The following is a 135630-nucleotide window of genomic DNA, read 5'->3' as shown; positions in this document are numbered from 1 at the left end:
AAATCGGCGGCTCAGGGGAAAACATCATCAAATCTCTTTGCAAACAGCAAAAGAGTTCAGTGCCTCGATTTGGGACATCTCCACCCTGTGGGTATCACTGCTAGCTGCTGCTCCCAGAATTCACACCTAAGTGGGAATAAATACCCTGTATCAATTCTCTTTGCACTTTGTCAGCTGCCATAACTTGACCAGGACATCGCGATTCCATCACTTCTCTTCCCGGCAGGTCCTGAACCTCACCCGCCAATGCATCCAGCGGCACCGGGACCTGGTAGTGCCCCTCATCAGAAAATACAGCGAGGAGTGGCTCAGCTCGGGGTCCCCCATCTTCCGGCCGCCGTGGTGGCTCAGCCCCACCGACCCAACCGCCTTCACCATCGAGGACGAGTTTCTCATCGGAGACGAGGTAGGAAACGTGGGGACCGAATGTCCCCAAAGGGTAATTGGGGACAATTACCTGCACTCGTCTCTTTGCATCCTCCATGAGCTTTTATGGAAGGTGTGTGAAAGCAAAGCGCTGATGGGGCCATCAGCTCCTTCGGCTTTGCAATTTATTCACAATGCAAAGTCAACACGACTGTTTTGTTTTTGTTTTGATATATACATTTATTTATTTATTTATGTGTTTCCTGCAGGTGCTGGTTGCCCCGATAACAGAGAAAGGGCAGAGGTGGCGAGACGTGTACCTGCCGGGCGCGGGGCAGGTGTGGACGGACGGCCGCAGCGCGCGCGCGTTCCGCGGCGGCACCGTGCTCAGGAATTACTCGGCCGGCCTCGCCGAGGTGCCGTTTTTCGTGAGGACCTCCTGAAGTGACAGCCTGCCGCTGCCTCCGGCCTGGTGGCCTCTCGCAGCCGCGCTGGCCGGGATGTGCTCGCTCGTCCTTGAGACTATTTCAGCCTATTTGCACTTTTCTACGAACCCTTTTTTATTATTTCAGCAGAAATTGTTTGACTCTTTTGTTATTCATTGTTATTCTAAAATAGTGGAAATACAGCTTTGGCACAAATGTACACCCACGCGGAACGCTGTCCTATACCTTTCCGGGGTTCTCCTGGTGAAATGTCTGTGTTCTTCAAGATGTCTCCCATCAGTGACCCCAAAAGACGGGTGTCTCAATAACATTTCCCATTAAACATTTGTATCTTTTCCCCAGGTCAAGGCCTGCTGGCTATCTATTTAACTCCATATGTAGCAGAGGTGTAAACTCCATAGTAAGCCAGAAGCCGTTCTGAGGGTATGATCTTATTGCTAATTACCTCTGGCATTTCAGTCCCTGCCTGTGCTTTATCACAGCTGCTGTGGTGCTGCAAGGCTCCCTGGGACAGCCACTGCTCCTCCAGCTGTGCCGCACAGCTGCATCTGGAAGCCTCTCTCTGAGGTCCCTCTTGCTGGGTTCACATTTCCAGGTTCTTCTTGCTCATCCCTCGTTTGCTGCTCGTTAAGATAAATGACATGAAGGCTCTGGGTCTCCACCCCCTGGGACAGAACTGCTGGAATACCGGAATAAAGGTTGGTGGAAACAATTCCTTGCCCTGTATCTTGGGTTAAAGGGACAGAAATTATTCTGTGGTGTTCCTGAAGCTGTCCTAACTGAAGAGCTGGATACACCAGGAGGGTGGGAGGGCTTCTCCCAGGTGCTGTGGGCTGAGCAGCCCCGGTGCTGGGTTAGCCCTGGGCTCCATGACCATAAAGGCCATTTCCACCCAAAATGATTCAATTATTGTGTATATAGGAAACAATTATTTTGCAAATATAATAGGCCCAGGCAGGATCTCTTGGCAAAGCATATTTTAATAACGATTTTGCAAGACCGGGTGTTCTACCTAAAGGCAGGCACACCGATTAGGGCAAAAAGCCCCTGCTTATATCTCCCCAAAATCCCGGCTGCCATTTCCCTCCCCTGTTCCCCATTGGTTGGGTACTTCAGGGTTTACAGACTACCCGATGCACACAATACCCTTCCCCTTATCAATCTCTTTAAGATATGGATTCCTGGTACTTTGGCTACACTTCCCCTACATTAACTTATCAATACAGGTATCAGTATGTATACAGGTGTCAGTACGTATTCCGGGAAGAGACTGTGTATTACATTAAGAACTCATAGTGCGATGTCTCTCGGTCCTTCCCCCCTGCTGGGGTCAGGCGCCAGGTCCTCAGTGATGTAAAAACAACGGTTCTTCGTTAAATGTTCCTACCATGTACTTAGGACACCTCGCAGCACCCCGGCCGGGCCCTGCTGCAGCCTCCTCGGGACCCGGCTGCCCGAGGCGCACAGCCGCCTCCCCGCGCCCGGAGCAGCGGAACGTTTGCTCCGGAGCGTTTGTTCTCACACCGACACGAATCTGGACAAAAACACCCCAAAACTGCGCCGAGCGCACCCCCGCTTCCCGGCACCGCTCCGGCCGCGGCGGCGCAGAGCCCGACGGGAGTTGTAGTGCCTCGGCGGCCCGGCGCCGCTTGCGGCTGCCGCCAGAAAACTACATCTCCCAGCAAACACCGCGCCGCGCCACGCCCGCTGGCAGCGGCCCCTGCGGCAGGAAGCGCGGTGCACCATGGTACTTGTAGTCCAGCTGCCGGCGCTGCAGCCGGGGCGGCGGCCGGCGGAAACTCCATTTCCCGGCAGGCAGCGCGGCAGGGCTGGGGCGCCGGGCAGGGCCGCCATGGCGGTGGATAAGGATGTGCTGGAGCTGGACCTGTATGGCCTGCTGGGCATCGGCGAGAAAGCGTCGGAGAAGGAGGTGAGGGCCGGGGGGAGGTCATACCGGGGCCCCCCCTCTCTCCCCGCTCTGGGCGTCTTCCCCTCAGTGCCGGGCAGGAGGCGGCTGGGCCGCGGCTCCGTGCTCTGCTCCCTGGATACCGAGCGGAGCGATCGTTCCTCTCGCTGTGTGTGTTTGTTTGTGTCCCCGCAGAGGGAAAGCTCCTCCTGCGCTTACCAAAAATCCGGTTGGGAGAGGTTGGTCCGGGTACTGTATGTTCCCATAAGTCATTCTGTTCATTTTGTGAGTTTGGAATGATATATTTCCATTTCTTCTTTAATTCATTTGGTAAGTCAATGCTAAGCACAAGACTTGAGAAGCTGAGCAGGGAAGGCGACCTTTTCAAGGGCAGTAATGCTTTGGGTTGAGCTATTAGTAACTGAACAGGGTTAAACTTGACAGCAAGACTTTGATTTTCCTCCTTAGGCTTTCTCTTCGTTGGGTTTGGGGTTTGTTTTTTTCCTCTTCAGCAATAAAACACAGCAGCAGCTCAACAGGGTGAAGCTCGGCAGCTGCAGTCTGGGCCTGACTGGTCAATATGTCTCAGGCTGCCTGGAAATGCCATGTGCATGAAGCACAAAACGGGAAGGAGCCAAACGCAACACACAGGATTGAAAGAGATGAAAGATTTCGGGTCACTGCTGAGCTCGTCACCGGGGGAAAAGGAGGAGAAAATGACAAACTGGCATGTTAAGATGTGACTTCCCAGCGCTGTGCCCACCAGGTGGTGCCAGGACACCGCTCATTCCCCTCGTTTTGGCAGCAGCACAGCAGTTTTTCTTCCTTTTCTTTCTTGCATGGTTTCCCCAACAAAAGGAACTCGGATTGTTAGAAGTGACATAGTTCAGAAAGCTGTCAATGTTTCTGTGAAGTGTAGAAGAGATTAAGCGGTCTTTGGTCAAAATTTCTTCACCTTGCCAAACTCGGTTGCTGCATGGTAAATGGTACCTGCTCTGTGCCGAAGTTCCACCTGCAAAGGGCAGGTTACCCCTCTGCCCGAAGGCTCGTGGGCGAGCCAGCCTTGTGGCGATGCTGAGCTGTGACGGCTGTAGCACAGCGCACCCCGAAGCCAAACCTCTGGCTTGGAGCAGCTGTCAGCGCTCCAGAAACGGTCCGTGTGTTCTGTCAGCCTTGGGGAGATCCAGTCCTGCACAGGAATGTGGGTTTCACCAAAACCACCTACTTACGGTAGGAAGGTGTCTTTTAAGTTAGACAAAAACAACAACCAAGAAACCCTCTGAATAGTCATTTTTTGTGTCTGCAGTGTTGGTGCCTTGTTTCTGTTTTATCCCAAGCTGCTTTTCTCCGCACAGCCTGCGCAGCACCCAGCAGTAACACCCGCGTGTGATCTTGCAGGTGAAGAAGGCGTACCGGCAGAAGGCCCTGACGTGTCACCCCGACAAGAACCCGGACAACCCCCGAGCAGGTGAGCTGGCGCTGTGCACACACAGACAACCCTGCTTGCTTTCACACGCGCAGGCTCCTGGCGGTGGCTCCGCTTACCTTCAGGGCTGTCTGCGTGTCATTAGGTAAAGTGCATGTCATGGGAAGGATCCACGTGCAGGACTAAGGGCTGTTTTCATCACTGTTAGAGAGCTCTGGGGTTTAGGGTTGAACGCACACGTGTTGGGTTTAGAAACACCTGTGTTAAGTCAGTGCTGAAGTTTTATTTGCGCCTCTCAGAATCTTCCCACGTGGCAGTTGAATCCCAGACCTTTGACCGTGCTGTCCCCAGTGTTTACTGGCTGCTCGGTGTTTTAATTCATACCTCTCAACAGTCAAAACTCCAACAGCAAGTTTATAAATCATATTATGTATGGCTAATGCTGCTTTTTGTCTGTTAGAGACAAGGCCCTGGCCCTGCGGAGCTGAGCGGCCCTGCCCTGTTCGCACTGGCTCTGCAGCTGCTCCGGTTCGGTTCTGTAGCTCCAGGGAGCGCTGAACGGCAGTGGGAACTAGGAGGAAATTAAAAATACTGTATCTTGCATTTTCCAGTTTGATAGGCTACAGTTTTATAGACTGAAAATGTATAGCTCTAGTGCAGAGGAGAATTTTCCACCAGAAAAAAAAATATTTTAGTGGGAATGAGAGGAAAACTGGGGCTTTGGTGTGTGCAGGAGGTTGAGAAGCGATATGAGGCATGTGGGGAGGCCTCTGGCTGAAATGTGGAACCTTGCAGGAAGAGGGTCAGTAATACTGACGTAAAGTGCAAAGTCTGAATCTCAGACTGAGAAGCTGCTGGTCCACAAGGGAGAACCTGTCGGTAACAGTGTGTTTCAGCCTGAGTGATACGTTTCTGTACAGGGTTCTCCTGAATTCACATTTTCAGGATTTCTGTTCAAATGAAGTGGTCTCAGTTTTTGTTTCTTAATTTACACTGAAGCTGATGTAACAAATGTCCTTTGGGCTGAGGTGATCCTGGCGGTGGGTCGCTTTCCAAGTGCTTTGGAAAGATTATTGTTCTCTCTGCTGTTCCGCAGGTCTCTCCCATAAGGGGTTGTGTTTGCGGGCTCGTGCCCAGGCTGCTCGCGTGGTTCTCTGCATCTCACCCTTTTTTCTTGTACTCCCCAGCGGAAGTTTTCCACCAGCTGTCTCAGGCCCTGGCCGTGCTGACAGACGCGGCAGCGCGGGTGAGGATGCTGGGGGCTGGGGGGCATTGCTGGAAGTTCACTTCCCCCTGTCCTGTTCTCTTCTGCGGCTGAGCCTTCCCGAACACAGGTCTGATCTGTTAGCCCCCGGAGCTGTCCATGAGATCAAATAGCAGCTACCAGATAGGAACTCGGACAAATGTTATTTTTCTGGCATTAGCTCTGTCCATGTGCTGTGAGGGTGAGATACTGTCTTTAATAACGTGTTAGACAGGGATATATCCCGTTAAAAAAAATAAATAAGCACCACTGCTTTGGGGGTACGTTAAATTCCCACGGCAGCGGTGCATTTGCTGTTCCCTTGAAGTCAAGGTCTGACAAGTAATATCTCAAAGCGTTTCCTGCCATGGTGCACGGGAGACCTGTGAACGGAGGAGCTGAATGACAGTGGCGATCTCTGTGCTGCTGCCAGAGCCTCGCAGGCTGCAGCGCCCTGTGCTGCGAGGGGCTCGGCCTGGGAGTCTTCTGGACAGGACACGAGAGGGGAAGGGATAAAAACAACATAAAAATGAGCAGATAACTCTAGCCAGGTAAACAACACGAGCAGTGCTTCCCCGCACAACGGTTGTGCAGGTAACGTTTCAGCGTGTGTGCTGCTCTGTGTGTTACCTACCACAGGAATGCTCTCAGAAGGCTGATGAGCAGATTATGAACTGGTTTGAACAGGTGCCAGTGAAAATGCCCATTTTCCCCAGTTCGTAAGTCTCTGTAGTGCTGAGTGTTATTGCTGCTAAAGAGTGCTGGTGCTCTTTGATCTGAGATGTTCGTGTGAGTCAAACATCGGTCTTGTGAATAAATCTTTCATATAAAACACAACTTTTTAGTTGTAAAACTTCGCTCTAAACCAAACCTGGTCTGTTAGCAGTACCCCTGAAGCGCTTTTGACATGTTGAGGAAACCAAAATCGTCCCCCGGCTCTGCAGATGGTCAGAGTTTCTCTCCAGTCCGCTTCGCACTTCCTCGCCCTTTGGGGCTCCATCTGGAGATCTCTGGGCCTCGTGTTTGCAGGATACTTGTGTTAACTTCCAACGCTTTTAGGAGGAATGCGCTAGCAAGAGGCACAAAATGTTTCACCTCTGCCTAAGGCATTTCAGTATACAATCTTGCTTTTATTCGCTGCTTTCTATCTTCTGTCTTCTGCTTTACGTGGTTTCTCACTGTGGTGTCGGTTCTTTGGCAGGCGGCGTATGACAGAGTGAGGAAGGCGAAGCAGCAAGCTGCAGAAAGGACGCGGAAACTCGATGAGAAGCGAAAGAAAGTAAAGCTTGGTAATAAAATCAAAGCTTCGTTTTCTCTTGGCTTGAAGTCTTCATTAGCTGGGTGTTTTCAGTTCTTCAGTTGGAATGCACCTCTGGTCAATCTGCCATCCATTCGTGAAGGGTGCGGAGTTAGGGGCTGTGGTGGCTGTTGGGGTTGCTGATACAGCGATGTGCCCGGGCAGGCAGCAGAGCTATCGGGGCTCTGATGATTGAAACTGGGGGAGGTGTAGCCAAGTGTGTGATCTTTCCATCCACCTCTGGTGAGCAGCATTGGCAGCCGAGATTCTCTTTGAATGGTTTAATTGTTTCTTTCTCTGCAGACCTTGAAGCCAGAGAACGAGAAGCCCAGAGCCATGAGAGTGAAGAGGAGGAGACCAGGATAACGAGATCATTAGAACAAGAAGTAATGATAAATTCTTATATTTCTCCGCTTCTCTTGAGAAGAACTGCTGAAGTTCTTTACAATCGTAATGAAAACCATGGGAGGAGATGCAGCAAATCTCTGTCTAGCAGTCCTGCCTTTTGCATTAGTGGGCTCTATGAAAGAGAGGCTTGCAGAAGGGATCTTGCAGTGGTCAGGCAAATATGTCAGTCTCGGGGTTTTATTTTTATCTGCCCCTTTGCACAGCAGCAATTAACAGCAGCTAATGGGTGACGTGCTGGCTGGCAGGGACTGTGTCACTCGCAGCACGAGGGCTCTGGTGGTATGAGCGCTGGAGCTGGCACAGGGGAGCTGGCAGGAGGCTTGCCCAGGGGTGGGTGTGAGACAAAAGCTCCTTGGCAGCGTTGAGCTGGCGTGAACCAGCCGTGGAGCGATGCCCTCACGCACCCGCGCTGTCCTACCTCTGCTGCAGATCATACGGCTGCGGGAAGAAGGCTCCCGGCAGCTCGAGGAGCAGCAGAGGCTCATTCGAGAGCAGATCCGGCTTGAAAGAGAGCAGCACGGCCAAGGTGAGAGCAGCACGGCCAAGGTGAGAGCAGAGGAGGTCGGAGCCCTCAGCCGAATGCCCTGTGCTGGGACCGCAGCTCCCCGTGCGCACAGCTGGCGCACAGCTGCAGCCTGCTGACTTACTGCCTTGCCCCGTATAGGATCCTACTTGGTGCCTTTTTCAGGGATAAGTCAGAAAACTGGTGTTTCTGGGGTTGCTTGCTTGGTTGTGGCATGCTGCTCCTTAAGACATGCTTGGTGCTCCTTTTCAATAAATACCCTAAAGCCTTGACTGTGGATGGTGTGCTGCGGAGCCCCACAGTAACGCTGGAGGGAGCTTCAGGTCCTGCATGATTAAAGCAGTCGGTGCTGCAGACTCGAAATAGGGAGTGATTCGAGTCTGTGAAAAATAATAGTTGTCAGTGGGTTCCTGCTTCTGTATCCCCTTGGAAGCTCTCAGTACTGACCACCCAAAAGGGGCTCGGTGTGGAGAAGAAAGTTGTGTTTAGCCTATGGTTGCTGAGGCTTTGCTCTCTGGAGCCTGATTCTCTGGTGTTCCCCAGTGTACACAGACCGCAGCGCAGGTTTGTGCACAGACCACCAGCAAATCTGTCGGGAGATGAGCCACACACTGAACCGGCAAGCGTCCGCGCTCCGCGGTGCAGCAATAGCTCATTATCACGTTTGAAGCTGTCTGCCTCTAATTCTTGCGGGCTGTTCATCTGTTTTTCCTTCCTCTCTTTAGGCAGGCAAGAAAGAAGCGGAGCAGAGGGCAAAATAACTCCCAAACTCAAAGTAAGACGTCGTTATAAAGCTGGGTTTTGGTGAAAACTGGTGGGACATGATGCAGCTTTGGCAATCGGGAGGGACGCTGCATCGCTGCTGAGCTGGCATGTCCCTTCACACTGCGGAGGTGAAGTTCCTCTGTCTGCTGTGTACCGTGCATGCAAACAGCTGCTGTCGCTGCCTTTAAAATGCTCTTCCTCCCTCATCCTTTTCTCTAGTGTCTGGTCTAGATTTTTGAGCCTGAAATTGAGTTATCTCTGCTCTAAGCATGAGGAAGCATCTGCTGCTTACCCTGTAGTATGCTTTGAAGTATTATCTTCTTTATTTCATTGAACAGTGTCTCTCCCCATTCCCCAAATAATTTGTTCCCTTTGCACATGTTGATGTTTAAATTGCTGTCTTGGCGATGCTGGGAGTGTAGCCGAAAATAGCAAACCTGATAATTGTGCAGGTGGCAGGAGCCGCATTGAGCGCGGCAACGTGTGTTCCAACGGGCAAAATTAGCTTGTCTGTTTGTTTCCCAGCTCCGATGGAAATGTGGGAAAGAAGATGAGACAGGAGGGGGATACTCCAAAGACGTTCTGCTGCGGATCCTACAGAAGGTCCTGTCTGATGCTTTTTCCCACCACTTGATCTTTCCCTGCTCCAGTGGTACGAGAAAGGACAGTAAATCCTGGGAAGCTGCATAAGAACTAGAGCAGCTCATTCTTTTTCTTTGTTTTTTGCCCGGCCAGCAGCTCTGTCTGGTTCCCAGGGCCTCCTGCTGCTGGAAACTCTTCCCCCAGTGGCTCCTGCCCTGTGTAGGAGCCACAGACCAGCAGTGTGGTTGTGGTGCACTGTTGCCTTTGCTCACAGCGCTGTGCATGAGCTGCTGCGGCGGGTTCAGAGACGGGAACAGACGAGCCTTTGATCTGATTAATCCTGGCGTGTGGTCTCTGTTTTCCCTTCACACGAGTGTCTCCTGCAGCTCTGGCTCCGAGCTGAGCAGCCACTGGGCTTGCTGGAAGCAAAGCGGAGCTCCCTGCCTCCCCACAATTATTTCCCAGAGGGACAGAAATTATGGCAGGTTGGGATCAGTGGAGGCATCATACGAGGCAGAACGAGTGGCGGCGCAGGCCTCGTGTCTGTGAAAACACGTGTTTTCTCTGCGCTCGTTCCACAGATGAACTTTGGAGTCTGTAATTAACTTCTCTTTCCTGCTTTGTCTTAACAGTATGGCGACGTGCTCAACCTGTTGGTGTCCAGTCGGAAGACGGGGAGCGCGGTGGTGGAATTCGCCACGGTGAAGGCGGCTGTAAGTGTGGGAGACCCCGGCGGGGGGCGGGGGGGGCAGGGCTGGCACAGCGGTGGCCGGGACGCGCCGCCGCCTCGTTGAAGCCGCGCACAGGGGTAATGAGAGGCTGCGGGCGCACGGAGGGAGCGGCAGAGCTGGAGGCACAAACCCGGAGCAGATCGCACACTAAACAAGCAGGCTGTGCGTGAGGAGCGCTGAGCACAGGCGCTGCTGTCGAGAGCAGGCACGGAGCCATTCCATCTGCTCACGCCAAACTGAACTACCCATTGTGGAGATGGGCTGAATGAGTTCTAGAGCTTCTGCCAGGCATTTGCAGTTTAAAATAAATCTAAATGTCTTGACTCAGTATGAGTTATAACAATTCATGTGGCCGTGGAAACAGAACTCATCAGTTACCCTTCATTTTAGTAGATCCATCAACTTATACTGTACAAGCATATTTCTTGCCACCTGTTTTTTCACTCAAATATCCAAGTAATCAAAAACCACAGAATTGTCCGTGGCCTGTTTATGGAAGTACTGGCAGCAGTATGTTCTACCTGCGCGTGATGGGGCCCGGCCTCGCGGGGGGTTTCTGGTGCCGGGCAGCTGTGACTCTGCCGCTGTGCCCTGCTGGGGCACCGTGCTGCCACCCTGAGCTCCAAAACCCCTTGTGACCATGAGGGACGTGGGAGAGAGCGGGCTCTGGAGCTGAGGTGGTGACGGAGTGCTGTCATTGGCAGGAGATGGCTGTGAAGAACGAGGTCGGCCTGGTCAATAATCCTCTGAAGATCTCCTGGCTGGAGGGGCAGCCCCGGCACAGTCCCAGCACCGGCCAGCCCAGGACTGCCCAGGTAAGGACACACAGGCTGCTGTTATTTAAATCTGTTTCCATAGCAACCTAAATTTAACAGTGTGCTTGGCATGTACGGTAAGATGTGTTGATTCCCAGCAGAGCTGAAAGAGCTCTGAATGAAGGGGCTGCCGTTCGATGAGCCTGTTTGTGCTGAAGCAGTGGCTTTTTTAAGGACCTTTTGCCTGAGTTTGCACACTCGGAACACAGGTGATTTAGTGACTGGATCTTCCCACAGTCTCACTCTCTTCTTTCCCAGTGAAAACCAAGGATGTTCTTTGCTCAGCCCAAACCCTCTAGTGCCATTCTTCTGGGGGGTTTTGTGATGTACTTTGTGAGAATCCTGTGGTTGCAACAGGACTCCTAGAAAGCTGCTTTAGCGAGGCTTGGTTGCTCCCTGCATTCACAAGGGGATGAAATTTCAGTGCTGAAAGGAAACCTATGCTCTCAGAGTCTGCAGGAGGGCAGAGCAAGCAATATCAAATTAAATATCCTCGTAGGGACCTCATTGCCTGGGTCGGGTCCCCTTTAGCAGTGTGGTTGCTTCGAGTGCAAGGTGTTTGTTAGCTCCCGGCTCTTTCCTCTTTGTTGCACCGGGTAATCCCTCTGAAGCCGTTGCTCTTGAACAGCAAATGTATCCCAGTCACAAAGCACACAGAAGGCACCAACATCTAGTGGTTAAAACACAAAAACTGATCTGAAGATGAGCTGCAGCAAAGTGTCGGCTCTGTTATTCCCTGCTCCTTGCTGGTGATTTGAGTTCCAGTTCACACTTCCTGTGACGCTTATCCCCCCCATCCTTCCCTGCGGTGTAGAGATCAGAAAGATGTCACTGGGAAGGGGACGCCTGCCTCGTGCCCTCACTCTGTGTCTCGAGCAGCTGTCGCTGTGTTCGCTACCCATGTGTTTTAGCAGCTGCTGAGTGGTTGAGCGCATCCGCTCTCCGGACTTTTTAATTAGGTTATTTCTAGTAGACGCGTTTACACGTCAGAGCGCCTCGTCGTTACCCGAGTCCTGTTCAGGGGGGTGTGTTGTCACCCGGGCTGCTCGTTCTTTGCCGGGGCAGCGGTTCCCCGGGCTCCTCAGCCAGGGGCGGTGCCGGCGTCCCGGCGCGGGGCACCACGCGCAGCGCGGAGCCCACGAGTGCCGCACACACAGCACGGTCCGGGGCGGCCAGCCTGGTGGAGGGCAAACCGGGGGAAAAAGCAGAATCCGGTCCAGTTTATTGAACTGTCCCTGGCTAGTAGAGAACGAGAACTGGCTCTGGAGAGCTCGTTCGTACCTAAGGGTGCAATCTGAGCTCGGAAGTGGATTCTTGCCTCTGTGGGTTCCAAAGCTCTGGCTTTTGCCTGGGTTGATCTTGGCTGGTGTCCGCGGCCACAGCTCGTTGGTGTGCGGCGCAGCGTGCGGCGCTGGAGGGTGATGCCGCTGGAGCCGCGCGGGGAGCAGGCTCGGCCGCGAGCGCTGCCGGCGTGCGCAGCTGCTGGCTCACGGCTGCCCAGCACAGCCCCGCACTCCCGAATCAGCCCTCCAAGTGCTGAGGACTTACGGCCAGTGACTTGCATCCTTTCCCCAGAACTGCACTGCTGGTGCTTGTCTCTCCTTTCTGCTGCTTTTCCATGTAAGCAGCTGCAATTTCCTTGATCACATTGCAGTTTTACCGCCCAGGCCAAGATCTCCAGGCTGCTCTGCTTCTTGCTTTTCGCAGTTCCTGCTCCAGACTCTCCCCAAATCCTGCCGGGCTTCCACTAGGATGCAGTGTGCTCGTAACTCCAGTCGAGTTATTTGTCCTCAGCTCTTCAAGTGCAGACTGTGCAAAGTGAGCTCTGGCGGTGCCGTGTGCCGCTGCCTCAGCCGCTCCCTGCCTCGTCCTTCCATCCCGGTCTGCCTCCCCAGCCACCAGCTCCCACATTCTGGCTTTCAAGCCGCACTAATCTCCGTCTTATTTAAGCTGCCCTCGCTCCCCTCACTTCCTATTTACCGCTCCTGCCAGGTTGCTCCTATTTTTGACTGAATCCACCCCCGTGTTTGTTCCCGCTCTGTGCGAATCCAGCTCCTCCCCGGCTCTGCCTCAGCGAGCAGCCCCACACCGCAGCGTTCTCATGGAAACACGCTCGCTGCGGCACGGAGCCGCACGGCATGGAGCCGCACGGCACGGAGCCGCGCCGGCCGCGCTTTGGGAGCCGGCCCAGGTGAAGGCAGGGCTGTGAGTCGCGACACACTCGTCTCCGTGGTCTTGTTGCCTTGTTTGCTGCTGCAGCAGTGGGTGCGCGTTGCCCAGCAGGTCCTGGAGAGCTGCTGCAGCTGCACCGTGAGCTGTGCTTGAATTGCAAAAGCTGTGGAGTGACCAGTGTGACTCCAGGCTATGCGGGAGCAGCGACTGTGTGATCGCGGCGGCTCTGAGGGCTCACAGCATGCGACAAGCTGTGGACAGCGTGTTTTGCCGTGACAACAGCAGGAAGCGCTCGCTCCTGGGAGGTTTTCCTGGCACTTTTCGTGGTGGGATCTCCCTGCCAGTGCCGTTTGGGGCCATTCATTCAGCCGCACTGAAGTGCTGAGCAAAGCCGCCCATCTGGCACTCTTGCTGCTTTTCTAAGCTCCTTTGAGGTTTCACAGAGTTTGTTTCATTACCTGACTTCACAGCCTGATGCAAATCTGGTAGGTTAAGAGCCATCTGTGCTTTCTCTGCAATGTCTCTCTGCACTTTGCTGTAGCTGCCTTCCAAACCTTCTGATTGTCTGGCTGCATGGAGGGCTTTCTTTTTTTTAAAAAAATATCCCTGGTATGTAATTAGCTATGAAAAGGGTAAGGATTGGTGCCCCCTGGTTTCTGTCACATCCTGTGAACAGTTTCCCCGATACCGCCCAAAGCATTGTCAGCCTGGCCCTGCCGCTGTCCGGCCCGGGAAGGTGTGTTGGTGTCACCCTGGGCTGTGGCACCTCCTGGGGCTGGTGAAGCACCCGCAGCTCCGGCCTCTCCCCGCCCAGCAGAGCCAAACTGCCTCCCCGCCCTGCTGGAAACCTGCGGCGCCGGAGAGGACGGATCCTGCTCGCTGCGGAGCAGGGGCCTGCGCGCCTGCTGCTTTTTCTGGCTTGCTACCAAGGAAATGAGGCTACAGGACGCTTCCACTCACAGACACGTTTATTCTTCCATATCTGTACAGCTGATAGATCAGTGCATGCTTCGGGCAGCAGTAGCCAGAGAAATTGCTTCTCCTGCTAGTAGGATAAATAACCTGCTGCCACTGGATTACGAGCCCACATGGGTGCTTACCTGTTGCCAGGCTGGCAGTGCCAACTGCACTTGAGATGGGGGAAAGAAACCCACCAGAAAAAACGAAAATGAACAGCTTTGTTTCACGTCCAGACACGGTGGGAGGAGAAAGAGCAGTTTGTGTGTCCTGCCCCTTGCCGTAGCTATGGCTTCGAGCTGCGATGCTGCTGTCTCCGTGCGGGCTGGCTGCTCGTCCCCAGGCATTGTGTGCCACACCGTCTGTCCGTGCGCCGCCGTGTCACAGCCGCGTCCCCACGGTCACAGGTCTGCTGCCAGGCAGTGACATTCTGCCAGGAGGAGGAGACGCGCAGTCCCGGGGGGACGTTCCCGGTGTGGAGCGTGGGAACTTGCCCGTGAGGTTCCGGCAGCCCCGGAGCTCCGCTCCGCAGGGCTCCTGGGCAAGGACAGGGACAGGGACAGGGACAGGCTGGGGCGGGTGAGGTGAGGACAACAAACAGGCCACGCACAACAGGAGCGCTGCAGGACCCTTCCTCCTGCTGGGACTGGAGAAACCGGCAGCAGCAGCGAGTAAATGTGACGGATTAAGTGATAAATACCTTCAAATGGCGTAATCTCTGGGATTCTGTTTCCTGAGGGTCTGCAGAACATCCTCGAGAAGCGACAGCCCCAAATCCACCTTGAAGGACAGGAAGGGGTCGGCCGGGTCGCCCGGCTCCGCGGCCCCGCAGTCCGTGCCCTGCTCCCTGTGCGACTGAGTTTGGGTGGCTTTGTGGTACTGGTGAGCAGCACCAGAAAAGGAGATGTCGGGGTGAGAATCCGTGCGGTCGATGATGTTGGGGCAGCTGGAACTGTCCAGGTAGAGCCGGGGCGGCTTGGGCGGCGCCTGCGCCTTGGCCAGGTTCTGCTCGCTCTGGCATGACAGGTAATCAGACTTGTCCTTCAGATCCCTCAGGCCTTCCCTCTTCTGACACTGGCCCTCACTGTCCAGAGTGTGGCTGTTCTGGTTCAGGATGATGACTTGGTTGCCCAGCTTTTTGTGTCTCCTGAGCGAGAAGCGTCTGAAGAACGTTGTGGACTTGAGGGACCCTCTCCGCCAGGTATCCATGCCGAGGAGGGCAGGGAGCTGCCGGCGCTTCCCGGGCGGCTGTTGGACTTCAGTCGCAGGATCGGCAGCGAGTCACGCAGCAGGAACAACCTCTTCCTTCCCCGTGCCCGGCGCTGGAAGGAAAACAGAGAGGCTGGTATTGCAGGAAATGCAAACGCAGCACGGCCCTGCGCGAAGGAGCTGTTGGCCCGTCTTAGATATGAAGGAGTCTCCTTCTTGAGTGGAGGAGGGATGGCGGAGTCTGAGCTTATGAAATCTGTGCTGCAGACAGGAGCTGGTGAGGAACAGCCAAGGCACCCAGTCACCATGAGAACAGATCTCATCTAGCATCTAGAACAGAAGGGCACGGCGGTGCCATGGTAACCAGCCACCTTCCTGGCGAAGGGCACGGTATAAAAATCTCAGTGGGTGGCTGGGAAGGGAGACGGTGACTCAGTCACGCCAAAGGAAACCGAGGAAATGCAGTCGAATGCAAAGCTAAAAACCAACAAAACGCAGACGTAAAAGACAAGAGTTAGGAAAATCGGATGCAAAATAGACTTACGCCGTGGCGGAGCAGCTCCCGAGTCGAACCGGCGGCGAGGAGGAGCTGCCGAGGCGCGCGGAGAACCGAGGCCACCGCGGCCACCAGCTGGGACGCTGCAAGAAGCGAGTCCGGGGACGACTCAGCCAGGCTGGACCCGGAGTGCTAAAAATCCCCAGCGCCGCCTTCTCCTCATGTGCCTCCGTCACCGCTTCCCCGGCTGCAGCTCCGTGTGCGGGTGGTTTGTTTTGAGCCAAGCCCTCGCTGAGTCAGGCACGTCAGAACGGGGTTCTACCCGATTGGTAATTGCCGGGGTGGCGGGGAGGAGGTGTGCGAGCGGCTCGGCTCCGGCCCACGCTCCCGCCGGGCTGCGGAGCCGGCACCGCCAGCAGCCGCCCGGCCCGGCCCGATCGCGCTCCGGCCCTCTGCTCTCCCTTCCTGCCGGCTCGCAGGGCTCCGGACCAGCCCGGAAATCAGCTCAGCTCTGTTTGACATGTAAATCCCGGTGCGAGGTGGGGATTCAGGTTTGCGCGGTGATTCATGCAGCTCAGGTATGCCGCGCCACCCACGGCGCGCACCCGCGGTCAGCGGCAGCGCGGACCTGCCGAGGGCTGAGCCGACCTGCTGCTTTCTCAGGCGCCGAGAATGTGCGCCGTGCAGTGCTGAAAGGGTATTTCACTCGCACAGCTCCTAAAATACCAATTATGGAGTATTAGTCTCTTAATTTCCCTACGTTTCTCATCTCTTGTGGGCCTCTGTAGCCAGACTGCAGCTGGAGGAAGCATTTTTCTGGCACATGATAACAAATTTGCACTTGCCCCATTTTCATGCAGAATCTTATTCAGCTATTCTATTGCCTTTTCATCCCTTCTATTTTCTGTTTCAGATGTCCTTAATTCACCACTAAATCTAGTTCCTGCCGAGATGAACGCGAGACTTTATTTTTTCATTCACCTTCTGTCAAGATGCTTTTGTTTCCACCTGAGCTGTCAAGCAAACGAGGTGGATGTTTCCAAGCACTGCGGTGCTCTGAATACGTCTGAAATAGCGAGGCCACCCACTAGTGCTGAGCGGCTTTTGCGAGGCGCGTGGCAGCGCCAGCCCTCGCTGCGCGCCGGAGCCAGCACAGCCGCGCTCCGTGTGAGCTGTGACGGGCACGCGGGCTCAGAGGCTCCGGGAGCTCCGGAGGACTGAAACGCTCCTGAGTCGGGCTGGGGAGCGCGCCTGGTGCTTTGCTTTTGCAGCCGCGTCGTGACTAAAGCCCAGGAAGGTGTGATTTTATTGTGTTTATGGCGTTGGCCTTTGTAACGGCTCAAGCGTGCGCTGGACTTTGCACAGAGCGGTTTGTCATCACAACACGCAGCCTGGTGAGACGGGCCGTGCGTTCCCCTCCGCCCGCTGAGCGGGGACGGCTGTGCCGGCGCGGGGTCGCTCGGGCTCCGTGTCCCCACTGTCCCCTCGCTCACCCTGTGGCGCTGTGTTCTGCAGGCCGAGCGGCTCTCGCACCTCCTGCATGTCCCTGCGCCCAGGCCGCTCTGGCGCCTCCCGCCTCCCTGTGCGCTCTGAGCGTGGTTCATGGCGCAGGGCTGGGGACGCGCTGCCCCTGACAATTGCCTTTTGTTTTCCGCTCGCAGGCGTCGGTGGTGTCGGAGCGGGACTACGAGAGCCTGGTGATGATGCGGCTGCGGCAGGCGGCCGAGAGGCAGCAGCTCATCGAGCAGCTCCAGCGGGAAGACGAGGCGGAGTCTCACACCTAGCGCCAGCACCCAGCCTCCCCCCAGCCTTCCTTCCCAAAGCTGTTTCTTAATTTAAAGTCAATAAACCTCCTTTTTTAAAACTGTTGCAGGAATTTAACTCCAGCAACTGCAGCCCTTATCCCTTCACGGAGCGGGGAAAAAAGCTGCATAAGCTTCAGAGTAAGTGATGAAGCTGTGGGTCTGTGCCCGGAGCAGCTGCCCCGTGCCGGGCTGTGGAGCTGCTGTCCGAACACCCACCCTGGGGGCTGCGTTGACTCCTGAAGCTTCTTGAGGAGCTGTGGAGCCACGAGGCTTTGGGAACACCTGTTTAAACAACCCACAGAAAGACATTGGTCTCTTTGGAGAAATGTTTTATTGGTGTTGCCCATGCAGCAGGACGGACACATGGACCCCAACGATCCAGCATCGCAACTGCTGCTCTTGAGATGACGCAGCCCGAGCCCGAAATGGGCACTAGGCCTTTCTAGGGCTGTTCTGGGAACAATGTGTTGTGCTCCAACGGGACTTTGGGGACTGAAAGTCTGATGCTGCTGCTAAGCCCTCTTGGGAGACAAAGTGGCCGTGCTGCTGCCGGACGGGGTTCTCACAGGAACCGTGGAGCTCCCATGCAGGTTTTGGGGATGGGATGGTGCCATCAGTGCTGGGCTGCACACTTTGGGGGTGACATGGTGTGATTAGTACTGGGCTGCACACTTTGGGGATGGGATGGGATGGTGCCATCAGTGCTGGGCTGCACGTTTTGGGGGTGGGATGGTGCCATCAGTGCTGGGCTGCACGTTTTGGGGGTGGGATGGTGCCATCAGTGCTGGGCTGCACACTTTGGGGGTGGGATGGTGTGATTAGTACTGGGCTGCACACTTTGGGGGTAGGATGGTGCCATCAGTGCTGGGCTGCACGTTTTGGGGGTGGGATGGTGCCATCAGTGCTGGGCTGCACGTTTTGGGGGTGGGATGGTGCCATCAGTGCTGGGCTGCACACTTTGGGGGTGGGATGGTGCCATCAGTGCTGGGCTGCACGTTTTGGGGGTGGGATGGTGCGATTGGTGCTGGGCAGGGAGGGGGATGCCCTGTCCTGCCCAGTTCCACACCAGCCTCTCCGGGCAGCCCGAGGGAACAGGCAGCCCAAGCTGTTCTTTGAGTTCCCTCCAATGGTGATTAAAATGTAAAAAGCTGGTATTTGCCATGAAAGCAGAGACAGAGCCATCTGGTTTTTGGCATTTCCTCTGGCCTGGGTCTACCTTCCTCCCCAGGTCCTGCCAAACAGCAGGGAGGGCAAGTCCCCACGGGGTCAGCTGTGGCCTGTACCACCTGGACTCCAGGCAGAAAGCAGAATTGAGGGGAAGCGATGCGCTGCGGGCCGGCCCCAGCAGGGTCTGCTCCGGGAGGAAGGCCCGACTCCTCCTCGCTATTCCTTGTGCAGGCACCAGACCAGGGTCTGCCCCACGCCCGTCATGCTGACCACGCGGTACCCGCGGCTCTCCAGCTTGTCCAGCACGATGCGCGGCGCGTCGTTCACGTAGTACTCCCAGCTGCAACGGGAGAGCGGGCGCCGTGAGGGGGCGGCAGGGACGGGAGCTTCCCCGGGGAAGTGACTCAGCCCGGCCACCCAACCAAGTGACCGCGTTTGGCACGTGGTGACGCAACCTTGTGCTGAGCCAGGTGGGGACGGGCAGGCCTGTCCGGAGCGGGTCACGGGAAACTGAGTCACAGAACGTCAGGGGCTGGAAAGGACCTCGAAAGATCATCCAGCCCAATCTGGGCAGGAGCACCCAGATCAGGCAAATGGAGATGCGGTTTGGGGAGCAGGTGTCCAAAGGCTGAAACCACAGCAATGGGGGTTCCCATCATTCCCAGCAGGGAATTCAGGGGAAAAGCAGATAATGTCTGCAGAGAAAAGTGATTTGGATGTTTCTAAGGAATTAAAAAACTATGTTTTACCTACATCAGAGCCTGCCTGTAAGTTTTGGGTGCTTTTGAGAGCCTGTGCCTGAAAGGTGGGGACTGCAGAAAGCTGCTGCCTTCAGCCAGGGCTTCAGCCTTTGGGAAAACAGAAGCCATCAGCCCAAAGAGCCGCCAGGAAGGCAGAGCGGAGGCTCCTCTGCCCGCGCCGGAGCCGCCGCACGGGGATGCCCAGGGCCCGACCCGGCCGCTCCGGCCAGCGCCTTCCCCGCGTTTCTGCTGGTCCGGAGCAGGAGCTGTGGGACCCGGCGGCTCCTGCGCTCGCTCGGGGCTGTGGGGCCGCTGCCCTGTAAGGAAACCGGACGGGGTGTTGGAGCAGCGCAGTGTGGATGCAGAACGGGCTGGGCCAGGTGGGGAGAGCAGAGCAAAATTGGGCATGTGGCAAATCCCAGCTCCGGCGCTGGCTGTTCTGGTCCCCGGCGCTGGCTGTTCTGGTCCCCGGCACTGGCTGTTCTGTTCCCCTGCACTGGCTGTTCCCCGGCGCTGGCTGTTTCCCTGGCACCGGCTGTTCCCCTGCACTGGCTGTTTCCCTGGCACCGGCTGTTCCCCAGCGCTGGCTGTTCCCCGGCGCTGGCTGTTCCCCGGCGCTGGCTGTTCCCCGGCTCTGGCTGTTCCCGGCACACTCTGCGGGCGCAGGGTTTGTTCCAGCAGCTGGAACGAGCGCTCCGATGACTCACGGTGCCAGATAAGCCGATAATGACGGGCTGCGGGATCGCTGGGGATCCAGTTTGGGCACCTTCACAAAGCCTCTTCTGATTTTCTTAGTAACAATAAAAAAAAGACCCAAAAGCGTTTCCAAAGTTGCTAAGATTGCAAAACATTAATGGGGTGGCGAGCGCTTTTGCAGCGTGAAATAACACCAAGATGTGAAAGCTTTTTTCCAGTTTCTCAAGACAGACTATGCTTTGCCATAATTATAGATGTGGTGTACAGATAATATGTATTATTATAAGTGTCTTTGAACTGAAAGCTTTCTCCAGGAGCCTTGCCGCATACCCTGCACATTCACAGGCTGGGCTTGGGAAATGTTCTTGCCATTATGCAGAGGAGGGAGCTGCGGCCGGGGCTGTTTGTTGTTTGTAGGAATCTGACAACCGGAGGTCTGAGTGGAAGCAGCAAAGCTGAGCTGCCCAGGGCTCTGAGCAGCTCCGTGGGGAGCGAAGGGAAACCTCGCGCACAGCGCGGGTCTGACGAGCTGCTTGATCTCTGTGCAATCGCTCTGCATGGCGATGCGGACGCAGGGAGCGTTTCCAAAGCCTTTCGCAGGGGACAGAACAGTCCCCCGAGGCTGGAGGGGACGCAGGCGCTGGCACAGCCCGAGTCCATGACCCCATGTCCCCGGTGTCCCCGGTGTCCCGCAGCCAGCGCCTGCTGGGAAGCAGGGACGGGCCGTCCCAGCAGCTGCTGCAGAGCTGCCGGGCAGGACGGGCGCTCCCTCGTTACAGGTAATTAAGTCCTTCATCCGCAGTGCCCCAGCACGTCCCTGCTGCCCAGGCTTTGCTTTCGGGCTCCCTCCAAGGGCTCGCTCCAGGTGTCGTGCCCAGGGCGCTCCGGGAAGGGCAGGATTGGGGGGCGAAGCCTCATGGTTGGGTGGGTGAAAGGAAGAGCAGAGGAGCTCTCGCCTCTCCCCGGGCGGGATTTCGGCAGGGCCGCGGGGCTGCCCCGCTGGCGCGGCCGAGCCGCCGGTGCCAGCGCCGCCTTCCAGCCCGTTCTGTCCCGCCCGCGCCCCACCCGCGGTTGCGCAAACGGGGCAGATGTGCAGCGGGGAGCGCGGGTGCAGCACCGGGAACGGGGCAGCAGGGAGCTCAGAACCCCTGGGGAGCGAGGAGAGGGCAACAGAGGTGCTGGAGGGAGTGGAGCATCTCCCGTGGGAGGAAAGGCTGAGGGAGCTGGGGCGCTGGAGCTGGACAAGAGGAGACTGAGGGCTGACTCATTAATGTTTACAGATATCTAAAGGGGGAGTGTCAGGAGGATGGAGCCAGGCTCTTCTCGGTGACAACCAATGACAGGACAAGGGGCAATGGGTGCAAACTGGAACACAGGAGGTTCCACTTAAATTTGAGAATAAACTTGTTCCCGGTGAGGGTGGCAGAGCCTGGCCCAGGCTGCCCAGGGGGGTTGTGGAGTCTCCTTCTGTGCAGACATTGCAACCCGCCTGGACACCTTCCTGTGTAACCTCATCTGGGTGTTCCTGCTCCATGGGGGGATTGCACGGGATGAGCTTTCCAGGGCCCTTCCAATCCCCGACATTCTGTGACTCTGTGATTCTGTGAAAGGGGGTGAATCCACCCGGGAGAACCCGTGGAAAGCTCAGGTCCCTCCTCCCAAACTGCAAAACACGGCACTTCTCTTCCTTCTTTAAATCCTTCCACCCCATGCAGGTTTCCAATGCCACAGGAGCTGGGGACTCAGACGTCGGTGTTTGCCCGTCAAGCTCAAGCACAAGTCAAACTGCCCCTCTGTGGTGTTTTGACTTGCATTTGAGGTTTTGCTTTGCTCTTCGGTTGCTTGTATCTTTTTCGCCAGAGGAAAACAAAAAGTGAGATATCAAGTGGGGAAAATTAGGAAAAAAGGTGGGCCATGTAAAGAACATGCTGGACTTAGTAATAAAACAGGAGGTTTGTGTGTCAGGATAAGGGCAGATGGAATTATGGAGAGCGATTTCAAGGCTCGCTGTGCCTGTTTCATTTCAGGCGGGGATGTGCCGGTGCCAGCAGCAGCATCCCCGGCGTGCGAGGAGAGGAGCGGGCGGCTCAGCTCTACAGCGGGTCAGAGCGGGGAAAAGGAAAGGACTACATAAAATAGCATGCAGCGTTTCCTTGGGTGAGAATCAACAGGCGGGGGCAAGAACACGCGTGTGCCTTTTCAGCATCAAACTAGTCCCGGGATTAACGTGCAGCTGGAAGGTGCCACGGTGGACACGAGCAGTGAAAATGTTCCCAGTTTGGGAGATCAGGACGGGGAAGAGCCCGACACGCCGCACAGGACTTACAAGTGGTTCCCCAGCATGTTCCTCTTGGTGGCCCCCAGGAAGCTCATCAGGGTGGGATCCGAGTGCTCGTCCCCCACCATGGTGGGTCCCGCCTCCTGTGGGGACGGCAGAGCGGTGAGCGACCTGCGCGCCCCCTCCCCACGCAGCACCAGTGACAGCTCTGCTGGGGTGGGCGTGATTGGGAGAGGAGGGACCTTGGTGGCTTTGCCGCTGGAGCACGGTGGCTTTGCTGCTGGAGGGCCACCTGCTGGCTGAGCTCCCGAGGGCTGCAGGACAGAGCTACACCTCCCAAACCTGCAAATCTGGGGCTTCCACCCTCAAATGAGCATCCCCGCTGGGCTGTCCTGGAGGAGGCAGCTCTGGGCACGGCCCCACTGCCCGGGAAGGGTGAGGAGATCGGGGTGACGCGGTGCCACACGGCGCCTTTTCAATCTCTTCTACACTATTTAAAAAGGTTTGCGAGTGAACACTGTTCATCCAAGGGTTGTTCCTCATCCCCTGCAGCAGTCATTGCGCGTTGCGGTGGGCTGTGCAAACACGCAGCACGCTCCGCTGCCGGAAAAGGCACACACCGAAGCAGAGGCAGATCCTTCCCTGCTCACGGCTCCAGCGCAGCCCCGGAGCCCCGGCGCTGCCAGGGCACGGCAGCAGTGTCCGTCAGTCCTGCGGGACCGGCGGTGCAGCAGCCGTGGCTCAGCGCCGGCCTTCAGCCTGGAAATGTTTGCTTTGCGCTGCTAAAGAGCAGAGTTCCCAAAGTCTGGGGGGGAACACGCTGACCCACGATAATCCAGCCCACACTGCTGCGTGCTCTTCCCTAAAGCGCTGCAGACCCCAGCGCTGCGGTGCTTTCTGTATCTTGGTCCATAACCACTTAATCAATGTGTTCAATGCCCAGCACCGCTGCCAACAGCTGCTCCGGTGCCACTGCAGCCCCCACGTCCCCACTCTCAATTCACCACTCGCTCAGGATGGGACATATGTGTCTCGGGGCATGTTCAACAGCAGCAGCAGCATCATTCACCCAACTCCTGCCCGCTCGTTGAAGGGCTTTTGTCACCGTTACCCCTTCCTACCGCAAACCCACTGGTCCCAGTCTGGCTTCCAGCCCTGGAGATCACGTTTGTGTTGGGAAGGGAAACCCCGGGGCTCAGACACGGTTATCGGCTCTCGCAGCCCCGGCGGGATGCGCCAGCAGACGGGGATCGGCAGCTCGTGGGATGCGGGTGCTGCCGGCGTTGGGCAGCAACGCTTCCTTTATGGCTTATATCAGAATTAGGGGCTGCACTCTGGGCCCGGGTCTCAGCCTGAGACCCCTGGGGCTCCTGCGCACCACCGTGCTGCTGGTCATGCCCTTCCCCGTGGCTGCAGCTGCGTTTTCCACCCCAAAACGGCTATTTTGAGGAAGGGGGAAAACCTACAGTGGGGACACATGGCCACAGATTCGTTTTTTTGGCATTCATGGGACCCTATGACAAGTTCCTCTGGTTCGCTCACTTGCTGTTGGAGAGGGCTGGGGGTTCAGGGGACAGGAGTGGGGGTTCACGCACCCCTGTGCTCTGCCCCCCGACACCCGCTGCCGGGCAGCACCGCAGGGGTGGGATGGGCGGGGGCAGGAGGTGACAGGGGGTTGTGCACCGCGGGGACCCCCCGCACGGGGCACAGCAGCCGGGACACAGTGTGGCCGCGCCCGGGGGGCCCCAAATCCCCGCGGCGTCACCCCGGAGCTCCGCACCCCCAGCCCGGGCAGCCGGGGCAGCGGGGCCGGTGACAGCGGGGCTGAGCGTGTCCCGATGGCCCCGCCCGCCGCCGTGTCCCCCTGTGTCCCCCATCCCGGCAGGTCCCGGGACTCACCATGCGGATCTGGGTGCTGATGAGCAGGTACGGCATCCTCCTCCTCCTCCTCCTCCTCCGCTCCGCTCGGTCCCGCCGCACCCGGGGCTGACCCGCGTCCCGCCCCCCGCGACACCGCCCCCGGCACCGGGGCCGCCCCCGAGGGACAGGGGACGTGGGGGGGTCACCCCGGTGGGAGGATCTGCCCCCCGGCAAGGGCGAGCGGGCAGGGGGTGATGGACAGGGGGACGTGGGACAGGGGGACGTGGGACAGGAGATGACGGACTGGGAGGCGATGGACAGAGAGGTGATGGATGGGGAAGTGATGGCTGGGGAGAGGATGGACAAGGAGATGATGGACAGGGAGACAGGAGGTGAAGAACTGGGAGATGATGGGCAGGGAGATGAAGAGTGAGAGACAGTGAAGCCAGTAATTCCCTGGGGTCCTTCCCAAACATGCCCCCAAAGCAAGAGGTTTGGCATAACCAGCATATTAGGAAAAAAGTCCCTTTTTCCAGGGGCTGTAGAGCTTTTATTTGGAAACATGGGGGGTTAAATCCCTTCAAAATTGGAGAAGCTCATTTCCTGAGACTGGGACAAACAGAGGTGCTTCCTCTGTAGGTGCTGATGGATAATTCCCCCCTCAACACCCACCCCAGCGGCTTGAAAACTATATAGAAAGCAAGTAACATTTCCATAAATAGCAAAAAATAAACTTGCACAGAAAACTCTCCATGCAGCTCACCAGAAACTCTTAACTAGCCATAATCAGTTCCTAACTTTGTGAATAACTTTGAGAAACAAAGGAGAGGAGGATGTTCCGGTGCCGCGGGGCCGGGGCTGTGTCACCGCGTGTCCCTCCTGCGGGACCTGGGCCCGTTTCTCTGCGCGGCCCCGAGTTACTGATTAACCCACAGGGAGCAAGGGAGAAAATAAACATTTCTGCTCGGAAGGATGATGAAACTGCTCTAACAAGCCAAACCTTGCTAACCACTATTATTGTTATTATTATTCTTGTTATCATGTTTGTTGTTATTAATGTTTGTTGGGTTTGATGTGATAAAAGAAAAACCCAACAGAGGTTGCTGGTATCACGTTCCTAAAATGTGCCCCAAGTATCCCGATATATTTATTTTGAGCTGTACGTGGGATACCTCACTCCCATCCGAGGGAGGGTCTTCCCAAAATCCTGCTGCCAGGACAGCCCCAGTGTTTATTCCTAACTCTGTTTTTCCAGTGTCAACCTGCGCTTGGCTTCTGGTGTGAGAAATGAACACATTGCTGCCTCTGTTGCCCAGTTAATGAAGAGGAAATTTCACCCTCTGCACGTTTCGCCTGCGTCGTGTTTGATTTCGACAGGAGCCCCAAGCCCCAGCGCCCCTTTGGACCTCGATCGGTGGCCGCACTGTGAGCGCGGTCCTGGTGACCGTCCCACCGGCCGAGAAAATGACACAGACACGGGATCCGGAGCCTTCGCTCTGCCCACACCCTGCAGAACGGTGAGGCAGGTTCTGCCCGGCGCCCGCTGCTCCGTCTGGCTCACAGATCACTCTTCTTGGCGGAAAAATAATTGAAAAGAGAGCAAAATGCAGACGGAGCCTGCAGACAGCCGTTCAATATTGAATTTCCTGATGAGATACAGGCATCAGGGAGCCAGCCCGAGCACTCAGCCCTGCATGAGAGCCGGCTGGAAAGTACAGCCTGACACATCTCGGTGATGCCGTTTGTCATCCCAAAACGAATTACTGCCCCGTGGCAGCGGCTCCGAGCAGCCTGCTCACCGCATGGAGACACGCGGGCCATGGAGCTGCAGTGTGCGGCCGTTTGTGCTGCGAAGGGGTTAAAGGGAAGAGCAAAGCACCCGCTCACAGCGGAAATGATTTCTGTCAAAACCCGGGGTTTGTGACTTTCATTAAAGCACAACGGGAAGAGCAGCGAGGAGGCCGGGGCAGGCGGCGCCGATACCATCTTTAATATCCTGCGGAGCGCGGGTTGGACGCCACAGCCGGCTCCTCCACGGCACGGCTTTGTCACTCTGTGCCTGTCACTCGTCAGCTGGGGAGGACAGGGCAGTGACAGGTGACAGTGGTGGCTGCGGTGCTGGTCCCGGTACCACCAGCATGGAGCCCAGGGTCCCTCGCTCACAGCGCTGGGCAGGACCGCGGTGCCGCGGCCGCCGTGCCGGTGACAGCCGGTGCTGGTGCTGCGGGGGGACGCGGGGCTGTTGTGGAGGCCCCGGTGCGGTGGCTGTGGGGATGGGGGTGGGTGCAGGTGCAGGTGTCAGTGCGGGTGTAGGTGCTCATGTAGGTATAGGCTCAGGCGCAGGTACAGGTTCAGGGGCACATATAGGGTCTGGCGTAGATACAGCCATAGGTACAGGTATAGGTTGCACCTGGAAACCTGTACAGGTGTAGGTGTAGATACAGGTACATGTTCAGGTGTAGGTACAGATATGGGTACAAATACAGGCATAGGTTCAGATATAGCTTCAGGTCTAGGTTCAGGTGTAGGTACAGCTACACGTATGTGTATAGGTGTATGTACGGGTGTAGGTTTTGGTGCGGGTATTGGTATAGGTGTAGGTGCTGGTATATGTTCAGGTGTAGGTACCGCTATAGATACACGTGTAGGGGTGAGTGTAGGTAGAGGTGTGGGTACAGGTGCTGATACAGGTACTGATACAGGTGCTGATACAGGTAAAGTTCAGGTTCAAGTTCAGGTGTGACGTTGCCGGCCTCGTGACGTAACACGCGCCCCACCCTACGCCGGTCCCGGCCCCCCCCCGTCGCGCGGTGATGACGCGACTCCACGCCATAGGACGCCTCCCGTGTGACGTCACCGCCGCGCCGCCCGCCGCGGCCGGTGTGTCCGGTGGGCCCGGCCCGGGCGATGGCGGCGGGCGCGGTGCGGCCCGGGCCCGGCCGGCTGGCGCTGGCGCTGGGGCTGGCGCTGGGCGCGGCGGGGGCCGGCCTGGGGCTGCTCTGGGTGCTGCGGCGGCGGCGCCGGCCGCCCTGGCCCTGGCGGCGGGGAGGCGGCCGGGAGGCGGAGTGCGCGGGGCACCGGAGCCACGGTAGGAGCGCGCGGGGGCCTCGCTGCGGGAACCGGCCGCGGCGGGAACGGTGTTCACCGCACCCACCGCCGGCCCGGGGGAGCCGGCCCTTTCCCGGGGGGGGGAGCCGGCCCTTTCCCGGGGGGGAGCCGGCCCTTTCCCGGGGGGGAGCCGGCCCTTTCCCGGGGGGGGAGCCGGCCCTTTCCCGGGGGGGAGCCGGCCCTTTCCCGGGGGGGGGGGAGCCGGCCCTTTCCCGGGGCGGGGAGCCGGCCCTTTCCCGGGGGGGGGAGCCGGCCCTTTCCCGGGGGGGGGGGAGCCGGCCCTTTCCCGGGGGGGGGGGAGCCGGCCCTTTCCCAGGGGGGAGCCGGCCCTTTCCCGGGGGGGGGGAGCCGGCCCTTTCCCGGGGTGGGGGGGAGCCGGCCCTTTCCCGGGGGGGGAGCCGGCCCTTTCCCGGGGGGGAGCCGGCCCTTTCCCGGGGGGGGGAGCCGGCCCTTTCCCGGGGGGGGGGGAACCGGCCCTTTCCCGGGGGGGGGGGAGCCGGCCCTTTCCCGGGGGAAGACCCGGCCCTTTCCCGGGGGAAGACCCGGCCCTTTCCCGGGGGAAGACCCGGCCCTTTCCCGGGGGAAGACCCGGCCCTTTCCCGGGGTGGGGGGGAGCCGGCCCTTTCCCGGGGGAGCCGGCCCTGCGCGGGGGGCCCGGCCGTGCGCGGTTCGTGTGCGGTTGTTGAAGGCGGCCGTGCCGTCCGCACCGCGCAGGGCCCTGTGCTCCGCTCTGCCCTGGGTGTGTTTTTCAGAGCTGCTTTAGAGCTTTGAGCGTCACCCGCTGGCTCCCGAGCTCCGCCAGAGGGGCAATGTGGAGCTTTTAAAGATGCCGATTCCGAAACCTGAGCGTGTTGTTTTGTTTTGTTTTTAATTTATCCAAGTCTGTGCAAAACTGCGGGACCTGGGTTTGTCCGTAGCGATTGCTCAGGTTTCGGAAGGGGAGCAGCAGCACCCGGCGCAAGTGTTTCCATTTAGTAACATCTTGCCAAGAAGCAGATAAGAGTGGGGAAGAGATCACAGTAATTCCTCCTTTGGGAGAATCCCGGTTTTTATCTCGGGTAGCCTGGAACACGAGCCCTTCATTTCTGCATATCTGGCTGCTTTGCTGAGAGGGGCTCTCTTCTGTTGTTAATATAAAAAAGAGTGTTATTTCTTAAAGAATTGGCTTAACAGGTAGTATATTTATTTATGCTATTGATGAGCTTTCAAGCAGACTTATTTAAAATAAGCAGACTGTAGTTTTTCAGTGTGATATTAACACAGAAATGCATGGGGTAGAAATTAAATGAATTTGCAGTAAGGACTTTTTTTTTAAAAAAAACAAGAGTTTCCTTATCTTTGTGATGTTCAGTCTGCATTTTGCTCTCTTAAAAAATAAATTTGAGAAGTGATTTTTATAGAAATATATTTAAAAGAGGTAGATAAGAGGTAGGTAACCCCCAGTTGCTGCGGCAAACCTGTGAAGTGTGGCTGGATGCGGGTGCTGGAGAAGGGAGCACGAAGCAGCTGCAGAGCCCCAAACCTCAGGCCAGGCAGCGACACCCCAGCGTTGGATCCTCCGTCTGCCCAGAACAAAGTTGCCCCAAGATTCCCTGTATGAAACCCTTTCCCGTGTGCCCTAACGACCGCGCTGTCTGGTTGCAGTGGTGCCCAGAGTGGTGGAGGCGGGGGATGCGCCGCACACCCCCCTGCTGCTGCGGGACGAGCCGCTGGACGTGCTGCAGCGCCTGGACCTGGTGCTCAGGAGCATCTCGGAGCTGCGCGGGGACGTGGAGGAGCTGCGGGGCAGCCTGCAGCGCCTGGCCGCCGACATCCTGGGCCAAGTCAGGTACCCGCCCTGCCATGATCCCCCGGCTGCTCTGCCCGACAATAAGCCCTACCCAAAAATAAGCCCTAGTGTGGTTTTCCAGGATATTTGAGGATGCTCAAAATATAAGCCCTACTCAAAAAATAAGCCCTAGTTAGAGTTCATTAAAAAAAAGTCAATTTAAATAGTGTCCAAGCAGCTATACGTGTAGAAAAGTAAAATTAGTTGGCAATAGAATGCAGCAGGGCAGGTGTGACAGGTGGGACAGAATGTGATGACTTCACTATATCTGAATTAATGTTGATTTTTTTTTTTGTTTGTTCAAGAATAAATGTAGATTATTGTTTCATAGAAAAATAAGACAACCCCTGAAAATAAACCCTAATGTATCTTTTGGAGAAAAAATTAATATAAGACCCTGTCTTATTCTCAGGGAAGCAGGGTTTGTACTCCAGTGCATGGTAAAACAGCTGCGATTGTGTCTGTTAAATTTAAAATGCAAACATGGGAGAAACATCCCTCTAGTTTCCATGGGTGTTATGTCTTGACCTCCAGTGAGATCAATGTAAAAAACATTCTTTAGCCCAGATTGATTTTCTTTCCTTCTGGAATATTAAGTACAGACGCTTCCAATTCCAGCCTGGGAAGGTAATTGATTCTGTAAGTGTCTGTCTCTCGTCACTGCTGTTCCTCTCTGGTCGCTGCCAGCTGTAGGTGCCGTTTGATACAGAATAAACGGTGCTGTGTTCTGCAGGGTGTCTCGGGATTCTGTTCTGCGTTCGCTGAGGCAGTCGGAGGAGCGGGTGCGATGTGGTGACCCCTTTGTGTGGGGACTGCACGTACAGACTGTGTAGGGACCAAGCCTGCGCTCGGAGCGGCTTTAGCGCTGGAATACGGTGTCTGGCGTACCGCAGCAGGAGGGTTGTGAGCGAGAGCAGGACACCCTGTGAATCCCTTGCGTATAAAGTGAATGAGAATCCACTAGAGAGGAGAAGGGAGTTGAAACAGCAGGCGTTTCACCATCAGCTGTCTCGTTCTTTCTCTTTTGCCGTGCAGGTCGCACCTGGAGGAGACCCAGCGCGTGACGCGCCGGCGCCGCTTCCCGTTTCCCCGGGAAAGAAGCGATTCCGTGACCTCCAGCTCCATTTATTTCACCGCCAGCTCGGGAGCCGCCACCACGGACGACGGGGAGAGCGAAGGAGGGTGAGCGGGGCACTGGGTAGACGCGGCTTCCGCGGGCTTTGCTGCCGCTTACTTGCGTCCAGGCGGTTTGTAACATAAAGGAAGGGGGGTTTTCCCCATTAGGTGTCCCCATCCCGGGTTTTTTTGCTTTTATTACAGTAAACCTACTACTGTCAGGGCCAGATTGTGAGGATTGTGACAGTTGTGACTTTTAGAGGAAAGGGGGTAAAAATAGTTTTTGAGGGTTTTTTTAAGCAGTAACTTGATGAGGGACCCTTGTAGGACGAAGGGAGATAGAAGTCCAGCCTGGGACTTGAGTGAGAGAGACTGTATGAATAAAATTGCCATACAGCAATATATTTTTAGATTGTCTGGAAAACTTGAGAAAGTTTCAAAATATATTCCCATTAGCTGAAATGTCTTTGGTTAGGGTGTTGTGGAAATTTTCATCAGGTGAACTCCACAGCTTTTGGGGCGCGCACATGTGTTCTGGAACAGCAGCTGGCCCTGGACGCTTCCCAGGGAGGACGGAATGAACTATAATTTAGAGAGAGAAGTTAATTGTAGCCCTGAGGGCGAGGCAGGTGGAGTTTGGACGTGACGCGCTGTTTGGTGGCCGCTGAGTGACCAGGCAGGTGTGACGTGGCACTTGGTGGCACAGGTTTGTCATCAGGGGACGAAGCAGCTGTTGCTGTGGCAGAACAAAGGGCACGGGTCTGGGGAAACAGGCGTTGGCGCTGCCCAAAACATGTGGCGTTAGTGTTTTATCTGCAGGAGCTGATGCGATCGCATCCTAGTACAGAACCACTCCGTTCATCAGAAGTGGGTGTTCGTATGAAGGCAAAGGTAGGGAGTAGGTGATTCACAAGGGTGTAGTAGGTGACTGGGCCGCGTGACAAGTATGAAAAATATTCTGCAAATATATTGTAAAAATGTTGTGATGCCAAGAGCTCGCTGCCCAGGTGACAGCGGGTGCCGTGTCCGGTGAGCAGCGTGCTGAAAAGCCGCTCTGTCCAACAGGTACGGCCCGCGGCATCTTGTCACCGTTAGGGAATGTCAAGTCACGCTAGAGGTGACAATAACAGGGACTTTGCGAGGCCGTCCCTGCCAGGGGAGCTGCAGCGAGCTGCGGAGCAGGGACGTGTTTTACTGCGAAGTCGCAGTACTGTATTGAGAACCTGGCGAGGCAGGGGAGTTCTTACATTGTATTGCAAATCTGTAATTAGGTTTAATGACCAGCGTGGAGAATCAGTGGAGGAGCAGCTCTCATCTGACTGATGAAAAAAACCAAACTGAATAGTGTATCATTTGTCACTCTGCAAATAGGTCTAATATTGGTCTGGTCAGGACCAGCTACCTTTAATATGCAATATCATCTTCTAGCGATGTAATTACTAGAATTTCCTAGTAGAAACACAAGGTGGGAAATGTAAATTTTGGAAAAGACTGTTTCAACTTTTTAGCAGCCACTGGGAGGAAGGACGGGACCCTTCCTCACAGATCATTTCAGCCGTGTATTCACTTCTGGCACTTGTGCTCTTTTAATGAGATTCAGAAGGAGAGCTTACGTTTCAGCTCCGGTTTGTAAACCACGCGGCCATGAGCATCTTCTCCAGGCTCTCAGGCAGTTCCCAGCAGTCAGCACGAGCCCCCAGGCGCCCGCAGGCCCGCGCTGCGTCGCTCCTGCTGCGCTGGGGCTGCTTGGCCTCCTCTCCCCGTGTGCTTTCTGTGCCACACAGTCTGCTTTCATTTTGTTCGGGGTGCGTGCGACCCAGGGGCCTCAACGTGCTGAAGCATTTAAGAACTTTCCATCATTGTAAACCCAAGAAAACAGGCTGATAACATCTAAATCCCTTAATCTTTCTGAAAACTCCAAAATTACGAAGTTATATATGGTATTACTCATCTTTTTAAACTGCCAACGTTTGTACGAGCTGCCTTGGACAAAACACATTTTTGTGGTGGAGAAAACGCGTGTGTCGGAGCCATCCTGCGCCTGTTTAAAAACAGATGGTGCTGCAGGAGCCCCCGTGGAAAGGGTTTCCAGGAAGCCATAGCAAGACTGGGTCGTGCCGTGGAGCCCACGCTGTGCCGCAGTCGGCACGGGAAGTCAGACAACTGGAGGAGTTTGTGTGCAAGGACTGGAAAGGGGGGGTCTAGAGAATTAATAATATTGTTAATTTTCAGAAAATACCAAGAAATGAAGCTTTTAATCTGAAAGGGAGCCGTGCCAGTGTCACCTACCACCGTGTTGCTACATTATCCATTAATTTAGCGCTGCCTGCATGGTCTCCAGCGTGTCGTCCGTGCTGTCTGCTTTAAGGCTGGCTCTTCTTCCTTGTGTTCAAACATCCCAGCGCGAAGTGGTGCCTGTTGACGTGTGCGGTGGGGCTGGCGGCTGCGGGGGCGCCGGCGTCACCCTCTGCCGGAGCAGGAAGCGCTTGGGCGTCACGGGTGGTTCCCAGCAAATGGAAGGTTCGATAGCCAAATGTCTCGTTATCTCTGTGTGGCCAAGGGACCGTCACTGCTCTCCTCAGATACGGAGCTTGGGGACAGATCTCTGTCCCCAGAGCAGGGCAGCGGCACCTCTGACCGCCGGGCTGTGCTCCCCGTGTCCCCGCGCTGCGGCCACCCTTTCAGAACCTTTGATCTGCGCTTTATTCTGGTTCATTTGACTAATTTAGCAGCTAATTGTTGCCAGGGTTTCTGTACAGGCAGTGTCTTTCTGTGCCTCGCCTGCTGTGTCCTTGCTGGACTGGCTCATGTGAAACACTCTTCCTGGCTCCCCGGCTGCTTTGCACCTTGTCACACGTCACTGTGAACAAGCTGCTTGGTGTTTAGTGCTCGGACAAGGTGAGAGAGGTTCTTGATGTTCCCAAAACTGCTGTTGTGTCTGAAATTTCCTGAAACAGGCTAAAAACCTCAAGTTGTGTTTTCCACATGGATAAGTGTGTCGGATCTTGTGTTGAAATTCCCTTTTATAATCCATACGTTTAACTGGATTGTCCTGGCTCTGTTTGCAGTTGTTTAATTCTCTTAGGTTGAAGTTAGAAGCTGCTACGGTGTGCAAGCGTGATGTGGACTGGTGTTCTGCTTCACTTCTGGGGATCTTCTTTCTTCAGCTTCTTGAGCTTGTGTCTGTTCCATGAGAAACAGTGACAGGAGTCATTTGAGGCACTTGTGTTGCACAGTGTTCTCCAGGATAAACTGAGATGCTCCTGTTCCTTTGTGAGGAAGAGTTGCGTAAAACTGCCAGAGGCTGCGCACAACCTCCTCAAGCCGATGTTGTGCTGTGTGTTTGTGTTGAAGGTACACGACAGAGGCTGCGCACAACCTCCTCAAGCCGATGTTGTGCTGTGTGTTTGTGTTGAAGGTACACGACGGCCAACGCCGAGTCCGACTACGACCGGGAGTCGGAGCGGGCGAGCGAGGACGGGGAGGAGGAGGCGAGCGGCGCGGCGCGGGACTCGCCCGAGCTGGCCCCCGAGGCCGGGCCGACCCCCGCGGAGCCCGGGGCCGGGCTGGCCCAGGTCCTGCAGCAGGCCGACCGCCTGCACCGCGGGGACGCCTGCCAGCAGAGAGAGGCCTTCCAGCTGCTGCTCAACAACAAGCTGGCGGTAAGGGCGCCTTCTTATGCTTTCCAGCAGTGATTTGTGTTTTCAGCTCCATAGCTGGGGAAGAGGAAATTGCAAGTGGGAGCGGGGTCCGGGTCCTCCGCCACAACTGGGCCAGGTTCCAGCAGCCCCACTCTTGGGATCGGGCTGGGGGCCGAAATTGCTGGGGCTGCAGCAGCTGCCGGTTCCCAGTTGCTCTCTGTCTGGAGCGCCGTGTCTCATCATGTTGTCACTTTCCCTGAGCAAACACACCGTACACATGTAAAACAACAGGGCTTTGTGTGTGCAGCACATGGGGAGGCAGTTTGAGAACGTTTACCTCGTTTAATGTGCAGTGGCTTGGTCTGTGTTGTGAACTTGGTGTGTGTGCTGGTTCGGGAGTTCAGCTGCATATGTGAACAGCAGCGTCAACTAACACTTGTGTGTGTGTTAGTGAATGAGACGGAATCCCTGGCTGGTGCAGGTGTGTTGCCACCTTGAAAGGTGTGTTTTGATGTCACACAGGCGATGTGGGCGCTTTGGCGACCGCTGGCGCTGCCCTTGAGCTGGGGGCGCACAGCGAGGGGCAGCGCTCAGGGACTCCAGCTGTTGCACACAGCTGGCTCGTGCCTCTGCCCAGCATCGGCATCCCACTTGTTTATTTGCCATACTGTCCCAGAAGAAACCAGACTGTTAGCTGCTGATGTTTTAAGTTTTTACTTTTTTTAAAGCAAGTTTTGAGTTTTTCAGCACAAATCCGCTCCGGATGCAGCGGCACCCCTGCAGTGCTGGCCTGGTTTAAGAACAAGCCAGGATGTGAAACTGTTTGCATGGGGACTGAAATGGGAAAAAAGTAGAATTCAAGTATTGTATTTTAATGAAAAGGCCAAGTTTAGGGTGAGGTTTTTCCCAGTGTTTGAAGGTTAGGGGAGGCTGCTGGACAACTGGCCCCAGCGTGGCCTCCGAAGTGCAGGGGTCGATCCAGAACGGGTCTCGACATAGGTGTCTGTCTTTGTGCAGTACGCAGAGCAGAAGGACTTTGTGTGGCGCCTGGCCCGAGCACACAGCGACATGTGCGAGATCGCAGGAGACGCGGATGAGAAGAGGTCGTACGCGGCCGAAGGTGAGCAGTCGTGTTCGCGGCGGGGTGGGCAGCGCTGACCTCACACTTCAAGTGGCAAACCCCGCGTTTTTCCCACTTGTTCAGCGTTTGGGGCTGGCAGGTGCCTGGGGGGGACAGGGGGAGGCGAGACAAGGCCTGGAGCTGGGGCTGTGGATGAATCAGAACAAAACCACTGAGAAGTCTCTACACGTTTTCTTAACACAGGAGGGGATGTTTTCTTTAGAGGTGACTGTCCTTCCAAAGGAGCTGAGACTGTGGTGCTGCTCCACTTAAAGCTGGTGTGGTCTCTTTGAGCAGTCTTGGATGTTCCCTGTGTCTGCCAGAGTATGAAGTTATTTAGGGAACATTTTAAGTCAAGTTTATTATAAAACCAACAAACATATAACTCTTAGTGCCATTCTGTTGTACTCTAACAGCCTTAAAGAAGGAAGTAAAGCGAGAAAGTGGCTGAATTTCTTCTCTCTGATCGCTCCTTTGCAGGGAAAGAAGAGCTAGAAATGGCCTTGCAGAAGTGGGGCGAGAGTGCTGAGTGCCATCAGTGGTATGTTGCTTTTTACTTCTTGCTTTTAAGCGGTGCAGGAAAAGGACTCTTGAGATTGCTGGGAGCTCAGTGGTGTTTAAAACCAAAGAAAACAGAATCAAAAAGTCTATTTGTTCTTTGTGGGAGTACACTACGTTAACATTTTTTTTCTGTAAAATCCCCTTCTTCACAGCTTTGGTTAACTGCCGTAAGTAATGGCTTGACAGACGGTAGGTTTGGTTGTGATAAAAGTAATAAACTCGGCTTTGCTTGTGTCACTTTAATGATGAATTTCTCCGAGATGGCCAGAAGAGTTCTTGAGCAAAACTTCACAAAGAGCATAGTGAGCTTCTCTGGATACCAAGAACAAATTGTGTGAAGGCTTTTGTGAGTCTGCACTTCAGAAGTTGATCAGCTTTGGTAGCGAAGGGGGAGCTGCTGGGTGGGGCTCGGAGAACCCAGCCCTTGGCACAGTGTGCTTGAGGTGGATAAGTGCAATGAGCTCCTCTACCAGGCTGGGTTTTGCAGCCTACATGTTCTTCAGGCCGCTCGTAGCTCAAGTAGGTATTATTTGGAAAGGCGAGGTTTGTGTAGGAGCTTTCCTGGGACTCGTGCGGTTTCCCTTGCAGCAGAGGAAGGCGCTGATGTGCTCGGCTGGGTGCCTCGGCACGGCCCCGAGCTGCGCTCTGCTGGCACTGCTGGATGTGCAGCCCCTGGGAAGCGCGTCTCTGAGCAGCCCGCTCTGCGCTGGGTGTGCATGGGCTGCCCAGGAACGTGTTGCACCCAGATAACTCGCGGGAAAGCGGTTCCCGAGTTGGAGGGGTCAGTGTGGTGAGGCTCTTGTTTTCTTTCACAAGTCCCGTTTCCTTTGGCCCCTTTTCAGCCCCTACACAGTAACGTCTGTATCCTTCACAGCCGAGCTCACAGCCAGCTGTGCCGTTGTGGGGGCAGAGTCTTGAGAATTACAAATCAAATATGAATGAGGTTTTTCCTTTGTGTTCCTGCAGCATTCTTGGGCTAATTGTTGGGGTTTACCCCGTTACTGACGTTTCAATAATGCTGTTCAGAGATGCTTTATGTCAAGAGGCGATATGTTTGCCTCGACCAGCTTGCCCTGCTGTGCCCATGTTCTTGTGTTCATCTTAATTCTGGAGTAAGTAGGAACATCATCCTCCCCACAAGGCTTTTCTGTTCCTTTGGAGAGTGTCTTGTGGCCAGCGCTGCTGAGTTCCGCTCCCAGGCGCTGCTTGTTCCTCTGCAAAGCACTTGGACTGACATGGATTCAGGGACAGAAGCAACTACAGCAAATAGGAGTTGGTGTTAGAAGGTGTTTCAGAACTTAGAGGGGGAAAAATGGCACAGAGCTGGAGCTGGAGCCGCCTGGTAACATCCCCTGGGCAAGCAAGAGAAAGGGCTGGAAAGTGCGAGCAGGGACAGCAGAAACCTCAGCAGGGGTGACTCTTCCCTCCTGCTCTGGGAACAGTGAACTCGCTCCACATTTACAGTCTGCCAGGTGCTTTTTATTTGTTAGGCGTGTTGCCGGTGCTCACACTCATCTTTGCCAATATAAAACACTCCTGCACTTTTATCAGTTGGCTGCAAAAATAGCTGTTTCTCTGCAATTCTCCCCCTTCTCCTTTTATTCCCATTTGCTTTGCTGTCTCTGTTTAATTCAGGGCTTGTTTTCTGCAGCAAGGAGCTCCGGTGTGTTCGGCAGCCTGTGAAACAGTTCAGGGGCTCCGGGCTGTGTTTGGGTTGGCGGAACCGTGGAGCCGGGGGTGCCCAGAGCGCCGAGTTTGGGGTCCGGAGCCCCCGGATCCTGGTCGGAGGGCAGCACCCCGCACCGGGGGGCTGGGGCGCACAGGGCTCCGCTCCAGCTCCATCTGCCCCCGCAGAGTTGATGGTCTAATAACCGGGAAGTCCTTCCCGAGCTGAGGTTCCCCTGGGAGCGTGCAGCTTGAGCCGCGCCAGCAGCTTAGCGAGGAGCTCTGGTTAATGGTGAGTCGAGCGGCACGGTAAGGTCAGGCTTTGGTAAGCGCTGAGACGTGGGCCTGAGCGGCGCTTCCGAGGTTACCCGCTGTGTACAGGAGCTGAAAATCCCCTCCCCAGCTGATTGTTTTCAGTCTGTCCTGTTCCTGCCGCTCAGTCCCGCAGCTGCGCGCTGACGTTTGTCCCGGGGCGCTTCACGAGATGCTGGGAAGAACTCGCCAAGCTAAACAAGCAGGGAGATAAAAGCAGAACACCACGTTGGTGCTGCCGAGCCAGGAGGGGAGGTCGGGGTCTGTAGAGCCTCAAAGCTCAGAACTGCAAAGTCGTGCACATAAAAACCAGCAACAGGCTGAGCCCAGCAAAGCTGGGTTGGGTAGAGTCGGCTTTTCCTGGGACTGCAGTGAAGAAACAGTTCAGCCATCTCTTGCTTTTTTGTTTAGTTTCTTCCCTGACACAAAGATGGGACTAATATTTACTGCTTGTTTTCTGTAACGTTTCACCAGGCTCTCAGAAAACACGTGGTATTTATGTTTCTTGACAGCTGCGTATGGCACCACTTGACATTTGTGTGGCTGTGGGTGCAGAGGCCAGGCTGGGCCGTGTCCCTTGGAGTTCCTGTCCCCTGGATTTACTGGGCCTTGGAAGGGGCTCCTCGGGCTCCCCCTGGGGAGGGACGGGGAGGTAAAGTGAGGTTAGGCCGAGTTTTAGCTCCCAGTTCAAAGGGCGGGGCGTTTCCCATTTCATTGCATAACCTTAAACCTGACCTAATTGTATTTAATGCTTGCCCACGTATCTGGGAGCCTAAACAATATGGTTAGAGGAGCCGTGCTCTGGCAAGATCCTACACAGCGCTACAGGCTACATGATTTATTGTGTAGGAATATTTTATCTTGTGATCTTGGAAGCAAAGCCTGTGATTGGCTTGTGTGTCCAACCCCAGGCACGTCGTGGTTCGGGATGTTCAGCGCAGGCTGCTGTCGCACAGCTCCCACCCAGCGGATCAGCGTGGCTGGGGTGCTGGGGGTGAGACGGGAGGCTGTAAATCCTCGGGTAATTAACCTCCGTAACTCCCGCTGCTCATGAAATAACTAACTCTGCTCAGTTCTGTGCTTCTTGGGTCGCAATGTGTGGTGTGTAACTAGAGAAAGCTAGCGGGCTTTGCACTGAAAACCCTGAAAATGTGTTCTTTTGTTCCCCAAGTGTGGTGGCGGGCTGCGGGACCTAGGTAGGTTTTTGCAGTATTTTCCCTCGGAACAGCCAGCCGCTGCGCTCTAGACGGGCTGTTCGTGCGGGCTTAGTTCCTTAGAGCTCGGCCTAGCGCACTAGTTCTGGCTCTGGCTGCAGTAGCGCTGGCTGCTCGTTGCTCTGCGTTTTGACACAGTTTTGTTGCTGAGTGAGGAAATGTAGGCTGTAGAGCTGTTTATATAGACGTCAGGCTTCCAGCCACCTGTGCAACAAACTTGGTGTCACGTCCCTCGAGCCAATACCTTCTCCTGCACTAAATTGTCCTGCATACGTCTCTTCCCTGCAAAAGCTGGACAGCATTCCTTGTTTTCCCCAGTAAGCTGTGAAGCTTTAATGCACTTACGTGTCTTCCTTCTGAAGATATGACCAGAATGTAAATGTCCATTGAAATCTGACGGGTTTCGTGCGTGTCTCCGCTGTGCAGGTATGCGATTCTGTGCGGGCAGCTATCGGAGCACGAGAGCATCCAGAAGCGCATTCAAACTGGATATGTGTTTAAGGTGAGTAGAAAGGACTTTTGTGTATTGTTCAATAGTCGTTTCTATAGTAAAAAGTTAGGAAAATTGGCTCCAGCATGTATGTGTATGATGAGTCTGAGGACTTGAGACATGAAGTTACAGTGTGGTGATCGGATACAGCACCAGCTCTTCCTCAGTCGCTGCCTGTGCTCATGCCTGCACCCTCCAGAAATGAAAACCCATTGTTGTTCAAAGAGGATTTGATCTGCCTCAGCTTGCTTTATTTACCTATGGGAGGAGGTCACCGGTAGGAGGATGCACCGGAGCAGTTACTGCAGAAGAGGCCCTGTGTAATTATTGATATCACCTCGCCAGCTGTTGACACAACCAGTAATTGGTGATGCCAAAGCTCTGGAAAGGTGATAGAATGAAGTGAAGGCAGCTTCGTTTTTTTGTGTGCAGTAATTCTTGTCTCTGGGGCTGATAAAATGCTGGTTTTCTGTGTTCACTGGAACCATTTAAAGCAAACTTGGCATCTCTTTGTAGCTGTAATTTTATTGATCCCCGACACTTAAATTGTGGGCTTCTTGCTCTCCTCTTTCCGTGTTTGTTCACCTGCTCTTGTAGACGTTGTATTTGCTTGTATCAAAAACGTAATGTGTGTTGGTGATGGTTTTCCGCAGAAACACATTGATAAAGCGATTGAACTGAAACCAGAGGACCCAAAGTCTTACTATCTTCTGGGCAGGTGGTGTTACCAGGTAAAACTGTTTGTTATTGCTTTTTGCTGTTTTCTTCCTCCTTGGAATGTGATTCCCCATTTGAGTGGAAATGGGTGGATTCACACCAGCAGCGTAAGGACTGGGGACTTCGCTGCTGTAAAAAATGCAGTAGTCACATTGCAAGAGCGTAGCTGAGGTCATTGGCACAGGGAATTACAGAGCAGCAGTGCGCTGAACTACTGGAAGCTCCTAATGCTCTGTTCTGGTGTGGGCTTCCTACTCAGCCTTATTGCTGAAGTGGTGAAACAAAGCAGATGTATGTAGAAATACGTTAGTGCTTCTGCTGTTCTGCATTGTAAGGATTATACGGTATTAAAGGAGGAAGATATGATCAGAAGATACAGTCCTGTGCGTCCTTGCCCCTGCTGAGATCTCAGGGCGTTTCTTAGAGAGAGAAGCTGGGAGCAGGCGAATAGATTTAATTAAATAATTGCAATAGCTGCCTCTTTCTCAAGCTGCAAATATCTGCTGGCGGGAAGGCTGTAGCTGCTGCTCGAGGGGTCTGTACGGTGAGAACGCGCTCTGGCGCTGGGTTTACGCCGGGAGACGGGAGGGCTCTGGGTGCGTTTGCTCCCATGCGCAGGTGGGAGCTGCTGCAGCTGCTGCAGTTGCAACAAGGTGGGTTGGGAGTTTGCAGCGAGGCAGTCTGGGAGTTTGCAGCACCCATGCTGTTGCACACCGGTAATATTCAGTTGTAGAGACAAATCTTACTGTGAGCGTTACGCATGTTGCAGCTGATGTACAGACTTGCAAAAGCTGACTTGGGACAAGGAAAAGCAGATTGGGTTTAATCCTGTGGCCAGACTGGGATACTGGTCCAGGATCTGCCACTTTCTCCCAGGCACACAAGCCAGTGACAAGAAACCGATCCTTGTGTGTCTGTCCTAACGCACGTGCTGTGTCTCTCCGGTCTCCGCGGCACCTCCCTGTGTCTGCAGGTCTCCCACCTGGGGTGGCTGGAGAAGAAAACGGCTGCGGCGCTGTTCGAGGCGCCCCCGACGGCCACCGTGCAGGACGCGCTGCAGAACTTCTTACGGGTATGGAAACCTGATGGGCGAGTGCAATCGCAAGCGTGAATGCAACTGCTTCGGGCTTTCACAGAATCGTTGTGGTTGGAAAAGCCCGTCCAGATCATCGAGTCCAACCATAACCCACCCCGGCACTGCCCATGTCCTGAGAACCTCATGTCCGTCTGTCCACCCCTCCAGGGATGGTAACTCCAGCACTGCCCTGGGCAGCCTGTTCAATGCCCCACAGCCCTTTGGGGAAGAAGTTGTTCCCCAGATCCAACCTCAACCTCCCCTGGGCAACTTGAGGCCGTTTCCCTTATTCTGTCGCTTGTTATTGGGATGTATTTACAAAAGTCAGGTTTGGTCATCTATTTTTTAATATTTTTAGAGATGCGATAAGCCCGATCTGGGCATTAACTGTGTGCCTTGCATGTCCTCATGTCTGCTGTTCTCTGCTGTCCCACCCTCCCCTCTGCTGTAGGTCGAGGAGCTGAGCCCGGGCTTTTCCAAAGCAGGCAGAGTCTACATCGCCAAGGTAACCAGCCACCTTTTGCTGCCTTTAGTTCCGTCATATGCTCCTAAGATAAGAAATATTTGTATTAAAAAATGGTCTTTGGCTGTAAAGTGTGAGCACCTGTAAATTACTCTGTGCAGAAGCAAGATTGTATAAGATGGTAACACTGCTAAAATGGCCAAATCGTCTAGTGCAGAGGCATTAGAACGCAAGGAGGGGTTTGCCTTGCAGTCACCCAGAGGAGCATCCGTCTTGGGTTTTAGCAGATCAGATTCTGTATAAAGCGGCACTTGTGAGCGGTTAAACTTGAGAGCCACAGGCTGGAGGTTGAATCCCACCAGTGCCGTGGATTTCTGCACTGTTCACACAAAGAGAATCGCAGGGAAAATAAAGGATAAAGGAAATCTCTATTCTACCAACACAGACGGGAGCCTCGAGTGGTGGTTAAGGACAGGCCTGGAGCTCCAGAGACCTTTTTGCTTGCATTGAGAGAATAATTGGTTTTGAACTCTTGAATGTTAAAATTGCTGCTTAATTCCTACAGCCTCCAGTTGGAGTCTGGAAATATTTAAAGCCCAAATAGCTTTAGAAATATTAGCCAGAGTGGGCGTAGCGAAGAGTAGCTGTGGTCGTTGTCTGTGAAATTCCTGAGCTCCCAGTGTCCCAGAGCACGTGAAGCTCATCGGGGCAGCGTGCGAGCCGCAGGGTCTGTTTGGGCTGGGGTACGTCGGTACTGGAACCCGGGCGCAGGATTTATGTCACAATGGGCGTCTCGTGAAAGCGGAGGTGAGAGCCGAGGAGGAAAACCCAGCCCCAGTGCAGCTGCCTTTGCAACAGCTGGATTTGTCTTTGATATATTGGGGCTCTCCGTGTGTATTTGGTAGTGAGTCTGTCAGGTAAAATCCACTAGAGGTGATTGACAGATCAGCAGCCTTTTGTTTCCGGCTGCCTCTGGATGTGCTGGATGGGTCGTGCTCCTCATTGCTCCTCTGCTTCTAAACACGGACATTCAAATCACCCACGTGTCTTGGAGAGAGTAAAGGCTGGAAGGCCTGGGACTTATTTCCAGTGAAGCTGCAGCGTCAAATCCGTTCAAGTCTTAACCTGAGTAGATTTCCAGAGCCGATGTAGAAGTTTGGGTTTCATTGTGTGTGATCTACGTGGGCTGATAGTTCTCCATGTGTCCGGCAGGTGTGACTGAGCTTCGGAAACGCTCTGCAGACACCGGTTAGCGTAGGAGTTAACAGGACTACGTGTATCTGTTTGAGTTCGGCTTGGTTTGTTATTTTTCCCTAGTCCCAAGCTCTGCCACTTGGATCACATCCTTCAGCGCAACATTTTAGAGTGCAGTTGGTATCTAATTATTTGAAAGGAACTGGTGCTCTGATGGGGCAGACCTGAAAGACAGCTGTTGTGGTTTCTAGTCGTCTGACTGTTGTGCCGCTGTTGTTTTCGCTGGCAGTGTTACCGGGACCTGGGGAACAGCTCTGCCGCCGCGCTCTGGATGGACCTGGCCGCGGAGCTGCCGGTCGCCACCAAAGAGGTAACGGCCTCAGTCAGCACACGGCGCTGCCGAGCGGGGATACAATGCTTACAGAGAGAACGTTGTTTTCTCAAAGACGTTCCAGCCTCTCAGCCCAGGTTTTAAAGTATTTTGTGCCTTAGCGTGGGCTCTTTTCTCTCTTGGATCCTGTTGCCAGATGCCTCACGCAATTCAGCAAAATAATGACAAATGTGTCCGACGGGGGCGTGGAATCGCAGCACAGGCGGCGCAAACCCTGCGGGGCTGGCGGGGGGCGCGTCTGCGCGTCTGCGCTGCTCTAGTGTACGCGGGATACCTGCGGGACGCTGCTCAGCACCCGCGCGTTCCTCTGGGCAGCTCAGGGCAGATGGGGCTGCAAAAACTGCCTGGCTGTCCTAGGGCCACAGCACTTTGTTACCTCCTCTAATTACCGTTACCTCTTCTAATTACCTGTGTGGCTTTGGAGGAGCTGCCACCATTGATCTCTCTTGGTGCCAGGTTGGCTCCAAAGCTCGCCCAGGCTGGAGCCGGTTGTGCTGAGCCGTTCCGAGGGTCGTGTGCGCTGCCCAGCATTGGGGTTGTCTAGTATCTGGGGTGTTTCAGCGCTTTCTGGCTGTGGCAGTGCTGTGCAGAGCAGGCTGCGCTGCGGTTCGGAAAGGGCCGGCTGCAGTGTTCGCCAGCCCGGAGCGCTTCTGCACTTCCCTTTGCCCTTTTTCTGTTAAGTGGGACCCATACAGAAGGTGCCTTCAAATTCCTGCCAGTTAGAAACTGAATAAAAACATGTCAGCTTTTAATATTAATTTGATGTTACCTGCATTGTACTGGAAAATGCAAGCAAAGTAATGCAGCCAAGGTCCTCCAGATGTTACAGCTTCAGCCTCAGTCTGGTGGAACAAACCTGCTGCGTGTGAGGCAGAGTTCAATCAGAAAAGCACTGAGATTGTCAGGAAAGAGCTCCAGGCACAGAAGTTGTGAACAGTTAATTCTCTCCTGCTCTGAAATGAAAAGTGGGAGTTGATGAGGAAGCCAGTGCGTAAGTGGCTTTGGTTAAGTCTCTGCAGATCAGTTCTCGTCATCAGTCCAATAACTTGCGCTGTGTTGGGAAGGGAACCAAAGGCGCTTACCCAGCCTGTGCGAGGGAGTGAGGGAGCAGGGCTGGAATTCAGCTCTTCTGGTCGTCAGGGCTCGTCTCGCATAAGGAAACATGAGAGAAATGCTCTTTGGTGCTTGGAAACTTTAAATAGGCTGCAAAGACTGATGCTGAGAGGGAGGTACAGGGGGAAAGAGAATTAGAAGGAAAAGTGTAACACTGGGGTAATGTTCAAACTTGGTGTGGGGTTGGAGAAGAAAGGGTAGTTCTCCTTCTAGTGGTTTCAATCAGGCTGTGTACTGACCTGCTCTTCTGTTGCATTTCCAGGATGCAGAGAGCGAGAGGGAGCTGGAAGAGATGCGGCCGGGCCGGCAGGAGTGACGGTGCAGGGGCTGCTGGCGCCGGAGCTGCCGGCCGGGGGCTGCGGGTCCCACAGCGCGGGGCCCGGCGGACGGGCCGGGGTGTGCAGGAGCGCGGCCGCGGACGGACCGCGGGGGGTGAACAGGATACATTTGTGTATAATCGTCCTCCTCGAAGCACTGCCTATGTTTGGTTCCAAAACTCCTAAACAACGTCAAAGTCTTATGTGTGGGGGTGCACAGGTAGAATTTGTGATGTAAGAATATTTGTGGTTATATATATATATCAGAGATATGTGAGGTATATACGAGATATATACCGTGTGATATAAAAATATATACACAAATATAGACATATTTCTATATACACATGTCTATTTTATATCACAAACTCTACCCGAGGGGCCTGCTGGGCTCCCTGCACAGACCCCTGAGGGAACCTTCAGCCGGGTGTTTTCCAGATGAACCGTTTTCTCTTTTCCCTGCTAACAGCCGTTAATGTCCTGGTTCTCAGCGATCGCGCCTCCTGCGGTGCTGGGGCTGCAGACACGGTGCTCAGGGCGCTGGCGCTGGGACTGCAGAGAAGGGAACTGCAGAACCAAAGGAAGAGAACGACTGAAATAAGCGGTTGTCAGCCTGTTCCTTGCTGTGCAGAAGTCATTGTGTGTCCAGCACAGCCTCGTGTGGGTCCTTCCCAGCCGCGCCGGAGCTGCTGCGCTGGGCGAGCTGGGACGACCAGCGCTGCTCGTGTGCTGAGCTCTCACCAGGGGACCAAGCGGATTTCCTCACAATACAAGCTTGGTTTTTCAGACGCATTGCTGTAGTCAGAGAGATGAGTGATGAGATTTTGAACTCCAGGGTTTCCTCCCGGTGACGCTTCTCCCGTCGCTCCCGTGAGACCGAAGACTCTTGTGTCCCTCCCAACTGTGCTGCTGTGCTTCAGATGTCGGAACTTGATTTATTAAGGGATAACTACTGCTGAAGTAGTGATTGATCAGTGGAACGCGGGTCACAGAACAGACGTGTCCTGTGACGAAGCTGACGCTTCCCGTGCTGTTCCTTACCGGTTGTTGGTGAGGTGACAGCGGGAAGGTGACACTGCCAGCCTGCCCGGGGTACCAGCCGGGCTGAGTTCTGCGCTGTGCAGAGTGTCCCCAGGTGTCCCCGAGCCCGTCCCAGCGGGCAGCTCACCACACTCAGTTGTTAGCGGGGTCTCGCCGTGCTGTACGGTGTTTGTGAAGGGTGGAGTTTCAAAGTGCCGGAGTAAAACATTTCTTAGTCACCTTTTTAGTCCCTTGCACGTGGGTATTAACCTGGTGGGTTTTTATACTGTGTGAAAATAACACCCAAGGGGAAATTTGTAGCACACTCAAGCTTTACAACTTCCCATTCCATAGACTGGGCACTTTTTAGCGATCTTTTTTGGTCCAAATAGAAGTGTCTAAAGCGCTGGTGCTGTGCCCATGTCTGGAGGTGCAGGCGAGCGCGGGAGCTCCGGGCGCTGGAGCCGCTGGAACGGGGGTCGTGGGGTGTTTCATGTCTGCTCTTGTCGAGCTCTCCGCTGGATGGTGGAGCTGCCTTTTCCCTTCCAGTGGCCTGGTCTCGTTTGGAATATCTTCCAGTGGATGACCATTGTTGGTTTCTTCTAAACATTGAAGTATTTGCCCAAGTTTTGCAGCTATTTTCTGTCGGGTCGCTTAAGCCGAGCTGGGAAATGTGCAACAGGGGTTTTTCTGGAGTTTTTTCTCTGTGTTTCCATATACTTAAATTCTTCTTTGATCTTTGATTATTTGTGTGTGTGTGTGTGTCTCAGAACGACGCGGGCTGGGGCCTTGAGGAGGAAGCTGCAGTTTGCTGTTGGGTCTGTGCTGCTCTGTCGTTCCCGCTGGTCTCGGCGGGCGCAGCCGCTCACTCTCCTTTCCCCGGCCCAGCCTGCAGCGAACGCCCTGAGCTTTCTGTGCGTTTGCTTACCCGCTTCACTTGTGCTTCAAAAATATACTTCAGTTTTGGCTTAAAACAGCAGGGTCTGGGGTTCGCCCCCGCGTGTCCCTTGTGTGTGTGGTCCTGGTTGTGACACTGAGCAAAAGAACCTTTTCCGCTTTGGTTTTCCCATTTCCCGGCTCGTTGTGAGTAAGGAGAATGTGACTAATGGGCATGGTTTAATTGGAATAGCACAGATGCGGGTTGATGGGGAGGTAAGGCTGTGCAACCAAAGCACTTCCCATCAACACCACTCTGGATTGGTTTCTCTTCTTTAGCAATAACCCGCTGGGCTCCCGTTGGGCTCCTGCTGGGCTCCCGTTGGGCTCCCGTTGGGCTCCGGCTCTGCCGTGTGTGGGAAGGGCAGGATGCGCCTCAATAGCATTTGGGCAACATGGAAATGGAGACTTTAATATTTGCACCCGCTTTGCAGACTCATCCCAGGTACAATGTGAATTTCTCTGCACTGAATCCATTCCAGGAGCACAAGAAATGAATTAACCTGGTGCAGTTTTGGTAGAGACTCTGTCCCGTTCCCACCCAAATGAGTTCTTCTGGACTTACCCCAGGGTGAGGGCAAATAACTGCCTGGAGCTACTCGTCTTCATTTTAAAACGTACCTACCTGTGGTTTAATTTATGATGCTGAAGAATAACTGAAGCTGTTTAACTGATTTGTCCTCACTGTGCTGTCCTGTTTGAAATAAAGCGTTTATAAATAAGAAAGGGATCCTGCTTCAAGTCACCTGTGTTGCTCTCTTGCTTTTTACGCTAATCCATGTGTGGGTGGGGAAACGCGGCAGGCGGGGGCGGTTTCTACAGGACATCACTGCACTTGTGCCCGCGGTGCCTGTGCCCGGTGCGATGGGAGATTTTGGGAAAGGAAGGGACGACATCACTGTTATTTGCGGGCAGGTGATGTGCCCCGGGGCAGTTTCTCCATCAAGGTGGGTGATGGGTTGTGACGGGGTGTGATTGTTCTGCCGAAAGGCTCCGGGAACAAGGGGCTTGCGGCTGCATTTAGTGTCGGTTCTGGGCGCTTTACGCTGCCTGGGTTTTAGCTCATTTTATTTCAAATTCCTTTGTAGAGAGTGAGTGATAGTACCGCCTGTGCTTCAGCCTTCCTGCAGATGGGCTCCGTTTGGGATGTCAAACACGGCAGCCGTACCGAGGAGCAGGTGAAGGGGCAGCGAGCTTCGGGGAGCAATTTGGGTGCTTTTAAATAAACATTCGCATGTTAGCACGTGGCAGACTTAACATCCCATCCTTGGGAGAGGGACACGGGTCACCAGGTGGAAGGAGCCTCGGGGACGGTGTCCTGGGCACCGCTCGGCTGCTCTGTGGGTGACGTCCCTGTCACCTCCATCTCCTCGAGGTGAACCAGCAGCTCACACAGAGCTGCGATTCCCCAAGGAAGGACCCGGAGCCGCCGTGGGACGTCCAGCCCGCGGCAGATGGAGGAGCCGGAGCAGCCGAGTCCTCGGCTTGGCCCCAGGTGACACTGGGGACGCCTCAGGGCTGGACAGGTACGTACCCTGGGATTTGGTGTAAACTCTGACTCTTGGACCACCAGAAGTTTCTGAGTGACTTTTAAAAGGGACACTTTGCAACGCTGGAGCGTTAACGTGGTGATGGGGGCGCGGTGGCTCAGAATGTGGCTTTAGGGGCCTGGGACACGTTGGAGAGGTCGGTGCTGACCCTGCGCTTGGAAGGGGCTGAGGAGCAGGGAATGCAGTGAGGGAGCTGGTTTCGATCAGAGGAGCACAGCAGCGCCTGGGCACCAGTCCCTGCTGCTGGGAAACCTCTGACTCGGGCTGGAGTCGAAATGTCCCCGTCGCTTCCCTGGCTGGGACAGTCACCCCCGCCCAGCCACTCGCTGCTGCCAAACTGGGGCTCTGGTGGCTCCTTGGAAAGCCCTGGCAAACTGTGACCGGCAGGAACCTGCTTTGCTTTGCTTTGCTTTGCTTTGCTTTGCTTTGCTTTGCTTTGCTTTGCTTTGCTTTGCTTTGCTTTGCTTTGCTTTGCTTTGCTTTGCTTTGCTTTGCTTTGCTTCGCTTCGCTTCGCTTCGCTTCGCTTCGCTTCGCTTCGCTTCGCTTCGCTTCGCTGGGAGAACCTGACCTGGCTGCAGGACAGAGTGTGCTGGCTCCGTTTCACTGCGGTTCTCCTGCTACAGGGTGATGTGAAGGAGCAGTTGCTGGTTTATTCGGAGTTGTTGAGCATAAGCCAACCGCAAAGTCTCCTAAATGTTGTAATCAACAAACTGTTGAGTTTTCTTCAGCAGAAAATACCGATAGAATTAAAATTTCCATAAGCTGACTTGGCTGATGTTTGAGTATTGTATGCAAAGCACATAGTAAAGTCAGAGACAAAGCTCAACTTGGGGAAATGTTGCCATGGTGAAGGGAAATTGAAGTGAAACTGGGAGGAATGAGGCTGGACACGGTTCCTGCAGACCGGCCGTGCAGCGGGTTGGACGTACGGGCATGGAAACAATGGCAGCCCTGCAGTGGCCCGAGAGCCGCGTCTGTTCATCAGATGGATCGAACTCCTGCTTTCTGCAGAGTAAAAACCTGAGAAGGGCTTAGAGCTTGGTGACTATGGTACAGGATGTTCTCCGTCTCTGGAGGTCCCATCACAAAAATCCACTCCTTGCGTACTGGCTTGATGTCAGCTTGGGTGCCATGTGGAAGTTAAAGGCCTTTTGGATCAGGTTTTAATAGTGAAGTTGTTTATGCGAAGCAGAAAGGCTGCGATCTGCCCGCCTGGGCTGCTTACGTACCTGCCGCGGATTGTTTTACAGGCCAGATTCATGACGGGGGGGTTGCTTCGGGGCTGGGTTCTGCGGCTGCGTCTGTGCTGTGGCCCAAAGCGCTCGTTGCAGCCCAGCAGCCCCGCAAACTCGCCGTGGCCGCGGCTGTAGCGGCGGCCGAAGCAGAGGGCGCACAGCACGTTGGCGTTGGCCACCAGCAGAGCGGGGAGGGCTCGGAGCAGCCATCCTCCCCGCTGCGCCGCAGGAAGAGCCGCACCGGCTGCGCGGCCTCGGCCGCCACGTGCCGCTCCAGCGGGGCCGTGGCGCAGCGGGTGCGCAGGGCGGCGTGCGCCAGGCGCCGGCGAGCCCGCCACCGCGCCCAGTGCCCCCGGACGCCACGCTGTGCCCCCGGACACCAGCCTGAAGGAGGGAAAGTCGGGGCGGCCGGCGAAGCGGGTGCCGGAGCCCAGCAGCGCCCGGGTCGCGGCCTCGCCGCTGAGCACCACCAGGTGCTGCCCCCCAGCCGCAGCTGGAACACGGGGCCCCGCGAACACCAAGGGGGGCAGACGGCCCAGCTGCAGTGCGTTGCCCAGCACCCGCCAGGCAAAGGGGCCCGGGAGGCTCCGCTTCCCCGAAACCCCCCGCTTGGTGCCGGGGCGGCGGGTCCCGACCAGCAGCCGGAGGGCGCCCAGCGCCAGCAGCAGCAGCGCCGCCCCGTCGGGGCTCCCCCGGCGCCCATGGCCGCTCTGGCCGGGCCGCTGCTCGGAGCCGCTTTATGGGCGCTTTCCCATCGCCGCCCCCTCGGGGCCGCCCCGGCCCGGCCCGGCCCGCCCCCGGAGCCGCGGGACACACGGGGAGAGCGGGACCCGCGGGCCGGGCAGAGCCGCGGGGGTGGAAAGGGGGATGGGAGAGGGGGGTTTGGAAAGGGGGCTTTGGAAAGGGAGCGCTGGGCTTTTTTCCCCAGCTGTGTGCTCCCCTGAGGGATGTGCAGAAGCTGACTCACACGGGTAAGATTTGTTTAATCACCTCTTCTCCCCCCAGAACCAGACCTGCCACCCTCCCCAAAGCACCCAGGGCAGCAAAGGGGGCGATGCTCAACGTCCTGTCTCCCACAGCTCCTTCCCCTGCAGAGGGGCCTCCAGCACCCGTGGGTTTTGAGCGCCCGGCCCCACGCTGCAGCTGGTCGGTGGAATTGGGTCTCTGAGCAGGTTTTTGTGACTCTGGCGCTGGATGTTGGTGATCCCGACCAGCCCTTGGTCCTGAAAGTTGCCCGGTCCTGAACATCACCTGGTCCTGAACATCGCCTGGTCCTGAGCATCACCTGGTCCTGAGCATCGCCTGGTCCTGAGCGTGCCCCGGGCTGGTGTCGGAGGTGAGGCCGCGGGTCCCGCCGGGACGGGACGTGGGGACGCGTGTCGGGTTTGCTGCGCTGCCCAAAATCTCTCGGTCCCTTTCCCCTGGTCACACCTGCCGGCTGCTGCCGAACCGCTGCAGAGGAGCACTTGGGAAGTGACAAAAAGGGTGTTTATTATCAGGAGAGGTTGTGTTTTCTCACGCATCCCCCTTCCCACGTGGATGCTGAAGGTCCTGCCGAGCCAAACGGGAACAGGCGCGGTGCCGCAGGGATTTCTGCCCTTGCTGTCACAGTGGGGACGTGTCCCCTCCTGCCCCCCAGGTGTCTGCGGTGGGAGCAGCATCCCCAGCACAGGGACCCTTGTCCCTCCGGGCACGGGAGGTGGAGCAAAACCAGGAGCTGGTGATGCCCCTGAAGCAAAAACCAGGCGTTTTCTGAAGAAAAGGGATGTTGGTGTTGGTAGGAGTGGAAAAATAAGAGCGCAGTGGGTGTGTGGGCTGGTAACACGGCCATGAGAACCCAGCTGAACGGAAAAGTCACTGAAAGAGAGCTGGTCTTGTTTTCAACAAAACCAGGACAGTGTGGTTGGTGCTGGTGGGGCAGAAATGTTGCTCTTCCCTTGGTTTGAAGTGAGCGAGGCTGAGGAGGGGCTTCTGGAGCTGGTGCCAAACCTCAGAATTAATTTGGTGATGGATGGAGAACAGAAGCCGCGGTGCTGAGCGGAGCCAGCGGGTGCTGCCGCCCGCTGCAGGTGCCGGAGCCGTGGGGTGCTGAGCGGAACCGGCGGGCGCTGCCGCCCGCTGCAGGTGCCAGAGCCGTGGGGTGCTGAGCGGAGCCAGCGGGTGCTGCCGCCCGCTGCAGGTGCCGGAGCCGTGGGGTGCTGAGCGGAGCCGGCGGGCGCTGCTGCCCACTGCAGGTGCCAGAGCCGTGGGGTGCTGAGCGGAGCCGGCGGGCGCTGCCGCCCACTGCAGGCGCTGGAGCCATGGGGTGCTGGCGGTGCCGCTGGGCTGAGCCGCAGCGCTGCTGCTTCCCGGTGACAATTCTGTGATGGCGCGTTTGCCGTGGAACCCGCGGGGTCTGCGGGTGTGAGCTCGGTGCTGGGAACAGGCGTCCCGGTGGTGCCGGGGGCAGCAGCGCCGGAGCGCGCGGGGCGGCCGAGGGCTCCGCGGGGCGTCCTGGTGACGGGGGGACCGGGACTGGCCCCTGTGTCCCCCAGCTGCTCTTGGGATGTGGTTCAGCTGCGGAGGCCATATCAGTTTTACACACTATAATGTTACAGCCGTCATTATGTCTGTTATCAGTCTTGTTTTTGAGGAATTAAACTTCCCATCGCATCAGGTTTCTGCCAGACAGAGGGAGCGCGGGGCCAACCATCATGGAAAACCTGTTTTCCAGGGAAAAAGCCCCATCATTTATTGCCTCACGGTTACAGGCTTGCGGAACAATAACGCGGTTAAGCTGCAGGTTTTGGGCTCGTATAACACACAACTCTGTTCTCCAGCATCCAGCACCGCAGGGTCAGCCCGGAGCTCCCACCGGCGTTTCCTTTAACCAAAAGCGCTGGAGGTGGCGGTTGTTGCCACATCTGGCGGCCGCGGGTGCTGGATCTGGCGCTGAAACGGCTTCGCCTTCCAGCTCTGTTGGGCGAAAGGAATTTGGTTATTTCTGCATTAGGAAGGTGAAATGGGGAATTTTCTTGCCCATTTCCCAGGCTGGTCACCCCAAAACTGGTGTCTTGGGGCTGTTTGTTGTTCCCACCCAGCTCTTTGGCGCATGTGTATAAATCCAGACACATATAAGCCCAGAAATATGTGCATAAATAGAAATCTATAAATGCAGACATATATAAACATGTAATATATAAACAGATGCGGTTTGTTTTTCAAATCCTCTGTGTGTGCTGGGGAGGCTGCTGTGGGGAGGCAGAAACACCGTGGGTGTCGCTGCACTGGGAACCCACCTGTTGTGCCCTTTGTGGGGGATGCTCCTCCGGTCGGGTCTGAGATTCAATCAAACGGGCTCGGACGTGGTTTATTGGTTTATTTTTTGAGGGTATTTTTTATAAATTGTTTTTGGTTTTTGTTTGTTTGGGATTTTAGTTTAGTTTAATTTAGTTTTTCTCTGTTCCCATCAGCAAATCCTGAGCCGGGTGTCGGAACCGTGTGGGGAACGGGAGGGACATCTGGGCTCCAGCAGAGCCCAACCCCAGCGGGAAACGGGGACTGAAAGGAGAGACGGACACGGAACTAAAACGTTCTTCACTGAGAGAATAAGGGTAATAATCTCATTAATTATTAACAGATAATAATAATGACCTCAATAATATTTTTAGATGTTTTGATATATTTGATTTTATTTATGTAATTATTTTAAGGTTGTAATTGTCAATGGATATGAAAGATCATAAATGTTTTCCAAAGGGACCCAAGCAACAAAAGCCATCGCAAATAACCAAGAGTCCCGTAAACGTATTTGAAATGTTTATTGCAGCGTAGTCAGGGGGTTCTTTTCGAGAAAAACAGAAGTGTGAGCGAAAGCATCAAGTCCCGGTTCCTCTGTCCAGCAGGACCTGTCACAGGCAGCATGGGGCTGGAACCCCACAGCATGGGCTGGAACCCCGCAGCATGGGCTGGAACCCCACAGCATGGGGCTGGAACCCCACAGCACGGGGCTGGGGCTGGAACCCCACGGAATGGGCTGGAACCCCACAGCATGGGCTGGGGCTGGAACCCCACAGCACGGGCTGGAACCCCACAGCATGGGCTGGGGCTGGAACCCCACAGCACGGGCTGGAACCCCACAGCACGGGCTGGAACCCCACAGCATGGGCTGGGGCTGGAACCCCACAGCACGGGCTGGAACCCCACAGCATGGGCTGGGGCTGGAACCCCACAGCACGGGCTGGAACCCCACAGCATGGGCTGGGGCTGGAACCCCACAGCACGGGCTGGAACCCCACAGCTTGGGCTGGAACCCCACAGCATGGGCTGGAACCCCACAGCACGGGGCTGGAACCCCACAGCATGGGCTGGGGCTGGAACCCCACAGCACGGGCTGGAACCCCACAGCATGGGCTGGAACCCCACAGCACGGGGCTGGAACCCCACAGCACGGGCTGGAACCCCACAGCACGGGCTGGAACCCCACAGCACGGGGCTGGAACCCCACAGCACGGGGCTGGAACCCCACAGCACGGGCTGGAACCCCACAGCACGGGCTGGAACCCCACAGCACGGGGCTGGAACCCCACAGCACGGGCTGGAACCCCACAGCACGGGCTGGAACCCCACAGCACGGGCTGGAACCCCACAGCATGGGCTGGGGCTGGAACCCCACAGCATGGGCTGGAACCTCACAGCATGGGCTGGGGCTGGAACCCCACAGCACAGGGTGGGGCCAGGGACACCCTGGGGCTTTCTCCAAAGTAAGTTGCTTTTGGGTGTGTATTTGATGTTTTTGCTCACTCTACATTTCCTTGGAAAAGCTCCTGGGGCAGGTTTGGGCAGGAGTGCTGCTGGTCCCCAAACCCAAATATTTCACCTCCTTCCTGCCCGAGGGTGACCAGAAGGAATTAATGAGCTGTGGAGGTTTTGGAGCGTCCCCGAGGCCGGGGGGGCTGCAGGGACCGGGTGCTGTTGCTTGTGCGTCTCCCAGCCGCGGTGCCTGCACGCTCGTCAGTGCCAGGACTCGCACAAACACCTTTGTCCTCATCGGGTCTGTTTTTTCCATTAGCACAGGAAGCCGATGCGCCCGCGCGGGAGGCGCTGGAGCTCGGAGCAGCCGGCCGGGCTCTGCACACCCTGCGGCGGCATCTCCGGACACACACAGCAAAACAAACACAGGAGAGCATTGGGAAACGAGGAGAACCCCAATCCGCCCCGAGCCCCTGTGCTGGTGGCCCCTGCAGACCAGGAACACGGGCATGGACAAGTGAAAGCCAAACCCAGCGTGGCTGGGAGCAGAGGGCACTCGGAACTGAAAACACATTGGGAAAACCCATCTGCGGTAACAACCCGTTTTCTCCTGTGACCGGCTCACACGATCTGTGCCGATGGGAAACAGGGATGTTCATCTGGCACGATGAGTAAGAGCAAAACTTACATATAAACCGGGGAAAACAGCCCAATGGGGCCAGCGAGCGGCTGGGGGTGCAGAGCGGCCCCCGCGGCTTTCGGGGTCCCGGGTGCTGCGTCCTCAGGAGCCCTTAACTTCAATCATTCCTTTGATAACTTCAGCAGTTCATTTGACTGTTGTTTGCGTTGTCTGTTGCTGTGGTTTGGGTGGTGTTTGGTGGTGTTGGCTGGTTGGTTTTTCACAGGAGGGAGGGATAGAACCCAGCGCTGGCTCCCAGCACCTTCTGAGCGGCTCCTCTCCACACTCTCGCTGCTCTAATGAATCCTCTCACTGCTCTAATGAATTCTCTCGCTGCTCTAATGAATCCTCTCACTGCTCTAATGAATTCTCTCGCTGCTCTAATGAATTCTCTTGCCGCTCTGCTGTGCTCTCCCCGGTCACACCGCTCTGCTGTGCTCTCCCTGCTCTGCTGTGCTCTCCCGGTGACACCGCTCTGCTGTGCTCTCCCGGTGACACCGATTGCTGTGCTCTCCCCGGTGACACCGCTCTGCTGTGCTCTCCCGGTGACACCGATTGCTGTGCTCTCCCCGGTGACACAGCTCTGCTGTGCTCTCCCGGTGACACTGATTGCTGTGCTCTCCCCGGTGACACAGCTCTGCTGTGCTCTCCCCCCTCTGCTGTGCTCTCCCCACTCTGCTGTGCTCTCCCTGCTCTGCTGTGCTCTCCCCGGTGACACCGCTCTGCTGTGCCCTCCCGGTGACACCGATTGCTGTGCTCTCCCCGGTGACACAGTTCTGCTGTGCTCTCCCCGCTCTGCTGTGCTCTCCCCGCTCTGCTGTGCTCTCCCCAGGTGACACGGCTCCGGCGCCTCCTGCAGCCGCCCTGGGCTGGCTCTGGGTTTGCAGACGGGTCTCCAGACAGGTGCCGCGATGCTCCGTGGCCGTTGGGCCGGTCGTTGTCCTGCGGGCGGTTCTGGGCCTGGCTGGAGATGCTGCACAGGGGTGGGCTGGCGGGTGTTCGGGTTTTTCTGTTTGTTTTGTGTGTGGTTTTTGTTGGTTGGTTCTTTTTTAAATTACTGTTTGATATGTGGTGGGGGCTTTTTAGTTTGGTTGGGTTGTGGTTGATTGGTTGGTTTTGTGTGTTTGGCGGTGGTTTCCTGGTTTGGTTTGGCCCAGTTGGTTGGTTTGGGGTTTTTTTGGTGTGTGGTTTGTTGGTTGCTTGGTTCTTTTTTTCATCTTTTGTGGGTTTTGTTCAGTGTTTTCTTCTTTTTGTTTGGTTTGGTTTGTGTCAGCGTTGGTTGGTTCTTTTGTTTGCTTGGGGTTGGGTTTGTTTGGTTGCTTTGGTGCTTTTCTTCTTTTCATTTGGTTTGTGTTGGTTGGTTTGGTTTGGTTTCGTTTCGTTTGTTTGGTTGTGTTTGGTTTTGTTTGGTTAGTTTGGGTTTGGTTTGGTTTGGTTTGTGTTGGTTGGTTGTTTGGTTTTGTTTGGTTTGTGTTGGTTGGTTGGTTGTTTGGGTTTGGTTTTGTTTGGGTTTGTTTTTGTTTGGGTTTGGTTTTGTTTGGTTGGTTTGGGGTTTTGTTTGTTTGTTTGTGGGTTTTTGTGTTTTCCTTGTTCATTTTCCTTTATCACCTCCAGCCTTTTTTGTTTTGAGATACGTGCTGGAACATCAGTGATCAAGGGCTCACGTTTGATATCAAACATGGGCAAAGAAACGATTACAGCCGGGTTTTCTGACAAATAAGCTTCTGCTAAAGCAAGATGGAACTCAGGACACATTGCAGCAGCAGTAGGCTACAACCAGCCCAATAAAACCGGATGATTTTGAGTGAAGTTGGAAGTTTTAAGGTATATTTTCTGAACAGGTGTGAAGATGAGCCAGCTCTGATTTCTCCCGATATCCGGTCGCCAGACGCCTCCCGGTCCCGCCCGACCCGCGCCCCGTGGGGACAATGAACGTGTGTCCGGTGACGGAGCCTTGGGCTGTGCTGCCGCTCCTGGTAAGACACTCCGCACGTTCTCAATGGCACTTGATGCTCCAGCATTGTCTCCGTTTTACTTGTCCGCTCATCTGAAGGCTCAAGGTTTCAGTTATTAAAACGTCCTTTGTATCTTGTATTTAACGGTTGGACAAAGCAATGTGGAGTGTTAGAGAATTCGCGTGAAGCCCCAGAGCAGCCGGGTTGTGCAGATATTTGTTTTCTGCCTTTCCTGGGAAAAGACATTTCTCATCAGTATTTCAAATGGAAAATCTTTTATTACTGATTCTATAGAAGGGATAAGAGAGCAGAACATGCATGAAGTGATAGAGCTATAGAAGATCAAGTTTTGCAGTGCTCTTGGAGACACCCTTTCATTTCAAAATTTCCAGGCGTTCTTTTGGTTGTCCGTTCTCTCAGCATCTTTTCCTTACGTTTTATCAGCTGTTGTTTGTATAGTAGGAAGAGGTTCATGCCAAAAATACTCTTTTGTTAAGAAAGTAAATAATTCAGGATTGGATCTTCTAAAAGACCTAAAAAGAATTAAGCGCAGATATTTCAAGCTATGAAGGTGCTTAATTTCTATTGATTTTATTTCCCTCAAGGAGATTTAATGGGATTTTATGCCCTAAATTCCTTGAAAATATCCGTATCCTCTGACTGGAATCGTCCCCAAGCACGTTTGTGCTTTACGATAGAATCAGATTGTTGCATTGTTTCGTGTTCACCCCTCCCGTTTTTTAATGTTGTTAATGTTAACTGTGTTCCACTCGAGCGAGACAGAGTGAAGAACCATGTCACTCTGTGCCACAACAATTTATGTTTGTTTTAATGAAACAAATAAGCTAATGGCTGCAATAACCTGACACAGTGGATGGTATGTGGTGGTTGTAGTCACCGCAGGAGCTGACGCTGTTTGTCCTTTCAGCAGAGAGGACGGGGAATTACAGCTGCTCAATGAATGTGACAGGTGAACCAAGGCTGACACAGGCCAAGGGCAGCAGCGCAATGACAAACGCAAGTACCAGCTTGTGTCGTTTAATTAACTCAAGTTAGTTATGCTTGGAAAAATAACAAAGTGTGAGCCTTTGGGTACGTCTGCCTGTGCTGCTTTTTCTCCTTTGCACCATAGTAATTCAGTTATAACTGATCTCTCCTCCAGCTCTGGCCATGGATCCGAAGGCAGCGCAGCTGGATCACACAAACACCCCGACGCTGCGGGATGGAAACCTGGACACCATTTCTCACCGTATTCCACTGCCCCGAGGAACTTTCAGGGAAACCTTAAGTAAATATTTCAAATGCTCGCTCAAGAAATATTAATGATGCTTCCTTGAGGTAAAGCAGCGTTGGCGAGAAGTTTATTTAATCAGCGTTTCATGGCACTGCGTCGTCAGGAACGCAGCCCCTCCACGGAAACACGGGGCTGTGCAGCTGCTATGAGGACGTCACACCAGGACTTGAGGAAAAGATTTTCAAAAGGTTCTTGTGTTTAAATGAACCAAACTTTGCTCCCCAGCCAATGATGTTCCAAACCTTGTGGATACCGGGAGAAGCTGCAGAAAAATCGTCCCAGAGAAATAGCACAAGGAAAAGATCTTTGCTGCCACCCACCACTATGATATTCTTCTCTTTAATCACAATAGATGGCTTACAGAAAAATATTGCATAATACAAAAGAACCTTTTTAACCTCCAAAAGCTGTTCAAAGCCCCGTGCAGGGCGCTGCAGCACAGTCGGCGCACACCGCGCAGCCGGAGATGCAGAAAGAACCCAGACTGAGAGGGATGAAGAGTTACCTGTAACGTCATCACTATTTTCATGGGCCTTTTTATTAAAAGCAGATTTCTACAGAGAATTAATTAAATACAAAAAGGAATGTAACTGAAATGTAAATTAACAGTTGCCCAAACCCAGCATTTTGCAGCCAAAATTAACATAAAGAATAGGGATTGTGACCATCACCAATCCCTGCAATAGCACTGTGGAAAACCCTTCTGCTTTATCTGACAATTAAAGCAATCCCTTAAGTAGTTAAGTCAACACTTTTCTTATTTGACAAAGCCATCAATGCTATTTCAAATTCACCGAGTTACCAACTGCAGCCACACGCTCTTTGCTTTACTGCGCTACATCGCCGGGAAAATCAGCTGGAGCAACAGCCCGGAGGAAAATACGATCCTGAGAAATCCCGTTATTGGCATTTGTGGCCAACAGCCAGAGCGCGGGGCTCTTCCGAGCAACGTCTCGAGACGTGGCTCAAAGCGTGTTCACCTGAGGGGCTCTCAGGCTGAAGTTCAGCAGATTCTGCTGGCGCTTGCCCAGCAGCTGGAGATCCGGAAGGTGCCAGAGAAAGGAGGTTTTGCGGCCACCAGCCGCGGGTGCCACGGGGACGAGGCGCTGTGGTCAGTCTTTGGCGTCGCCCACGCCGTCAGCGTTGATGGCAAACATGGCTTCGGCCTCGGGCAGGCATGGCGAGTCATAAATCTTGCAGATTCTGGTTTCGCCGCGGCCTTTTCGCAGATACAGTCTGTGCGGGGAGAAGGAAACACCACAGGTCGGTTAGTCGCTGTCATCATCATTAAAAAGTGACGTTAGCACATGAACACGGCACACAGGAACTCCTGAAAACACCGCTGGTTTTACTGCAGATTCATGAGTGCTCAGAGTTGCACTCATCTGCTGAAAAGCCATCGACAGACTACGTGGAAACCCAGAATTTAGAGGTAATTGCCTCATTTCCTGACATCTCTCAAAATAAAGCCAAGGGAAGGTGACAAGCTGTTCTCTCACCTCGTGGTGGAAGCGTGGGCGATGATGTTTCCTCCGATGGGCTTTTTGGGATCTGCAGCAAACATGGCAGCTCCGTCCACCTGCGCCACCACTTGGTTGGTGATCACGACCGCCACGCCAAACTGTACCGAGAGAAACAACACAGCCCAATGCTGTTATTTTCCACCATCTGAACGAAGCGGGGAGAAATTAAAAAAAATGCACTTTTGGTGTCCACAACCACTCTGTCATGCTCTCAAAATAAAATGAAGCAGCCAGGGAGCGGGCAGAACGCCCTTTGTGCACGATGGTGCCGCTCACCTCGTCGGCCAGGCGCAGCAGCATCCGCAGGAACCGCGCCAGGTGCATCTGCCGCGCCGCCAGCTCGCCCCTGCCCGAGTAATCAGTGCGGTACAGCGCCGTGGCGCTGTCCACGATCAGCAGCGCGTACCTGCGGACACGGCAACACAAATACAGTTCTGGCACGATAGAAAACTGACATTTATTGTACTCTTATTAACTAGCCCGGAATTTACTGGTTTGACCCCACAGACAGGTTCCTACACGCCTCATCCGCCACCTCCTTCCCTCCAAGGCCTCCACACACCTTATTTCCAAGGCCAGGTTCCCGCAGTGCTCGGTGTGCCCCAAATCACCACTCTTTACTTCTGAAAACAACTCTACACCAAGCTGTAGGATTGGTTCTCAGGCTGGTGCTTGTTCTTTGTACAGTAACATCATTGGCGCAGTTCAAGTCAGTTGCTGCCACCCACCATTTAATAGCACAAGGTAATAACTCACAGCTGATACACCCAGCTTATTATTTGGGTGTGCCAAAGCCTACTCCAGTCTGAGACTAACAAAACCTGACCTCATGGTGCTAAGCACTGAAGAAAGCGAGGATATTGCACTAAAGTTAACTTTGGAAGTAAACGTTTACTTTGACATTTCACAATTTTGTGATCACTTACACGTGTTCATCATCCCCAGGGAGCTCTGCCACATGAATTATTATGTGATATGAACATGTATCGCACAAAAATCACCCATCTAGGTCAGTCTTACCGGGACTCGGCCATCATAGCAGACGCCTGATACAGGAGCTGGGTCTGATGATCCGTGTTAAAGCCTCGAGCGTACGCCACGTTATCCAGGACGTCACTGCCAGACAAGCCATACCTGGAGAAATCAGGGGGAAAAGTCACGCTCTAAGTGACAACTTCATCAAGAGCAGTCATTCAGCAGGTTTACCTAAAACTAGAACTAAAAATTCACATTCTTGGGAGAGTCCTAGACATAAAAACAGACAGCAAACAAATGCAACACAACTTGGTGATGAAAAGAGCACAGAATGATTGAAAACCAGTTTTAAAGGATATTTTCCTGCCTAGGAACAACAGTAAAGTAGAACAGCAGGCATTTTACTTGAAAATAAAACCATAGGCAAGGAAAGCTACCGTTCTGGAACAGACATTCCAAAAGCAATATATTGCTAATAAAAAGCAGTGATAAACAGCCTTCCACCCGCAATACCTCTGTCAGGGTTTTACTACCGAAATAAAAAAAAAAAATAGATAGATAGTTACATTCAACATCCTGTATTTAAATTATTCACATGGGACTTTGAGAAGTCCCCTAGAATCTGGACAACCAGTTAATGATCCTCCTTGGATCTGAACTGCATCATATTTTTTCCAAGGAGAGAGAACATACATAATTTGTTCTGCTTTTCCATTTCACGCTACGTCACATCAGAACATCCTGGGGCAGAGGCAGGAGGTGAGACACCAGCTTTTCAGCCGGTCAGTGGATGTTCTCCTACTGCCTAACAACATTTTGCCAGCGCTGTTGCTTTAACCTTTAACAAAAGAATCTTTGTTTCAAGTTATTGGCAGAATTTAAGACAAATCTCTGAATGTATCTCAGTACCAGTAAAACAGGACTTGAAAGAGACAGTGGTAAGAAGTGAAGCCAACCCATTTCAGGGCAGTGACGCCAGCTACTGACATACCCCAGTGAAACCAGAAGCCTCTATAAGTCACAGCGGATAAAGTGATCTAACATGCGGGTAGGCGGGCAGACAACCAGAATAGACAGCCTTTTGTCTGGCTGGTTTTTAGGGACAGCTCTTACTGCAACAGTCCCGTGAATTTAAGGCAACAGGCTGATTGACACAGTGGTCCTTGCTAAATAATGAAGATAACCCCTGAGTAATTGCACTCCTGTCTTCAGCACAGACCGTTCGGCCACGGCGAGGAGCCGCTCTGGGCGGAAGGTGCCCTCGGTGTCGATGTACATGGCTTTGCCTTCCCCGCCTCCCCGGTCGATGGGCAGCTAAAGGAAAACAAACAAACATGAAATAAAACACCAACAAAGAACCCAGTTATTGCCTTAACCCCCAACCGCCACCACACAATAAATACCACACCAAGCTATTGTGACTGAAGTCACATTTATCTGGGAAAAGTGAGAAGAAAGATTCCTGTTTTCAAGCTCTGATACCTACATAAGAGGATGGGAGCTTCACCTGGAGCTGGTATGGTTAGGTGCATAAAGGTGTTAACTAAATGATCAAATTAAGCCCAAACCCTCTAATATTTTATGAAATAACAGCCTTTAGAAGTAGTAAACACTATTATTTGTTTAAACTAACATTAATTACTCCAAACTGATGTACTGTTTGACAACAAGAGCTGGCTGAAGGTTTTTACAAAAATAAGTGAAGTAAGCTTAGGATATATTAATATTAGGGAAAAAAATGCATCTAGTCACAGAAACTCAGTGAACCCAACACAGTTTCTTCTCTGGAATTTTCAGCACCCCTGGTGACAAGAAAGCAGAGCACCTGAAGAGAGATCCACTGCTTCTCTGCTTTTAAGACCTAGAATTATGCTACAAGGCTAACCTGTTCAGTTTTGTTGTCAGGAAAAAAAAAAAAACAAGCGACAGAACATGTCAAATACAGGCAAAAACCATTACAGATTTAATTTCTGCTACAGTAACCCCAGTAAGCATATTAGGCACAAAGCCAAAGATCCTAGAAAGCTGCAAGTACAGCCAGGGGTGCTGCAGGTGTTTTGGGGGCTCTTGTGAACAAATGAAAATACTTGTATTCTCTGCAGCTCTTTCTCACGTATCATTTGTGTTGGCTGGGAAAAGTGCACAAATGAGCAAAGATCCCAAAGCCGTGTTGTCTGAGCACTCGATTTCAGGGCAGCGCGCTACTCACTTGACAGGTCACAGCCAGGGTATGGCACAGCTGCGTTTTCCCAGTACGAAACTCCCCAAATAACTCTGTTATGGACCCTGTTTCTATTCCTCCTAAAAGAAAGAAAAATAAGGTCATGTACTTCAAACAAAGACCAGACATATAAAGTATGACATTTACAGCAGCTCATTTAAACACTTCCTTTGGTTAAAAGTTTCAACACTACTTGGAAAAACTGCTTTTCCTACTGAGGTTTGTCCATGTTGCAGATAAGAAGTTTAGACAAGTGTAATTCTGAAGATACTGAAAAGCCAAAATGCCTTGATTTGTGATTACAAATAGGAACAGGGAGAAGAGATACCTGGTTTTGTTTCCTTTCAATAGGTCATAGACTCCAAATTAGAAACATGCAAACTGAACAGCTCTGGGTATTGCATCATGACCGAAAGGTTTAAAAATTATTTCTGCAGCACTTAATAGAAAATCAACAGTGATACAGGAGAGCAGCACTTGAGGAGACGTTCCCTTCAACCAGAACTCGTGTGTCTTCTGGGGTTTTGTCCAAGAATCACGTTCACCAGAAAAAAAAGCATAAAATGAAGGTTAATCAATAAAGAGAAATAAAGTGATTACCTTGAAGAAGTTTATCGAGTTCTTTGGAGCCGGTGGTGATCTGGATGATCTCCGACCTTCGCTGGTGGAATTCCGTTGCTGTGGTGAAACCCATCGGAACCAGTTTAGCTGCTTCAGCCTGAAGAAAACCAAAACAAACAGTGCAAGGAGTGCTCATCCCATTCAATTACCCCCTCCAGTAATTAATACTATAATTTTCTATTTTGCCAAATGGAGAAGCACCTATATAATTTGATGTGTATATTTTATACCACATACCATATATGAGTTGGTACCTCTGAACAGAACTGAACTTCTGCTCAAAGAAAAAGCTTCAACGTCCATTTTGTGTATTTCATGGAAACCCCACCCTTCCTGTCCCCCCGCCTGGCAGGTCAGCTCTGTCCCCATGAAGCTGCACGCACTGGGCGGACACACAGCCTGCCGGGAATGCTGTCTGCCCAATACCGAATAAACACACAAAGTGAGAAAAGGACAGGAGTTAAACATCGTGGTAGGGCAGATTTGGATCAATGAGAACTGGTTTGGCAGAAACTCCACGTTCTGCCCCAGAAGATGCAACTCGGACTTCACGCTCTGTCCCCAGAAGGAGACCCCTGGTCCCAGGGTGAGCAATTAACATGTGTAATTAAAACGTGACAGAAGAACAGTGGGATCCTCTGCCTTGACAACTGCCAAGAGCGGATGCTCAGGGCAAGAGTGTGACAAATCGGGGAACACAGGACCGACCCTCTCTCTGGTAGTTCCGCTCCTTCAGTTAACAAGATTCTGAAGTGTTTTCGTGGTTTTGGTGTCTTAGTGCTTTTTGCCTCTTTGCATCAAAAGTCACATCTATCTCTAACCATCTTTACTGCCCTTCTCAGTCTATTGTCAACAGAGACCTTCCAAAATCACCAGAACACTTTAAGCCAGTGGAAATAAAGCTTCTTGAGTATCTTGAGTTAAAGCTTTTCCAGAACACCCTTACCAAGATTTTGTCAGCTTTGGCTTCACTGATGCCTTTAATATTTAGCAGCTCCTTCTTCGGTGCGTAAGCAACAGCCTCAACTGTGTGAAATCCCGCTTCTTCTAATTTCTTCACGTCATTTGCATTTATACCACATTGCTGAAAGGGAGAGGGAAAAAAGGACATATTACAACACAAGTACCCTAACGTAACTTCCACTGAATGCCTTCAACTGGCTTCAGATCTGGATAAAACCCTGTTGTTACAAGTCAGCGTACTGAATGTTACATCCCTGTTCCCTTATACACAGAGAACCATAAATAAATCTGTTTACCAGTGCAACGTTTGCATCAGCTATTAACTATATAGAAGGCACAGAAAAGCAGAAGATACCATTATCTGTTTTAATAGATGTTGGAGGTAACCAATACATGTTAGGAAAAGGTAGACAGCAGGTAATGCCACACCAAACAGAACTGCGAGCATGGTGGGGGTTTTGCTTTGTTCTGTTTTTTTTTGGACGAAACCCAAGTAAGAATTTAGCAACACGATTTTCAGATACAACTTGTGCCGAAGGAAAAGGACCAGCAGGTGTACTGGGAAGTGGCTCTAGAGCTGAGTGCACACCCACCTCCAGCCTGGAGACAAGCTGTGGCCCAAAGCTCTCGTCCTCCGCCGAGGTGTCTGCGCTCCCGTCCAGCTGCATCGCCATCGCCCCCTGGGAGAAAACCAAACAGCTCTGGGATGCAGCACACGCCATCCAAACAAGGTATACGTGCAAAGTGGTTCGAAACGTATCAACACATCACCCTAAGTCGTATGTGATGGTTTTCTCCCTCCCATATCATTCAGTGCATGCTATGGGAGTGCTGTAAGAAATATCTTTTGTGTGCTTTCCTACGTAGTATTAAACATTAAAAATAAAAATCCAAACCACTCTTGTTACCTTGTAAAGAATAATAAGAGGCTTATTGAGAGCTCCATAGTGTTTAGGAGTGCAATAGAACAAATACAGTTTGCTATTAGCAGCATTTAGCAAGCAGTTATGGGGTCACGATAGAAGTCCCAGCGGGGCGGTGCCAGGATCCTGCGCTCAGCACAACCACCGCGCCCTGAGCCCGGACGGGCTCTAGCACAGCAGCAGAAGAGCGGGACGGGGCACCGCCGGCCGGGAACCGGGGGAGTGGGGGCCGTACGGTGCGGACGCCGCGCTGCGCAGGGACCGCGCCCGGACACCCACGGACACACCCCGGGCCAGCAGAGCCACCACGGGCAGGAGGCCCCAGGCCAACCGGCACCCCCGGCCCGGCCGCCGCCGCCTCCGGGACGCACCGCGCTCCAGAACCACCTTCTGTTTCCTACCCCGGCTGCTCCCACCTCGTCCAGTCTCACGGTTTCTTCCAGTCTCCCCTCACACTCGGCCTCGGCTGCCCGCCCCTCAGGCCCCGGCGCAGCTCGCCAGGCCAGGCCGGGCCCCGGCGCGCAGGCCGCTGCTCCCCCGGCCGCTCCCCGCAGCGGAGCGGGAGGCCGCGGCGGCTCCCGGGTCGGCCACTCACCCCGCGGCGGCCCCGGGTGACTCACCCCCGGCGGGGCCGGCGGCCCCGGGTCACTCGCTCCGGACACTCGCGGCCGCCAGCGGTTCGGAGGAGCCCGCCACCGCGTCACGTGACGGCGCGCGCGCGAAGCCCCGCCCCTTCCCTGACGGCGTCTTAAAGGGGCCGCGTCCCTCTGCCCGCGCGCGGGAGCGCTGCAGATGCGGCGTGGGGCCGTGGGCGGGGCTGACGATCTGCTCGTAGAGATCAACACGCAGTTGGGCAGAGCAGTCTGTCTTTTTTCTTTCCTTTTTATTCCCCCCCCCATTTTATTTATGTATTTATTTTAGAAATCAGCACAAATCCCAGGCTCTATGAGTTAAACTTAAGCTGTGCTTAAGCTGTCTCTTACCTTTTCCCCCATCCTGAAAAGCTGCACAGCCGTAACTGGAGATCTCTTCCCAGCTTCACGCCAGCTGTGGGACTGAGCAATGGGCACAGCAAGCACTGGCTGGGAAAAGCTGCACTAATGACATTCTCAACAAAACCTGGCTTGCAAAATAATATAGCTTGGGTAAATACATTGTCTCTATAAAGGTTTTAAACAGTAACACATCAAGTCCTGTGGATGAACAGGTGTTATGATCTAAGTCCTAATGCCCCAGGAGGAGCTTAAATAGTGCCAAGTACAGATAGAAATTAAACACAAACCTGGAACTGCTTAATTTCTGCCTACTCCCCTTTTCTACTGCAAACGCATGGCTTGGTTTGCTGTGTTTCATGTGCTACTTTCATTCAGTATCCAGAGCAATATCATAAACTATCAAAAACCCACTTCAGTTTTCATTGTTACCGGATGCTCGAGCTTGTGCATGTGCTGCAGAACACGGAACCAGACAAAGGGTGACGCTGCAGCACCCTCCCCTGGCTCACAGCGCTCACGTAACCATCTTAGGAAATGTACAAGTTATTCCAGGTATAATACCCAGCTCATTTGCAGCTTTGCCACTATTTTTGCAATAAACAGAAAAAAATCTGCAAAATGCAGGCCATGGAAAGCTAACACTAGGAAAGGCAGGAAAACCAAACAACTTCATATTAGGAAAAGTTCTCCCGGCAGGCTAACAAAGCCATTTCAATAGCAGCAGGGAAATTCCCAGCCACGAGTTTGAATAGAGCAGCCGATAAGAAGGAGGAAGAACAATAATCAAAATGTTTAATGAACTTTGACCTTCCAAATCGAAGGAAAAACTTGTAAAAAGACAAAAAACAAACTATAAACACATGACAACATTTAAAAAACTCAACATATTTTACAGAGACACAGAAATTTGCGTCTGCCTACGGATGGACAGCGGAGCAGCGGTGGGCACTTGTACCACAAACAGGGCCGGGGCTGGACCGGTTCCAACAGCTGAACCCACACAATGTACACCAGATAATGCACCCAAGCGAGGCCGCGCCAACCACGCCGCACAGCCCGTCTCCATTTAAGTAGCTCAGCCTCCTCAATAAATTCTACTGCATTACAAACCCAGACAAGGCACCAGAACCAAGAGACGGATTGTACGGGACAAAGACACAGAATATCTGAACAAAGGTCCCGCTGGAGAATCTCCCGGGGAGCCTGGTGGCTCTCAACCTCTTACACCCCAAACTCTGTTGCCAAGCACGGGGATCTTTCATCTTCACAACAAAAGGATTTCTGGCTTCGGCCACCCGGTTAATGACACCAGCTTCCCTGGTCAATTATGACAGGTTCCCTGGTTCATCAGAGGCAGGAGTAGAGTCGCTGTGTTTTGGGAGGGGTTCCAGGAAACTGATAAAAGTCAGACGTGATGTGAGATGTTAAAATGCTACACAGTAGGGTAAGTAATGACAGCGAAAGTCAGTTCCAGTCACGTTAATTTAGAAAATACTCGTCATTGTTTTATACAAGAGCTCTGTAAATCAACCCAGAACAAAATTAACGTGCTACCTCAGAAGAATATCCGTACTAGGAAAGACTGGACAAGGAGACCAAGAGCACCAGTGCCTGAAAGAAGATAAAGGCAAGTTTGCTTTATAAATACATAAGGAATTAGTCTTTCTCCTCTTTAGAGACATCTGCCCTTCTAAGAACTTGTGGCCCACACCAAACACCCTGGGTATCAAGCAGTTCTGAAGAAGATGGCTGCAGGGCTGAGTGGTTCACAGCACTCCTGCTCTAGTGGGGAACAGCCGCAATTCTTACAAGGCTGAGATCCAAGGATGTCCAGCCTGACTTCTTCAGCCCTGCATCACGAGGGAGCCTGCAGCAAGTTCTGATGAATGAAGCTGACTATTCTCCGCAGATAGTGGTACCCGCTGGGCACGCTGCAGAGAACAGCAGAGATCTCCTCCTCCCTGGGAAAGACAAAATGATCACGTTGAGGGGACACAGAACATTTAACTGCCCATCCCCAGCTTTAAACCCAAGTGGTACGGAGCAGTTCTTTCTGTTCAACTCACCCAATATTCCCAATCTGTTTTCGGACAGTGAAGGGCAGGGAGGCCAATGGGTAGCTGGCAGATAGAGACAGGGTCAACTCAAACTTGGCAAAGGCTGCGGAAGCGGAGAACAGAAGCTTCACTCTGTATGCGAAATAAACACAAAGATCAATACAACATATTAGAATGTAGAATTACCACTATGAATTATGTTCCAGAAATGAAAATGTTGTAATTGATGCAAGAGGATCAATAACTTCTAGAGAGCTCCAGCGCAGGCTCACAGTAACTTCATAAATCGGGTTGAAAGGACCTTCCCGCTCTAAAACTACCGGCGCTCTAACCCTGAGCAGAGAACAAAGCCCCCGCTGTCCTTGCAGAGAACGCTAATACACAACTCACAAAACATTCCAAAAACTATGGGAGAATACAGGCTAATCATAACAAATAAGTTTTCTAGTTAACATAAAATATTCCTAGGTAGCTAAAGCTTTCTGAAGTTTTAAGTAGGGTGGATTTACCTCCATTTCCACAACTCTAAGATTTATTTTGAGTGCATTTGTCCTTCAATGAGTGATTCTGCTTGGCTGAAGCAAATAGAAGATGAAAAGAAACAAAGCACTAAGCTGCAGGGAAACTCTTGGCCGTTTCCTTTGTGTTGCTACACTCTGGCCTGAAGTTTTAAGTGCAAGGGTGAAGGCAACCAGGAAAGCAACACGGAAGGAGAGCTTATGTGACAGGCAGGCAGCGGCTGAACCCAAGAACAGCTTCATTTCCATGCACTTGGACATAATCGTGCAATTGCATTAAAATAAATTAGATTGTTGTTAAAAATAGTGGCATAAACTCTCAATTTCAAGAAAACCAAATTGAAAAGATGTCAGTGTTTTGTTCCTGATTATCTAGAGACACTCTGGGAAGGACTGGTGTGTTACTCACTCGGTGTCGTTGATGTCTGTCTGCAGAAGGTTAAACTTGCCACCCCATCTCTGCAGAAACTCGATCTCCTCTCCCAAGATCTTGCAGTGACTCACCACCAAGGAGACATCACGAAGGACCTACGTGGGCAATCAGAAAAGCCATCGCATTGGCACTGGGGCTGTGACTACGAGACACTTGAAAATGCAGTTTGTCCTAGGAAGTGTTTTAAAAAATGTAGTTTAACTGCCGCCTCAGCTCAGATGTGAAGATGAAGTTGTACAAGCAAAACAACATGTATACATTTGTATATGCATATGTATATATTTGCCCTAAGTTTCTCCTTCCAGCTTTGCCAACAGGGGTGCAGACACATGCAGGAACAGTAAATTTGGCTTGGCGATTTAAACCATTAATTCTTTAGGAAGCAGAATGGCATTCAGCTCAATTCTTTAATTTCTACTAGTAAAAAAAAGAAAGGGATTTAAAGAAATCACTAAGGCAGGTGACATTAATGCAGCAAACTAGGAAGAAACCAGAGCTCTTAGGACTTTTGCCTTCAGGGACAGGTAATTCCTCTCGCAGAGTATTCACGGGGCGGATTTTGATTTGCACTGGTGAAGCAGTCATTCAGATGCTTTTCTCTCAGTATCAGCCCTATTTCTCTGTGACAGAAAGGATTCAATGTCCGTTCAGAGTCTTACGGCTCTCCTGGAACCTCACCTGGGGCAGGCAGCGCAGCGTGGGACACTTCTCCTGCCAGCAGCCCTGACTCTCGATAAACTGGAAGATGAGCCTTTGCACTAAGCACGAGGAGGGTGGAGCTCTTTCCTCTGTAACACAAAAGAAAACCACGTTGCCAGAAATCTTGTAAAAGTCACACAGTAATGCATCAGCAGACAAACCACGAATTTCCAGATGTCTTCCCAAGAACAGATTACCAGGGCAGCTACTGTCAAGCTACTCAAAAAATCTTACCATCCAGGAGAGACTCAAAGGTCAGGCTGACTATCCTTCTGGAAGGATCTTCACCGAAAACATCACCATCTGAGGAGGAAAAAAACCCAAGCAATTGTTATTTCCACACTTTGATCTGGAGTAATAGCCCTTTCTCTTCAGGAACAATCATTCATCACGTACTTTTCTGAACTTTCACAGAAAGCACTAATAAATATATCCTCTCTGAGCTTCCGTGCTCCTGCTGTAGTATGGTTTCTATTTCCTTTTAGCAGATCTTCCCAAATATACAAACTTTAGATTTCTATTGTGTAACTATTTAACCTTTCAAATTCGTAAACCAGAAACCTACCAGTTTTGCGACTCACCTATGGGGGGTCCGAACACAACCGTGAGTTCAATAGAATCATAAAGAAAACTGAAGACCGCCTGCTGTTCGCTCCATTCAGTGATCTCCCACTCGGTGAAGCTAAAAGGAGATGAAAAAACACCGTCACCCACAGTTCCAACCAACACACACCATTATTTGAAGGATAAAGATCAGTGTTGAGTGCACTTGCAGCTATTACCACATAATACAGCAACAACATTTCCACTTTCCAACAGAAGGTAAGAGTGGGTTGGGAACGCAAGCAGAATGCTATTTTTTTACATAAGTGTTTGTTTTGGAGTCGGAGGAGATTGGATCTAGAAAGACTGAACGCAGAGCGTCACTGCAAAGCTGTTAATAGAAAACCAGCGCATCACGCGTGGAAGTGCAGCGAGGCTTTGTGGCTTATCCCAGGCTGCGAGATGGGCACCCACAGATTGCCCAGATCAAATACCAACGGGAACCAAACCCATTTATACACAAATATGAAGCCCAGAACTAGCTGATCAAAATAAAACCCGAAGGTCTTTTCCTTACTCGTATTTCTCCAGGAGCTCCCGGAAGCTTTTTTCTTGTTCCTGGAGCTGGTTCATCTGCACAAGCATTTGCTCGTTCTCAGTCTCCAGCTCTGCCAGTTCTCTGCAAAGATAAACCAACCACTTGGGTTAAAACCCACCAAAAAAGCTGGATGTGCACATGTTAGTTAAGGTCTTTAGAACCCCTTTGCCATCTTACCTTTGAAGTTCCTCTTCTTCAGCTTTGAGGCTTTCCAATTCTAAGAGAAAAGGAAAAAAGCTGTGAGAGGAAAGGGCAGCAAAGCCAGGCCTAACTTGCTGTGCAGTCACTGTTCTTAACAACACGAAAAGTCTCAACCTGATGGCTGTTACTCCTACCTGGCTTCAGATATGCAGTCAAAGGTTAGTAATTATTGAACAACTAAAATGCTGAATATGATAGCCAGCACACACTCTTCGCATCACACTGTACCAAGTTCTAAATGCCATGTTTTCCAGGGGAAAAACTGCCTTTTTCATACTTAAACATCTCTGTAATCAGCTGTATCCAGTGCAGAAAAGAAAGCACTGGTGCTTGCGTCCATATCAGAATTAATATATCAGGGTGGGCCTTGAGTATCAACCTCTCCAGAATTAAAACCAACAACAAACACCAAAAAAAACCCTCAAAAAACAAAACAAAAACCCAAGCAAACAAAAAGCAAACAAAAAACCTCACAAACAAACAAATCAACCCCAAAGTGCTATTACCTTCCTCCAGGTTTTTCACTTGCGGCATTTCGTCACTGCAGTCTGTTTCCTGTTCTTCCCGGTCTGAATCTATGGGAAACAAGTATCAGGTCTCTGCAGAACTCCCAGATTCAACGCTCAGATTTCATTTTATTTGTCTGTGGATTCTATAAATCTTAGTATTTCAAAGCTAACTAAGAAAAATGGACAAAATGCCAGAAGGGTATCTACCAAACCCCTGAAAAAGTAACAAGGAAAAGTTTCATTGCATTGTTTCAAAGCTCCTACCATATAATTTGATTTTTACTTAAGGCACTGAAAGAAAAATGAGTTGGAAGAAAGAAGGGAGAATACACAGAGCATGGTTACGCAGCAATGCCAAGTGCTGGCTGCACAAAGGACTGTAACATTCCAATAAAACACCACACAGAGAATCCTGAACTGACTATTTTAAACAGCAGCTTTGCAGAAAAAGAGAGAAATCGGCATATCCGTCTGTGGTGTGGAAAACCATACCTGTCCCCAGAGCAAGGAGACAGCTCTGCGCCTCCTGGATCAATCCATCCATGCGCTCCGCTCTGGACTGCAGCTCGCCGTATTGGTCCTGAGGTGGGAGAATGAGACTCTGCTCACACAAGTCTATGACATGTTTTAAAAAGCTGAATTGAGTTCTGGGACCAACAAATGGATCTTTGCTTGCTGAGAAACTCATGAAAGCAGCTGAAATAATCTTTCATTAGAAGGAAGAGGCAGACGGGTGAACTCGAAGGCAGTAGCCGCGTGTAGGAAGGTGCTCGGTACTTAACAAGGTACCTGATAACTTTTCTTATGAGGGGAGGAGATAAGGCGTGTAAGTAAATAAATTGCTGGAGCTTTCTACACATGCATGTTTCTGCTATCTATCACAATGTGTTACTTTTGCATTTCCTTGCTAGTTACTGACATTAGTGCAGTATAATGAGCTAACTTCTGATGGCATCTCCTTTAATACTCCCATTTTTCACTCTGTTACTTCAATTGCCAAACCCTTCAACAGAAGGTTCCTACAGTGCAATGAAGTCACTGTCCCAATGTTTTACATTTGCCTATAAATCAAAGGGAAGCACGTTTACTGAGAGGAGCCTTTCAAGGGCATGCACGGCTGCACACAAGGATGAGGCTCCTCCACGTGGCAGTCAGGCAGACAAAACGTGGGGAAGCCCCTTTGTTTCGGGCCCAGCTGCGCGGCCTGGCAGCGCGTTACCTGTGCGCTCTGCAGCAGTTTGCTGTACAGCGTCGCCTTCTCCTTGTGCGCCAAGATCTTACTCTCCTTGGTGAAACAGGATTTCATTTTGTTCAGTTCTGCCCCAAAGCTCTTCAGCTGCAATGAATGGAAAACACAGGTGGTCTCATTCTAATTGCTGTGTGTAGAAATTCGATTAATAAGCTTTCACATTTGTTACTCCTAGATAAGGGTTCCAGGTGCTTTCATTGTTCCTAAGTGTAATTCTTCCCAAATCTGGTTAATAACCTAGCTGCACTGATACCCCTATCAGTCTAATGAGCTATGAAAAAATACTGGCTTTTAGAAATTTTGACTCTTGCTTTTCATTGAGTAAATCTTTATTCTTGGCATTAAAGCCATGGAAAATAGAATCTCAATCTCCCTTGTCAGTTCTTGTTGGGATACTTTTATGATGCTTCTGTTTTTAAATATAAATGTCTTTGGTGTGCTTTTTGTGCCTGCTATCATTAATGTTCTCCTTTAAATACCCTCTGGCTTCATCTATTGTTTTGGCATGTGACACCACGTTTACACTCCAAATCGCATATGCAGCTTTATTTTTGCGCAATGACATATTTTTCTCATTGTACGTCTTGCAACATCGCATCTCTTTCTGAACTAAATAAGCATTTAAGTTAATGGACAATTCTGCTCCACCAATAAAGCGGCAGAGTCTCTGTGGGTCATTTTTTCCTCCCAAGCTTGCACCGTTTGCTTAGGCCCCTCTCAAGTTTCTCTTTTCTGCCCTCAACTAACCTGAATTATCAAGTTTTTCAGTTGTATAGCAACATATTCACTTTAATTATTTTAAAGGGCACATATGCTTGCATTCTTCTCTCATAGCAGTCTTCATTGAGAAAATATTTTGCCTCGTATCACCTACCTGCCAAGTTATTCTGTGACCATTCTGGTTTTTATTTTATTGGAATACATTGACTAACCTTACTTCTTTGTTAGATAACAACCAGCGTTCTCTCTGCACGCAGCATTACCTCCTCATCCGAGCAGGTTCTCATTACTTCCCACAAACTCTTGTTCACGTTCACCAGGAGCTGATCCTGGACATCTACACACGGTTTTAACCTGAAACACGGGGAAAAAGTGGAAGGAAAGTCTTGTTGCAGTTGCACCAAGCACATAAAGACGCACATAAATCAAACTTTAATTATCTCCATAACCACAACTCCTCCCCAAGAGCTCGCCCTATACCCTCTAAATATGCCATAAACAGGCTGCCAGCATAAAGTACGTTAACTATCATTTGTTATTTTTCCCATATGTGATGCATTAATTTTCTTCAGGCCGCTCTGCATGCAGCCAGAGCTGAGAAATAAAATTACCAATATAGTCTGTGCCTGAAAACCACACTTACTCATCTATCATCTGCAACAGGGCCTGGCAGTCTTCTTCATAAATGCGCAGCTTGGGGCGATAGACGTACTGGCTGTACAGGAGATCTGCTGCGGTCGGTGGGGCAAGGACTGCGCACTGGGGAAAACAAGGGGAAATTGTGAAGAAAAAAATGCCTATTTTTTTCAGAAGCAGGGACTTGCAATCCATTCGTGTACAGAAACCAGCAAAAGGCCAGAAGCTTTATTTTTGCAGAACAGAACAAAAAAGCAATAATGGAGGCAGCCTGACATACTGAAATGACTGCTGAGCCGGGACTGCCCTTTGGGACATACCCTCATCACTAGAGCTCAAACAGAACAGATTGAAAGAGGTTAACTTCTTTTTAGATGAGTGTTTGAAAAACATGCGTACATGGTTTCACCTTGTTCAGCACCGAGTTACTACCAAAGAGTGGCACTTGTCTGCAAGAGAAATAAAAAGTTCCCACATCTGCAAGGATTCAGCAGACACCTTTTGGGATGAGGATACGGAAAGGGGGTTCAGGCAGAACAGACTCGAGGGGAAGAAATAAAGAGCAGTAATGTCATGGTGAGGGACATATGAAGAAGAGTAGCACAGGGAGCAGGAGTGCAGAGCAGCATTTCAGGATTCCAATTGCAGTGGCTCATGGACACAGTAAGACAATAAAATAGAAAGGTTAGATGGAGCTTCTTTTCTTACTTTCAAACTTATCATCCATAAAACTAGTTTAAAAAGCAAGAATGAGTGTATTTATCCAACAACAGATAATCTTGAATACATGGTATTCTGTGAGGAGATTTAAATTTATTCTATTTTTCAGTACCAAGGAGGAAAAAAAATCATCAGACTTATCAGAGGTTCAGGGCAAAGAGACAAGAGGAAGCACGTCGTGTGTAACGCACATGGCACAGCCGAACTGACTGCTGGCTCAGCTCACGTAAAGGCCCTTAATACAGACCAGTTAGATGATAAAAATAATAGTAAAAAAAAAGACAAGGGAATATCATTCCAGGTCAGTGATATTGCGCGTAGCAAAGGCCAGACACTCACGGTGGCAGGAAGATGGCTGTGCCGGGGCTTCTGAATCGGAACGTGGACTTGAACAAGCGTAAAAAACTCCCTAACTGTGATATCACCATTCTGAAATTTCTGTAAAGATGAGGAGAAACATACAGATAAGTACATTTTTCAAGCAAGAACGCTTTCTTGCATACGCACACACAAGATTTTCCTGTTAGGACAAGAAGCTGTTCCCATACCTCCCACAGGGTATCCTCACAGATGCTGTCAGTGAGGAGCTGAGGCTCCATCTGGCTGCTTCGCTGACCTGGCCGAAAGAGAAAACAATTAAAAAGGGATATTGCTGGGGTTAATAATATTCTTACGGAAATACGAACCTGAGCTCATTAGCTCTATAAAAATAAAAAAGCCACGTGTACCATACTGAAAAGGAATAAATCTGAGAACAAGACTCCAAGCAGTTCCCAGGGGGCAGACAGACCTTTCCAGGTAAAGCGAGGCCTGAGCCCCCCCAACACTAAGCCAGGCTTACTTGTGAGTTCTGCGTCAGCCCTGGCCCAGTCCAGAGAGCTGCTGCTGCTGCTGCTGGCCTGAGTGCACTCGGGGCTCTTCACCGACATCTTGGCAGGGTCGGCACCTTCATCAACTTCATCTACCCGGCTTTGAGACACAGCGCCAAAAGTCACCTAACATCAGCAAGATAAAGAAAAGAGTTATGTGAAACAGTACAAGAATAAGTTAAGTAGTTTATTGTAGCTGTTTCTTGCCATTCAGAGCTGTTTCATTGTTAGAATTGGCACATTTTATACCTAACCAGCACAAGGCCTGTGAAGCCATTTCCTGTGACAACATGTAGGAAGTAAAGCTGTAAAATCCTTCATTCATTTCTGAACCAGCAGCCACCACAGCCCTCTCTGCTGGCTTTTGGAACCAGGACATTTCTACTGATGACATACAAACTTATTTTTAAGTTCAGATTAATGCCTCATACTTGCACAGATTTTCTTGATTCAGCTGCAGTTTGTACTGTCTATACAAAAACGAATTTAAACTAAACATCCATGTCTGGATTTTAAATAATCGCCTTAGGCCTTACTCTATCATTGTGCCTAAGCAACAAGTAGCAAATAGTTTGGTTCGGTGGACTAAGAGTATCTAGTTGAGAAAGGATTAAAAGGATACTGTGGAGTGGTTTAAAATTGGCACATGCCTTATTCTGTCTGTTTTGCATGGCTCAGCAAAGTCACACACGTCAAGCTAATTCTCCTATTCTAGCAATAATGAAAAGTACAAGGACAACACAGCAAAAGGAGGGCAGACTGCTGATGAAGAGAAACAAGGAAAGCTCCCCACAGATCCGCTGACACCCCCACATTTACTCCAAAGCGCTTGTTGGTGTGGGCTGTGTCTTACCGAGGTGACGGGCTCACCTGCAAGTCTCGGGAGGCCTCACCAGCCAAGGTTTCATCCCTCCTGAGCTTCTTTGGACTTTGAACATCCTCCTCATCTCGTTCCACAGCTCTTTTTGTGTTCTTGCAAGTTTTTGACTCTTCAATTTGATTCTTCTCGTTGTGGGAGTTTTGGTTTTTGCTTATCTCAGTGTAAGCATTTTCCACAAATTCAGAGCTCACAGATTCGTTTGAATCCATTTCTTCTGGGAAGACAGGAAGAAGTTCCTCTGCGATGAACTGGGAAGGGCTGCAAATCTGCCTGCTAGACTTCTGGTTACCTGGGATTTCACCAGTGTTTTCACTTATTTCTGAAACTGGTGCTTCTCCTTTGTCTGAAGGTTTTGCGTTTACGTCTCGAACACTAGAAACAGAAGGATTTCTTCTGTTTGGTAATTTAGGGTGGAAGATACCTAGAGGGACACTTAGTCCTTGGTATTTATCCTTAAGTGCCATGCCTAAATTCGCACCTACGGGAGCAGCTCCAGATTCAAGGCATGCGTCCTCCTGCTCTTTGGTAGGAAATGAATTATTTGGATCATTTCCAGTATTTTTTCCCAAGCTCAAGGCATCCTCTGGCTGAGCTGATGATCTGGGCAGCTGGTCAGAACAAGCAGTTTCAGAAACAGAGAGAACTGCGGATTTCCTTCTGATATTTTCCAGTTTTGAACAAATATTGAAAATACCTGATCGTTTCGGTGCAAGAGTGGGATCTATTTGATCTCCCAGACTGTCACTGACCAGAAGTTGCTCATTTTGTTCAGAGTTTATTTGAAAGTCTTTTGGAGGTGTCTCCCCTTCAGCTGACAGCCCCTCATTTTCCTTTGATTCCGTGTTAGAAACCGGAACGAGGTTTGTTGTAGCCAAGCCTAAATCTGGACCTAAACCTTCCTGTCCAGCTGAATCAACTTTCAGTACTTGGTTTCTCTGAGTACTACATGCAGCTGGAGAACCTGGTTGCTGGACGGGGGGTGAAACACAGGATACCACATCCCCACTTTCCTCACTGCAACCCACAGGCCCGGAACTAGGAAGCTGGAGGGGCACTCGCTGTGATTTGGGGTCTTCTGGAGGTGCGAGACGCTGCTGCCCGCTCCCAGGGACCGTGTCATCTGTGGGCAGGGGGACATCCTGTGGTGCCGGCACAGCCACAGTCTCTCCTGCACAGGAGACCGAACAAACGGGATCTGGTGGTGTGCCGCTGGGGACTTCAACAGCTCCTTTCCTGCTAGGAAATGCTGCGGCTGACAAAGCAGGAGAGGGAACGCTGGGCTTATCCTGGGATTTTGTCTGATATTCACCATTCAGGTCTTTCATATGCAAGGAATCGACTTCATCTCTACAAGAAGACGAGGCTCTATGCAGGTCTGGTTGCTGAGTGCTTGTGTGTGGCACGTCTTGGTTCTCAAATCCGTCATTAACAGCAGCGGTATGAGATGCAGTTATTTCCATATCATCTTGGTTATGGGGAAACACAATGGTTTTATCAGCAGGACCTCCATCCTGTCCACCCACTTTACCACGTACTAGAGCTGTGTGAGTTTTCGTGATGTCCATATCCTCAGCCAAAGCAAAAAGGATGGTTTTGCTCTCTGAAGCAGCCTCCTGCCCCACCTGCTGAGCCAGGTTTAATCTGTCCTCACGTAAGACTCTCTCAACAGGGCGAGCCTCAGTCGTGTCCACATCAGCCTGGTACGGCGTGAAGGTCCCCGAGGTAGCGACAGGAGCAACCTGGCTGAGCTGCCGACTTCGCAGAGGATTTTCTTCCAAAGCTACGTTGTGGGCTTTAGTGATTTCCATGTCATCCACAGCAAACACAGTAACTTCACTATTTGAAGGCGCTTGCTCTCCAACCTCCTTACCAGAGTCTGGTTTAGCATCACATACAACTTTTATGGTAATTTTATCAGCAGAGCAAGACCTGGTGATGTCCATGTCAGCCTGGCTGCTCGTGAACAGAAGAGTCTGAGCAGGATGTGCTGAGGATGCGGGATGACACCCTCCCTCATTTTGCGAGACAATTTCATGGCCTATTGCGGCCGTGTGGCTCGCTGTGATCTCCATGTCGTTATTATCATCACTCAGCGAAAATACAACAGTCTTTTCCCCGGTTGCTCCCTTCAAGCTTTTCCTTGCTGGCCTTTTAGCCACGTTAAGCATCCCTTGAGATGCAGCCCTTTCTGTAGATTTATCAGTTGCAATAGTATCGAGTCTACTTATTTCCATGTCATTATTGCAGGTAAAAACACAAGTTTTATCTCCAGACACTAAGGATATTTCATCAGTCAAACTTTTACGCTGCAAAATTATTTTGTTGCCTGCTGAAACCTGATGACTCCTGGTGATGTCCATATCAGCGTCTTCTGAAAATATGGTAGTTTGCTCACCTGCAAAATGCACCTGTTTTAAACCAGTCATGGTTAACATTTTCTTGCCAGATACCAAGGAGTACACATCAGACTGCTCCTGAGGATTTATTGTCATCGTGACCCCTTTTTTTAAGGACATTGTTTTATTTTCCTCTTCAACAAGGTATCTAGGTACTGCGTTTCTTTCTGATAAGACAGGGTTGGTGTTGAGATCAGGAGCCATTACCGCACAGTTTCCAGTCAAGTCCATGTTTTCACCAGAGGGAAACACAACGGACTTTTCCAAAAACGAAGGCAACTGGGCCCTTCCCCTGTGTGGCTCAGCCGTCCTGGCCATGAGCAGCTCTTTGTTCCCCGCTGGGCGCAGGCCAGCAGCCGGGGGAGGATTTCTAAAATCTCCCTCAGAACCTACCCGAGTTGCCAATCCTTTGGTTGCTGCCTTCATAGGATGGGTTTTCTCTTGCCTGGCTGGGATTGGGCAATCTGCATTTATTCCTAATACTGTTCCAGGTGGTTCGTTTCCTCTCGTTCCAGAGGGAGCAGGCTCACTGCTGGAAATGAATGAACCTCTTGGAGCCAAAGGAGTAACAGCTTGCTTATTTGTGCTTGTTTTCAAATCCCCACGTTCCATTGCTGTGGTCTGACCTGTGATGTCTGCCCCAGAACTACAGGCAAACAGCAAGGTCTGGTGTTGCAGCTGCTCGGATATCACATTATTTTGATTATGATTATTCTCGCATTCTTGTACTATATGAATAGGAGCAACATCAAGGGCAGCAGGATGAGTTTTGGTTATGTCCATGTTTTCATCATCTGAAAATCCACACGTTTTGTCATTTGTGCAGGAAACAGAAGCATTTAGAAGGCTCTTTCCCAAAGGCTGAGACACAACAACTTTTTGACTTTGCAAAGACACGACTGCACTGGTGTTGGTGACACTATTCTCAGGGACTCTTCTCTTTTGCTCTGGTAATGAACACACGATCTTTGCACAGGAACTGGGACCACTTGCCTGAGAGCTTGTTTTTCCAAGCTTCTTATCAACCATTATCCTCTCAAGATCTGTAGTAGTCATTTCTATAGCCTGGTTTCTTTTAACATTCCCACCAATACTGGTCACCTCAAGATTCTCCTTGTCCATATCTAAAGAATTTGCACTTTCGCTGATATTTTTGTTCTGGTTCTTTCTTGAAATTATTTGACAATGCACTTGTTTTGCTTCTGCAGTCATCCTGTTGCTTTGATCATCGATGACAACAGCATGGCATTTCGTTACTTCCATTTCTTCCTGTTCATTTGAAGTGGGACAAGTAGATCTGTCACCAAGGAAATGAGGTTTGCAGGTGACAGAGGTGAACATTCCAGCAGATTCGTTTTCTGCATTCTTCCCATTGTCCTTGACAAGCCAGGCTTTAGTCAAGTCCATATCTTCTGAGAATATCACTGTCTTCTCACCCGGCAGAGAAACACGCTGAGAGTTTGCCGGTCGGTGCTGAACTCCACCCTTGGAAACATCAGTAGACATTGAATTTGTACGTGAATCAAACCCAGCGTTCACCGAAGCGGTCCTGGGATCCTGGGACACTCTTTCGATTCGTTCGTCTGAGCCCAAAGCCAGTTCAAGTGCAGTGTTTTTATAGGACACGGAGGCTCGATTATCTAAAGATGGCAGACTCCTTGTTACATCCCTGTCACCATGTGCGGGACGTCTGGTTTCTGCTTGTGAAGAGCTTGTATTAACTGGCTTCTCAAAGGCTTTATGGCAGGAACTGTTCAGTTCTTTGGTGCTGTCACTATAGATTACACCTGTGTAATTCCCAGTGATTTCCATCTCATCACATGTAGAAAAAACAACAGTTCTATCAGCTCGGAAGACAGTCTCAGAATAAATGGATCCTGGGATGGCAGAAATGGTTCTGGCCTCCTGTTTGACAGTTCGCAGCACTGGAGGATCTCGCCTGTCTTCAACATTGACTGTTTTTTTTTCTGTACAAAGTTGAGTGTCCTGCTGAACAATTAAGTGCTGATTAGATGCTCTCTTTAATACAGAATTATCTGACTGTGTGGCTGGGAAATCCTTTTTGACGTTTGGACTTTGATTCGCGCTGCTGGAGAAGGGCAAAGACATTTTCACAGGGTGAGTGTCTGTCCCGTCCCTCGCGGCAGCCGCCAAAGCCTCGGTGACACCCGCACAGAGCGGCGGAGCTTCCCCAGCGCCGGCTCTGGCAGCGGGCGTCTGGCAGCCGGTCATTTCCATCCCACCGTCCTGCCCTCGGAAGATTTGTGTGACGTTGCAGCTGTCTGCTGGCTCACGGGAATACACAAATTCCACTGCTGATCGTGCCACGTCTTCCGAGACTTGTGAAGGGACAAACCCCACATTTTCTTGTTCAGGTTGCTCAGCAGGACTGGGTGCCTTTTTGTTTGAGTTCAAGCTCATCAAAAATTCATTGAAATTTATTTTTCTTGCAGCGGTAGCATCTTCCTTCTGCTCCAAAGATAGGCACGGACGGTCCGAAGGGTCAGAAAAAAACTTGAATTCCTTGCTTGTTTCTGCCTTGTCATTGTTAGAGTTTAACCCAGCCAGAAATGACGTGATATCTATTTTCTCGGTGTCGTCAGCGTGGCTGTTTCTCTGGTTCCGCGCAATCACTGCAGTGTGACTAGCTGTCATGTCCATTTCGTTTTCATCTGAAAAGATGAGCGTGGTGTCAAACCGATTTGTCCTTTGAATCCCATTGTCCACATCATGCCACTAAAAAATAAAAACAGGGAGAAATTACAGTTACTGACACTTAAAACAAATTATATGATGCTTTATTCTATTTGAAACTAAAGTCAACTAATGCAGTCCTAAGGATACAGCTATAGCTTTACATCCTCTTTTGGGAAAAAACAGAAAGGATTGAGTTCAGTCCTTCTAGATAAGCAATAATACATGCAAGAAAAGGATGACCACTTAATTATTGGGGCATATCATATTTCAATGGCTACTTTTTTAAAGAATGTGTCCTCAATTTTATTGTTGGGCAAAGACTTCATCTCTAGACATATTTTGGTGAGGATGGAATAATTACAGACTCTTATGGATCAGTATTTTCTATTTCTGTGCAGTGGTTTCCGCTTCCCCCCAGAGCGCTGATCCTGCGCGAGCCCCGGAGCAGCAGCACACACCGCATGCTGTAAAACGCTTTTCCACCACTGACGAGGGAGATTTTAGTCTCTTCAAGTGAGAGGACTTACAGTTTTAAAGCTGTGCGAAAAAATTGGCCACTAACAAGATATAATACTGTCTTTCATCAAATATAATGGATATAGATTAGGCTTCATGTTTACTTCAAATTACAGATGCTATTCTATATATGCAAGCAATAAAATGTACTAGAAGCACAACTAAATACATCACCCAGAACGAGAGACAGGTTCCACCTGCCCTTTAGAGCCTCGCAGTACAATCTTATCCACACTAGATTTTAACTGGTTTGTTTTGAATGTTCACTAACAAGAGTTAACACATGGTTTTAATATCTTTTGAACAATGACATTTTCAGCACCAGAAAAAATAAAAGCCTTCACGTACCTCTGTGTGCTGCGCCAACGCCTGGATGGGGGCGTGAAGCAAAGTGTCCATCCCTGGCAGAAGAAAGGGAAATACAACATTTGTCGTACTATTTTCTTATTATTTGATCCACTGAGCTGGAGATCTAAGCACTCGTTTTACAAATTCCACTGAGGACGTACAATTAAAACCAAATATACCCTGAAAAATATTTTCCGTACTCCTTTCAGCACGTGCAAGTGCTACTCACACTCCTGCTTTGTGATGCTTGTAACAGCTTTGTGGGCCAAAGCCCCTTCATGCAGTAACTGTCTCAGGCAGGGAGACTGTTGTAGGAATGTTGAAATTATCCAAGCAGAACCAGTAGTTTAGAGTAGACAGTCATTTTGTTATTAAATCTACTTCCAAACTCACCAGTGATCTCACAGGGAACAGCTTCAGGTTCTTCAGTTCTACAAAAGATGGTTTAGGTAAGGAGTTTGTTACAAGATTTTGGAACAGAAGGCAGCAGCAGTGTGCTGAAAAGGCACAGACTTGTGTCGCGCGGCTCACACGGGACTGGGCAGGGACACCAGACACTGCGCATGTGCCTTCAATATACGCTAATCTGAGCTGCAATCTTACTTTCCCGAGATCCTCTCATCCCCGCATGCCACAAACCACCGGTCAACACACACACGGCACGTATATTTCCACAGTGACAAGTCAAAAAAAGATAAGAGATTAATGATTTCTTTTTAACTTAGAACTTGCAGTTTCAGTTACTCCCGCTCCTTTGGGGAACTGTAGCAGTGCTCCCAAAGCCTGAAATCATCCTGCTATAAAACTAACAGCCAGATGCAAGGACCAGCTTGGCTGGTTTTCTGTCTAACTTCTTGTGCCTCTGCTCTCCACTCTTTTATTTATTGCTCTTTCCAGACCAAGAAGCCTCAGCTAGAGTACTGATCTTTATTTATATATATGTGCACACACGCACATCTTGCTATATTGGATTGATGCGTTTAAAAGCCTGGGTTAACTGCAGTTGTACACAAGCTGTTTCCTCCCCACACATTTTAAATGTAGGAAATGCCCCTGCACACGCAGGAACTGTCTAAACCTGTTACTTTACTTACCAGGTTGTTTAAATTTTAAAAATCTCACCATCATGTTTTATCTAAACAAGAACTTTGAGGCCAGACTAAGACTTTATCTACCTCTGAGGGAAAAACTTCCAGCAATAAATATGGAAGGCTGTGTCTATCAGCCATGGGATCTGGGGTCTCTCCTGAGCAATCCGCTTTGGAAGGAAGCAGTTTCAAGCTGTAGTTATTCAATTTTTCAGAAACCACCAGCTTTTTGTGAGTGACCAACACACTCTTTTTGCTCTGTCCCTTCTTTCATCAATCAAAAGCACTGAGCAATTTTCTATCTAAACAAATAAGTATGCTGAATGTCTTTGAGGAGGAATATTTTGATGGTTCCGTGTTATGTGAAGAAATCTATTTGTAGGACAGAACTCTATAATCATGGCAATATTTTTCAAACTTACTGATTAAGCTGGACATCATTCCCCGTATCTGCTTCATGCTCTAAAAATAGTAAGGAAATTATGTTACACTGTGAGAAGCATGATCAGACTATTCAGAGACAAGAGTAAACTGCACAGAAAAGACTGTTCTGAAGTCCTTGCTCTTCATGTGCCTTCTTATTGTGGTAAAACCCCAGAGAAGTGAAGTACCTGAAAATGCATTAGCTTTTCAGATTCCTCACAGGTAACCTTTGACAGAGCAAATACGACATTCTGCTCAGCCTTTTGATCTAAATCCCCAGGGCAGATTTTATCCTAGGTGCATTTTGTCTAAGAAAATAGTTCCTTTTCTGAGCTACAAGGTCCACAGTACCAGAAACTAAAAGGGTTTTCAGCCAGTCCACAATGAACAGCTGAGCACATTGTCCCTTACCTATGACTGACAGGCCCGTCACCCTAAATTCGGGCTGAAATCTCATTGCAAATAGTCTGTGAATCCTACCAGGAGAAAGGAGCTTTACCTGTGCTTTCTGATGTGTTATTCTTGACATCTCGCTGGAAGACTCTGCAGCTAGGGGAAAATCAAACACACAAAACAAAACCACACAACAAAACAACTCAGCTTTTGAGAAAAACAAGACTATCCGTTTTGAAGCAAACAAATAAATACAGTGGGAAAAAATCAGCCCTAATGTCAACCTTTTCCACACGGTATGTTCTGAAATGAGGTATCAAAAGCCAGAAGCTTACGGAACCCAACCATGTTTTCCAGAAGGAAGACACTCTTATCATACTTAAGATGAAAATCACTAAAACATTTATAGGTAAACATAAATTCCTACCTATATTGGATTCACTGAACCACTTTTGTTTTGTTTTTCTGGCTAGGAAGAGAAATTGGATAATGGCTCTCCTAGGGCTCAAAATCAACTCAACGGAACAAGTCACCCATTTGCCTTCACCGAACACTCCCAAACGTACACAAACAGCAGCCGCACAGGCAAACACATTATTACCCACAGCCCACATTTTATGCTGAAATAAAGGATGCAGATCTGCATCCTCCACATGAAACTTACTTTATGGTGTTCGCAAAGCTGACACGGCGAGAGTTTTTCTTACGTTTTTCTATATTGATATCCTGACAATAAAGAACACAACACTTTGCACATGAAATATGCTCTGCCTATATTTATGGACTAGAATGTTTATTTTTTTAGCTTTTACTCTAAGTAAATTGGCAGGCTGTTTCTTTTTTTCAGATATAAACCCATCTTACAGACAATACCAGTTTGTACACTAGTGGATCAAAGTTCAAGTCAAATGGACTACAGCAGCAAGCTATGCCTATTAATCTCTCTTTATTCTTTTCTTGATAGAAGAAATACTCTGATGTAAAATAGAAGTACAAGAAAAAGTCGATGGGTTTCTCATAATATCTAGTTCTCCAAACATTATCATCCTAAGCAGTTATTACAAGAGTTTTTATACCTGCATTATTCTAGTGACGCAGTTTAATCAGTGACAAGTTGAGCAGCAAACTGAAGATGTTAAGAGCATCGGCAAGAAAGGACTTCATAGACCTACCTGCGTCAATTCATTCCCGTTTCCCAGATCGTCAAGAGGATTTCGCGGAGCCTTTAAAATCTAAAAGAAAATATAATAGTTGAGAAGATCAGCCCCAACTACAAGAACTGATTACTTGGCTGGAGAGAATTTCTAATTTCACCGTGCCCCAGTCAATCAGATCCATCTAACAGGCTCTTCATTTGCTTTTGGAATGTTTTGGAATGTTCCTCTTTAGAGCTTCCCTTTCCTTCCTTCACTCACACGGTTTCATTTTGAGAAATGCCTTAAGTTACTCACAGAGGACAGTCGCTTCCGTCTGATGTGCTCTGTATTGTCACTGGAGGGAGAAAAAGGAAACAGGTATTCAGGAAGAAACTTGAACCAAGACGTATTACTGCCAGGTTTTTAAGGTTAATGAATTGATTTCTCCATTATTTTTACAAGTGTGAAATGAAATAAACAAACTTGCTTGGAACAGATCATTCATTCTAGCACTAGTTCCCAAAGTAAGCTTTGGCAAATGGAGCAGGCTGGCATCCAGGCCCCATGGTCAGTGAGTCTCCAGACAACCCACTGCTGAGGTTTCCTCAGCGCTTCCCTACACTCGGGCAAAGAAACTGCCTGTTCCTATTCACAATGGAAAATACATGGCATTCAAGAGATGCTCAAGAGCACACAGGGGTTAAGAAAACCTGTGGCTCTAAACAACCACATTTATACCACAATAAAATTCTTAGAAGTTTTCAACTTACTTTTCCATGTTCGGGTCTGCATAGATATTGTCCATTTCTGAAGGATGTGCTTCTCCTATAAAATACAGTCCTGAAATCCAAAAATATTAATGAACATCGGTAAGACAGTTGCATACAGCAACAGCTAGATGCTGGCCTTGGACACTGTAATTTTTCTCTCCATCTTTCCCTAGTCACAGGAACGCGCTGAAGTGTGACAGGCCTCTCAAGCCCCTTTTTCCTGTTACATATCTTCTTATAAAACAGCTGTGCTGACAGTTCAAGCCTCACTGCTTAGGCAGCCTTTTATTTAAGTAACTGGTAACTGCTGGAGATAAATGTGACCAAAGCTTACACAACACAAAGTTTGCTAGTTTGCTCTGCCACACAGGACAATTCTTCTGTCACTACTTCTCCCCCCACCCCGAGAGTATCTTCCATCAATGCAAGTAACTCCCACTAGCACAGGAAAACATACTTACCAAAAGCTGCATAACGGGATAAAATGAATTAACCCACATAGAGGGACACCAGTGCTCACACAGAGTTAATATTGCCCAATGTTTCTTGTAAACCGCAACAAAACCTGGGGCCTTGAATACCAAGTTAATATTCCTCAAAACTTCCGTCTCCTGACAAAGACCATCAAAAAATGTACCACCAGAACCAACACTACGAGATCAATACGTGTAATTTTTGGTGAGATTTCCTAGACTTCAATGATGATCTTTATCTACATACATCCCTCTATTGATAACTACACCAAGTACACGTACAGGAGAGCTATAAGCAATCTGACAGCATTTATTGTGTCGCTTATTGTCCCCTTGCTAAACCTCAGCAAGCAACGCTGTAGGAGAAACCCTGGCCTAAGCAAGAACTGAGGGATTTGTTACATTCACAATCAAGTTTTACAGTTACAAACGGAGAGATCACACAGAACCGCTCAGCATTCGCGTTTCAGTCCCAGGCTCTGGGTCTGCAGGTCACAGTCCAGCCCACGGCAGGTTCCTCTCTATCTGCAAAGGTAGAAACCCCACAGCCTCTCCAGACAATGTTCCATCTTCCCTTACGTTTAAATGGAATTTCTTGTATTTCAATTTGTGCCCATCGCTTCTTTTCCCTTCACTAGAGACAACTGAGCAGAGCTCGGCCCCGTCTTGGTTAAACGCTCCCATCAGGAGCTCATACACAATAATTCCCCCCGATAACCAGCACCCACCGCTCTCTCTTGTCCACCAAGCCACTTACCTCCCTGCCAGCCATTTAAACCACAAACTGACTCTGATTTTCCGAGCCAAAACTAAGCCTTATGTAGGAAGAAGATTAGCAAAACGCTAAAGCACATAAAGCGCTATTGCACATGATCGGGATATTGCTCACAAGGCAGAGCAGAGTTTGTGTTACGGGGGGAGGAAAAGGAACAACCTTTTCAGCGCCCCAGTTTGCTCACAGCCAGCGCTCCTGCAGGGCCAGGCAGCCCAGCCTGCTGCCGGAGGGCACTGAGCCCGAGCTCAGCCCGCGCAGCAGTCACTCCTTGCAACTATTGACATGTCTTGGACCCACACGCATGCGGTGGTGAGTGGAGACGCGCTGTTATTCTGTTTATGAAAAAGCGTCACTTTTTATTCCTATATTTGATAATTAAATACCTCCCCGTTCCACACTGTGGACACAACTAATAATTCCACACGTTTTTTTACAACTAGCGATCGTACAGATCTCCAAGTCTCCTCACTCTCGCTCTCTCCAAGAACAAAAACCGATGTATCTGGTTTCCTGACAAGCCTGTTTCGTGTCCCGCCGCGTTTGTCTGACAGGACCGGCCGAACAGCCTCCAAAGGCTGAATTACGCCTCGTTACGGCTTCTATCCGTGTTTTCCCAAACGTTAATTACGTTAAAAACGTTAATTACGTTGATCCAGCTGCATTCACAGCTGGGTTTATCAGGCGATTCCCCTCACGTTTCGATCCCGGCCCGGCCCCCCGGTGGAATCTCCTCAGGCCCGGGCCCGACGCCGCTCAACCCGCTCCCGGACGGGGAGGCCTCTCCCTCTCCTTCTCCCTCTCCTCCCGCCCTCTGCCTCCCCTCCTCGGCCGTTAACCCGCGGGATCCGCCCCACGGACACGGTAACCGCCGTCGCCTCAGGCGCTCCCGCGCTCCCCGGTCCGGCCTCTTCTCGCCTTCTCCCCGCCGGGACGCGGCCACGGCCGCTCTCACCTCCTGCTGCTCCGGGCGGGGCCCTCTCCGCTCCTCCCCGGCGGGGCCCCCTCGCTGCTCCCCGTCTCCGCCGTCGCCCCGGTCACCTCGGGCTGAGCCGCCGCCGCTTCGCTATTCAAATCCAACCGCCGCCCGGCGCGCTTGCGCTTCGCGCCAAATCGCCGTCGTGACGAGATAGAGCGGCGCTCTACGGCGGCCGCCGTACAGCGTGGCGCCCCCTAGCAGTCCGTACAACATGGCGGCTTCCACAGAATCGGCCCAGTGCCTGCCGTTCCCGTACTCCCTTTGCCCGCGCGCCCCGCAGCCGCAGCGATGGGGCTGGCCTGCCCGCCGCCGGCCCGCGCAGAGTTGCTCCGTCCTCGCGCTGTGCTGTCGCTCTGCGCTGCGCCAAGAAACAGCCGAGTGGCCGGCGCCATGTCGCAGAGGGAGCGGCGGGTGGTAAAGGATGCTCCGGGCTGTCTGCGTAGTTTCTTATAGGTTGCGCGAGAAGCAGCGCTGTCGTGACGAGGTGGCCGAGTGGTTAAGGCGATGGACTGCTAATCCATTGTGCTCTGCACGCGTGGGTTCGAATCCCATCCTCGTCGGTAACCGAAAGTTTTCTTTCTACACCTTCGTATTTTTTTAGCCCCTGTCTGTGGGGACGGACGCGCTCGCTGCCGCCGCCTCACGGCCCGCTCCCGGCCTCAGCCCCGCCGCGCTCCCGCCCTCCCTCCCGCGGCGGCCCGGGCGGGCCGGGCCTGGCCGCCGCTCGGGGAGCGACTCGCCTCAGGCTCCCGCCCGCCCGGGCCAACACTCCAACCGTCCCGGAGCGCCGAGGAACTGAAGCAGCCGCCGCGGCGGTGCCAGGTGGGTGTCCCGGGGGTCGAGGTGCCGCAGCCCCGCGGGTCCGGGCCGCTGCGGGGGTGACGGAGCTGGCGCCGGCCCGGGGGAGCCCGCGTTCCGCCCTGCTCCTCACTGACCGGCCCGCAAACCGGGACGGGGCTGGGGACAAACCGGGCCGAACCTCGGCTTGTAGTCCCTACAAATTGTCGTTTTCCGGCTGGCACGATCCTTTGGAGTTTAGTGCGGGATCAGATGTTGAGGGGTGAGGGGTTTAAGAGCTGTGGAGAGGAGGTTCTTGGGGACATGAGTTAGTGCCAGTGTTCATGGCTGCACTCTATGATCCTGAGGGTCTTTTCCAACCAAAATGAGTCTACAATCCTAGAACCTCCTTGAAAATTAGGCCAGTGTTTGGTTTAGAAAAATTAAAACAGCTGGAAAAGCCTGATTGCGTGGAATACGGGTGTCTGGTGATGTTCTAGGGGTTAATTCTGAGGCAATCCCACACCTGAGCGGGGAATCACAGCACAGTCCGCCAGGTTTATTTGTGCAGGTCGGTGCTTCAGCCGCTGGGGAGATGCACGTTCTCTCAGCCTTCGCTGGAGCATCAAGACACATCCAAATAAAACCGTTCTAGAGAAAGGGCTTCCGCCAGGACCTGCACTTCACAGATGAAGGCCACAGTCACCCCCAGCCAGGACACAGTATTCACCTCAGACCTCATCCTGGATGTGGATTTATCAGAAGATATCTCTAATAGCAGCAAACACTGACTTCTTGTACGTGTTTTTACAGCACGTAGCGACTGGACGTCAGTTCTGAACGGAAATCCAGTATGATGCAATGGGTGGTAGGCTCCTTGTGAAATCAACCTTACATTTTAATTGTTCAAAGTATCTTGAAAAGAGAAGCCCCAGGGTTTCTTGCCCAGCAGGGTGTGATAATTAAGAGATGCCATTTGCAGTCATTGTGCGCAGCCAAAAAAAGTGAAGCCGGGGCACTGAGCCGTTCCACAGCAGGCGCTGCAGCCATCCAGTCTCCACCTGCCGGCACAAGGCACTAAATTCACTTTCAGGTGCTTATTTCTTGCAGAGAGGGGAAAAAACAAACAAAAACCAGACCATGTACCTCGGGACATCTCAAAGTTGCCCCAACTCTACTAACCTTTCCCTGTGTCTAAAGCTACTAACAGCTGCAGCCACCCTTATCTATACACTGAATGTGCCCGAGTTTCAGTTACAGTTATAAGAAATACAATTTCAGTGCACATGTTTTTAGCATCATCTCTCAAACACACTCCAGCAAGGCTGTTGCCACACTTGCTGAATAATATCAGGTCCTCTGGATTCCTTTATTCACCTTTGAAAAAGGTTTCTTTGGTATTTTAGAAGTGTAGAACACTGTGCGTGTGTCCTATGTAGGAAAGGGTGTGGAGAGTCAAGGTCCCGACTGCAGCAGCCACGGGAGCTGGGCATTGCCACTGGAAACATACGAAAAAGGTTTAAAAAATTACATAAAATAGAACCTGAGACAGCAGAATTATTATAATAACCCTCCCAGTGGTCAAGCAGCAACCACAAAATAAGAACTATAGTGGTATCTATCATCCTGGAAACACATTAATGTAAAATGTATTAAAAAAAGTCATCTGGTTGATAAAACAGCTTTTGTTTTTCTTAAAACACAACTCACTGAAGTGATATTGGAAACAATTCCACACCAACTGGTGTGGTTTAAACAAATAATTTAAAGAAACAGAAGTTGGCAGAGTGACCTCCACTTTGGATTTCTGCTCAAGTATGAAGATGTTTGCAATGGGGCAGAAGGGACAGAGAAGAGGAGGCAGGAGATAAGTGACAGGGGCAGAAAGTCATCATGTGAACCAATTCTGAAAGAGCAATTGCAAAGCAAAGTCCATCTTCCTAACAAACAAGCAGCACAAAATGGATCAGCTTCACAGCACTGCCATTTTAACTTACAGCACTCTCAGTCATAACATTTGGGTTTTAAAATCAGTCTGACAACAGAATACAGTAAAAATAGTTTTGTATATGACATTACATCCAGCATATCGAACAGCATTCCAGCCGCTCTTATTATAAAATATGACAACATCGCAGCAGGGTGGAAGAAGAATCGGGTGGTGACTTCTAAGTGCACGCACTGAATTATCTGTGTGGATCATCACAGCAGACCCGGCCCAGGCTGAGGTGACAGAGCTGCCCGTGCCGAGTGGTGCCTGTTGCCCTGAAGTGCAGGTTGAAAGGGCAACACAAATCCAGGGTTGCAGCCCCGTCTTCCTGCTCATCTTTTCCAGCGCCTTTCGGCACCCGGGACACCTCTCCAGCCCCAACAACCCTTCTCAAGCCACGGGCAGTTTGTATTTTTCGGTGTGGTTGAGGTGAACAATCTTAGGTCTTTACAAGCCGCTTTCCCGACTAGCGATGCTCCCAGTCATTCCTCCCAGTCCTCCAGAGCCCACGGGGGCATCTTGGAGCAATACTCAAACTGGGCTCCCTTGTAGCGCAGGGCGTGCAGGAACATGACCAGCTCGCGGGGGGACGGGTCCCGCCGCCGCGTCTTACACTCCACGCACAAAGGGTCCTTCTCCTCCCAACTCCTGTCTCCCGTCTGCCCCTCCTGATTCTCACAGGAACCCGGTTCTTTATTTTTTTCAAGCGTTTCCAGGCTGGGATCAGAGCTCAGCAGACAAGCTGCTGTGTCATTTTCCTCGGGATCCTTCGTGTCCTCGGCAGGGCAGGAGTTCTCATTTGTAGGATCAACCTGCACAGACTTTGTGCCGTCGCTTGAATTACCACAGTCGGTATTTTCAGCGTTGGAGTTCAAATCCTCCTCTGAAATACCCAAGATATCCAAGCTCTGTTTGGAACGATGCTCCTCCACCAGCGCCTTCAGGAGTTCTTCATCCGTTTTATCGATTTTCCCACCTTTGCCCCTGCCAGGTCCCCAGGCTTCCATGTTATAGATGGGGTCATTGACAATAGGGTGCCCCAAGTACTGCAAGTGCACCCGGATCTGGTGCGTGCGGCCAGTGCGTGGGAGACACCTGACAACGCTGGTCTTGCCGTTGTAACTGAGTCTCTGGAAGACGGTTTTGCAGGGTTTCCCCTTGGGGTCCACGCGGCACACTCCCACTTTGTACGAAACAACCAGGATGGGCTCTTCGCAGACCACTTCGCGCTCTGGGAACTGCCCCAGCACGCGGCAGACGTACTCCTTCTCCAGCTGCGGAGACACACGGCGGGCTCTCAGAAAGCAACAGAGAACTCTCCTGTTTACACCCAGGTCCCAGCCCAGCTACTCCTCTCTTCCTCTTCAATTAAATATATTTATAGACAACATAGTGCCCAAATCCAAATAGTATTACAACAGAACAGGAAAGGGAAAAAAATAAAACCAGCTATTTTAAGCCAAATTTCTCTCATGCTTTCCCCAGCTAGCTAGGAAACAGAGAACACGAGGGCCTGGCCAGTTTTTCTCACTAAATTCAAGAGCCATCTCCCAGTGGCCTTTGGTTTACAGCCTTGAAGCAAATCCTGAAAGTGTGCACCCTACAGCTACAGCTCCATGTGGGTCAAGAGCTGCTGGAAAGGGAGAACAACTTTTAAAACTTTTACAGCTGAAGTATTAGATGACTGGCGCATTTCCACTTACAACCAAAACCGCTCTCCAACTGCTCTGCGCGATCCCAGCCAGTTTGCACAGTCCTTTAAGGAAGGAGATCCCTTTCAATCTAATTTTACCAAAACAAATTTTTGTTCAGTCTTTTTCTCTTACTGCCTCTCATGCTTAATGCAGTAAGAACAGCAAGGCGACCACAAGCTGGTTTAGGAACTTGTGCTCCTTTAGGCCAAAAATTTGGGTGACTTTGGGGCTAAACCACTTCAAGAAAACCCCGTACCAGAGACTCCGAACACGACCACGGCCTTTAGCTCTCACCTGTCTCTCCCGAACCTGCTCATCGATCCTCTTGGACACCTCCACGGTCTTGGCAAACATCAGGACTCCCGAGGTCATGCGATCGAGCCGGTGGATGGTGTGCAGCTCCTTCAGATCATGCTCTTTGCCCAGGATGAAGATGACGGTGTTGTGACGGAACCTGCCGCAGGGATGGACTGGCAAAGAGGAGGGTTTGTCCACAACCACCACCTCATCGTTCTCCACCAGGATCTGGATGGGCTGGGCGGTGACTGGCGGCTCATGGCGATGCACCGTGTTCCTCAGAAAATCATTATTCTGCAAGGCAGACAATTAGTGTGAATCCAGCCTGTACGACCGCCCCTAAGGCCACACACAAAGGGGACTGACGTTGCAGGGGAAAACATGAAAACCCCTTTGTCCTGGAACCCAGGATTTAACACAACAACTCTGCTCATTGCCATTTAAATTCAGTAATGTGTTGGGAAATGGAGCTGGGAAGGGTCTGGAGCATGAGTCTGATGGGGAGCGGCTGAGGGACCTGGGGGGTTCAGCCTGGAGAAGGCTGAGGGGAGACGGACAAAAATAAATGGCCTCAAGTTGTGCCAGGGGAGGTTGAGGTTGGATCTGGGGAACAATTTCTTCCCCAAAGGGCTGTGGGGCATTGGAACAGGCTGCCCAGGGCAGTGCTGGAGTCACCATCGCTGGAGGGGCGAACAGACGCAGAGATGAGGTTCTCAGTGACATGGGGTAGGGGTGGACTTGGCAGCGTTGGTTTAATGGTGGACTTGATGATCTTGAGAGTCTTTTCCAACCCAAACGATTCTATTCCATGCCTCCCCGTCGGGTCACCGGTGTCCCCCACCACGCCCATTCCCAGGCCATCCCCAGCAGCACCCACCGGGGGGTTCCCACCTTGAGCACGATGTCCAGGTCGCGCACCGGCTCCTCGTTGAGGCGCAGGCGGCCGGCGCGGGCGGCGGCCCGGTAGTAGGCGAGGGGCTGTGCGCGGAACTCGGTGCTGAACACGTCCAGGAGGCTGCGGCCCACCCAGCGGCCCTTGCAGTAGGTGCGGAAATCGAAGTAGTAGGGCCGGACCTTGCGGAGCCCTCCCTCGAAGTAGTAGGAGGTCTCGGCGAAGTGCTCGGGTCCGAAGCTCACCCCCGTGCTCAGCTTCCGCGGCGGCGGCACGTAGCGCTCCCCGGCCGCCAGCCGCCGCTTCTTAGGGGCCGGCGCCGCTTCTTCCTTGTCCCCGGGGGCCGGTTGCACCTCCTCGGCGCCGCTGAGCGCGGGGCCCGGCTCCGCCATGCCGCCGGTGCGGGGAAGGAGCGGCCGCCGAGCCCCGCTCCGCGCCACCGAGCGCAACCACGCGGCCCACAGCGCGCCGGCGCGCCCCGCGGCGCACTGCGTGACGTCAGGCTGCGCGGCCAATCGCGGCGAGGCCACGCCCCCAGCGCTGGCGCAGTGGCGCCCGTTTCTTTCCCGCCCCCGGCTGAGCGCGAACGGCCCGTTTACCGGGAAAGCCGGGCACCACGGGGCCGTGCCGCCCTCCGAACAGCTCCTCACCCTCTCGGCTCAGCCGCCCGGGCGGGAGAAAGAAGGACGCATCAAGGAGAAGCCGAAAGACCGAGATTTTAACCCAAAATTCTCCATGTTGTTCCCAGAGATTAAATCAATCAATGCAGGACAGGAAGAGAACTGGCTCTTGTAATTAAACTTCGATAAATCAGGGTAGGTCACTGCTCTGAAACAGTAATTGTGCCTTATTTTCTTCAAGCATTAGGCAGAGTAGTCAATATTAAAGGGTATTTTTAGTGCAGGTTTAAGTTATTCCTGTTTGCTTTCACAATTCGCTGTGAATAGATGTTACCTATAGCCGATCGGAGAGGAAAGCCAGAGTTATCTGGATCCGTGCGCTGTCAGGAAGCAGATGCAGCCTCCGAGAGCCTCCCCCGGTACGGCTGCTGGAGAAACGCCCTTTCCTCCATCCCTGTAAGGAGCTCTGCTACCGCAGAACTTGCCTTCACAGGTACATCCACTGATACAGCTGTTGTTCACAAAACAAAATCATGCAGACCATCTACAGCCACAAGTCCCATTCCTGAGCTTTCTGAGGTCACCTTAGAGACAGCCATCCATCAGAATTCATTCCTGAGGTAAAGAAAAACCAACCGTTACTATTCGTGGCCTTCAGTTCAGCAACAGAATCAACAGGCTCTGGTGTTCACCAAAGTGCAGAGGCTCAAAAAAAAAAAAAAAAAAGGCAAAAGAGAAAAGCTCAAGTCCTCAGTCTGCAAGCCCTGTCTAACAAAACATAGATCCTCCTCTCCAGCTGTGCCTCACCAGCCAAACCTCCTTCCTCTCCCTTTACAGGCAGCGGCTTCTAGGAATGCGGGACTGTCAGTAAAGCCAAGGAGAGCCAGTGCCCAGGGACAGCTGCGAGGAAGAAACCTTCCTCAAAGGAGAGCGATTTTCTTTTTACCGAGGCCATTGCTTTTCCTTATCTGTCAGAGGAACGTAGATCACGCCCATCAGCTGCGTTTCGATGATCTGCCCGTCGCTGGTTTTGTCGTACTGCATCAGGACCTGGTTCGCGCCTTCGGGACCCACTGGCAGTATTAACCGACCTCCCGGCTTCAATTCATTCAGCAACTGGCAAACAGAAATCGAAATCAGCAGAGCCAAAAATCAAAAAAGAGACAACAGAAATAAGCCATGCTGTGAAGGTCACGACACCCCGAGAAGCACAAGCTTGCCAGCTTCATACAGAATAGGCAAAAAGAAGCTTTCAGTGGTTCCCTAATGCTGCTTCTTTGCGCAGCTGCAGAGGCAGGCAGCCGCGGCAGCAGACACCCAGCACGGCAGCTCTCACCTCCTTCGGCACAGCGGCTGCTGCTGCTCCAACGTGAATGGCATCGTACGGAGCCTCCTCGGGGTACCCCTGCCGGCCATCGCCAACTGCAGCGGGAAAAACGGGCAGAAGAGACTTCCGTTCACGTAACAACTCCACACAGAAATAATTCTTCCTGTACCCTTTCAGTTGAAGTCTAGATGACAAAAGCTTTGCGACAAGGTTGTGATGGGAATTTTAACTTCGCTGATTAAATTTTCCAAAAGGGAGAGAGATTTCTGGAACTGAGCCACGCTAGAAGGACAGTCAAGGCCAAGAGGGCCTTTAAGTAACACAGTGACTTTGTGCAGGCTCAAGATTCCAGATACAGGCAGAGCTGACTCAGGTTATTCCCCCCAAAATTCAGTGTTGGGGTCAGTGTGTCGGAGCCCATGGGCATTCACAGGAGGGGACACGCGTGGGGGTGCAGAGCTCACCCACGAGTTTCACACGGCCAGAGCTCAGCAAACTTGGATCATCTTCTTGGACGTTTCGGATGGATTCGTGTACCAGCTCTTTGATGTGCTCTATGCCCACAGCTTTCCCTGTTGGGCCCGTCTGAAAAGACAAACAGCAAACACCAAATATCTCCGGTGTGTACAGAGATGGATTTTACAGGGCAAGTTACTGTGGGGGTTGCAGAATTGCCAGGAAGAAACCTCAGAGCAGAGTTTCTGAACAGGAGGCGCAAATACTCTGCCCCTTGGTTTAAAGGCTGAGCAGTCCCAGTTAGATGAGGTTCTTTAGAGATACACAGATGCTGCCTACGGGGACTCCGAGCAATCCTTCCTTGCCAAAGAAATCATTACTGGGTAGAATTAGCAGCGTCCTGGCAGGCCCAGTTCTTGACTAATTAACCTCCTGAGCAGAGGAACTTGACCAGCTTTCTAGCACTTGACAGAAAATAATTTCAGGAGCTTAGAAAACAGAAACACACTGTGACTACTTAAGAAGCAAACTAAAAAGAACCTAAAATGGACTTGCACAGTAGACAAACACACTTCTCTCGAGCTGAACGTAGAAAACATTTCAGAGCAGATACAGCATCCATTTAGATTCCAAAAATGACTGTATATGTCTTTACTACAAGCTGATTCGGGAAGAGTTTCCCCCTTTCTCCCACCTCCTCGTCCCCGCACAGAAACCCCGCGCCAGCTGCGCAAACTCCGCACGGCTGGCAGGAGCGCGCCCCGAGCTCACCATCCTGGCAAAGCACGCCGTGAGGTACCCGCTGCCCGAGCCCACGTCCAGCGCCTTGGCACCTTCCACCAGCTGATCCTTGAGCAGCTCCAGCGCGTGGGCGTGCTGCGGGGACAAGGACGTGTCAGCAGCCCCTCTGCCTGCCTCCCTGCAGCTTTTCTGCTCAGCATTGCCTGCTCCCATTGCAACACAGCGCACCCGGCGCTGTGCCTGGCGCATTCAGAGTGAAACTCAAGCGGTTGGTTGGGAAGATCTTTTTGCAGAAGAGCATTTACAAAGAGGTTCAGTAATAAAATGTGAAGCGACAGGAAAAAGAGTCTCATGCAAAAAAACTGGACAGCATTAATACTTAGTGGAACAGAATTCCCACCTCAGCATAATGTTAAAGCAACGTAAGGAGCATAGGGCAAATTCTTCTTAAACAGAAAAAAAGCTTCACGTGTACAGTGCCTAAAGAAACAAGAACGCTAATCCTGTCCTTGGGACCTGTTTCACCTTCCTACTTTAGTGGTTGAGAACAAAATAAGATAAAAAATGGCAAACAAACAATTTCTTCCATTTCTGTCAAAAGTGAAAAAGCTACATCTTACCATATGCGGTGCACTGATTGTAGCCTTGTAGCCTAAAAGGAAAGCAGTGACAAAAGTTAGGTGATAAAAAAGTGATGATTGAAATTACCAATGTGAACAGTTCTTCATTCTCCCACACTTTCCCCACAGAACATGAAAACCCTCTTCTCTCTCGCTGCACCTCCCGCCCTCCGGCAGCGTGACAGGCACAGTCCTGCACTCCGGGAAAGGGGCCACATTGGCCTCAGTTACTCACCGATAGACTGAGGAGAATCCATGTACGGGAAATACTTGATGTAGTGACCTCTGTCAGTAGCCAGCAACACATCAAAGACTCGCTGGGATTTAATTATCCCTTTTTCTGGAAGAAGAAGGAAAACAGAGACAGAAAGGACTGTAGCAAGGAGAGATCTGGATGGGAGGTGGTGGAACTGGGACAGCTCGACCTCAGGAACCCGAGAACGGACAGAAAACAAAACCGCAGATGTATACAGAATTAAATCCCACGACGGTCCCACCCATCAGCCCCGGCTCTCTCAGCAGATGGTGACTTCACACCCACAGCGTTTCTGGGGCTGTCAAACCCAACGAAGGATAAATAGTTACACTGTGCTGACAGCAGAGCCTCTGCTTCAGGTTTCAGGAGCATAGGAATGGTGCATAAACTAAAGAGCAACGGCTGCAGAGACAGCGAACGTCCCTTTGCACCTCATCTCCAAGGGAACTCTAACGGGAAAATCAGCTCCAGCAGCAGCCAAAATTCAAGGCTATTTTTAAGCGAGCTGCAGCACTTTAAAAAGGTGTTGTGCAGTGTGTTAAAAGGTGTCGCTGCAGAGGAGCAGCAGGAAGGCCCTGGACAGTCTTCTCTGCCACTTCTGGCAGCACATCTCATTTCCAGTTATAAATAGCACGAGTTCAGCAGGGACAGGCAGCGAAATCTGGCAATATTAGCTGCAGCCTTTCAGGAGGAGCAGCAGCACGGGAACCGCGGCGCGACGCTCGGTGTCCTCACCCCGAGCCCGTACTCACTGTAGAGGTTGTTGACCAGCTCGGGGTGCGTCTTCCCGCTGGAGGCCCAGGCCATGGTCCTGGCGAACAGCAGCCCCATGAGCGCGAGCGGCAGCGGGCGGCGCATCCCACGCGCGGGGCAGCGGCCTGCGGGCGGAATTCACACCTGCTGCTTCCACAGGCACCACAGAGTCACCTTCCCTCCTCGGAATGGGACACCGCGCTTATTGCGGGGATTACAACACAACAGCCTGTCAGCCCCTGGGAACCCACAGGCAAGAGCTGTAAGAAGGTACAGCCTCGATTACAGCCAGAGCTGTAGGAGATAATGACCGTCTCGCACAATTAAAATGGTTAATTGTACCCGAAGCAGCTGCCTTGTTGAGCCCCCAGAGCCCAGGGCCGGGAGGAGCCGCCGGCGGGTCGCGGTGCCAGCGGGTGCCGGCCGGGCCGCCGGGCGGGGGCAGCGGGGCGGGCAGGACCGCGGCACCGCCTCGGGAAGGCGGCGGCAGCGCCGACACCGGAGCCACGAGAGCCGCCCCACGGGGGAGCGGGTTCGGCCCCGGTTCAGCCGGCACCGCGCGGCCGCGCTGGGAACGCGAGGCCGAGAGACCCCGGAACGGGCCCGGGCCGCCCCTCCCGCCAGGCCCGCCGCCGCACCGGGCCGGGACCGGGACCGGGACCGGGACTCACCGCGCAGCCGCACTGAGGCGCCGCGGCACGTTGCCAGGTGTAGCGGCTCGCTCGCTTCCTCCGCGCAGGAAAAACTTCCGCCCTTCGCCAAGATGGCACCACAGCGGAGTCAGTTTCCTTCCCGCATCCTGCCGATTCTCCGCCCTCCGCTGGGCGGCGGGCTAATAGGCGCCCTTCCACCGCCGATGGAGCGCGGCGATTGGCCAGACGCGGATACCAATCGACGCCCTGCAGCCGCCGAGGCAGCGCGACGATTGGCCAGATGCGGCTGCCAGTTGACACGTGATGAGAAGCTGTCGCGGGTTTCCGTGTTACGGTGCGGGCGGTGGCCGAGGCGGGTGCGGGGACCGGAGCGGCGCTTCTGTGTCCCCGGGGAAGGGGCTCGGAAGCCCCGGCGAGCGGGGGTGACAGAGACCCCAGGGAACGGGCTCGGGCGGCCCCGGGGAGCGGTGGGGTCTGCGGGGACAGGCGCGGGCCCCTCGGGGGACGCTGTGACACGCCCGAGCGCGTCGTCGTCCTCTGGGGGTTCCTGAACCGTCCGGTGACTTGTGCAGAGGGGAGGGCAGGGGGGCCTGGCAGAGAGGGATTTCTGCTCGGTATTCACCGTTTATCCCCGCTCAGGCTGTCAGGATGAGGATGATGGAGAGCATGGACTCCGCGGCCTCCAGGCCCAGCGAGGAGCTCTGGGCCGAGATCTGCTCGTGTCTGCCGCGGCCCGAGCACACGGACCCCGGCGACGCCTTCACCGACTCCTTCGTGGCTCCCTGCGCCCCGGGCGGCGGCTCCGGCGCCGCTTCCCCAGCGAACCTGAAGCCCTGGGCGCCCCTGAGCGACTCCGAGGTGTATCTGGCATCCCTGGGTGAGTGGTGGGGCTCCCCCTCCCACCCCTGCTGCGGCGCTGCCGGCCGCTGTGGCTCCGTGCGCGGCCGAGGTGACGGTGCTCCCCGCTCCGCTCGGAAAGACGCCTTGCAGCTAATTAATAGGGCATCTGACTCATTTATTGCAAGTGTGCCAGTGGAAATGAGAAGCATGGTTGTAGCTTCTTCGCCTGTGCCACAGAAAGGAGTGTTTTATCAAGTACAAACCAAAGAATTGGGTTTTTCCCAAAAAAATTAAGAGAAGTAGGCACAGTGCAGTTTTCTTCTCTGAAGAGCAGGTGGTCGCACTGTAGGTGACTTGGGGAGGCGCATTCGGACCTCATCACAGAGCCCGCGCGGTTTTGTGTTGACGGCGCTTGTCTCGTCCTTTCTCTGGAGCCTCGGGAGATGCTTCTGGGGGGAAAGAGCAAAGTGACATTTCTTCCTGTGACCTGTTTGCTGGTTGGAGGGGGGTGGGCAGGTACGGGAAAGAAAACTCTGATGCTTTTCCAAATCATGCCTACTAGAATTATTATTAAAACTCAAAACATGGGCAGAGTTGACTGATTACATAAACCTTCAGAAATGTCACCTAAAAAATATCATCTTGTGTGCGTAAAAGAAATACAGACTTGAAATACAGGGCGGGAAAATGACTTTTTAAATGTGGTGTAGTCTTGAAAAGTTTAACTTTTTTTTTGATATAGAAATCCAGATACTTATTCTCTTTCCTTTCAGAAAAAGCGTAATAAAGACAATAACGGTCCCTCCTTTGCCCCTCGCAGAGAGACGGCTGATGCGCATTAAGGGCCTGTCCCAGGAGGTGACGTCCAAGGACATGCTGCGCACGCTGGCCCAGGCCAAGCAGGAGTGCTGGGACCGCTTCCTGCAGGAGAACTTCGAGTCCGAGTGTTACGTGGAGGGACACGACTCCGAGGAGAGGTAACGAGCGGGCGGATGGGCAGGGATCAGCGCTGCCGCCTTGCCAAACACGCTTTGTGTCTTAAAAACCAAGATATGGTTCTGTCAGGACCCGTGGAGGTGCAAGGGATACACACAGAGGGTTTTCATGGGTTCCTGTGCAGCTCTGTTGTTACTTTCTGGTTTCACGCGTGTCTTTGCTCCCCGCAGCACGCTGGAGCAGCTGAAGCGCTGGCTGCAGCCCGACAAGGTGGCCGTCAGCACCGAGGAGGTGCAGCTGCTGCTCCCGCCCGAGCCCGCGGGCAGGGAGCCCGAGGAGGAGCCCGCGGGCGCGGAGCAGTGAGAGCCGCACCACGGCCGCCTCCTGTCCGGCCTGGCGGAGCTGCGCCCCGCGGCAGCCGGGACCGGGAGAAAGGGCACACAGAAAAACAACACAAAACAGCTTTGGACTTCCAGCGACAGCAGCTGCCGTTTGTGGTGGACAAGAGTGACACGGCGACCGCGGAACTGAAACCTGACTTGGATCTGCTCCCTGCCTGTAGCGACCTAATCATTCCAGTCCGCCTGGGAATTGTTTGGAACTCATCAGGAGACATATTGAACAACAACCACCGGTTGTTCAGAAGCATCAGGAAACGTCATGGTCTAGAACAGAACAGATAAACCCACTGAATCCATTGTTCTTCCTGTCTTGTACCTTTTTTGTTACTCAGTTGGGCATTTTTTTTCTTTCCTGCAAGGTCCCCGTGGTGTTTTCTATAGATCTGCGCTATTAAAGTCTGAGTTTGCCCTGAGCCGTGCCTGGGGGAGCACAGATCATTCCCACCCTGTCAATTTAAAACGCTAAAGCACGCTGTTCTTGCAGTTGTTAAATTGATTGTGTCATTGATGTTGTAACTATTTAACATTCCTCTCTATGTCATGTACCCTCCTACAATATCCCACTTTATTGGCCAAACTGTCCTTTACAGAATAGACTGGAGGGGGGTATTTTTTCTCTTGTTTGCTGTTTTGTACCTGTTTGTCTGCTTCAACCTTTGCAAACGAGGGTCAGAGGAGATTCTGTACCAGGAAACCAAGAGCGATAACCAGGGAGGCTACAAGTAGCTTGTTTTCATCACAGACTTGCATAGAATTATCTGACTTTAAACATGTTCTAGTATTTAATTGGTTTTCCTCCTGTTTAACTGGCTTATTTCCAATTACTAATGGAAAAACCCTGTAATAGTGTATTTGTGTAAAACTGATGGTTCTTTAAGCTGCGCTTTCTGTCTTCGCTCCGGAGGTCGATAGGGGGAAGCAGCGCACGCCCAGACAAAGCTCGGCAGGACAGAGATGTAGGGGTGGTTAGTCCTGGTCGTTCACACATGAGATTCCTACCGTGTTCATTATGTACCTGTATGAAAATACATTTTTAAAAGTAGCTCCTTGCTGCACTGTCCGTGTTCCTGTGTCTGTACCGCTGTAAATGGTGTTATTAGCTCGTTTGCTGGCAGCCGTTACCCCGCTCACCCACCGCAAAGTCACGCTCATCGCTCTCCCCGAGAACAAACACGGCGTTCAGGGCTTGAGGAACGCGGTGAATCACCTCAATGTCAGTGCGACAAGACTCACGACTCTCGTGTCTTGTTACAGGGTGGCCTTTGTCACCTTTTAAATGTCCCTTATAATTTGCCCGCTCTCTGGAGCAGATGGGCTGTAACGCTCGCCCACCGCAGTGCCAGGCGGAGCAAAGACGCTTCGGAGTACTTCCCAGAACTGGTAGGTACAGAGAGAGCTGCAATTTGTGTGTGTTCACAGGCTGTTTTCCAGTCAATACCTTTCCTTCCTGCGATCAGCAGTGGCTGTCAAGGTGCTTTCTGTTGGTTTGTCTCTTCCTGCTAAAGCTATCCAGGAAAGAAACGGATTCAAAGTAACTGCGCTGAACCGTTTCCAGCGCTGGGGCCGTGTAACCCAGCGGTTCCTCCAGAGGGGGGACCTTGGGCAGCAGCACCCAGGCTTTCATTTTTAAAATTAGCTCAGAAGCCTGAGGAAAGGGTCTGGGGAAGGATTGTCGCCCAAATGCAGAGCAAGTCAAGCCCTTTGGATGTGCGTCGATGCTCTGGCAGCGCATTCACGGTCCTTGGCTGCCGAGTTCCGTGTGTCTGTCCTGCACCGATGCCTGGGGAGGAGCGGCTCCTCTGCCTTGGCTGATCCCAAAGCCCAGCTACTCCGAGTAGGAGGAGGAGCCGTTTAAACACGGCCGGGGGTCCAGATCTGCCAACCCTTTGTAAAGAAAACTGGGGCAGTGAGTCAGTCGGGCAGTGCCCACGGGGACCAGATCGTTTCATCAGGTCCAGGGGCTCGCAGGAAAAAGAAAAAGAGCAGGATCACCCAGAGCCGAGCAGGATGGAGGCCAGAAGGCCTAGAAATCTTTGTGATGGAGGAGAAAGAGCCAGCGCTGGTGCTTCCCGTGGATAAGCGAGGAGACGCTGGTGACCAGGGGAGGCCCCATCCCGCGGTGCAGCAGCTCCCGGTTTCCCCGTTTGTGGCTGGGGGTCGGTAACACCAGCACCGGGCAGGCAGAGCAGCAGCTTCTCCGCTAACGAGGCTGGTTAATTGCGGGTTGTTAATTGCGGGTTGCCCAGGATGGAGCGGGGATCAGCCCAGCGGGATGTGAACAGCGGGGCTGGCAGACCGAGCCAGCGCCGCACAACAAACACAAGATTAAAATTATAATAAAAAACGCTATTTCATAAGCACACAAGCTATTTTTTTTAAATCTAGTTTTAAGCTAACTGCACTTTTACTGCATCAGCATCTGCGCTTGGGTAGTTCAACCCTCCCAGCACCCATGGGAGGCACCGCAGCACGGAGGTGTTGCAGGAAAATCTGGGATCCTCTCTGTGGTCCATCCTTCGGACACCGACCCAGAGATGAGACCTGGGCTTAGTCTGTGCTTAAATCCCCCCACGGACAGCAAGAATTCTCCATTACAACCCCTAAGAACTTGTCCAAAGGTCACTTACCCCGTGAGTACGTGGAGCAGCGCCGTGGGTCCGGCAGGGCTGCTGTGCTGGGTGCGGATGCTGCTTGTGGCTTAACCAGCAAGGACTTGACTTCCAGCTACCATGGTTTCTTCTAGTAAAAAGCAAGCTGTGCGGCTCTTATCCATCAAACCAACTCTGGCTGGTACAAGCAGCATTTCGCTAGGGCTTTTTTTTTGCACATATAGCAACACCAGCTGTCCTGTACATGGAAATAATTCATATGCCGCGAGATGCCCCGATCTGAACAGAAAGACGAGCGCTGGTAACAGCGGGCAATGGGAGCAGCAAAGCGCCCGCGCATGCAGCCGGGGCCGCGCGTCGGGCTGTTACACACAGACCCGCTATCGAACAGCAGAGGCGATTTCTCAGCTGCGAGGAACCAGCGATCACAACAGAAACGTTCGTCCCCCTCCGCTTTGTGCCTTTTAAACACACCACTTTGCCCTTTTCTCTGTGTGAAACCGCGTTTCTCTGCCCACTTAAACTTGCCAGACACGCAGGTCGCCCTGGGGGGGTAACACAGCCCCTCATAGCAGCCCCTCTGCAGAGTTAATAAAGAGAATAAAGGGAAATCCCAGGCAACCCGACTGGCTGTGGCTGCCAGGTGAGCAGAGCCCGTGGCTGTGAGGACAGGGGGCTGAGACAGGGGCCTCCAAGCACCTTTGTGGTGGAAGCAGCACCTAAAACTGCAAGTGACTAAGGAAAAAGAATGCAGGCAACAGCTGAGGCTGGTGAGTGTCTCTCTGGGATAAAACTGGCCCTAAACATTAATTAAACATCCCTGTCAGGCACAAGCCAATGCAGAAATTCAGCCCATCGCTGGGACTCACAGATGTTCATGAGCCAATGGGCACAGCCGCACGTCGAGGTTGGCTTGACATACAGAGAGAAACGCTTCGGGGTGACCCAGCCTGCGCTTCCCCAGGAACTCGTACAGGGAAAAGGGGGTTCACCGTGTGCTTGAACCAACAAAACCAATGCAGTGAGCCGGCAGAGCCGTGGGACGCCGAGCACGCCGTGTCCTGCTCTGCCCGGCAGGTCACGGACGTCGCGGCCGCTGTCCCCAGCACGGGTGGCGCTCCGGGCGCGTCGCCGCGCAGACCGGGCAGGGGCTGCAGCCTCAGAGCCCGCCCCAGGCACAGACCCTGGCACGGGGCAACCTGGGACCAAGAGCGGCTTGTCCTACCGGCTCTGTGGAGCCAGCAAAGATCGGGTCAGGAAAGGGCTGTCCAGGAGGAGCAGGAGCGGGGAAATCTCCGGCCGTGGACACGCAGACACGGATGGAGCCTCTGCCCGAGTCGAGTGCACGTTCCACCCCGACCACCCGGCGATTCATTGTCCTGCCAGCACGGCCAAACTGCATCTCTCATCTCAAACGATCTTCTAAGAGCCTCCTGCTGCCTTTATCAGATTGTTCTGCTGTTTAAAATGAACAGCAGCTCCCGGCCGCCCGCCATACGGAAGCAAAGATGCTGTTGTTCCTGCTGATCCCCGGCAGGGCTGGCGCTGGCTCCGCAGTCGGCTTTGACACCCCGACACAGCTCCGCCAGTCCAGACACTTCACAGCCCGGCCCACCAGAACTCACAGCTCTGCACAACTTCTCCTGCACTGCCCTGACCATTCCCAGGCCTGGTACCAAAAAAGGTCCAGGTGATGATGATGTTCTAATTTTCCCTATTGAAGCAAGCTGTGAAGACAAAGATGAAGAATCAGAGGCTTCTGAAGGAAAACGAGCTGATGCGCGATGCGCTGCTTTGGATGCGGCAGCCGGGTACCCCGGCCCTTCGGTAACGAGCTGCCCCGTTCCTGCCACTCCCTTGTTACGGGGCAAACACTAATTAATACGTCTGACATCAAAGCGGTGCCCGCAGAGAAACAAAGGTTTGTTTTCCTTCCCCGGGAGAAAGAACAAAAGCAAAGATAAAAACTCCAAAGCCCCAACGTTGTCAGAAGGGCAAGCGCTGCTCCAAAGCGGTTCTGTGGCGGCGTCTTTCTGAACAGCCAAGCGCTTTGAAGTTGTGATGATCGTCCTGGCGCTTCTGAGAAAAGCTTCCTGCAGGACTTCAGCTGGGAGGCTGTGCTGGGGAAAGCGGCTGCTTGGTTTTTAGGGGACAAACTGGGTGGACCCAGGGTGGGTCTCTGGGTGCTTGTTGCCCTCCCAGTGCCTTCATCATCCCTGCCCTACAATTACTGACTCATTAGGGAGTCCCCGTGGAACGAGCAGCTTCCCAGCTGCTTTTGGAGCATTTTTGGCCCAGGACAGTAAAGGGTTTCCCTTGCTAAATTGCTGAGGGCTCCCTCCCCACCAAAAACCCACCCAAAGGGCTCAAAGCCACGAATCAGGGGCAATCAGCCCCATCCTCACATCAGCCCCTCGCTCAGGTCAACAGGGTAATTATCCGTGGGGTTAATTTCAGCTCTCATTACCACCAAGCTTGTCATAATGGAAACGAAGTAATTACTGTCGGCACTGGACAACAGTATTATGGTTGGCCACTCAAGTCTCCTTAGGAGTCAGACATGATTAACTTCATCTTGCCACCAAAATCAATATCAGAGCAATACTTGGTTCCTCTTTTTAATCACACGATGCAACTGTGTTACAGTCATAAATGCCCAATTAAAGCTAATTTCTCCCAAGCCCCCATTTCTGAAGCCTTTCTCTGCGTATCAATCGATCACACAGCGATTCATTAACTTGAAATAAGCTGGAAACCATTTCCAAAGGGAAAATCGAGTGGAAAAAGCACTTCTGGTGTGGCAGGGGTGGCAAGAAGAGGTGGGAGGGTGGAAAAGAAACGGGAGGAAAGACGTGACCTGAGAACATCACCCCAACATCGCAGCCTCCAGCGCGGGAATAGTGTTAATAATCGTCCTGTGACTCTGCACCGTGCTTCCCCAGCTCAGATTCCTGTCAGTGGCGACAGGGAACAGCCCTAAGAATGTCAACCAGAAATTGAAATGACTTGAAACTGCCTTGTGCAACAATATCTGCCCTATAAGCCTGTGGTTTCGGCAGAAAATCAGCAGATTTCCAATGCATCGCCCTTTGCATTTGTGAGGGGAGGAGGGCGCTGGCTGGAGAGCCCGCTGGAACATTCCCGTTTCCCTGCAGCCGCAGCCAAGCCGAGGTGGCCGAGCCGAGGCGGCTGAGCCGAGGCGGCTCCGCAGCTCCAGAGCCGGCACTCACCCTGGGTAATGACTCCTCCCTGCTGTGCCCCGCATGCCATGCAGGATCGGTGCCATCGAGCTCTGCCGCAGGAGCAAAAGCAGCTTCACCCCGTGACACCCAGGGGATGGAGACCCCTCAGCACCCAAGGCAGCTCTTCCACCTCCCAACAAGCAGAAAATACCTGGGTTGGGGTTTTCCCCCACTGTAAGGTTTTTTAAAGTTCTCCAAAGCACTTCAATCATTATTTCCAAGCTCAGCAAACTGCTTCAGGCCCACCAGCCCCCTGGGCTCTGCAGGGACAACAGAACTGCTGGATGTGAGCAACCCCTGACAGGAGGGCCTGGCACCACCTTTTCTACCTAATTGGGGAATTGGCTCCACCTCTTGCAGCACCTTGTGCTGCTTTAGGCGCAGCTGGAGCCTCGGCCACGTGTCCTGGCAGCTCCCCCGGGTTTCACCACCCTGTTCTAGCAGAGCCATTGCCCAGGGGCTGCGCGGGCGCTGCCAGAGCCACCTCACCTCAAGCCTGGCTCAAACACCAGTTCCATGGCCCCAACCCTGTGTGAAATCTCTGCTAAAAAGGAGGAAAGTCATTAAAATTGGTCCACGCACCCTGCGAGGCTGTGTCCTTACAGCTGACCTGGGCGCATCGCTGGGGCAGATGTGGAACTGGGGAGAGGAATAGCTTTAGTGACCTCAGCCCTATGGATCCTGCTTGCTCTAGATCCCCAAACACTTTATCTTTGCCAACAGCCCTTTGGTCACAGAGGGGAGATGTGGGGCTGCGCGACGTCCTCACCACACACCCGGCCCTTCAGAACTGAGACCGAGCCCAGACTGGAAATCAGTCACAGGAAAGGAACGTCACCTGCCATCTTAAACACCAGCAGCTCCAGTCTAAGAGAGACCAGCGTATGGACACATTGGGTTTATTTGCTTTTAAAGACATTTACATTATTTGTAAACGCACACAGGAGAGAACAGCCAAGAAATAAAAATCTAACCCTGATTCTTGTGTGTCCCTACATGCTCAACATCCATTGCAGAAGCTTTTTCAAGTGTTTGTGCAAAGAGCATTTTAGTGACAAAGCTTTTTTCCCAAGCTCTTAAAAATGTCAACCCTGAAGTTAACTTGAAAGTCAACGCCCGTTGGCTGGAAAGGTCACGGGTCTCTGGTTTGTCTCTGCACAGATCCTGTGAGCACTGAGGGTCCTGGGCACATCCGTGATAACAGATGACCCGAGATGTTCCTGGAAACACAGAGAAAGCTGGTGGTTTGGTGGGGAGATGACCGCGTGATGCCTGGGCCTGGCTCCTGTTTGTGTCTGGGGCAATTCTGCCCGATTTCTCGGCCATGGAAAGCGGGACGGGGGGCTCGGCCCTTTCGGGTCGGCAGTCCCAGCGCTGCCCCTGCAGGCTGTGCTCTTGGCCTGGCTTGGTTTGTCTTCTCCACCAGGAAATAAACTGCAAAATGGCATTTCTGTTGCCCCATCCTGTGGCTGGGGGCTGGGTGCGACTGCCCACCGCTCCTTGCTCTCGCTGCCTCTGCATGGGCTGCACCTCCAGGGGGTGCGCGCTGTGCCCCATGCCTGTCCCCACACCACGGCTGCTGGTGGCACCCGATGGCTGGGCCACCTCATTCCATGGCTGGGCACTCATCAACCCATGGCTGGGCCACCTCGCCCCACCCTGCCCTTGCCCCATGGTGGGGCCACGAGACGCCTGAGGTTGGGTGCCCATCACCCTACTGATGGGTCACGCTTGTCCCATGGCTGCCTGCACCCCTTGCTCCCTGCACCCCATGGAAGGGCTGCCCTCGCCCCGCGCTGCCCTCGCTCCTCCGCGGTCGCCCCGCCCGCTCCCCCGGGCCGGGCCCCCGACGGGGCGGCCGCAGCCCGTTCCCGGGAACTCCGCGCGGTCCTTGCGCCCGCCCGCGCCGTCCCCCGTTACTCCCCCAGCCTCTCCCCTGCCCTCCCTGCCGAGGGGGGGCTCCTGGAGCGGGCCCCGGGGGCTCCCGGAGCTTCCCCGCAGCCGCCCCGCCGCGCTGAGCGCTCCGGTCCCGGGAGCCACCGCCGGGCTGGGGAGGGGATGGGGGGAGTGCGGGGGAGCTGCGGCTCCGCCTGCGGAACCGTGGGGTGGGATGTGCGCGTCCGAGCCCACAAAACCCCAGCGAAAGCGGCTGTGAGTAAGAACTGCGGCTGCCGGAGCTCTCCTGGCGAACACCCCCGGTGAACGGGCCGGCTCCTCCTCATCCTCGCAGCCCCGGGCAGGTAAGAGCCCCCGACGGGGGATCCCTCAGCAGGTCCCTCTGGGACTCAGCCAGGCTGCGGGAGAAGGACCCGCACCGGGCAGGGGGGCTGGCTCGACCCCCGCTAAAGGAATGGAGCTGAATAATTATTCTCTAAATTAACCATCGTGTTGGCTTCTCGGCTGCAAGTTTCAATCGGGATTTTGCATTCCCAGCCTGAGCAGGGCACGGGGACCTGGAGCCGCGTTAATCACCGTGTGCACTCTGCGTGTGCAGCCGTGAAGTAGAAAATCATAGTCTCTCTCAGTTAATTATGGGAGCTAATTAATTAATACTGTTTTGACTCTCCACTGAGGGGAGGAAGACTGTTCAAGTCCCGGTGAGGGGGATGAAGCGGTAATTTGACAGTGCGGGCTCCAAGAGGAGGGTCCTGGAGGGCCATTCTTCGTTTCCTTGCACTTTCTGCTCACACACATCTGACATCTTCCCCCTCGGCTGCTGGCGGGAGTTCTGTGTGCCCAGGGACAGCGACCACACGCTTCCAACCGCCCCCCTGCACCTCCAAACACCCCCATGGGTCCCACACGAGGGAAGAATAGGGAAAACCTCCCAGGGCAGGAGAAGCCCGAGCTCTGTGGATGATGGAGAAATAACCAAGGGGGCAAATAACGCAGTGGGATGGGGAACGGTGGGGTGGGCTGGGATGGAGAGAGGGCAGGGGATGGAGAGAGGGCAGGGGATGGAGAAAGAGCAGCAGCAGGGCTGGCAGGTCGGGGTGGAGCTGGCAGCGGAAAAATGGAAATTAAAAAATGCAGGAGTGGCTTTTATTTGTGCTCTCTGCCAGCACAGCTCCCAGGTTCCTCTCCATGAGGCATCCCCAGCTCCCCAGGGCAGCCCCTGCAGATCCCCGGCTGGTTAACCAGCTGGTTAACCATTTCATAGCTGGCTGATTAACCTTTTCATAGCCAGGGTCCCTGTTTTCTCTGTACCGGAGCTCTGCAGTGTCTGCCACAGGGCACATTCACTCTCAGAAAGTCACAGCATCTTTTAAACCAGCCAGCGCATCTCTGTGTGCTGTGCCAGAGGACCTGGACCCCAGGGACGGGTCCTTCTGCCCCAAATCCCACAGCCCATTCCTCTCCCTTTCAGGGCTGGCAGCCTGGTCCCTGACTTCGAGGTACACAGCAGCGGGGACACAGCGGGGACACAGCGAGGACGCAGTGAGGACGCAGTGAGGACACACCATGGCACACAGCCGGCTGCCCAACGGCTCCTGGCAGAACGGCTCAGCCCTGCTCTTCAGCGGCCTGGACCTCCTCCTGGAGCTGAAGCCGCTCTTCATCCCGCTCTACGCCACGCTGGTGGCGGTGGCGTGCACCGGGAACCTCTTCCTCATCCTCCTCATCGCGCTCACCAAGAAGCTGCACTGCACCACCAATTTCCTGATCGGGAACCTGGCGGCGGCCGACTTCATCATGTGCCTGGCCTGCGTCCCCCTCACCGTGTCCTACGCCTTCGAGGTGCGGGGCTGGCTCTTCGGGATGTTCATGTGCTACTTCGTCACCCTGATGCAGGCCACCACCGTCTTCGTGTCGGTGCTGTCCCTCACCGCCATCGCCATCGACCGCTACGTGGTGGTGGCGTACCCCATCCGCAGGAGGATAAGCCGCAGGTCCTGCGTCTGCCTCGTGGCCTGCATTTGGCTGCTCTCCATCGTGGCCTCGGTTCCCACCTCGCTGCACACCCACTACTTGGATCTCAACGCCATCGGCCACGACATGATCATCTGCGAGGAGTTTTGGAAGCACGAGGAGAGCGAGCGGCTGCTGTACTCGTGTTTGATGCTCCTCTTGTCCTACATGCTCCCGCTTTTGGCGGTATCCGTCTCCTTCTGTGCCATCACCTACCACTTGCGGAGGAGGAACATCCCGGGCGCTGCCTATCCCTGCCAGGACAAATGGACCAAAACGAAGCAGAAGACGTTCCGGGTGCTCACGGTCTCGGTGGTGTGCTTTGCCATCTGCTGGCTGCCCCTCCAGGTCGTGAACTTCATCCGAGACATCGACGAGGAGTTCACCATCCTGGACAAGAGGTACGTCAACGTCATCCAGGTCTCGTGTCACCTGGTGGCCATGAGCTCCGCCTGCTACAACCCTTTCATCTACGCCTCCCTCCACGACAAGTTCTGGGTGCACCTCAGCAGGTACTTGTACCGCAAGAAGAAGAGCTCCAGCGTCACGTCCTGCAAGGCTTCTCGCTTCAACACCTGCTCCACCCTGGCAGATGCTCCCACTGCGGTCTCGGAAAAGATCGCTTTGCAGGCTAGATTATCTTAACTGAAGGACCTCAAGGGATCGGTTTCTCTTTTGGACCCCGTGTGCTGTAGGCTGGACACGGGAGCTGGTGGCTGGTCGTGGTGTCATGGTGGAGAAACACTTCACACCGCCGGTCAGCAGCCCAGTCACAAACGTAAAATCTGAATCCTGAACAGGGAAGAAAGTTAAGACGGAGGCATTGCAAACAGAGGGGGAGATCCCTGAAGGATTTCCCACTTCCGAGCTAAAAACCATCTGCACAGGGAGCAGCAGAGCAGCTGGAAGGACACGGCAATGAAACAAGAGTCTCTTGGCTCTTTGAGCACTTACCCTATAGCTCGACTCATGGCTGGGCACAGGGTATATACCCTGTAGATCAACTCACAACTGGGTATGGGGTATATACCCTATAGCTCAACTCACAACTTGGTATGGGGCATATACGCTACATCTGGAATCACAGCTGGGTACAGTAGGTGGCTGGTGCTTTATCTGGAGCACAACATCTTCCCCCTGCCACTTATTTAGGAGGCGGGTCGGCTCCTAAACAAGACAAACACACATCAGGTGCGTTTTAAAAACTCTTTGGAGAGCATGTGTCTTCATTTTGTCGGATAAAGATTGTTCCTAAGCAACAGATAGCGCTTTCTGCCTCTGGAAGAACACCAGGTCTCACAGGTAGCAGTTAAATTGCTGTGCATTTTTTCTTTTAAATTGCGGTTCGTTGGAGAAAGGACAATATGCATTAAGAAATGCGCATTCCTCGGTCGGAGACTGTGTGGGAGCACGAGGCCGCCGAGAGCCGACGGCGAGTTTTGAGTGGGGGCGACTTTCATAAGCTGCTTGACTTGGGGAGCAGCCACCTCTGCAAGCAGGCGGGGGGGCCCAGCGCGTCCAGCCAAACAAGCACAGCGGTGACATCGTCCCTGTTCTTCGCAGCCGAGCCGGACTCAGGGGATGGGGCACCCAGGAAGATCTCAAGCAATGTGCTGGCAGAGGAAGATGTCTTGATCTCCACTCTCAGAGCGGACGAAGATCATATATGTGCATGCTCAAGCTCCTTGGGTGCAGGTGGGAACCCTGCCGGTGGGCTGCTCTCACCCAAAAACTGCGGGACAAAGGGTGGCTTTGTTTGCTGGGTTCTGTTGGTGTCTTCAGACACTTGGTGCATCCAGCTGCGAGCTGCTGCCCGTTCACCCTCCCGCCGCCCGCTCTGCGGTGCTGCAAGGACCGTCCTCTGCGGTGCCCCCCCAAGCGCCGCGTCCCGGGGGGGCTGGTGACCTCCACTGCGCACCCCAAAGCAGCTGAACCCCCTTTGCTTTCTGCAGCTTTCCTGTGGCAGATGCTGGATCGCTTGTCCTGGAGGAGCAGAGCAACCCAGAACGTGCATGGCTTGTCCTCCCCTCTAATAAAGGCTTAAAAAGCTCAGGCTGTGTGTTTGTATTGATTCGAATCCAACAAAAATCCTCACTGTGGCTTAATCGCCTCCTGGGAAGCCCATCAATTCAGATGCGTTTGTCGTTGTCACTGGCGATGGCAGATCCTTGGGGGCTGGACTGAGATGGGGGCTGGAAAAACGAGGTGGCTCCGGGTTTGGGAGACCTCTGGCTGGAAAGAAAAGGTTAATGTGCATGTCCAACAAGGTAATGACTGGAGATGTGCTTTTATTCACTTTGATTCCTTGCTCCAGTGCTACAAACACCCCGTACCTGCCTATGCCCTGCCTGCTCGGGCCAACGTGGCTTTGCAGCCCCACGGCTTCTCCTCCGGCCACGGCCTCTCAGTCCTCCTCATATGTGCCAGCAAATCTGCTTCTTACTTTTAAAAAGTCATCGCGCCCTCACCTGAACCAGTTAACCCCCAAGTGAAATGGTTTTGCTTCAGGTGAAGCTCAGGATGGGGCTGAAGGGCATTTACCGAGCGGGCACGGCCAGTCGAACTGCGATGGTGCCTTTTTTCAGCCCGGGGATTGTCCCCACGCCTGGGGCAGCACAGCCCACCGCGTGGGCCCCCCCAGCCGCTGCGGGCGGACGGGCAAACGGGGAAATCCCGCTCCCTCTGGTTTTGGCATCATCCCTCCGCTCCAGCTGCCCCCTCCCGCCCCTGCTGCTGCAGCCGCTGCCGCGGGTCGGCTCCCAAACCACCAGCCTTGGCTTGCGAACGCGGGACGGGTGGCACCCCCAGAGCAGCTGCGCTCAGACACGGCGCCGGGCCGGTGCCAGCGCCGCAGCCGCCGGAGCAAACGCCATGAGCTGCAGGGCCAAGGGAGCAGTGCCAGGGCTGCAGAGAAAGGCACAGACCCAAATCTCGGGGCATATTTTCATGCCATAAACTTACACGTTAATGAGATCAAACCCAAAGCGATAGCAGAATGTCAGTAGGTGACAAAAGAACCTAGAAAAAGAAATGGTAATCAAGCTTAAAAGCCGTTTTTTTAATGCTGGTAAATGTAAGCTGGATTTTTCAGGGTTGAACTGCGGGGTTTCCTATTCAACAGGGCAAATTCCAGATGATTTCTCTGCAGCCAGCATCGCTTTAAAGCCTCCAGTGCTCTGTGGCATCGAGACGAGCTCTGAGGGTCTAAGGGCAGGAACCATCGTCCCGTCTTTCACGAGCCTGGGCAAAATGGAGCTTTTTCTCCATTTGGCATTTTTGATAGAGGTATTAGGAAGGTGCAAAATTGCCTGGAGGGACTAAAAGCATTTCTGCCTCTTGTAGCTTCAGTGGGAAAATGGGCCTGGCTGGTAAATCTCTGCTAAGCCAGGACTAAGTGCTGGCCGAGGCGCCCTGCCTGCCAAAGCCCAGCGGGGATTCCTCAGGCCAGCGCCGGCCGTGGCCAACACAAACTGCTGCCGCTGGCACCGGGCGGCTCTTGCTTGGTACAGTCATTTCTACCTTTAATTAGCTTGCGGAAACAATAAGCAAAGTGACTAAGTCGCCCAGTCCCTTTCAATCAGGCAGCTGAGCCGCGGTCGGGCAGTGAAACACAAAGGACGCCTCTAAGGAGGGTGAATCAGGTAGGAATGGGTGAAGTGCTCATGATTGCCTTTCAAAATCAACGTATTTCAAACTAAACAGGTTTTTCCCCTGGGATTTTGACTCTGGGAAGCCATTGGGCTGGGACGAGGCCGCCCACTTGCCGGCAGCTCTGATTTTGGACCCATGGGGAACGTTTTCCTGGGAGACAGACGGCACTGAAATGGAATGGGACGGACAGACGGACGATCTGCCGAGCTCCTGTTCTGCGGGCGCTTCCCACGGCTTTGCAAAGCTGAGCTCTTGGGGACGCGGCAAACACAGTTTCTCTGCCAAAGGCAACGGCTGCCTGTGAATCGATAGCAAAAATAAAACCCAAATATATGAGAATCTTTTCTAGATCATTTCAAAGGTTGCTTGTTCCAATTGAATTCTGCAGCTGACACCAAACAGTACAAAGAGGAATGTAAACGGGGCTTTTCATCTTCTGTTTTCTGACTCCTGTTTGAACAGAAACGTGGAGCTCCTTGCATCGTTATTCCTCCATTGCGTGGCTTAGTTTATTTTGCCACATGGCTTAAAAGCTTTTTGCTACACAAGAAAAAAGTCCGGCTCAAAGCCTACAAGGAAAAAACACACAAATCCTTAGCAAAGTGGAAGAGTAAATAACTATAAAAAACCCACAGTGCTGCTGCAAAAGGGAGCTAAAGCAGCCGGGGGTATCGATCCCACCTTGCAATAGGAATTAATTACCAGTGTATTGTGTGGCTTGCGCATGGTTTGGATTTGAAATACCCCAGTGTTTCACTATTGAGATGCTGTGGGGTGATCAGAGGGGGTTCCCGGCGCCCATGGGTGCTCAGGGGGCTCTGCGGGAGCTCGGGTGCCCTGGGACAGTCCGTTGGGCAGGGGACATGGGTGACTGTTCCCTTCCCCTTCCCAATTCAGCTTTTTGCTGCCTCTTCCGTTCCCAGTGGCGGAGTTGGAGCCTCCTGATCCCCTCCAGCCCTCAGTGATGCCAAGACCTTGCTCGCAAAGCCTGGACGCACCCCCTGACAGGGGAGTTTTTATTTTGCTGCTTTCAATGAAGAAGCTGGGGACGAGATTTGGGTCCTGCAGGGTCTGTGGGACCCGCGCCCCAAGGCACCAACGTCCCTTCCGAGTCCAAGTCCCCTCGGGGCGGGTGAGGCTGCAGCACCTGTCACCAGCAGCCGCCCGGCTCCGGCTGCTGCTCCGGGAGGGGGAGGAAGCTTTGCCGAATCTACCCGGCTTGTTTCCCCCGTGGGACGGGGCGGGCTGGAGAACATCAGCCGTGTGCAATCCTGACCAGCGCTCAGGGCTTCACGAGCCGGGCGCTGGGCAAACAAGAGTGAAAGCCAAACCTTTCTGACCTTTGGCTGAGGATGCAGAGGAAGACAAGCCAAAGCATGCGAGCATTTGTGATGTAAAGTCTTAAATAAGGAATTCACTGCAGCCTCAGCCCTGATTTCCTTCTCTGAGTGGCCTGAGTCCCCATCAGCTTCAATTATTTTTTCCTGAGTCCCCACCAGCTTCAATTATTTTTTCTTTGAACACTAAAAAAAGAACCACAACAAGGGACAGAGGCAGCAGCGACAGAAGATGCAGGTTCTGCTTGTGGTGGGGAACAAAACCTGCAAAACCCCATCAAGAAGGGGGGTTCATACAGCGTGGGGCTTGCGGGAGCCAGAATGAGGCTTTTTTAGCCATGGGGGGTTATGGACTGAACCTGGTTTGCTCAAGATCTCATCTAAGATCTGAGAGACGCAAACCTATTCCTTCCCAAAATCTGCTGAGAAATGCAGGACGATTCCCTGCAAGTTTCTTATGAGAGAATAACGTCCCCCCAATTATTCAAGCCTCTTCTAAATTCAAGGCTGTGCGTGAGGCATCTACAGAACGGTCAGAGTTCACAGAACCTGCGCTTTATAAAGATCTTGTAACTATGAAGAGCCAGCAGGTGAATGTGGCAAAGGGGGCAGGACGCGGCCCTTCCCTCGCGCGGTTTGGCCAGGGTTCGTCCAGCCTTCCTGCTGTTTGCTCCCGCTCAGCGCTAATTGACCTAAAAGGACGGCGGTTTTCCTCTGTGCCGGGTTATTAGTCCTCCTTGCAAACAGCAGCACTGGAGGAAATCACGGGCTCTTATCCAGCATCGATTCTTTCTCTCTTAATTTCCTCCCATCGCAAGCTCTATTACTTCACTCTTAATTAAAACCCCTTAAATTGCCCTAAATGGCTCTTCTTGGCCTATTTTTTCCCTGACTGGGGCTCAGAGGCGCTAATGCAATGAGGTGGGGACCCACCAGCCCTTCACCCCCACAACCTGAAACCATTTACGTGTCTGCAGGACCTTTTAGAAAACGCATCTATCAGTCCTAGAGAACGGATCTACAAAGAGCACGAGGTTCCCGCTCCCACATTTCCAAACTAAACTAGAATTCGCAGTTACTGAGCACCAGGAGAACAGGTTCCCACCCCCAGGTTCCCCGTCGAGATGTTTTGCTCATGTCTCCAAATTACCTGCAGGAAATGGGGAAATACTGTTCAGCCAGGGTGAGCTCAGACCCCAGCGTCTTCTGAGAATAAACGCAGAACCGCTCCAGAAATCCAGCAGCCACACTCGCTGATTCGAAGAAACTGGATATAAAAGGAAGAACATAATTTGTTTACTTAATGCAAGTAAATTAGACAAATGGGTGATAAAAACATGTTTGAAGGCTGTCTCTGCAGAGCGCTGCTACCAGAGCCAGTGGGTATAAAGGGGATAATTGTCTTGAATCACCCTCCATTATTAAGACTTTTGCCAAATATTCTGCAAAGCCCGTTCCCTCCTTGCGAATGCTCTTGTTGGTTGGGATGTGGGTGATGGCCCAGGCTCTTGCCAGCTTGGTTTTGCTCTTGGTCTCAGCAACAACCCACAAATAGCTTCTTATTAATAACAGCCTGTTGTCTGGAGCTGGAGAGGTTCTAAATTAGCCCAAAGTTGGGCAGCTGAAGAGGTTTTTTAATTAACATGAGAGTCTTGAACACATGCGCGTCCTCCTTAAATTTTTTATCAGTTCCTTTGGTAAAAGAGATGAAGATCTCCGGGTCGGAGGTCTTTGCACGTTGCAAATGTCCAATCAATTTTTGATTGCTGTGTCTCGGTTAATTTCAGATGCTGAGATTAAGCTCTTTTTAACGGTCAAGACGAGGTACAAGATGATCCACTTCTCAGCTGAGGACAGTATTTTTGATCGATAAGCTTGTTCTCTCCAACCCCCAAGACATTTCAGTGGTGGTGGCCCGGGACCCCGGGCAGGTACTCCTTGGGGTGAAACCCTCGCACTTAGGGAGCTCTTTCCCAGCATATTAGACATTGGTATTTAAAGACCTCGCTCTCCTCTACCGAGATGTAGTGGCCAGAACGTGGCCCAGGAGCGTCCAAGATCTATCGTCATTGCCTCGGAAACTGGTAACACTGCATGCGGGCGGATTGCCAGCTCCTTTTTGCTCACATGCTCCTCCTTAAATTGATTGTAATTAGTGATTTTTGAGCTGCTCCATTTTTTGTCCCCCATGCCCACCCTCCACCGCGGTGGCCTGGTGGCTCCATCCTCAGCCCAGCCACCGGGGTGCCAGCACTGCTTGGTAACGGAGCTGGACCGGCATTGCCAAGGGGGTTCTCTCTGCCACAGACCTGCCGAGGGGAGAACACAAAACCACAGACCCACAGAGGGATTCGACAGCAGCCAGGGCCCGGGCTATTCAGCCTCAGCTCTAAGAGGAAGATAATATTAGTTATTATGGTGCTGTTCTTTAGAAAGCACTCGAGAGATTATAATTTGAAAGAGCTTACAATTTGAAAGAGCTTACATACATGCCAGGTATTATTACCATTATTTGATTATCATTCAGGTTTCTCCCACAGCCACAAATGATGAAATCCTTTGTCCTGCCTTTCGGAATAAATTGAGATGTAGCATTAGCTATAAACGTACATGAAGGATCACTGATTTTTTTTCATGTGTACTGAATCGCCTCTTGGAAATTTCCTCCTTTGTCTCCCAATCAGGCACAGCAAACAAAATTAGCCTGGTAATTTTCCACTGGTTTTAGCTCTCCCCCTTGCTATGCCGGTTCTGCCTTGATGGCGTCGGTGGTGGAGGCGACTGCAGTTGACAAAACAGCCAATAAAAGAACTTACTCTGCTCAACTGGGACCAGCGGACAAATCTCTTCTCATGGAGGAACTTGGCTGGAAAATTCTTAGGACATGTCGATTTATTTTGTTACCCTGTTTATCAATAATAATATTATGGCTCTAGCCAGGGATCCCTTCATCGCTGATTTCCTGGGCAGGTTGTGCGAAATCACCGTCACATTTCTGTGTAAGCAGAGATTTCACGGGCCGTACGAACTGTGCCCGTCTCTGTCTTCTCAGGTCTTGGTTCCAGCTGAAGAGGCAGGTTTGCAACATGTACATGAGCAAAACAGGCTTGTTTTCCCCTCTTTGGGCGAACACCAAGCTCAGGGCTCCGGTGATGGTTTTTCCCGGCAGAAAGGCTGTTCTGTCCAGCCCCCTTCCCAAGGGCTCTGTTCTCTGTTCTCAAACTTGACTCCCGAGCATGTTAGCGCATCCCGCTCCCAGCTCCGCTCTGTTTGCTGAGCCGCTGCCTTGTGTTAGAGACTCTTCCAGCCCTGAGCTCCACTTTGACTTTCTTATCAGCCACGAGTGGCGAGCGCTGCAGGACAAACGTGTCCTGTGCTCTGCAGGCGGCGGCTGTGGCCGCGGGGACGGAGCCGGGCTGCGATGCTCCCCGGACGCCAGAACAGCCAAGTGACGTGTCAGCTGGAGCAGGGGGGGTGTGCTGGTGAGCGATGGGGCGTCCCGGCACAGCCTCAGCTCCCGCCTTTGCTCCAGCATCAGTGCCAGCCTGGACGCTCACTCCTCGGCCACTGGCACCTGCTTCTTGGTGTCATTTCTCCCCATCTAGTGCAGGTAAAGAGGGAAGAGTCCTATTTAAACCACAACATCTTGCTTGTCTTTCCAGCCCTCAGTTTGGAAGGGCTGCAAGGGTCTCGAGCAAGAGGCTCTGGCAGCACAAGAGCTGGAGTTTCCAGGAGATCACCCCAAAAGCAGCCAGCTGGCCCCGTTTCTGCCCAGCTGACATCAGCGGCCAAGCTGGCTCGGAACTACCTCACGCTGCGGAGCTCCTGTGCCAGCAATTTGCTCCCTGCCAGGCCCTGCGGGACTTGGCAGAGCCGAGCGCTCCTGCATCTACCCGAATAAGAAGTAATTTACCCCGGGGAGAGATGAGTCACGGTTTGCGGCGGGGGATGCTGGGTCAGGCTCAGGCGCTGCCTCTCCCGCCGCTTCCCGGCGCAGCATCCCCCCGTCCCGCGGCCAGCCTGTGCGAGCTGCACGGCTGCCCCGGCCCCGCGGCACACACGGTGCTCTCCTGGCCGCTGTGTGCACGGCGCACGCACGTCCCGAGAGAGCCAGGGGCCACCAATGCATTGCAAAGAGCGAGCTTTATTTCAGTCACCTCTCTACTGGGGGACCTCCGAAGCTGCAACTAAGCTCCCAGGCAGAGGTGACACCAGCGGGGACGCGGGTGCTGGTCAGTTCAGCCCTGCTGGAAGGGCTGGCTGGCTGGCTATGCTCGCCTATATTTCAAGGCTTAGAGCAGACGCAGCCTCTTGCTGTGCTCTGCTCTTTCTCCAAACAAAGCAGGAACCTCCGACATGACAAGGTACCGCAGGGTTTCTCTCAGCCCTATGTTATCTAACGCAGAGGTTCTACTTGTCAAGCACACAAGGTCAGTAAAACAGTTCGTGTGATGTATGTGTTTCTTTATACCCCAGCTGCGGGTCACTTGAGCGTGTTCGCCTTTCCCCTCCTCGCCCGCTCTCCTGCAATCCCCTACACCTGGCCCTCTGCTCTGGCCCCTCCGGGCACGGGCTCTCGGCAAAGTGACTCTCGCAGCCTCGGAGGAGATGCTGTTATGCAGGGACAGCTGCAGAACAGGGATGCAGAGGGATGAACATGCTCAACAGGCACCGGATCAGCGATTTTCCCATCATCTGCAGCTGCCCTGGTGCTCCCTGGGGTCACAGCGTCTCCTTCGGGAACCACTGATGTCGATATTCTTGAAATGGCTGTTAGATACCAGAGCTGTCACAGCAAATCCAGCTCCTCACTCCCTGGGTCAGCGCAGGGTGACAAGAAACACATTGCAGACCGAGCAACACGCTTAGCAAATAGATGCTAACACGTCTTCGTTCCTTATCTCAAACCTCGCTTTTCCCCATCAATATTATTGGCATCATCTTTTCAGCAGGCAGCCAACATCTTGCATGGGCAGGGTGAGCTGTGAAAGGGCTAGCGCTGCTGCTGAAATCCCAATCAACTGAACCATCATAACATCTCCCACAGGTACCTCCAATCCAGCAAAGCCTTGGGAGCGACTGGGATTTTGTATAGAACTTACAGCTGGGGAAGGGACTCGGGAAAACCCTGTTGGGTGGGTACAAGAGTTGGGTGGGTACGACTCTTGGGTGGGTACAAGCATTGGGTGTCCCCAGGGGTGCTGCAGTCACGGTGCTGTCACCAGGGTTTGAGTATCATCAGGATGCTCAGCACTGCGAGCAGGCGCGCTCCCCACTCCTCCCAAGCCCTGTCACTGCTCCTGGGGTTTTTTAGGGGGGTCCCAGTCTGAGCCACTTTTCCCCACCTTTTTGTTCAAACCCATCCTTTCCTGTGTCTTTATCAAGTAGCAGCTCCCTTTTGAAGCTGTTCCTCTATTCAGACGAGATTAGGAGGGTTAATTGACATTTTGTAGGTATGAAAGATGACTGGTGGTAGAGGGAAACCTTCTTGTAAAAAAAGGTCCTAGCAGCTCCAGCAAAGCCCATCGCAGAAGCATTTCCCAGCAAAAAACAAACAAACCAACCTTAATTAATAATCCTTTTCATAAGCAGTATACACACAGACAGCACATCGAATCCACCGAAAGCAGTTTGGCTTTCCTGAGTAGATAAATCCTGAACATTCAGCTCTTGCAGCCCCCGGAGTCCCCGGGCGCCCCCCGAGCGAGCTGCTGTCCCAGGGGCACCCTGTTCCCAGGGAGCTCCAGCATCCCAGTTCAATGGCTGCTCTGCTGCCGACCATCCGCGGTGTTTGCGCGGCGCCCGCGGGCGGCTCCCCCGCCTCACCCAGAGATCCCCCGCCTCACCCAGAGATCCCCCGCCTCACCCAGAGATCCCCCGCCTCATCCAGAGATCCCCCGCCTCACCCACAGATCCCCCGCCTCACCCACAGATCCCCCGCCTCACCCACAGATCCCCCGCCTCCTGCCTCATGAAACATTCAGAGCCGTGTTTGCGTCAACTGTAATTTCAGGAGTGATAACAAGAAAATCTCTTCGCAGCCGAAGAGCTGGCTCCAAGCAAAGCCTTTCCCCAGCCTCCTTAAAACCGCAACTGCTTGTCTTGCTGCTGCTGCAAGACACTCGTCACCTGCAGGTCCCTTCAGCCCCATTCTCTCACCCCACCTCTCGAGGAGGAACGCGTGGGGGCCGACCCCACACCATAGATGTTCTGGTTGTTTAAAACAAACAGGGTTAAAGAGCTGACAAAGATGAACTATTGCTTTTTCTGACAGCAGCACGTCAGATGGCAGAGGATGGAGCTGATGCTGCATGCAGAAATTGCTCTCCCAACACTAAAAATGCGCCTTGTGTAAACGACGTTCCATGTCTCTTACACCTTGAGGAGAACGAAACCACGACATGCCAGAGGTGACCGAGAGCAGCCTTCTAAGGACGAGCTGTTCTACCCACCACCGTCTCCCTCCTCCTCATTTCGCTGGGCGAATTTGGAGGCACCGTGGGCACGGTCACGGCTCAGCCTTGGCAGGGCTCGCCTGCGCCTGTGGAGCGTCACCTTCCAAAATCAACCACCACGTGCAGGCAAAACACCTGCCCAGCGTCACAGCATCCAAACACTCACCTCGGGTTTATAACTTACGAGGTAACATATAGAATAACCCGGTTTAATTTCTTGAATGACTTCTGCTGCCTTGCGAAATGGACTTTGTCCAGCCCATGCTCCTCCCCGCCTCTGCCAACACTTCAAAGCCTGATTGCCAAAGAGATAGGACAATTATTTTGCTTAACTCAAACAAATAATCTTGTTTAATTCAAAGCTGCAAGCCTACGACGATAAACCCTCTGAGGATTGAAACCAAAATCACTGCTGGTGACTCGGTAGGTGCCAATTTCCAGCGGGCACATGGTTCTTACCCAAATATCAGACATTTTCAGCGGTTTTACTGCTCAGCTCAGACCAGCGGAATCCCACTCACGCTCCGCAGCACAGAAAGGGCAGCGGGGAAATGCCCCAGATCTCGCTGGTCGGGCAAAGCGGGGATTTCCACGCTGCCGTTACCTCTCCGTGAACCGATGCGTCCCTCAGCAGTGCCGAGTTACCGAATTAGCATCAGCTGCAGCTGATTCATGAATGTACCCGTTTCCCTCTCACTACATATTCCCAAGGTATCTCCTCCACCTTGGCTTGCTGCAAGATGATTTTGAGAGCTCACATTTTAATTTCTTTAAGCACGGCAAGCTCTTGCTTCAGCAAATTAACGAAGATTTCTTAAACTCCAGTTTACTTTTCATTCAGTTTGTTTACCCTCCATTCAGCTCCCCCGGCAGATGGCAGGAGGCTCCTTAATTACGCTGAACATTCACCACGTCCTCTCTCAGAGAAAAACCTGGTGTCTGCCGTACTTAATTCTACATTTTGCCCAACTGGTGATGGGAGATGGGGTGACCTTGTGCCGGTCCCCAGAGCTCTCCCCCAAAGCTCTCCCAGCTCGGTACCACTGCCAGAGCTCCCAAAATCCACAGATGGAGCAGGGATGGGAGAGTCCCCCATTAAAAAACCCACAACCAGAGCATCACTTTTACTGCATGTTAATATCCCCCTTTTTAGGGTGATGAGGAAGAGCCGGGGGTCACCGCTTCAGGCAGCGCAGGGGCTGCTGCTGAGTCTGATCGTGTTGTGGACATGCAAGGGGCGCCGCAGCGTGCGGGGTGAGGGGCACTAATTTCAGAAAACGAGTGTGAGCGCTTTTATTGTCAGGAAGGCGAAAGCTGCGGCGAGCGGCTCCCGTTGCTATAGGAACCCATCAGCCCCTGGGAAAAGCCCAATTGCTGGACCGCGATGGCTCCTCCATTGGTGGCAGTGGGGGCTCCGGCTGGTGACACCCTCGCTGTGGAGCGTGGGGACGGCTCCAGCGCCGCGGTTCCACGGCAAGAGCCGCTGCACAGGCCTTGTGCTTACACACAGATACACCCCTCACCAAAACCTGCTGCTGGGCTCTGAGCTTCCACACGCCTGGGTGGAAACAGCCTCGGCTCGGGGTGTCTAAACCTGCCCAGATGTTGGCCTCTGGATGTGCCCACTTCTTCTCTGAGCCATGGGAAGACCATGGAGAGCCCGTTCAGCTGTACCTGCCTCTTGTAGCCACATGAAATTCGGCAAAATCCATCCCCGACCTGGGAGGGATGGTTCCTGTTCCCCTGCAAACCGATTTTAAGCCCCGCTTCTTGCATGCAAAGTCACAGCATGAACAAGCCCGTGTGGTTTTGGGGTATTTTTCAGCAGTTGTACAACGCAACGCTTATCTAGCAGACACAAATGCAGCAGCGTGGGTGTGGGTGGTGATGGGGACTCCTCCATGTGCCTGGACAAAGGGAAACTGGACCCGCCTGATAAACAAGGTCAGAGCCTAACGGAAGAGATAGGGATGGAGAGGCTGACGCAGAAGCAGCTCTGCACCACCACATAAACTCGCGAAACACAGAGCTGCTTCAAAGGAAAACCTCTAACGAAAACCCACGTTCCAGAAAATACAAAGACTTTGTGCATACTAAGCGCTGGTGCCGCTCAGGGGAGGTTTTCAGGCGGGGGGAGCTTTGCTGCTGCAAACACGGCAACATCCCCATCACACAAACCCCAGATATCGCTCCAAACCTCTGGTGTGTCTGAATTCAGAAATCAACGGGATGGAGGGATGCGCTCAATCAAAATGATGGAAATGGCATGTGGACTCTGATACACAGGCAAGGGGAAAGAAAAAGCATCTGGCCCCAAAACTTGCCAAAATGGAGCTCATTTGCTTGCGCCTAGCCCAGGCACGCCAGACCGAAGTGAAGAGCTGAGTGAGATGGATGCGAGAGCATCAGGGCCAGGCCAGGCGCGTCAGCTCAGCAGCGAGCCCAGGCTGCCAACGCTCCTTCAATGTCCTGAAAGAGCAGGGGTTGAAAGACACGGTGACAGTGGCCCGGGAGAAGCGGGAGCTGGGACACGGCTGTTTGGACAGGGGGACGAAGGGTCGCTGCAGATTGTCTCGGGGCCCTGAAGGGAAAGTGTGTTTGCTGCCAGCCTGCCCGTGATGCTGATAAACGTCCACAATTTTGGATTCAGATCCCTGCAGCTCTTTATCCTCCCAAAACAGGGAAAAAAGGGCATTGCAACAGTCATGCTGGGTTGCAACAGGAGCCTGGACAAAGCTTCATCTGGCAAAAGGATGAATTCTTCAGATTTACCCTCAAACTCAGCCAAGGGCACAGCCGGGTGCTTCTTACCTGTGCAGGGACCGTCACCCTCCGGGGCACCCCGAGCGCAGAGCAACACCACGAGACATCCAGGCAGGGTTTCTGACGCTCATTCCTCCTGTATTAACAAGAAATCTTCATTTACACACTTGCCACGGGGAGTTCTCAGCCTGCCAGCTCCTTCCTTCCACCGAAGACAACACGCTTTCTGCATCCCCATCATTATTTACACGTAGGCTGTACTTATTGGCAATTAAACGGTTCAGTGGCTCCGAGACATTAGTCTCCTCTAAACAGGTTGTGTGCCAGCTTGCTCCCCGCCAGCAATCCCTGCGGGATGGGGCGTTTGGCTGGAGCCTCCGGGGCCGCGTGTGTCGGGGGGAGCAGGCGGCAGAGCCCCCGCCGAGCCCCCCGCGCCCCGCTGGCCTTGGGAAAATAACACCACAACACAGCCTCGCATCGCGCAATTCGGAGCCCACGGGAGGGCGCGTGTTTGCTCTAAACACATTTTCAGACAGGGGACGCGAGCAGAGAGGTTGTGCGGATGGTGTGTGCAGCACCCCCGGGAAGCGGCGCGCTGAAAAATGCACCGGTTTGGGGAAATATACAGCAACTCGGCAAAACCTGCAGCGATCTGGCAAAACGTGTGGAGATCCTACAGAAATGTGGGATGGTCCTGCTACAACAGGCGGCGCAGCCAGCACAGTGTGCGGTGAGCTGGTACAACGTGAAGCAAGCCCAGCAACACACAGAAAACACACAGGGGCTCTGGCAAGACGCAGGATAGCGCTGGAAAGATGCGGCAGCCCACAATAGTATACGCAGCAACCTTTTAAACCACGCTGTGGCTTTTGCAAAACATGCAGTAACTCTGATAAACTATGCAGCAGACCCAGCAAAATATGCAGTGATGCCTGTAAAACATGCAGCAGCCCGGTAAAACACAAAGCAATCCCAGTAAAACAAGCAAGAGCCCCTGGAAAGCATGCGCCCACCCAGGAAAAGCAGCAGCTGTGGGGACGGAGAGATGCAGAACCACAGGACAGGACCACGCTGCATCTCTGCAAAGGCGGCTGCTGGAGGGAGCATCAGGGGCCAAAACTGCTCTGAAAGCTGCTTGCAACCGTTCAAAGATCCATTAAAATAAGATGCAAGGCTCATTCTTGCTACTGCAAGGCTTCCTCATTTGTTTTTTTAAATTATTTCAAGGACTGTCCGCAGTTTCCAGGGGATTCCTGCAGAGCTGCCCCGGGGCAGCATCCGCCCGTCCACAGCGGGACCGGCAGCTCGGCCGCTCTTTGTGCAAACACAGCGGGGCGGAGCGACACAAACCTGCCTCCTGCCCCGCCAGGAGGGGGTTCTGGCAATGAACCAGATGTTTTACCCCAAAGTTTCACATTTCCAGCTTTTGCTGTGTCCCCCTGCCTGGCCCTTCCCTTGGCTTAGCTGCAGTTCTGCAAACCAGCCTCAGTTGCCTCAGCTCAGGTTGCCTGTTACTCAGGTGTCTTACAAGTCTGTTAACCAGCCGCAGCTCCAGCAGGGTTGGCACCACGTGCCTGTGTTGCTGCTGGTTTTAACATCCCCATTTGCCATATTTTCCACATCCCCTGATGCTCCCCACCAGAGATACAGCAATAAATATGAATTTGCTGGTTGCTGTGAGCACCTTTCCAAGCTGCCAACATGTTGGACAGGGTGGGGGGAGCACACCCCCAGTGCTTTTAGGAGCCCCCAAGTGTCCTGTTCTTTCCCATTTCTTTCATTGCCCAAGCTCCCATCAGCAAATACCACCTACCAAAGTGGTCCAGCGCGGCCGCGATGCTCTTTCATAAAATTCCATGAAAAACCAAGAAACCAGCTTTGCCCCGAGCACGTGTGGTGTCCCCAGCTCCGGCACGATGCGCAGCCCCGTGCCACCCGGGCAACTAAAGCATCTTTTAAATTGTAATCCTGTAAAGACAAAAATGGAAAGCCCTGGGAAATGCAGCCTTGCAAAGGGAGCGCTTTGAACACGCCAGCCTCCCCTGCAGCCTTTCGCAGCGCCACCCACAATGGCGTCTGTCCTTTCGGGGACCTTTGTGTGCCTGACAGCCATGCTGGAGCCCCATCGTCCGGGCAAATCTTTGCTGATACCATGACCCACAAAAGGGCTCTAAAGCCTCTGGGATGTTCTCACTCAGCGGATGGTTTTATTTGGTTTGGTTTTGCAGGTTCCACAGGCTCCGCGGGCACTTGGGGCAGCTCCAGCTCATTCTCCACATCCGTCTCCCGTTTGCTTTCTCTTTCTCCAAAACACCCCGATTTCAGCAAAAGCAAAACAGGAAAGACACCTGATATTGAGACAACAGCAGAACGCCGCTCCAGCACATTGTAACTCGTCATTTTCAGCCGTAGCTTCGGTCCTGCATTGCCAGAGGACGGGGGCTTGTTCTGTGTGAATTAAACAGAAAAATAACCCGGGTGTTGACCCCCTTTGGGGGGCGGGAACCCCTGCACACGGGCCCAGCCTTTCTGGGTGCGTTTCAGCGAGGGGAAGCAGTGCCGTCGAAGCTGAGCCTGGAGCGCACAAACACAAACACTGAGGTTCTCCCCAGACCTCCCCCTTGCTGCCGCTCGCAGACACAGTCTAAGCCTTGCACGGAAAGGCACGTTTTACACCCACCTGCCGAGAGCGAACAGGAGAAAGTGGAGACACTCCCGGACAAAGCGGCCGCACTGCTGGGATTCACACAGCGGCTCGTTGTGTCTTCACGGTGCCTCAGCCCGAGGCTTTCGCAAGGTTTACAAACTCTCTCCATTTACCTTGGCCATGGGGTCTTGGCTCAGTTTTGATCCAAAATCTGTAGGTGTGAGTCATCAAAACCCTGGGGAATCTCTGCTTATCAGGGGCTCTCAGAGCCTCCGTCATAAGATGCTATTGCTAAGCCCCGAGCAGATACGTCTGGAGCACCGATGGCACCAAAAGGCCTCAGCCTCGTTAGACACATCAGATCCATTAGAGACATTTTCTTTCGGCTCTTCCAAAGTCCTGCCCATGATGGAAGAACCACCCCAAGGGTGCTCACGCCTCTGTGTGAAAAAGAAACACAGCTAAAGGCAGGAGATGCTCTGTGGTCATCCTGCTCCATCTGCAAACAAGGAGGAGCGCCGCAAAGCTGGGCTTACACCTTGTACGTACATTAGAGCAGCCGCAAAGCTGGGCTTACACCTTGTACATACATTAGAGCAGCCGCAAAGCTGGGCTTACACCTTGTACGTACATTAGAGCAGCAGCAAAGCTGGGCTTACACCTTGTATGTACATTAGAGCAGCCGCAAAGCTGGGCTTACACCTTGTACGTACATTAGAGCAGCCACAAAGCTGGGCTTACACCTTGTACGTACATTAGAGCAGCCGCAAAGCTGGGCTTACACCTTGTACGTACATTAGAGCAGCCGCAAAGCTGGGCTTACACCTTGTACGTACATTAGAGCAGCAGCAAAGCTGGGCTTACACCTTGTACGTACATTAGAGCAGCAGCAAAGCTGGGCTTACACCTTGTACGTACATTAGAGCAGCAGCAAAGCTGGGGTTACACCTTGTACGTACATTAGAGCAGCCGCAAAGCTGGGGTTACACCTTGCACGTACATTAGAGCAGCCGCAAAGCTGGGGTTACACCTTGTATGTACATTAGAGCAGCCGCAAAGCTGGGCTTACACCTTGTACGTACATTAGAGCAGCCGCAAAGCTGGGCTTACACCTTGTACGTACATTAGAGCAGCCGCAAAGCTGGGCTTACACCTTGTCGTACATGAGAGCAGCCGAGCGCGGTGCCGCGGTGCTGTGGGAAGCTGGGCTCCGCCAGCGCCGGGGCCGTGGCGAGCAGCCAGCGGAGCCGCTGCCAGCGTTAATGCATTTACTGCAGCGGCGGGGCCTGGCAGGGAAGTTGGTTATTTCTGCAGAAGCAATCGGAAAAAGCCCACAGGAAAGAGGAAAAGCCTGACACACGCGCTGGAGCTCGGCCTGGGGACCAGGGGGAATGGCACTGCAATAAAAGGCTTTTCTCCCTGCGAGTGGCCAACGGCACTGAGCCTGGGTCGCGAATTCAGACACCGGTCGCAGGTGCCGAATCTCAGCTCAGCGGGTGCTGCTCGTCCCCAGAGCTGGTTCTGGGCGGGACCCGCCGGCATCTCCCACATCATCCCAGTTAAATCCACTTCTTGTGCGTCTGCGAAACCACTGAGCTTCAACACCCATTCCCAGCACTGCAAAACCCCAGTGCCCTGGGTTTCAGGTATGCTGAAATGAGGCTTTTCAGGCAAAATAACAGTGGAATCGGTAAACAAGCCGACACGGTAAAAGAGATCTTTGAAACAGCAAGGGATCGTGACCTGCGCGAAAGGGAATACCGAAGCGGCAGCTCCCAACGCCAAAACCAGAGTGGTTCTCCTGTTCTCCCTGTTACAGACAACGCACAATGCTGAGAGCACTGAACACCTGCCTGCAATTAGCTCATTTCACCCCACGGGAGGATCACCTTAACCAGACTTTGCCACCAGCAAGTAAATTGGTCACAAGTACAACAGATGAGCTACGAGAAACCACCCAGGAAACAAACTGAAAAAAACAATTACAATAGGTTGCAATTGCTTATTTTTAGTTCTTCGTGCAGGGCAAGAATACCCTTTTTTTTGTTTGTTTGTATGTAGATAAACCATCTTGATCATAAAAAAACTTCTAGAAGCAAGAGACCACAGAAATGAGCACAGCATAAATGCATGCTTGTGTAAATAAGAAATTCTTTGTGATTTCATCCCGAAACAGTGAGTTACAACAATTTAGGAAGCTGGTAACTGGCTGTGGAAAATGCTGCTCACTTGCTGTTGGGACCTTTTCCTTTTGGCAAAGTGAGATGTCGGGGGACAGGAGGGACACGGGGGAGGAGGCGCCGCACAGCGCCGGACAGCCATCCTCTGATGCTGGGCCATCACAGCCCCGACAAAAACGATTTCATGCCCCTGTCCTCTCTCCAGCACAAACCCACGCAATAGATGTGTTGCTCATAATCTGTAAAACAGCCCAATGAAGCACAGCGATGCATTCCTGCCTGTTGGCAGCAGCCCGGATGGACCGTGCACAACTCTCACCTGCAGACCAGCCACATCACCCGCTGTTTGCCAGCACGGAATCGGGGAACTTGACCTTACCAGAGACTTTTCACCGCCAGATTCATCACGCCTTGCCTTCCTAAGCAAGAGATTAAAGCATCTGTATAACACCTTGCAAGTTTCCTCGCAATTAGCAGCCAATTAGCGGCTCTGGGCGTGTCGGGCGCTGATTGCCGGCAGCGAAGCCGGCAGCCCCAGCCCTTGGGCAGCGCTCACAGAGCGCTCGGTTCCCCCTGCAGCACCGCGGTAAAGCCACGGCCGGAGCAACGGGAGGATGCGGGGAAAGAAACCATCCTCTCGGCTTCGGTGGGGAGGGATTGGCACGTCCAGGAGTCACCGGGGCAAGGAACGAACCCACACACATACATTACAAAACTAACGAATACATAAGATGCTTCTTTGTGTTTGTGGTGAGGCAAGAAGACTAAGAAGGGACTAATGACAAATTAAAATAAAATAACGTTGTGGTAATTTAGAGGAAATTGGGAGCTGTCCATCTAACGAGGTGGAATTCGACTCCCCGCACCCTGGCGTGCTTCTGTAGGGATTTATCGACACCAAGCCAGAAAAAACAAATGGAAGAAATGCAGTGACAAAACCTCACGTTGATTATTTGGGGGAGTTTGGAGCATTCAGGTGATAAAATGTAATAATTAAAAAGTTAAAAGGTCACCTTTTTATCCTGCTGGGTGACTGCGACCGAAAGGCGGAAAAAGGAGCTGCCGAGCTGGAACAGACCAGAGAGCAGAAACGTTCAATGGTTTGGTTCAGCTTTCGGGGGCTTTGCCACACTTGCTCATTTTTGCCAAGTATGGGGCAAACTTCTGCCCATGCAAAAAGGGTTTGTGGGTTTTGCCCGCGTTAAAGCCTCCTTACGGGAGGGTCCAAGCAGGTGGGAGGCTCTCTGCCTATATTTAAAGAGAAAAAGGTGATCAACGCTATCCAGGAAAGGAGTAAGAGACAGCCAAAGAAAAGCAAAATCCTTCTGTGTGCAATAAACTGGGTTCAAGAGACGAGAGACAGAAGATTTAATAGAGAGAACAGAAGCTGTGGCAGATAAACAAATAAGCAGCACAAACCCCTAAAACTCCTGCAAAATAAACATTTAATGAAAAACCCAGTCACTAAACAAGCAGGAGCCGTTCCCTCAGCCTCGCAGCAGCAAAGGCAGTAAAATCGAACCAGCTTAGTCCTAGTTACAGAGACCTGAAGGTCAGCATTAATTAAAACTCAGCCCACCCACCATCGGCATCTGTTTGACGGAATGAAATCAGATTCCCAGCTGGCATCTGGTGCCTTTGCTGGGGCCAGGACGATCTCCAGCCCCTCCAGCACCGGGCGCCAAACGCTCCAGACAGACAGAAGTTGTGCAGGTTCAGCCGGGGCGCAAGGAGAGCAAAGCCAGACTTGAAGCCGTTTTGCGCAGGGCAGGTGGCGCGGAGGTGAGGGCACAGCCAGCAGCTGCCTTCTACCAATTCCACAGGAATTCGGCACCTATTTTGCTGCCAAATCCTATTGCCCGCGTTGCGCAATCATCTGGAACACAATGCTTTTTCCACTTGTTACTGCGGCTCCAGCACCTAAATCACAAATTATCCGGCACGGGAACCGCCTGTTTGGCACAGATTTATGCCAGGATTTGGCACGAGGGCCCTTCCGAGAACACAAACAGACACTAATAGCAAAGGAAGAGCACTAAGCAACAGACTCATTCCTATAAAAACTTTATTAGAAAAGAGGGCGCAGCCTCCCAGGAACGACATTATACATTCTCTCCCCAACTTCTGCCATTGAACCGTCATAATTAAATAGGAGCAGCTATAAAAACAGTGTGTACATCTATAAAAGAAGGAGTAATCCTCACACGGCCACTGTGTTTCCCCAGGGCGGTTTGCGGGGTCGCCCCCCAGGCCGTGAGCTTTGCTCTTTGCTTTCTGCCCTAAGACGCAGGACAGTTCTTCACCTCAGCAGAACTCCGTATTGCTTTCATTCAGAGAGACAGAAGAGAGCAAGTTGTTATGGCTTGATATTGCATCTGATACGTAATGCTGGCTAAATAGCTGGTACTTTCAAATCTTAAAAATCACACAAAAGTATTTTCGCTAGTGTTATTTCAACGGTAAATAACAATAATTAATAATAATATAATAATAAAAACCCAGAAGTACTAATACTGTCACAGAAAAGAGACCAGCCTCATCTAACTAGCACCTACAGATGAGAAAATAGAGGATAAATAGGGCCTAGTTTATAAAAGCCTTTTCTCTACTCATACCTGAAAAACTACCCTGTCTAATCTAGGACCGGTTTTAACAGTGCTAATTTTTAGCACATCAGCCTCTACATTAAATCATAATTGCGATTCAGCCGCATACTATGTAGTGCAAAACACACACAAAAAAGCAGGAAAAATATTTAAAATATACCCACTTCTCAATTTCCTTTCAGATGTTTTCCATACCGTGCCATAAAAAAGCATTTAAAGCAAAATAGATATACAAAAGCTCTTGTGCTGAAGTCAGCGGCGTATGTACACATTAAAATCGGGACTACAAAAAGTATCCTAGTAGCAAAGGCAATATATAATATTTTATATAAAGAGTGTTCGGAAAGTATAAATTCTGAGCTAATGCACAGCCGAGCGTGTCCCCCGGGCCGGGCGGCAGCGTGTGCCGGAGCCCGCGCCCGACGCCGCCACCAGCAGCTCATTGCCGGCAGAACTCGCTGGTGATGTTGGGGAGCGGGTAGGCGAAGAGCGAGAAATCCAGGATGTATTTGAGCAGCAGCTCCTTGATGAGGCGGCGCTGGGTGTTGCACAGGTAGTAGTGCAGCGTCTCGGCCGTCACCGGGTTGTACCAGGGCTGGCGCGCGGGGAAGCGGACGAAGGACGGCGAGCGCACCCGCTCCAGGACGTAGTTGGCGTCGGCGTTGAGGCGCTCGTAGGAGCCGATGAAGTCGTAGCGGACGGCGCAGGGCTGGCACAGGTTGTAGATGGGCATCCAGTGCTCGTTCATCCTCTCCACCTCCTCGTCCAGCAGGTACCGCAGGAACTCGGAGAAGGTCACGTCGTCGCCGGCCGAATTCCCCCCGTTCTTGCGGTAGCGCCTGACGATCTCCACCCCGTACCTCTGCTGGTACTCCTTGATCTCCCCAAATTTATTCCTGTAGGCCGACAGCAGCCTCTCCATGGGGTTCCGCACAAAGATGAACTTGTAGTAGTTCTTCAGGCGGTAGCTGATCTCCTCCGGCTTCATGTCCCCCAGGAACACCAAGTCGCTCTTGTGGTCCATCTTCAGCTTGACGTCCACGCTCTCCAGCGCCCCGTCCAGCACCTTGAGGATGCGCTTCCAGTTGGAGCAGGCCACCTTGGGCACGTAGCAGTACAAGAAGCGGTGCTTGTCGCTCACCAGGAGGTGCCGCAGCACCGTGCGCCGCTGCCCGGCCGGCAGCTCCCAGACGCTGCGGGGCATGGCCGGCTGCCCGCACAGCCCCCGCAGCGTCCGGTTGCGGACGTCCCGCAGCACCTCGGCCTCCAGCTCCCCGGGGGGCTCCGCACCCCCGCCCCGCCGCGCCGGCTCCCCCGCCGCGGGCTGCAGCGGCTTCACCTCGGCCAGGATGCCCTTCTCGATCATGAGCAGCAGCCCGCTGGAGGCCAGGATCACGGCGAACATCAGCATGGAGGGCAGCAGCGCCGCCCCGCCGCCCCGCGCCCGGGCCCGCCGGCGCCCACCGGCGGCCGCTCGGCGGGACTCGTCCCGCCGGGGCTCGGCGGGGAGCGGCGCCCGGGGGAACATGGCCGGGGGCGGCTCAGCCGCCGCGCCGCACGCCCCGGGGAGCTCGGCGGCTCCCGGCGCCGGGCGGCGGCCACGGAGGCGGAAGGGAGGCGGAGCGGCCGCCGGTAGTGACGGGAGCGGCGGCGGCACCGCCCCGCAGCCGGGTCCCTGCCGGGATGGGGCCGGTGGAGCTTCCCCCGCCCCGCAGCCGGGTCCCTGCCGGGATGGGGCCGGTGGAGCTTCCCCCGCCCCGCAGCCGGGTCCCTGCCGGGATGGGGCCGGTGGAGCTTCCCCCGCCCCGCAGCCGGGTCCCTGCCGGGATGGGGCCGGTGGAGCTTCCCCCGCCCCGCAGCCGGGTCCCTGCCGGGATGGGGCCGGTGGAGCTTCCCCCGCCCCGCAGCCGGGTCCCTGCCGGGATGGGGCCGGTGGAGCTTCCCCCGCCCCGCAGCCGGGTCCCTGCCGGGATGGGGCCGGTGGAGCTTCCCCCGCCCCGCAGCCGGGTCCCTGCCGGGATGGGGCCGGTGGAGCTTCCCCCGCCCCGCAGCCGGGTCCCTGCCGGGATGGGGCCGGTGGAGCTTCCCCCGCCCCGCAGCCGGGTCCCTGCCGGGATGGGGCCGGTGGAGCTTCCCCCGCCCCGCAGCCGGGTCCCTGCCGGGATGGGGCCGGTGGAGCTTCCCCCGCCCCGCAGCCGGGTCCCTGCCGGGATGGGGCCGGTGGAGCTTCCCCCGCCCCGCAGCCGGGTCCCTGCCGGGATGGGGCCGGTGGAGCTTCCCCCGCCCCGCAGCCGGGTCCCTGCCGGGATGGGGCCGGGGGAGCTTCCCCCGCCCCGCAGCCGGGTCCCTGCCGGGATGGGGCCGGTAGAACTTCCCCCGCCCCGCAGCCGGGTCCCTGCCGGGATGGGGCCGGTGGAGCTTCCCCCGCCCCGCAGCCGGGTCCCTGCCGGGATGGGCCGGGGGAGCCGCCCCCGCCCCGTCCAGCGCTGCGGTACCGGGGGTCGGTACCCGCCCGGCATC

General features: G+C 52.8%; 12 protein-coding genes and 1 long non-coding RNA gene across 14 annotated transcripts in view; 6 read left to right on the top strand and 7 right to left on the bottom strand.

The window, feature by feature from the left end:
- LOC309442205 (SITS-binding protein-like) overlaps positions 1–1141 on the top strand; it is a 10545-nt gene extending 9404 nt beyond the window's left edge. Inside the window, exons 10-11 of the mRNA XM_082057831.1 lie at positions 227–406; positions 636–1141. Of these exons, the coding sequence (XP_081913957.1) occupies positions 227–406; positions 636–809 (354 nt within the window). The 3' untranslated portion in view covers positions 810–1141. The remainder of the gene's footprint in view (positions 1–226; positions 407–635) is intronic.
- A 1491-nt stretch (positions 1142–2632) lies between these two features.
- On the top strand, positions 2633–17211 carry DNAJC17 (DnaJ heat shock protein family (Hsp40) member C17). Its single transcript, XM_082058504.1, has 11 exons — positions 2633–2742; positions 4117–4186; positions 5332–5390; positions 6589–6676; positions 6988–7070; positions 7522–7618; positions 8341–8390; positions 8906–8983; positions 9595–9675; positions 10398–10508; positions 17004–17211. Exons 1-11 carry the CDS (start codon positions 2665–2667, stop codon positions 17124–17126), a joined length of 918 nt encoding a protein of 305 aa, XP_081914630.1. The 5' UTR covers positions 2633–2664; the 3' UTR covers positions 17127–17211.
- LOC309442556 (uncharacterized protein C15orf62, mitochondrial) lies at positions 13303–16993 on the bottom strand. Its single transcript, XM_082058506.1, has 2 exons — positions 15391–16993; positions 13303–14959 (listed from the first exon to the last, which is right to left on the bottom strand). The coding sequence occupies exon 2, from the start codon at positions 14844–14846 to the stop codon at positions 14340–14342; it is 507 nt and encodes a 168-aa protein (XP_081914632.1). The 5' UTR covers positions 14847–14959; positions 15391–16993; the 3' UTR covers positions 13303–14339.
- A 248-nt stretch (positions 17212–17459) lies between the features above and the next one.
- Positions 17460–24046, bottom strand: GCHFR (GTP cyclohydrolase I feedback regulator). The gene is made up of 3 exons (XM_082058505.1): positions 23928–24046; positions 22077–22171; positions 17460–18654 (listed from the first exon to the last, which is right to left on the bottom strand). Exons 1-3 carry the CDS (start codon positions 23961–23963, stop codon positions 18531–18533), a joined length of 255 nt encoding a protein of 84 aa, XP_081914631.1. The 5' UTR covers positions 23964–24046; the 3' UTR covers positions 17460–18530.
- Positions 24047–26781: 2735 nt separating this feature from the next.
- On the top strand, positions 26782–46899 carry RMDN3 (regulator of microtubule dynamics 3). Its single transcript, XM_082059074.1, has 12 exons — positions 26782–26976; positions 28641–28824; positions 29860–30006; positions 33359–33602; positions 34599–34701; positions 35182–35242; positions 38880–38955; positions 39597–39674; positions 40634–40732; positions 41187–41240; positions 42682–42762; positions 44159–46899. Exons 1-12 carry the CDS (start codon positions 26796–26798, stop codon positions 44210–44212), a joined length of 1362 nt encoding a protein of 453 aa, XP_081915200.1. The 5' UTR covers positions 26782–26795; the 3' UTR covers positions 44213–46899.
- Positions 46900–52411: 5512 nt separating this feature from the next.
- On the top strand, positions 52412–56258 carry LOC309442665. The gene is made up of 3 exons (XR_014184647.1): positions 52412–52548; positions 54006–54357; positions 56207–56258. It is a non-coding gene; the product is annotated as an uncharacterized lncRNA (long non-coding RNA).
- Positions 56259–58108: 1850 nt separating this feature from the next.
- RAD51 (RAD51 recombinase) lies at positions 58109–64597 on the bottom strand. The gene is made up of 9 exons (XM_082059219.1): positions 64511–64597; positions 63901–64038; positions 62934–63051; positions 62322–62413; positions 61332–61426; positions 60158–60271; positions 59414–59543; positions 59114–59235; positions 58109–58850 (listed from the first exon to the last, which is right to left on the bottom strand). Exons 1-9 carry the CDS (start codon positions 64589–64591, stop codon positions 58727–58729), a joined length of 1014 nt encoding a protein of 337 aa, XP_081915345.1. The 5' UTR covers positions 64592–64597; the 3' UTR covers positions 58109–58726.
- A 2009-nt stretch (positions 64598–66606) lies between these two features.
- KNL1 (kinetochore scaffold 1) lies at positions 66607–88555 on the bottom strand. Its single transcript, XM_082058264.1, has 26 exons — positions 88435–88555; positions 86235–86304; positions 85780–85819; positions 85501–85560; positions 84993–85054; positions 84435–84484; positions 83935–83974; positions 82818–82855; positions 82425–82477; positions 76458–81599; positions 75560–75713; positions 75267–75334; positions 75058–75156; positions 74006–74121; positions 73626–73716; positions 72613–72729; positions 71886–71973; positions 71391–71459; positions 70861–70900; positions 70663–70764; positions 70124–70224; positions 69777–69845; positions 69522–69631; positions 68820–68938; positions 67902–68024; positions 66607–67796 (listed from the first exon to the last, which is right to left on the bottom strand). Exons 2-26 carry the CDS (start codon positions 86267–86269, stop codon positions 67691–67693), a joined length of 7092 nt encoding a protein of 2363 aa, XP_081914390.1. The 5' UTR covers positions 86270–86304; positions 88435–88555; the 3' UTR covers positions 66607–67690.
- Positions 88556–90854: 2299 nt separating this feature from the next.
- RPUSD2 (RNA pseudouridine synthase domain containing 2) lies at positions 90855–94586 on the bottom strand. The gene is made up of 3 exons (XM_082059179.1): positions 94108–94586; positions 93214–93510; positions 90855–92499 (listed from the first exon to the last, which is right to left on the bottom strand). The coding sequence occupies exons 1-3, from the start codon at positions 94498–94500 to the stop codon at positions 91708–91710; spliced, it is 1482 nt and encodes a 493-aa protein (XP_081915305.1). The 5' UTR covers positions 94501–94586; the 3' UTR covers positions 90855–91707.
- Positions 94587–94881: 295 nt separating this feature from the next.
- On the bottom strand, positions 94882–99545 carry LOC309442874 (protein-L-isoaspartate(D-aspartate) O-methyltransferase-like). 2 transcript variants are annotated; one of them, XM_082059180.1, is made up of 8 exons: positions 98881–99047; positions 98108–98212; positions 97873–97904; positions 97283–97387; positions 96520–96640; positions 96065–96150; positions 95675–95844; positions 94882–95343 (listed from the first exon to the last, which is right to left on the bottom strand). In XM_082059180.1, exons 1-8 carry the CDS (start codon positions 98984–98986, stop codon positions 95331–95333), a joined length of 738 nt encoding a protein of 245 aa, XP_081915306.1. In that variant the 5' UTR covers positions 98987–99047; the 3' UTR covers positions 94882–95330. The 2 variants fall into 2 exon arrangements, with proteins under 2 accessions (XP_081915306.1, XP_081915307.1); XM_082059181.1 differs by lacking the exon at positions 94882–95343 and adding an exon at positions 99224–99545 and having other exon boundaries at positions 95351–95844; positions 98881–99120.
- A 324-nt stretch (positions 99546–99869) lies between these two features.
- Positions 99870–102753, top strand: CCDC32 (coiled-coil domain containing 32). Its single transcript, XM_082059182.1, has 4 exons — positions 99870–99890; positions 100174–100411; positions 101195–101351; positions 101541–102753. Exons 2-4 carry the CDS (start codon positions 100183–100185, stop codon positions 101671–101673), a joined length of 519 nt encoding a protein of 172 aa, XP_081915308.1. The 5' UTR covers positions 99870–99890; positions 100174–100182; the 3' UTR covers positions 101674–102753.
- Positions 102754–111024: 8271 nt separating this feature from the next.
- On the top strand, positions 111025–112116 carry LOC309442333 (prolactin-releasing peptide receptor-like; the record flags this gene model as incomplete). Its single annotated transcript, XM_082058097.1, has 1 exon — positions 111025–112116. The coding sequence occupies one exon, from the start codon at positions 111025–111027 to the stop codon at positions 112114–112116; it is 1092 nt and encodes a 363-aa protein (XP_081914223.1).
- Positions 112117–132551: 20435 nt separating this feature from the next.
- On the bottom strand, positions 132552–134692 carry CHST14 (carbohydrate sulfotransferase 14). The gene has a single exon (XM_082058573.1). It carries the CDS (start codon positions 134636–134638, stop codon positions 133550–133552), a length of 1089 nt encoding a protein of 362 aa, XP_081914699.1. The 5' UTR covers positions 134639–134692; the 3' UTR covers positions 132552–133549.
- Between the last annotated feature and the right edge of the window lie 938 nt (positions 134693–135630).

The sequence above is a fragment of the Streptopelia decaocto genome (assembly GCF_964273445.1).
Source record: "Streptopelia decaocto genome assembly, chromosome: 7".
Lineage (NCBI taxonomy): Eukaryota > Metazoa > Chordata > Aves > Columbiformes > Columbidae > Streptopelia > Streptopelia decaocto.
This window is presented reverse-complemented; position numbering and strand designations above follow the sequence as displayed.

Excerpts from the sequence above, each read along its gene's own strand:
- DNAJC17 (XM_082058504.1), top strand. The coding sequence starts at position 2,665 with ATGGCGGTGGATAAGGATGTGCTGGAGCTGGACCTGTATGGCCTGCTG. Across the intron at positions 8,391-8,905 it reads AAATAACTCCCAAACTCAAA|CTCCGATGGAAATGTGGGAA; the intron begins GTAAGACGTCGT and ends TTTGTTTCCCAG. Across the intron at positions 10,509-17,003 it reads GCCAGCCCAGGACTGCCCAG|GCGTCGGTGGTGTCGGAGCG; the intron begins GTAAGGACACAC and ends TTCCGCTCGCAG.
- LOC309442556 (XM_082058506.1), bottom strand. The coding sequence starts at position 14,846 with ATGGATACCTGGCGGAGAGGGTCCCTCAAGTCCACAACGTTCTTCAGA.
- GCHFR (XM_082058505.1), bottom strand. The coding sequence starts at position 23,963 with ATGCCGTACCTGCTCATCAGCACCCAGATCCGCATG. Across the intron at positions 22,172-23,927 it reads TCAGCACCCAGATCCGCATG|GAGGCGGGACCCACCATGGT; the intron begins GTGAGTCCCGGG and ends CCGTCCCCACAG. Across the intron at positions 18,655-22,076 it reads AACATGCTGGGGAACCACTT|CTGGGAGTACTACGTGAACG; the intron begins GTAAGTCCTGTG and ends CTCCCGTTGCAG.
- RMDN3 (XM_082059074.1), top strand. The coding sequence starts at position 26,796 with ATGGCGGCGGGCGCGGTGCGGCCCGGGCCCGGCCGGCTGGCGCTGGCG. Across the intron at positions 33,603-34,598 it reads TGCTCAACAACAAGCTGGCG|TACGCAGAGCAGAAGGACTT; the intron begins GTAAGGGCGCCT and ends GTCTTTGTGCAG. Across the intron at positions 40,733-41,186 it reads CGCTGCAGAACTTCTTACGG|GTCGAGGAGCTGAGCCCGGG; the intron begins GTATGGAAACCT and ends CCTCTGCTGTAG.
- RAD51 (XM_082059219.1), bottom strand. The coding sequence starts at position 64,591 with ATGGCGATGCAGCTGGACGGGAGCGCAGACACCTCGGCGGAGGACGAG. Across the intron at positions 59,544-60,157 it reads GCTATGATGGCCGAGTCCCG|GTACGCGCTGCTGATCGTGG; the intron begins GTAAGACTGACC and ends CCGTGTCCGCAG. Across the intron at positions 58,851-59,113 it reads GCCCACGCTTCCACCACGAG|ACTGTATCTGCGAAAAGGCC; the intron begins GTGAGAGAACAG and ends CTCCCCGCACAG.
- KNL1 (XM_082058264.1), bottom strand. The coding sequence starts at position 86,269 with ATGGACAATATCTATGCAGACCCGAACATGGAAAA. Across the intron at positions 70,765-70,860 it reads GAAGAAGAGGAACTTCAAAG|AGAACTGGCAGAGCTGGAGA; the intron begins GTAAGATGGCAA and ends TTATCTTTGCAG. Across the intron at positions 70,225-70,662 it reads GAGCTCCTGGAGAAATACGA|CTTCACCGAGTGGGAGATCA; the intron begins GTAAGGAAAAGA and ends ATCTCCTTTTAG.
- RPUSD2 (XM_082059179.1), bottom strand. The coding sequence starts at position 94,500 with ATGGCGGAGCCGGGCCCCGCGCTCAGCGGCGCCGAGGAGGTGCAACCG. Across the intron at positions 93,511-94,107 it reads ACCTGGACATCGTGCTCAAG|AATAATGATTTTCTGAGGAA; the intron begins GTGGGAACCCCC and ends TCTGCCTTGCAG. Across the intron at positions 92,500-93,213 it reads AGCAGGTTCGGGAGAGACAG|CTGGAGAAGGAGTACGTCTG; the intron begins GTGAGAGCTAAA and ends GTGTCTCCGCAG.
- LOC309442874 (XM_082059180.1), bottom strand. The coding sequence starts at position 98,986 with ATGCGCCGCCCGCTGCCGCTCGCGCTCATGGGGCTGCTGTTCGCCAGG. Across the intron at positions 98,213-98,880 it reads GCTGGTCAACAACCTCTACA|AAAAAGGGATAATTAAATCC; the intron begins GTGAGTACGGGC and ends TTCTTCTTCCAG. Across the intron at positions 97,388-97,872 it reads CAATCAGTGCACCGCATATG|CACGCCCACGCGCTGGAGCT; the intron begins GTAAGATGTAGC and ends TTGTCCCCGCAG.
- CCDC32 (XM_082059182.1), top strand. The coding sequence starts at position 100,183 with ATGAGGATGATGGAGAGCATGGACTCCGCGGCCTCCAGGCCCAGCGAG. Across the intron at positions 100,412-101,194 it reads GGTGTATCTGGCATCCCTGG|AGAGACGGCTGATGCGCATT; the intron begins GTGAGTGGTGGG and ends TGCCCCTCGCAG. Across the intron at positions 101,352-101,540 it reads GGACACGACTCCGAGGAGAG|CACGCTGGAGCAGCTGAAGC; the intron begins GTAACGAGCGGG and ends TGCTCCCCGCAG.
- CHST14 (XM_082058573.1), bottom strand. The coding sequence starts at position 134,638 with ATGTTCCCCCGGGCGCCGCTCCCCGCCGAGCCCCGGCGGGACGAGTCC.